We start from the raw sequence: 122,222 nt of genomic DNA on the forward strand, positions 1-122,222 counted from the left end.
CGCGGGAATGTAGGTTACGGGTAATTGGCCCCTCGAGGGGGCAGCGATCCCTTCGGAGCCCTTTGCCGCGATTCATTAACAAATTAAGTAGGAAAGAAGGCTCGCGGGCCTGTATCGCGTAAATATGTCAAGGATGCTCCGCGGTATCCGCCGATCTGGTTGCTAATTGATTTACCCCGAGGTAATTAGGCTCCATAATTAGGTGGGCTATAGAGCGAGGTGTAGGAACGACCAGTAGCAATTTGCTTTTCCGATAAGGGAGCGACGTGATTGGCATCGGCGCCTCTATTCCTGACCGTCAGGTAAATCAAGGCCGTCACGTAAATCCAGGGCTCTTTGTGAGCGGGAGAATCTCGACGGGCGAGACGTCGAGCTTTATATTATCGCAAACCACCCCCGCGCTCTCTCGCCCCGCCGCCACCCTCGCGGTCTCATTCTCTCTGTCTGAAATACAATATGTGCTACGGTGGTGCAGGGCTTGCTTGAATTAAACGCGCTTATCCCACGCACGAAGAAAAAGAGCTTATGAAAAAGGCTCGATTAGGGGAGCCACGTACATTCTTGCCGTGTAATATCGCGTCTTTGTAAAGGGATTTCGCCGGGAAGCTTCATTACCAACGCGAATCCTTTTCAGAATCACACCGACACCGCGTCCCCGCGATACCAACGACATATAGCAGCATTTAGAATTATTCGAACTACTCTGTGGAGTCTGTTTTGCACTGCGAATGGTTGGTTCTGTGTAGCAGGCAACGCTGCGTGAACGAAATGTCTCGAAGTGTCGCATCTGGCTTCGAAAATAACTCAACGAGCTGCGATTGTCCATCGAACACCAAAAGTTATTACCGTGGCTGCACCACGGGCGCGCGTCCACCATATGCGACGTCAATCTCGACCAGTTCCGCGGAAAATCAGCGAAACGACACTGTAATTCCCCGCCCCGGATGAAGAAAGACGGGGATGATAGAACTTTTCTCGGCACTGGCCTGCGGACCCGAATTTCGCCCACTAACAAATGCAGAAACGGGGGGAACTCAAAAATGCAGCGGACCGAGGGATAATCCAGCGAAAAGTTGGCCGGAGTTGTCGGTACCCTGGATCGAAAGTTTCACAATTGCCTCAACCGAGCGCTATTAGCATGTTAATTCGATTGGAATTCGGTTAACGCTCTCCTCCGCGGTCCGATACAGCTCGGAACAGTGCGTCACGGTGAAACGACAGTGTGGAGAACCAAAGAAGCCAGATTCTGCAGAGTATTTTCGATCCTTTTAGATCGCAGGGGGTTCGCTTTAATAACGAGTTTCATCGATCAGAACCGTCGACGGAAACATCACAATTCCGAGCAGGCACGCGGAATTACAAAGTAAAATTGAAAAATAAATTGAACCGCCCTTGTGTAATTCTAAATACTCGTTCGCTTCGATATGTAATTCCGTAAAACGCGGCCGTTAGTACCTCCTACCCCTCGGCCAGGGTGAAACTTCTACCAGGAAAGTTTCGTCGCGCTGGTCGAAATTAAATCCCGCAAGATTCGTTCTCCGCGAAAGAAATTCGCCACTAAGCGCCAAGTTATTCGAAGTATTATTCCTGTAACTGCGGTCCCGCTCGTTGTGTATGGTCCACATTCTGCATGGTGGATGATATTAAACCCTGCGCGGGTACAAGCTCGTAACACGTTTTCATGGAACTCTTCCCTCCAACAATTATTCGACACAAACAATTTCTTTTTTTTTCTACCGCGCGCTTGCGGATTTCACGCAGGAGAAAAGAGAAACAAAGAGGTTCCTTCTACCTCCAGTCACGCGATGGGAAGCTTAACAAGGATTTTCGTGTACGTTGAAATAGTATTTTACGCGCATCACCCTCGCGTGCCTTCGTGCCTGCTTGCCAAAGGAGCACGCCAGAGCGAATATATATTCGGCGATCAATTGGAACCATTTTCTGCTCCGATAGATGGACCATCGGATGGATGAATTTTTCCGAAAAATCTCCTGAATGCTGATCGATAAACGTAGACCGAAGTGTCCGACTACGGCAAGTGTTATCGTCTCGGCGCTTCTATCACCGATCGATACAGCCAACGGAAATTTCCAGTTTCACGATTGGCTATTCGACGCGCAAAGTTTCCCGGTAGCCATTGATGCACGTAGAACCAAACGATGCCCATGACGGCTAAATTGCCGTTGCTCGAATCGAGCGCGCCGCGGCGGTGAGCTCGGGCAGGACACGTCCGCCTGGCGGTCATTAGCGTGTTTCGATGCTGGGCCGCGAGCTCGCAATCAAATTATTCCGTGTGGACATGGCTCACACCCGCGAGCTCTCTGCGGGCGTTAAAAAGGACCGAGCGTTCCCTCGGAATTCTTGGAAATCTGCCCGCGACAGCCGCCTCGCCCCGCGAGTCGCAATTTACGGGAACGCCTCTTTCGAGCGTGGAATCGGTAAAGTTCCAGCCCCGGGAGCGGCGTTTAAGCTGGCGGCGTATGCGAGCAACGGTCGGCGAGCCCCTGTATCGACGTTACGAACGCGTGCACCCCGTTTGCCCACGTTCCAGCGGTCGATGAATCGTGACCGGATGGGGAAGGCTGTCGCGCGAATGATCGTTTCGCTCGTTTACAAGGAACTGCCACGCTTGCAACGTGACAGCGGAAATGCCGCAGATGCGCGGGGCAACGCGTGCCAGCGCGTGTACACAGGCGGGCGCGTGGACCTGCATACGCCAGCCAGCGTCGCGGTACATCCAGCCAGGCTGATGTATGCCGCGACACGCGTTTCAGATTTCAGGCCAATATAATCGTCGTCTTGTCGCGAGGATGAGTCGCCCGTGGTCCAAGCTGTTTCGAGGGTTCAGAGACGGCGCCGCGGGTGAGAGTGTAGCACACATGGAAGCCGGGGAGCTCGGAGAGGCAAGGCATCGATTCGACGGGGTAGGTATTCGTTTCAGGTTTTGGGCAGCGCGAACGGATTCGTTACCAAACGAACGGGTTTAACGAGCCCACACTTTTTTCCTCGGCCCCCGTTCGGGCGAGAGTAAATATTTGCCCGAGGCGTATCGCAAGCGAAAATCTGCTCGTTAAACTCGCGCAAAGCGGGCTGGCGAGACGTGCGAAGGGGAGGGCGAAAGGAGTTTAATTGTCCACGCGATGCGAACAGGGGGAGGATTTCCTTGGCCCTTTATGCATGTCCACTCCCGCGATTGCATCAACGTGGCTCTGCATCGCAACTGGATAACGGAGAAACGTCCTGTTTATGAAGCTTTGCAAAAAGTGACTCAAGAAATAGTCTCTTTTTGGTCCCACGATTTTGCAACTGAATTTTATGCGAAACGATACCTTATGATCAGACATCAATCACAACAAATTTTCAAATTCAGGTGATAATTAGTTTCCGAGGTATGGGAGGAGTGAAAATTCGTTAACGCGTCAGCCCATACGCTTCGATGTACGAACTTCTATGTCGGTCCGTTAACGAATTTTCACTGCTTTGACCTCCTATACCTCAGAAACTAATTATCACCTCGACTTGAAAATTTGTTGTGATCGATGTCTGATCATAAGGTATCGTTTCGCATAAAATTCAGCTCCAAAATCGTGAGACCAGAAGAGGCTGTAAAAGCCTAATTTTTGGGTCACTCCTTTTCTGCGCCATGAAGATTATTGAAAGATCCAGCACTATCGTCGCTAATTAGACCGATACTTGGACTGCTATTGAATGTTTGTAGTACTTTGCACATTACTGTTCTGCACAGAGCGTTACAGACCTAGGAACCCAGCTGCATTACACGTCCGTTGTTCCTCCCCCCAGCGTACTGTAATTCCGTCGAAATCGCGTCGCAGCAAAGGGCGACAGATGCGGACGAAAATAATTAAAAGTCACCGGCGTCGCGGGTTCGTCGAGTAAGGGGAGCGTTCACAAGGATCAGGCCAGCGAATTCTTCTCCCTTGTGGCGCGCTCGGAGGGTGACGGGCTCGACGTCTCGCGAGGGATGGTCTTTGGAACGAGCGGAAGTGGTGGGTGGGGGAGAAACGCTCGTAGGGCCGAATGGAGATTCGGCCCAGGCGAACCCTCTTTCGCGCTCGCTCGACGCCGAGTGTAATTTGTAGGGCCTGGCTCGTTCCTTTCCTATCTTTCATTTTTTGCCTCGCCTGCCGCGATCCCTAATCTCGACAGACGCCGTGTTCCTACGCCACCTTTGTTGTACACGGCGTAATTCGCCGTTTAGGGGCGAGGGTGCTAGCGAGGGAAACGGAACCGGCATCAAGAAACAATATCGCGGGAAGGGCGGCTACGGAAAGTGGGCAGAGGATGAGAATTCGAAGGGTTTGGGGAATTTCGTTGGAGTCAAGGGACGGCGAACGTTTCGGCAACTTCTGTCACCACCTCTCTGCGAGCTCTCCCAGCTAAATTCAATTTACGGAACGCAAGTAGTCTTGTCCGACTCGGAGAATGTTAGCCCTACAGAAGTGTACAGGGATTGCGGACCAAAGAGCGTGACTGCTGCGCACCTCTGGAAGGCTCTCGTCAAGGGGAGTCGAATGGCATTACTTTCACCCTGGGAATCAGGTGGGAATTTGATGGAGTCGAGTTGAAATTAACACAGCCCATTAACGAAGAACCCTTTTGTGCCGCAGACACGCAACTGCGAGCAATTGTACGTTACCCCGCGCCTCGGGAGGCGCCTTGATTCGCGATTCACAGCGTAGCACGTACGAGATAATGGCACGTAGCCAAAACAATCGCCGGCCGCTAAATTTCCAGTCAACAAACATTGGAGCCGCGCCAAACGCTATCCGGCCGCTTGCTCTTTAGTCCGAGAGACTTTTATCCTGGTACCCCGGCCATCAGCGTCGCCACCGACTTCTTCCTGCCGCGAGGAATGGCCTCCTCCTCGGTCTCGTGAATAAGCAATTCCGTTTTTCCGAAGGGAACGGCTCATCGTCGGCCGTCCTCCGTCCTCCCGCTGACAATGAGAATCTAATCGTTTTCTTGCCCCTTAATTCCGCTGAAGACGGGAAACGTGTCTGACTGTTTCCATGTCTTCCAATGAAAATAGTGAAAATCAAGCCTCGGATTAAAGTGAACTGCTAACCAAAGGGTTTTAATACCAGCGCCGAAATTCAGGCACTAGGAACGTTGGAGGCAAGGGCTCAGCCGCAACGAGTCGAGCTGAAAATTTAACGTAACGTATTTCGAGGTGGACGTTAATATATCGGTTTCATGGTATCGCATTACCTAAGTAGATAGAGAGCAGCGTATCGACCTGCTATTAAAGCCCATAAATCTCGAGAATTTACGGTGTCGCGGGGACGAAAGCCGCGACGCTGTCCAGCTTCTTACCGCTTCTTCCGCGAATTATAATCCGTGGAGGAGGAAATAGTGGCCGCTACCGTGGAGTCGCGGGAAAAACGATGGAAACGTGTACGCCCGGTGCATTATTCGAGAATTATGAGAACGACGGGGTCGGTTAAATCGACCTGATACAGTAGCAGTTCTGACTAATGTCTTTCTGAAGACACACGCTGAATTTGTCTTACACCGTAGCCCGAATTCGATTCAGCACGTTTGCAGTTTAATTCTCGCGACGATTCTTAGATTCAGATTTTCCCTACCAAAGTATATCAGCAAGCTTGCAACTCCTTGCGATTGGTCCAATAAAAATCTTGTCGAACGATTTTCTAGTTTACTACCTTTCAGCTATTTCTCTGTTCTACGGGCGTCTGGCAAAAGTGAATGACGCTGAAGAGATAAATAGACGAGCAAGTTACAGAGAAATGTTCCAAGTGGACTGCGGCGGACTGCAACTGGAAGTTAAATCGTGGGGCATCGTAAATTCCGTCTTTCTGAAGCCAAGGAATCGAAAACCGTTATACCACGCCCCATAGATTACATCGCGAAACTCAAAGCGGACCAGAGCCTCGAGATGGGACCGACCGAGTCGACAGTCGACCGAGGGAGCACGAACGTGCGCTAGAAATTATTGGCGTGTCCTCCAGGTAGCTTCATGCTCCGTCTGTGATCCAATTGGCAACAGTTTATTAAACTCGACGCCCGTAAGCTGGCTTAGTACGTCCCGGGGACTTGGACAGGTCGGCGCTACCAAGAAATGGGTGGCCATTTAATGTGTGCGAGTGTAGCTGGCAGGGTTGCTTCTTACGCGAGGGGATGTATCTTCTCCCAGCGATTGTTCGATTCCCTCTCAGCGAGGCGAGGCTGGAATTTTCGAGTATTCGGTGGAGGACGGCTGGCGGAACGATACCAGGAATCAATTTCCAATTGACTCGCGGCTGCCTCGGAACAGAGTTACGGAAACTTCCTGCTCGTTCCATGATTCGTCGACGGGGAGTATCGATGCTCGCCGCATCGGCGCATAAATCGTTAAACAGAAGCTGTGCGCGGAGCTGCGGTGCCACGGCTGATTAAAATTTCAGAAGGTGTCTTTGTACAGAGGAGCTGATCGGTTCCTCGAGAGGCTGGATAGACTCTGTCTATGTTGGTGTACGCGCGGATCGGATTTTCGTGCTGGCCTCGATCGGTCGTGGTTCATTCAAATTAGGCAGGCCATTAGGCTGTAAACAGCGTCGTTAAACATCGATTATCGGCGGCTGTTCCGAGCCCGATAACGCGGGAATAATGAAGCCTCGGTTAAGATTAACCGATTGTCTAGCCCCTGGAGGCCTGTTACACCGGGATCGGACGCTTCTTCTTTATCTCCCTAACCGTGTCCTCTCGTTCCCCTCGAAATCATTCGAGCACCGTTTCGCCCTAATAGTTCGCGAGCTGCGTATCCCGGTTGCCCCGGGTCCCGCGGGTCTCCTTTCCACGGAAATTTTGTGTCCAGCCACCTTTTTGCCCCTCTCCCATCGTTGCACCTTTTTTCCATCCATTCGAGACTCTGTATACCACCCAACTCGTGGACTCCACGCCAACTGTTGCTCTCGCTGTTTCGATTCCTTTGGCGCGCGCTGCTTTGACTCGTTCTCGACAGCTGTTATCGTTCCCCCGCCAAAGTAATATCGTTAAACGCTCCCCCGCTACTTTCTACGCCTGTATCGAACAATAGAAATGGAAATGATGTAATTCCACGTCCTTCCGACGAGCTTTTCTTTACAATCGACCATCTACCGTTACGTGGACCGCCACAGAAATCGTCGAGCACCGAGAAGTGCTCGTTCAAAAGAACAGAGGAAAGGTATATCTGTGCCCGCCGCACGATTAAGCACCACACGGCGAAAATATCGGGAAGAAATGAGCCAGACACATTTTAAATTCGCGTCAGACCCTCGGTAATGGGAGCAGGCTACGGGGAACTGGCGTCGAAGGGAGAACGCGATTAGGAGGCAGCTTTTTTAATACAACTCGAGAAGATTTATGGCGCACCGTATCAATCACCCCCGGGGCTAGAAGGAAGCGCGATTCACCTGGCGTCGTTTTCATTAAATTCTCCTCGGCGAACTTCTCCCGGTGCATTTCCACCGGATAATAACGACTCGGCGCGGACCCCTGGCCCCGAAGACATCGAAATAATTAGTTGCGTTTCTGCAACCGTGGAACTTTTCGCATTCCTCGCGGCAACCCGGCGAGTGGAACCGGAGGGCCGCGGCGAAGCGATACGGCCAAAGCAAGCCCTCGAGATGCTTCGCGTAAATTTCGCGAATGCAGCGCGGATTCGAGGACGGAGGAATTATTGTAACTGAAGCTAGCCTTTGTGAGTCAGGATTCCTATAAAATTCCAACCAGCAGGAACCAAAGGATCGCGATCCCAGCCGGAGGCAGATTTTATTCTGGGAAATGTCTCCGCGAAAGACATTCTTCGTCGCGGAATTCTCCCAATCGTTCTTCTTTCCATTCATTTATGCGCGTAAAACTGGAACGAATATTTCCCAGGGCCGATTGTGCCCGGGAGTCCTCGAAATCTTCATCTCCCCCCCCGCCAGCCGCGAATTGTTCCCTCCTAGGGTCGGAACTAAATTCGTTATCGGGTGCTCGATGACTCGGAAACTGGGCTAACCTTGTCCGCGCGTCATCGATGAAATCGACGAATTTACTCCGGCTAAGACTTTAATCGCTATCGACCACGCGGACGGGAATTCGCCCGCGAACTCCGGGTCTCCTTGGAGTTAACAGTGAAGTTCGAGGATTACGCGTTTCAAGAAGACACGCGCTCAGCAGTGTCCTCTCCTCGTCGGTTTTTACGAGCAAACGCCGCTCGATTAAAGTAAATCGTTCGACCCATTCGCGCCGCACACCGGAGCTCCCACATTGCTGATTTCCCATTTCCATTCATATATAATCGCTTGCTTTATAGACTTGTCAACTTGTCAACGGTTCGTCAGCGCCGGAACAATTATCACGTCGCGATAAGACTGGCCGCAACGCGAGACAAAAGGGGAAGACCGAGACCCGCCCCCAAATAACGAGCTTTTATTACCAAAGCGGACCGCGGTTAATTGGCAATCAAAAAATCTGGCCGAATTGAAGTGAAGTCCCCGACGGGGACGTCGCAATCAACCGTGAAACGCTTTAATTGACGGCCGATGAAAGGAGGGCCGTTCGAGGAGGCGGGTGATTGCGAGCGGAGCTTTCGCGGGCAAAAGAATTCGCGTACTTATTGTTCCTCGGATGGTCGTCGCCCGGAAATCTCGATCCCACCTCTTAATTCTTTAACGCGGAATATTTCTGCACTTAATTAGACGCGCGGAACCGCGCTGTCGGGGGGCCTCGAGTCGACCAAGTGCCGCTCGTTGGAAACTGTGCCTTTTATCTTCGTCCGGCCTTTCCACGCCATTCCCTCCAGCCTCCTCCCTCATCCACCTTTTCTCCCCGCTATCCCTCCACGATCTCGTTTTTAACCCGTCGAACTCGCCCTCGTTGTTCTCTCCCCTTTCTTTGACGGACTCCAGCCACGGGCTACGCGCGGAGCGCTAATGGAGAAACGTAATTTTCCCCTTAGCCGCGGTAAGGATATTCCGGAAGCACGAGACGCGATGAGCCTCTCGCACTTTGACTCCCGACGCTCGACCAGCGTAACTTTCAAAGTGAAAATTATCACGTCCGGCCTCCGCGTTGGCTGCTCTCGGTCGATTCGTCGGGGAAAGCTGGGCGGAGGGTGCTGATTCGAGAGAGGGGTGTTGAAATCTGATCTGCAGTCTAGTTGAACCTTGTTTTGAAGTCTAAGAAGGCACGGGAGCCTCAGAGAAAATTAGGTTAGAACATCTTGCCACGATTCGTGGCCCAGTTTCTTTCGCATCCAGACCACTTTTCTTTCTAACGAGCCCTTCGAACGACCCTGCGGAGTTCGTAATTGAATCACGTGACCCAATGGACGTTTTAATTATCAACTCTCCACCGACGCACGGGAATCGCACGTAATAACAGCGACGAGTGTGTACAGAGCACTGAAGTAGGAGGGTGACCTCGCCTGTTCAGCAGAAATGGAGGGATTCCAGTTAGAAAAACGGCAGCAGAAGAAGTCGAAAGGTACTGATGGTGAAGGTAAACATGCCACGGGGATTTCATTCTGTCTGGAATTAAGCTTGACACGGGATTGGAGAGCGATTATACGTAACGACGCTTTTCCATCCAGCGATGTTTATCAGACGTAACCGTGGATGAAGCGATACGGAGGACGACAGGAAATCGGAACAGCGGAGAGACGGTGGACAGAGATAGGATGAACAGGGAGAGGCTGTGCCGCCACCTTTCTCGGCAGCTTAAGCCGGCACGTAAAATTTGTTTATGCAAATTTTAATTGCGGCCCAAGGCGTAACTCCTAATTCCGCTGAAATTAATACAAATTGCGTTCTCCTGGCGACTACTCGCCTCCTTTCTTCGAGCGCCTCGCCTAACGTCGCCATCCCCTATCGCAGCGAGACTTTTATGAAGAGACTTTTCCCTCCTTCGAGCCGTTTATATTCCTCGTCCTCGCTCCCAGTCGTTGCCTCTCGCGGCAAACAAGCAGGAGGCTCGTTTTCTCCCGTTTATATGCGATAATCGGAAAACTTCCAAGGGAACCCGCCTGCTTCGGCTCGATTTGATCGGGGCAAACGGTTCGTTTCGCTGAGGGATAGGCTGTGCTGTTGTTTGCTTTCAAAATATGTCGAAACGCGAGGGTACTTCTCGCGTTATACTCCGTTATAGTCTAATTTGACTATACAGAGTCACCAAACGATGTTCATTCATACTTCTTTTTTTCTCTCCTTATTCTGCTTTTAGAGAACCACAGTGGCGCACTCAGGATTTAATGTTGGGGGAGCCGAGTTGAAGGGATAAAAATATTTTTAATGGAAACTCAATAAAATTCATTAGGTGATTATGAAAATTTATTTAAGGGGTCTCCCTACCTTGACGGATGAAAAATGATGCGAACTTCGAGAATTTTTTAAAGTTATAGATACAGTTTTTTTAATTAAATTTTTCTTTAAATGTTGCCTAAATATGTACAAATATAGGCACAGAGTTTTCAATTAATATAATTCGACAGTTTCTGTTTAAAAAAATCCCAAATATCGCAATCCTTTTCAGGCCGTCAAGGTAGGGACATCCCTTAAAGAATAGAAATGCAGTTTTCTTTTCTTCTTACAAAGCCCCTTCTTTCGGGGATTCAAGGGCCCCTTGCAAATGGGTGCGCCACTGGGGACCCAGACCCTTCATCCCATTTTTTCCCTCACACACATCGAGCGCATAAAGGCTAGAACATCGCGGAATATTATTAATTCGCGTCCATTTTGCCAGCATTTCCCGTGACAATAGAAGTCAGGCTGTGTAGCCCGTTGTGCTAGCCCGGTTCATTAATTTCATTTGTTTCACCGCCCTTTGTGTAACTCCTTCCACAATGGTTTCGCGTGGACACTTATGTAACAACAATTCCAGAAATAATTATGAAGAATGGCGATAAAATAGAGAAGGTGAAATAAAACCTGGCGGCATATAACTTGGGAGCGGTCAAACATATTGCGGTAACTTGAAGAATGTATGTATATTGTACAGTGGGGGTAGCCCGAGCTCGTCTTGGGTTCACTGTAGCAGAAGTGTCAGATGTTGTTGGGCTTTCGAACAAGGTTCATACTCTCTGTGTAGTTCACGGTATTAACTAAATAAACGTCTGTGTGCCAACTGTATAGTGCTACGAGTGTATTATTAATTACCCGTACATAAGTATAGCGCGTATCCTCGTTATTTTTAAAAGCCTAACACGGCCGCAGCTTTTTCTAGTCGCCGATATTCGGAAATTCGTGACAACGTCCGCTGCCGCCCGATGACGATTGAAACCTTTTCAACAAATAAATTCGCGGCACGACCGAGCCACTTTCAATATAAAAACCGAACGCGTTTCACCCAAAAAACTCTCGCCCATTCGGTTGTCGTCGAATCTACATACGCGTACGCGACGCAAATGCACGCGTGGCGATTGAAAACCGGTCGAGAAATCAGAATCCAGGTCAGTATCCATCTTTCGCCCGTGTTCGGTGTTTATCGAGGTCTTTTATACTCCACATCCCCCTATCAGATTCCTCCATCCTGAGTGATAAAGCGAACCGCCCGCCATGAGCCCAGATTCCGCCCCGAAGTGAATCATCATTAAAATTTTAATAAAAGCCGACGGCCAACAGCGGTAGCTGGCCTCGCAGTAAACACGCGTAAAGTGTGTATGACGTTTTGCATTACAATTGGGCCGATCGGAGGGCGCCGATCAGACGTAATTTACAATGACCCGTATTCGGGACAGGCCGGTCCGTTAAATTGCCTTCATTTCGCGGACAGGCTGTCGTGTTTATCGCGTCGATATTAGCACTCGACGAATAATGGCGAATATTCGTCGAGCGAATCAACGTTATCGTTTACCCGATTAAATTTCGCGTTCTCGTTACGAATTCCCCGCTCCCCGACTTTTCATTCCTGCTCGCTCTTTCCCTCTCTTTGTTCGTGGAAAAAGCGACACGGTAACGAGACTAATTCTTCCCATCCCAGCCTCGATCGGCTCCGCCCTTCGATCCAGCGAGGTCCTCGTTATCGACGCTATCCCAGGTTAATTTCAATTTATATTAATAATGCGCGCGATAACGCCAACCGCCCCCCGACCCCCAACCCTGAAAAGAGAACATCGTCATTTGCGTTTCAATTGACGGCATTGTTGATTCAGTTAGCCGCGTCGACGGTGAAACCGTGTCACCAGTCAACACTGGTCATCCACGGGGATTGGCGAATGGGAGCGATCTTCATTTTCGCCCGTGGCTCGCGGAAAAATTGCGCCCGATAAGTTTGGCCGATAGCAGTGAGCCTATTAAGCGGCGGCCTCCGAGCATTCGGCGCGTCTGACCAGTGCGGACATACTCTACTGCGCGCGGTGAAATCCATCAAGCGAAATGTTCGTCGCGGCCGGTTTAAATGATTCCTATTGGATCGGAGAGGAAATTATCCTGATGGATCCATTCGTATATCGCGCAGGCCGAGTTCTGCAGCTCCTTTCTAACAAATTACGCCACCATTCTTACCGTTCACCCTTTGAAACCCTCTTTCGACCGATCGCTGTCTATAACCACTTCTTTATCGACGCTGACTTTCGAATACGAAAATCTGTCAAGCGTCCCGAGTTATTTTGCAACGAGGTTCATTGACGGGCGGGGCATGATCGATGGGGGGTCGCCTGCACGTTCTTCGATAAACTTTCTACCGTTTGCCCTGGAAATTGTGACGGCGAATAAGGCGACAGCGCTGTGAATAAAAACAATTTGGATTTCCTCGTAGCGAACGAATGAAGGTTGTCGGCCGATATCGGGCGATCCATTCATCCCGGCGAAATATTCATTTTCAGCCGGCACGGATTGAAATTCCCTGGTTTTTCCCGCCCCTCCCCGGACCCGCCGTCGAACCAAGTTATTGCTTCTCGTTATTGCCTCGCGTGCGCGGTATCGTTCACCGTGATCGTACAAATTCATTCGAAAATGTAACATCTTGGCAGGGGCCGGGCCAGCGAAAAACACGAGCCGGGGGGGACGGTGCCCTGGTAATTTACAGCCCTGCCGGGGAATATCCCGTCCAGTCTGGTTTCGCGTGTTCATTAGGGGAGTCCTTGCGAATCGGGTCGTCGTTTCCGGTTACGATCGCGACGCGGGGGTTTTGCGAATCAGCCGTGGTAGACCGGGCTCCGAAGTGCGGTAATAAGAAATCGGCAAGATTAACTCGAGACGATGTCCCCGCAGTAAAGGCGCTCGGCGAACGTAACATGAAATTCAACGACCGTAAGAATGGACCGATGGAGTGTCTTCTTTTACCTCGGGACTAATACACGGCCACTCAAAAGTTTAGGTACACGGGTTACGGGCGAGGATATCGTTCAATATCGCACTCGGTGTGTATTATTAAGATCGCTGTCGCTCAGGAGTGATTCGAGCGCACGCAGATAGTATAAATTGCGCGAAGCTTGTTTAGAGGTTTAGACCAAGCGTCGTTCATTACGAACGAATATCCATCCAGCAGTTTGCGAATTAGCTGAACCACCCAGTACACTGAAACAGGGCCACCGCTCGCGATTCAAAGGAATCTTATCCAACGACAGGAGTCGGAAGCAGCCGCACACTATGATTCAATTATATTCCGCAGCAACGTCCCCTCATCGAAAGAAGCGCGAACTTAATGAGGACCGTGCCTCCCATGAAAAGACGCTGGTGGATTTAAAGGAACGACGACGGGGGATGGATAAGATCTCTTGCTCTCCCGGCGGATCTTCAGCCGTCTCTTGTGTCACATGGGCCGTAAAGGAAATTAGGATGACCTCCCGCCGCAGCGTAATAACGGTCGATAAAATAAAGATGAACAAACCGTGTCAAGCACCGTTGCGGGGCCGAGGATACGGATCGGTTGACGTTTGTTCTTTCGTAACGAGCTCCGGCAATTTCGGGGCTACGTATCGCTGCTTCTCGGAGACTTCCCGCGGACAATGGAACAGCGCCGCCTACATTATCGTTTCCTCGTATCCACCGATTCAATTGGTGTGCTCGGGGACATTGTTGTGCCTTCGATGTGAAATCCTCTCAAGGATCTGGATTTCTTCGCCCTGGCTCGCTGCCTATTTTCATCCGAATCTCCTCCGCGATCTTATATTTTCTACTAAAACCCTGTGGGACCACCGGCAGACCCATCTCTCTCCTCCTACCCGTTCCACCGCGGGCTGCTCCTTCTTCCCGATCCTGTTTCCTCTTGTCGCGACACGTAAGAGGTTTCAGCCCGGCGCAGCCGGGCTTTCGTTACTGCCAGCTTCGGTGTTCATTTCGCCGGATACTTTGACGAATGGCTACGGGGCCAGCGTGTCGCGGTAATAGTCTTCGCGCTACTGGGAATTGAGCTCGGGATCTCGTCGGCGAGACCCGTCGCTCCCCCATGCCCCCGGTGAAGTTAATCGCCTCGTAATGACGGATTATCAGGGGACACGGTGAAAACGAACGGCCGCCCGATCACCGATAACGGTCGTCGATGAAACCCCGAATTTATAATACTTCGCGCAGGCAATTGAACAATTAATGGCCGCGCACCGTCCGAACGCATAATCGCAGGATTCATACAGCGATTCGGGTGGAATTGTTATGCTCCTCGCCCGACGCATCCCCCGAATGTTCATTAACGTTAAATCAGATATATAGCAGCGGGTAATCGAAACCGTTGCGAAGGCATAATCGAGATATTCGCGCCGCCCGATATAAAATTCCGAATTCAACCCAGGTCGCCGGCTAATATCCTCGCAATCAGCGCTCGTTCCCGTAAAAATTATGGCGAACGTTCGTCGGCTGATCGATTAATTACCCTCGAAGGAACGACAATGCCCGAGAACGAGACGAAGAGCGAAAACCGTGCGCCTTGCATGAAATTGGGAGGAAAATACACCCTGTGAACGTTTTCAAGAATATTCGCCGACTAAAAAGTGTCTTGCAGCTCGTAAAACTCTAGATTCGGGTAATTAAAACAAGGGAGGAAGTTCTTTATACGTTTGCCAAGTGTTTCCCCGCCAATTTCGTGTCGCATTCAGCTCTGAAACGGGTCCGATTGCATTTTCCAAGCAGAAAGAAGTCCCTGGGCCTCAGAGTGTTTCTGCGCTTCAACTTTTACCTATCCACGGTTCCTCCAGTTTTATTTCCTCCATCCTTCGCGCCACGCAGCCTTCCAGCTCGCTGTTTTACCGCGTTTCTTCCTCGCGGTAGGTTGTCGCTTCGCCGGCGAAATGGACGGGAAAGTAACGTTGTTAAAATGGCACAGGTTCGCGGGAGAAGTACGAAAAACAAGGGGTCGGAGGAATCGGGGATCAACGGCGGAGCTACAAGAGCCTGCAATTGCCGCGGGGGTGGAGCTTGTGCGTCAGAAATCTCCCGCGTTCGTGATAAATCTCCCTTGTTTCGCCCGCTGTTTTGCCGCGAGCGAGGCGAGCAAAAAATACTGTCGAAGATTCTCCTGTTACGCGGAGATTTCAAGTAGAGCAGTCCTACGCGACGTCAGCCGCGCCGGTGTCTGACCGTATACCTTCCAGTACCACTTACTCGAGAGGTCTCTAGCATTCTCCGCATCGAGTTTTTCAAACAATCCAGCGGATACGGTGCTCCAGGCTTTCAATGAATATCCCCCGAGTCGCTTTTCACTGCACGACCTTCTTTTCTTCTCCGATGAGTGCTCGGCACAGGACGACGGGGTTCAATGATCGGGAGACAGGCGGACGTCGAATAGTAATTTTTTATCCGAAAGGACGGCGACGTCCCTCTAATTACTCGCAATTACGAGGCTCGTGGGGGACGCGTCTGTCGCGCCCATCGATTTCCTCGCCACGCGTTTGATCTCCGCTTGCTATCTGCCTCCTTTCTCTCGGCCGGCTTACATAATGAAAGCCGCGACGCAGTGACATCTGGGATTCGTCCACTCCGATCGATCGATCAGCTGAAAGGAACATCTTCTGGCTCGCTGGGCCGGAAATTGATCCACCCACGGACTCTTCTCTCGCACGTACACGCGTGCTCTTTCACCATCTCCGCGAGAGCATTGATAAGTACGCAGGGGGCGGAGCGTTCCTCGAGGATCGAGCACGACGCCGAGCCTAGCTCGTCGAGCCGTGACGACACCCTCTTTGTACGCTGAGAAAAGGATCCGCGGTGAAAGAGGATCCTTAACCGACGACTCGTGTCCACGTTCGGGCTCCTCATTCGCGTCACTCGTTCCGACAGGGACACTCCGAGCACATAACTGCGGACATGTTTACACGTGCCGCGACACGCGCCCTTCTATCTATCAGTGTCTTCCTGGAGAATCCCTTCTGGCTCGCTGAAACTCTCCGGCCAGAGATGCTGCATTGGATCCCAGGCTGCTACCCACGGAAACCCGTCGAATCGATGGCGACGTTAGCGTCACGGGGCCAGCAGCTCGTGTTACAGGGATACTCTTACATCTCTTCTGATAAATCTCGGCGCTTCTATTCTTTCTGTTTGCACGTGAGAGGGACGGGTCAACGATATCGTTCTCCATCGAACATAAAACAGACGATCTCGTTGGAAAGAAGTCGCGAGCTGCATGACGGAGCAACGATCACCAATATTTGTCTTCGCCCAGCGACGATTGCGCGTCCTCCTTTTATTCGATACTCCCTCGCTGTTTGCTCCATCGTCCCCGCTTCTGGCAAGGAGCACGGGCGGAGGCCCGGTGCTCCGGTCGCGTTATCATTTTCGAGGGCGTTCGTTCAAGCATCGTGCGTCTGGAATCTCGTCGTCGAGCATTGGATTCGAAGGAGGAACGAGTGAGGGATAGGGGGTAAGGAATTCTTGATTACGACACCGAGAAACGTGTTAGGATTCATTTCTCCTCCGATCGAGTGTCCTTTGAGTCGGGAGGTGGTAAGGAGCAGATGGCGGAGGACGGAGGAAAGGGGAAGCACGAAAGAAACGGCGACGGAACCACGCGCGGCTCGGCGATAAATTCCGCGGGGACGAAACGCTTCGGCGTAATTGGACGTAACTCGGCCGATTAAATTTTACGCCCGCAGCTGCGCCGCGTTATATACGGTCCCGTGGCTGTCGGTCTCCGATGCACCCGTCGATTCCATTTGCTCCGCGACACAACGCCGCAGTTTTACGTGCTCCCTCTGTACGGACGCTCCGTGGCCGCCCTCCCTCGCGCATTCCAGCGCGCTTGACGAACGAGGGAGTTCGTCAATCTGTCCTGCAAGAAGAGGGGTAGACTTCGCTTCGGTATTCTCCGTGGGACACCTCGATTTTTTAAGCAACCTACGCGCGTCACTGCACACCCTCGTGCAATCTCCTTCGCTGCACCGCGATTTCTCAGACTCTCACACTCTTACACCGCGGACAGTTCGCGTTCTACATTGAACCAGCGTTAGGCAAGAAAAAGGTAAGGGGATTCAATCGTTGCCCGTTAAAACAACGAACGAGCCAGAGCTACCTATTTCGTTTTTAGCCCCAGCTCCGTGGAATGTCTGCTTTATGATTCCGCGTCAGCTTGTAAAATATACAGGATGTTCCGTTTGTGAGGCAGTCGTTGGGCGCACGTGTCGCGTTGCAGATCAGAAGGAGCGTCGCGAAACCCTGTTTCAGGGGGAGCAAAATATTCGTGGGGAGCGGCGCAGGGCAACGACATCCCCGGCTAACAATACGAATGGAATCGCTCTAGCAGCCAGCAAGCCAGCGGGAATGCGGTTCTGTTCCCGCTCTCTTCTGTGCGCGAATGTTGATCTTGCACTTCGCCGTGCCGCTCGCGATACATTATTAATACCGCGGATATAAAGTGCGAGCAGAGGGAGTTATACCCCAGAGAAGGGCGGTAGGTTGTCGCTGGTCGAAAGCGGAGGTTGTCCGCCATAAGTATGCGCGCTAAACTCGCCCCTTTACGCAGCGACGGCTACACCTGAGCCCACGGAGCAGTGGATCGGCTATTATTCGCGGAGCTCCTTCTCCTGTTTGCTCTTCAACCGATCGGCCCTTTGAGCCTTCCATTTTCCGCGGCAGGGATTTCGAGAGGGTTGGAACGCGTTCATTAACGCGTTAAATCCGGGATTGGGATTTCCGTGGTAATAACGCGATTTTCAGGCGAAACATTAATGGTTCTTCAACCCTCGAACTTCAGATTTGTACAGACGAGCGAATACGTGTAGGGAGATTGCCAAGTTAGCTCCAGACTTTGTTGTTAGAAACCGGGCTGAATTAGGGGAATTGATGGAAATTGATAGCGTTTCGGGGTTCCTTTCAACGTCGCGGGAAGAAGGGACCGAATCGATCGTATTAAGATTCCTCCCCGGGCAATTTCGATAAGTGCGCCGGTTTTATTTCACCGAAGGCCAAGATTCGACGCCGCTGGAAATTTCGAGCGGGCGTTAGAGCCTTTCCTCGAGATTTACGCGACCGACGTCGCCGGGGAAAGGGGATAAATTTGAATTCACGGCCTCCTTTTCGCAAGAAATACCGTGGCCGAATTTACGCCCGGATAGAAGAAGGTTGTTACCGCGGAGGGAAACGAAACACGATATCGGGATAGGAGGGGCGGCGGCGGGGGGGGGGGAGGGGGTCGTCATTTCAGAAATTCAAAAGCAGAAGTCTCTGCCTCGCGGTATCTTCCCCGGCGATCTTGCATTCTATGCGTTCTGCGCGGCAGAAAAAAAGTTTCATTCATAGAAAATAAGGTTCTCGTCGCGTTTTTCCCTTCCAGCGGTATTTCTATTCCTATCCCCTGAAATAAAACGGTATCGTGGATTCAGAGACACGCAAACCCAGTCCCGGCAGATTCCAATCCGAAGCCGTGACGAACGTGAAACTACGGCTTTCTCCATTTCGTCGTGAAAAGTGTAATACGGCGCTATCGTGGCATGGCGATAATTAATGCAGCAAAAAATAATACAGATAAGAAACATGTGCGCCGGAACATGCGAAATAACTGATCTCCCCGAATCATTAGCCTATGCGTACGCCTGTTGCATTTTCGTGTCGTTCGGCAAAGGAAGATTAATCCCGCAGTCAGATTAAATCTATCTCGTAAATACGCCGGAAATAAATGTACCTGGCCTGCACCGGCACCTGCGCGCGGATAACACGTACAAATGAAATCAATCCCTGATTACGTATTATTAAACAATTTATCACTCGCATTCAATTACCGCTGGGACGTAATTTATAATATTACATGCTCGTCAGTCGGACGAACTCGGCACGCGTTAAATTGCCAATGGGAGACGCATCTCTTGTCATTAAAATCGTATTTCTATTAGCCGGCGAAAATATGAAATCGACTTCCATTACCAGACCTGTTTCAATATCATCGAATGATCAACTTTCAGGCATTTGTTTCGTGCATATCCTGTCGCTACTACGACGTTACTTTCACCCTGTCAACGCCTTGTTTAACGTTCCCCGATTCTCCAATATCAAAAGAAAGCTTCTGGAAAAAAAAACTCCCCTGCGCGGGTTTCGTCTTCTACTTTTTATAGATTTCGTTCTACCGAGGAGTTTCGAGATTGAGTATTCCAAGTTGAAGCTAAAGTGCAGCCGATACAAGAGTCACTGGAGGACCCAAGGAAAAGTGTTAGAAAATTGTCGAATATCCGAGGGAAAGGGCGAAGAAGACTGAGCACGGAGAAAAGAAAAGGCTGAAAACCACGCGAGTATCACACACACAAGGGAAGTGTTCCATCGAGCTGCCACGGCACGTTTGCGCGATATTTCCTCGAAAATTAAATTCATGCAAGCGAGCTGCAATCGCGTATTCATTGGGCGCATCGTGAACCGAGGACGTTTGTGTTTTTCCTGCCCTACCCCGCTCGGAACGAATCATCGCGCTACGCGCGAATTTTTCAGAGGAGGTTCCGGATGGTTGGAACTCTGAGTGCGCAAAGTATCTTCTAATGTTATCAGAACTCGATGCTACCAAATGGAGGCATTGATAAAGGTGCGACTTCTTCATTGGCGCTGGTGTCCCGAATATTTCAAAATCCAAATCATTTTAATCTGACGGGGTATTGTCCCAAGCCAACAAATCGACAAATCTGTCTATCATCCCAGCACTCGCTTCACAAATTCTTCCGTTCCGATCTACACGATCGGGCCCTCTCTATAGGCATAGAGGACGCACGTTAAGTGGCATCGATTATTCCGTTCGCGAGATATGCAAATTTCCTCCGTTCCCCGCGCCCTCTTTCTTCCTCCTCCGCTTACACACTTGACACATACTTCCACCGCCTTATCTATCTCCCGATTTTCTCGCTTGCTGTTTCCTCTCCCCTCGTATCTGTCGGGTGATTTACGTGCGGAGAAATAAAAGATCGTCGCCCAGGAACGTCGCGTCGCCTCGCGCGGCCAAAAGAAGATAGAATTAACGAGCCAAAGAGGAAGGGGAAGCAGACGTCGTGGAAGGGTAGCCACCCTAAATCTCTCCAGGCTCGCGGCCTCGACCACTTATCACGCGGAAACGATCCTCTTTCGCGCTGCCTTCCGGTTACCCACTGTTCTCTGTCTCTTCCTCCCTCGACTCTCGGTTCCTCCTTTTTTTTTTCTCCAACCGACAGGAGCAAGAGCGTGGCAGGCAGGCCTTCGATTCTATCGCTCTCACTTATTTTAACATTTCTTGATTGAAAAACTGCACTGACTGTCGGCGAGCGTTCGCCATACGGATGGAGGAAGCGGTATGCAAATTTGGCGCAGAAAAATTCTCGTTAAACTCGGCCGGATGTAAATGGGGAAGGAAGCTGGGGGAATTATCGAATTTATCGACGACCGGCGCCGATTGGACTCATTTCCTTGATAGATGACGAAAGAGTGCTGGTGGATATTTATTCGCGATGAAATATTCAAGGAGAGTTGCTATTTGTAATCGAAGTTGCCCAGCAAACAGCGAGTAAGAAACTTTCGCCCATCGATCGATCTGCTCGTGGGATTCCTCCTTTTTTTTCGTAGTCACGGAATTTCGGAAAAAGAATTATCCGCGGGGCCAGGCGAAGGCGATTATTAAATGCACGCTGACAAAATGGTTGTTCGGAGCGATGACAAAGGGCTGATACAATTTCAAAGGTTATTACTAGGCGCTGTGGCTGCGGCTGCGGGCAAATTCGATTTGACGTGGCTTTAACGGGCCACGCGGCGATACCTCGCGCGTCGCCACTACGTGACGCGCGTTGCAATTAATAAATTAATAACCGACCGTTGCGCAGCGGTGTAAGAGTCGTCGTAACGCCGGAATGCGGCGAACCGTATGAAACGCCGACCAGATACACGTACCGTGTACGCCTGCAACTGTATTATTGACGAAATAATACCTCCGTTATCGCGGCGGTATCGCGAATTATTAATTCGCGCTCAAGGGAATTCGCTGACCGATAAAAATTCACACAGCTCCCGCGAAACCTCCTGCCGCCACGTCCGCCGATGACACACCTTTGGCAAAACTCGTTGATTTCGACAAACAATGGAAACCACCACGGCTTTCTAATTAGAAACCAATCTTTTATTTTAAGGGGACAGTCCACTGTGACGGTTTGAAAAGCTAAGCTATTTTTAAAGATTTTTTTTCTTCGTAGATAAAACGTATAACGCAATAAATCCTTTTGATATTTATTAAGCTACTCTCTATTTTTCACGACTTCACAGTGGATGTACCCCTTAAATAACTGTGGCTCACGATTTCAGAAGTTACTTTAGAATACTTCGCGACTTTACAGTAAAATCATTCGAGCTTTGGTACTTTGTAGACGAGACGCGAGTGAGAAACGACCGATCGTGGTCGATTGTTCTCGAAGCAGCTCGCGCCTGGTTACCAGCTGCATCATAATGTTATTCGACGAAGGATTACGATATCATGCGACGCTACAAGTGCCCGAATTCCCGACCAGCAAAGCTCGCGATAGTCTGTAATCGGAACACGGGTGGATCCGCGGCCCTCCGAAACGAGGCGGCCCGATTATCCGGAATAATTGCAGCGTATTACGGGATAATACGCACGCGCCCGTGTATACGGACACGTTTAATCTTCTTGATATTTGATGCGCTGAATATTCATACTTATACGGGCGAGGGTGGAAGCTGAACCGCAGAGTAATTCTTGTGGTTCTTCTATTTGCCGTCAGAGGCGAACAGAGGAGATCGATTTTGTTGTGAAATTTTAGTAAAAACCTTTTTACTTCGTAAACGAAGCCTCGAAATTTTTAATTTATATATTTATTATACTATAATTCCAAATTAAATTGCATAAAGATTTTAAGCAATAGAATGTAGAGATATCTTCATAAACCAAATGTCAAGTAATTAAGAAGGATTAGAGGGTATTAGATTTCTAGACAGTTGAGTGTTTCATGGATCACGAGCTTCTCTCGAATTTCCTTAATGCCTTATCAGTTCTTTCCCGCGTCGCGCATTTGTATGGGAATGATGCCGCTGAAAATCGGAACGGTAAAGTTCTCTTAGCGACACGATCCCCAAGGGGACCACCGAATCGACCGTAGATCGTAGGAATCGCAGCTCGCGATCTAACAGTAATTCACGGAAAGACATTGAACATGATCGGGCAGAGGTCCATGTTCCGCCATAAGAATCGCCGTAAGCTGCAAGGCGGCACGATAAAGGGCTCGTAAAAGCGTACGTGGACCGAAAGTGCGGCTATCGACGCGGATTTTATCGCGTCACCCTCAAGATTTTCGAGGGGAACGAGATTTGACTCGCGGCCACGAGAATACCGAGCATTTTTAAACCGCCACGGAGGAATCGTCGAAAGCGTCACTGATACAGACAAACGTTACTCTATCTGAAGAGTCAGAGCCCCAGTTTCGTATAATTAATTCTACAAGTAAAATTACGACGAGGGAACACCGTAGGTTCCTTCTGAATAAGACATATTGTGCCTAAAAGAAACATTGGAAAGCAAATTACACGGCAACGTGACCTCCTGTAAAATAATAAAGAGTGCCTCTCACGTTGCAGATTTTGCGACCCGATGAACATCGTGGCGACGTCCCTGGCCGACGTCTCAATGTTTATTGTAGGATATTGGCCGCATCGAGCAGCGATCACTGACCGTGGAACGGCCCCGAGTCTCGTCTCGAGCCTCGTCTCGAGGATCGAGAGACCGCAGGGATCGCAAATACGATATCTCAAAAGCAATTCGTGGCGTGTCTCTATTAAACGAGGAAACGCTCTACTCTGTAGTCAGGGAAACGAGACTTAGAGAACGTAAGAGGGAAGGGGGATAAAAAGAACAGCGAGTTAGAGTTTTAATAAAGCGATACGGACAATATTGATCGACTCGGAGAAGAAAGGAGGGTTCATAGACTGGTATTGCACAAAAGATCCCAGCGAATGTAGATTCGCGAAGGAAACGAAACAGTGATCGTAAAGCACGGTTAACTTAAACCGACAGAGCTTGGTTTTCCACAAAAGGAGTTTCAGACTTCATCTGGAAGATATGTCTCGATGGAAACGTGATGTTAGGAAGGCTGATAGCACACTGTTGTTTAATGGAAAAAAAATCCAATTCGTCAAGCTCACCTTTGCGGCTTTCGATTCGAACGGATCTTGACGCGTCGCTCTTGCGCTGCAGCCAGGCTACGCGCGCCCCGAAATTCGTACAATTAAAGCGGCAGCTGATTCGCAGCTCGCGTTCGTTTTAACCACGATATTCAGCGAATGAAAATGTCGATCATTAAGAGTCAGTCGTGCCTACAATGGGATCCAGCCGACAAGCAGATGAAATGCCTTTATTAAATACCGGGAACCATTAAGTGTGCGACAATGGGACGAAAATTACTATATGAATTAATTACCTCGCGGAATATGGCGGCAGACAGGGACTAAAATGATGCCTGCCCCGACTGGTCGAGCCACGTAGATGTTAATACGCCAGTGGCGCCAGGGAGGAGGGCCTAAAAATGCTATTATTTAAATATTCACGACACACAAACCGGCCACAGATTTATCACCTCTACCTGCACTGTCCATCTTCTTCCTAATTTTAATAAAAACTTACAAATTAATTCCTATTCAAGGGACTAGGCATTTTATTCTTAAAGGGTGGTACTTTCGAAAAATGCAACAAAAAAATCGAGTTTCTGCCTGCCCATTGCCCTTAACCGACTAGGTATCAGGAGACAGCGTCAACTTCAGGCTAGCCGAGTGAACTCACAAAGAGATACATTCGTAACGATGCCAGTTAGCAGCCGAAAACAAGGTGAAAGTGGGTCAGGTTAGACACTCGGCGAGGCCACGCGAGTTTCTTCCAAACGCTACGTCAGGACTTGCTAAAGCACCGCGCACCCTTCGTGATTTATGGTCAGCGCGTTTACGTCTTCCTTAATTAATCTCTCTTCGCTCGCGAGAAGATCGATGAGAGCCAGAGGGAAGACGTCAGACGCGAATCCATAAGACGGACGCGTATTTATCAGTTAATAGGGATCCGCGTTCGTTTTCAACTCTAACCTTCTCGAACCGCCCCTCGTAATATCCCCTCGGTCGATTAAACGGCTTTCGTCGAACTCGTCGGGGACGCTGACAACCCCCGTCGCCGCTGAATAGCGCGTAACCGCCGCTGGAAAGCGGTTAATTCCCAGCAAGGCAGCCTGTAAAACGCGCCCGCTGTATAATAGTCGGCGAGCCCAGGGAAACACGCTCGCAATCTGTTACGCAATCGCGCGGGTTACATTCGCCCGTTTCATCGAGCGCTCCCCCGCGTATTTCGTTAATATATTAAATCTTCGATGGCTTGGCTTGCCGATCGAGAAGCTCAACGAGGTGTTTCGCGTCGGCGGTTGGATCGAAACAGTCGTCACAGCTCCGCGCATTCATTATCGACTGGCCCCCATCATTTCGGCTCTAATTAGCGTCGATGCTCTCGTACAGTCGCTCACGGGACACGAGCGTCGCACCGTTACGAAGCCTCCATGGCTCCCATTATTATATGGTTGCGGAAATATCGGTGGAGCGGGGCGCGCTCGGCCGTTTATTGAAACGCCGAAAACAGTTTCGCGTCGTTGGCAAATTGACGAGATAATTGCGGCGCCGCGTTCTGGAACTTTTACTGTCGAAATTTTAACCATAACCGCGCGATGGAGCCCCCGTGGGTGCTGGCCATTTTAATTTTAATTAACGCAATTACCGGACGTACTGGCCTGGACACGAATGAAACGCGACGCAACAACATCGTCCGCGCGGTCTAGCCGAGTCCGCTAACAGCATCAGAGCCAGGCAACCACCTTTCAACCCCTTTCGTGCCATTTGCCTGTCATTTGGGACACGTTGCGCGTCTCTTTTAAGTTCGATCGAAGGGAATGATATTCACGCCGCACCACGATACACCAAGGTAACGATAACACGGACACAAGGGCGCGAAGGTCATTGCTAAGGGACAAAGACCTTCCCTCCGCGGTCGATGGGGCCAGCAGCGGGACAAAAGGACGGTAGCCACGCGTGCTCCGTGATTTACGATCCATTGGTGGGAAATAAATGCTTCGCGACACAATATTCCATCGACCAGAGGGCCCGTGGCCGTTCTACCTGTACGTCACGCGAAAGAAACGATAAGCGCTGCCGTAATTTTTCTCAGCCGTTTCTCTCGGTCGCTGTCAAGTCTACGCCGGCTTCGTTGTTTCCCACTGTTTTGCTGTCAGAGAACGCGCTGTTGCTGCTTCGTCGATCGGTTGTGCTTTCCCAAATGGGGAAAAGTGGTAGAAATTTATGTCCAGACGTGGATGGAAAGCTGCGCCTCCTTTCCTCGAGGCGTCCTCGACGTTATACGTTAAGAATTTCCATAAACGCCCCGGAAAGAGCGGGGTAGTTCCTCGCGAGAAGGATCGCCGGATCGGTTCCGTGAGATGGACGAGCGAAAACGATCGAGGGGCCGTTCTAACTTTACAGGAAGCGACGATAGGATAAACTCTTAAGGGATCAAGGGATAAGAACAATTTCCTGAGGGGTTTCACGGGACGGAAGCGACGCCCGTTCCCTTGATCCTCGCTCCTCGCGAGGAGACTATCGAAAACCAACTACTACTCCTCCCTGACTTTCCCCTCGCTCTTCTGTTCGCCTTCCAGAGAAATATAATAAATTGTTTACGAGGGTCTCGATTGCCGGGCCGTTCTAAGAGCTACAGGATTTTTTCAGGAAAAGGAGAGGGTGAACGTGGCTACGTGGATGGCCACGTGCTGGGAAAGAAATTGAGGGGCGCAGCTGCAAGCGGCTACCCGACTGACCACGTGATTAGATACAATTTCAAGAACAAACGAGAAATCAACGCTCCGAGTTGTTCGACGCTGTCTGAATCCCACTCCCGAGGGTCCCTGCGATTATCAGCGAACGAGGAAAAATGGGAAGCCAAAGCCTGTAGCTCGTCTCAATTAATCAGCCAAATTATTGTATGCGCATCGATAATGATACTCGCATTCGCGTGGGTGCATTGTAATGGAATTCTAAATGAAACCCACGCGGAGTTATTCTCATTGCAATATCCAGCAGAGAAACCGCGGTGAATATTTCACGAAATTGCCGATGATTAGCGTCGCAGGTAATTTACATCCGCGATGTGTATCTGTTGGCTATCCTAGTCGAGGCTTATGCATTTTAATCGTTGATAAATGAAACCATTTCGCCCTCCCGCGAAGGAACTATCGGGGGAAGCAACGAAGGGCTGCGTGTTTAATTCCAGAAAGCGACTAATTTCAGGGGATAAGGTTTCCTTCGAATATCCAAGTACGTTTAACCGTTTGACCCGAGCGAAATACTTTGTGAAAGGTCTCTGGACTGTCTAAGTGGAATACGGATCAACGACTGCCCGTCGACTCGGGGTTGACGTTACGTGTACGCTGGTGGAGATTGTTTCCCCGGTTTGATCACGGTGCTTCCTCGAATCGCGATGTCGAGGGCGGAAGGAGGGCCTGGAAGGGCGCGAGAAACCGAGACGGTGAATCAATTAATCGGCGAGCCGCAAGAACGACGCGACGGCTGGGGAGAGAGAGAGAGAGAGAGGCGGAGGACAAAGGGGGCGGGCCAGGCGACGCAAGGGAAACCCCTAAGATCCCGAGTTAGCAGGAAAGTGTTCCAGGGGACTGCAAACTGTCGGAAGACCGCAACACGATCCTCGGGATCTAAGCAAACGCGTCACATTCGATGCATATGCATCGGCCACTTTCGGCTGACCTGGCTGCATAAATTCTAATTGGATCCGGCTCCGATGTACGGAAACGGCTTGTAAACCGTCCGAGGTAACCCGGGACCCTTTCCTCTGGACTAAATCACGGAAACCCCCGACCCCCCGCGGCCTTCCTTAACGTCGCGGGGCTCTCGTGTCTTCCGAATGTTCCTTCCTGCAGCCAGCTGTCTGCCCTTCCATTTGCTCGTTCCACTGCGTTTGGCTTGTTAGCGCGACTCGGCGAATTTACAGCGGAGGTTAATTCAATTTCGCTTATGACGCTCATTGATGATTCCTCCCCGGTGGATCGAAGCTACGGCCTCGCCTAAACGCGAGGCAGGATCACGCAGAAGCTTCTAGACGCAGGGGAAGAGCGCGAAATTTCGCCGACGAAACTTTCCCCGAGGCGTCGCAGCCGGAATCGGTGTGAATTGATTAACTTCTCTTGGTCTATTCTTGTTAGAGAACAGTATTTATAATACCTCGCTGTTTAAGTATTTACAACGAATCGGGAAGATTGAAAAATTTTCACGTCTATCTGCATCATTTATTCCGATTAAAGTGTAGCAGACGGAGGTGTGTTCCATCGAACATTCACGAGCAGCTCGACGAAATCAGGCACCGCGAGGGGAAGAAGAAAGGGGCGAGTCTCTACTGATCACAATGGAGCATCGTCGAGCTTTAATTAGCCGAGAAAACGCGAGCCTCTTTTTTCCCTCGGCGGGCTTGCGCATCCCTTTCCCCTTTTTTTTCTGGCACTCCCTCCCGCGGGACTGGTTCATTTGCATCGCGGTCGCTGTTTTGCGCGGCGAGATTTATGATATCGACGTTCTCAGTTAGTATTAATCGAAACACAGCGGACCTTTGTTGCGATACGTGCATGCGCCCTTACGCCACGACCTTCTCGATGTTCGCCCGCGATTTAGGGTCAGGCGCACTGCCGCCTGCTAGCCCTACGCGACAATAAAACTAATATTCAGAGAGGAAGAGAACAAAATCTGGGTCCACGATGCAGAAATCGCGTTCCGCCAGCTCTAGCGGTTACAAAGGGTCGCGCAACCGCGGCAGGTGCTTTCGGAAGAAAGTAGAAACTCTCGGTTGACATTGCGCTCAACGTTTTTAACAGGGTATTTGGTCTTTTAATGAAAACCGGAGGAGAGTTTTTATGTCGGCGAGCCACATTCGAGAGCGTGGGATTATTGGGGGAATATTCCTTGAATGGGTACTGCGAGCTCTGTTGGAACTCTGCTTATATAGAAATCGTCGAAATACTCTTAAATTATTGCGCTGCTATATCATTCGTTTATGCAGGGAAAGATATTCCATTTCGGAACGGAGGCGCAGTAAAGTTTAGCCAGACGATAATAACGGACTGATTGAATTCCCCACTTCGCGGGGGCGAAAATATCGCGGCGACGCTTCCCTGCGATTCCCACCTAATCGAGAACACTCGTGGAACTACTTTTCGCGCTGAGATGGGAGGATTCCAGCATCCTGTCGCGGACCAGCTTCGGGAACCGGGAGCAACTTCGCTGACCCACCGTGTAACCGGAAAATTTCAATTCCATTTGTAGAAGTTCGCGGGCTGCGCTCGAGAGTCCTCCTATCTGTGCAGATGCTGGCATAGGTAACGAGAGACGGACTTTCTCTCTCTCTCGTCTTAAACATCGAGCCTCGTTCAACGCCGAAACGTGGATTTCAATTTCGAAGCATTCTAGTTTCCATTTCATTTTGAACACCCACACGACGATCCAGCTCGAACAAAGCGATCTCGTTGTCTCAGAATAAGAATTACACAGGATAATAAGAATTAAAGCTCGATAGAGATTATATTTTAAAGGAATTTACAGGACTCGAATGATTAAGTACTCACGAAGCAGTGACATTCCACAGACTTAGATTCGTTCGATGACTGCCACTCGTCGAGCCGCTGGAACGTCACAGGACGTTGATCTCGGCCGTAATACCAGTCTCCCGTATCCGAAGAAGGAAGCTCGTCCTGACACAGCAAAATCGTCGATCGTGACCAATGCCAGCCAGCGACCCGACAGATTTTACGAGCAGGTTTTGGACACTGCCACCTACCCGCAAGCTCGTTGGATTTTATGAAATCGACGACTGTGACGATCTACCTAAGGCTGTAGTTCCCCGTCGGAAGCAGCCTCTTCGATGGGGAATCTCGGCTCGAAGGGAAGTGGAGGAAGTAGGTAATACCAAATGAAAATGAAGTCGAAGCAAGGAACCACCTTGAGGAAACGGGAAAATTGGAAAAAGTAGCTCTTTCACAAAAGGGAAAAATGAGCGGGTAGAAGAGTTGGTTCTTTCTGAAGGTATCTAACCGAAGAGAAAAAAATACAGAATACAAAATTTACGAAGTTGTAGATGAAAGAGTTCGAAAAGGGGGAACCGAAAAAAAGTACCGGAGATCGATGAAGATTCCAACGCTGTATCGAACTTTTCCTCGAGACGGGGTTGAAATAAACTGGGGAAGGATTAACGATGAAGGCGTGGATCCGTTCAAAACGCGGCCAGACCACGAGAGAACCGAGGACGGAGGTCAGACAAAGAAATAGCATATCGCTCGAAGATGATCGCGCACGGAAGGGAAGGGAAGAATCATCGATGCTGTAGGTAGAGTAAGCCGCTACGTGAACCGAATAAAAGTCGATGTCGAAAATATGCTTGGCCCCCAAACACAGCCCTGCCATCGTTGAACCGTACCAGCCTGATGTGGGATCTTTATTTCATGTTTTTATGGCTGCTCCCCGATCCACCCGCGTCCTGGCTTCAATATCGATAGGTACGCCAGTGTCTATCCACATGGTCATCGGACACAAGGGAAAGATCGATGGGCGCGCAGACTAACGCCGATGCAGCCACGTACACGGTCTGCAGTTTACGAGAAATTTACATGATACGCCAGTTTCGCCCGGGGAAAGAAAATTTTCTTCTCGACGAATTCCTAGCGTCGTGGAAAAACGCGGCTCGCGGGGAGTTATGGATTACGCGACACACCGCAGAATATCGTCGAATGGAATATAGGAATGACGACTGAATTTTCGTTTAGTACAAAGAATAATTCTGCGATATTAGATCGTACTATTATTCCTTGTGCCTTTCAAATGAATTAACATTCTGTTAATGAAACTGTCCATTTCCCCCTGCGTTCATTATATAAATAAGAAATGCCTACCCTAAATATGCGGTTGCAAAAGTATCTGAGTGATCTTGGAGTTGTAAGATCGCAAAGTCGTGACTCTAATCCAGAGATAAATTTTTACCTCCACCCGAGTCGCGGTAGATTCCAAAGACAAACGTTTTAAGACAAAGCCCCGCTAGTGTCCACAAGTCAAAGGGCGAAGAGCAAACCGAAGGCTCGAAGGCAGAGCGGAAGAAAATCCGATGCGAGAGACGGAGGATCGGAACGGAGTTTCCTTCGCTTTGAGACAACCGTCGAGCCGAGTTCAGTGGATACACCGTTGATGTCGGATCTGTCCGGTAGGATCTGTGTCAACGTTATCAGATATATTGTTCGGCACAAAAGAGTCGGCCGGGAGGGTGCAATACACAGCAGCGTTTACGATACCGAAGTCACCTGGGGGCACTGCAACAGAATGGAACAAAGCCTCGGGGCTTCCTCGCACGTGCTTCGCGTTCTTTCGCGCGCGTGAGTGCAGCTCTCCCGCTGCATCCCCCGGCGGCACGGCGCGATAAACAACAACAGCAACGGGAGTGGCAATCGAACTTGCTCGTGATGAAATTTTAGAGACACCAGCACAGTACCTAATGCCCTTAATCCACCAGCGTGCGCAAACGACCACGGACGCGCCTGAATGCATCAGGCTCTGAAAAATGTTGGCCACGCGCGACGGCAGCGAATAATTCCTTTCGACGCTGCGAGAAATCCGCCAGGCATTAACGATGCATAAAGCGCGAACATTTCCGCGCCGATCGAAGTGGCGCAGCGCCGAGTAAGCTGGAAAGCTTTGTAGAAGGCTGCGGGCTGAATTCACGGGGCGTTGCGTCGATGCGAAGCACGTGCCACGGCCGAAGGGATCGCGAGCAGCGGCGGGGAATCTGTTTCGCGGGACGCCGAAAGGGGGTGGGAACGCTGCTGCGAGGCGCGTGATCCCGAAACCGCGTCTCCAGGAATCTGCTAAAGAACGACCCTGACAGGGATTCATAGGTGGAAGGAAACGGAAGAAGCCGCACACGAACGGCATTTGTAACGGAGAAGAAGCGTATAACCGGATGACTCGCGTCGCCGACTTCCACCACTGTCTTGGCAACCAGCTCCCCGTTTCAAGATCCCGGCGAGCGCGACGCGTTCCCGTCGTCGTGTCCCCGCTCTCGTTAGAGGGAGTCGCGCTTTGGGAAAATTCATCCCGTCGATCTCGTCGGCATCAATTTTTCGCGTTGAATGCCTTTCGACGTTTACTGGAAAGCAGGTTCTCCGTGTGAATGCGGGGCAGCCTTGCAAGGAGCGGAGTATAGAAACCGCAGGAATATGTGTCTTACTTCGGTGCACTTGTTAATTGGTGTGCAGCGCATAGAAAAGCGCGGGAAACAGGGCGCGGCGAACAAGAAGCGAGTAAGTAAGTCATTAAGACATGGAACGTTCGAATGGGTGGAGAACGAAGTGGAAAAAAAAGCCTCGGGATTAATGAATTATTCATTTTCAGAACGAGTTCTTTGGAATTCAACGATGGGATTTATGCTACGCAGAAGTTTTCCGTTCGCGCGATTCGCGGCACACTTTCCCGTGCAGATATTGTTACGATTTATTTCGCCAATGAAGCTACTGTTCTCTTGTTCCTTTATACTCGGCTCTACGCTCACCCGATGTTAATTATTTAATATTCCATTGCAATCGTAACCGAGCACTTAAAAATCTGAAGCTACGTGAAAAATGATTATAAACGAAACATCCCTCGATCTTTCCTTTGAAACGTGGAGGGCCATCTCCGCGAAGCTTCCACCAGCATCTTCCTGCATAAGAATCGTCGCATTCTGCCGTCTGACCCGCTCCGAGCATCGACCCGGAACACCGCGAACGAATTAAAAATACCTCGCAACAGTACTCACTGGCGAAAGATCATTATTCATAGCGCGCCGTTCCCTATCCCGTCACGTCGTTTTTCCACCGACTCCCACCCACTTTCAACGTTCATCAGCCACGCTCGTTTGTCCCCCTCGTAAAAAGTATCATTAACACGAACGCCACATTTTTTATCCGTCCCTTCCACTTTTCTCCACTTAGCGTCCTCCAGGTACGCGCGATCCCTCCATTGTCCCGTGTTTTTCGTCGAGATTCTCCAGCCAGCCCTGTCCGTTTCGCTGTATAAAGCGCGCGCGGAACCCGCGGGGATAAATTTCGCGGGCGAAAAACGTCGGGGCGCCGGAGAAATATTGGGAGGCGACTGCATTTTGTTGCGGCCGCGATAGAAACCGTTGTTTTGCGCTATCTAGAAGCGGATATGCAGTCACCGCGCCATTGGACAGCTCGTAATTCCGCGATACACTTATTCCGCGGCGTTCGCCGTTCCGATTATCGCTCCAGATTTATCGTTCCGCTGCCGCTTTAAGCTTCCAGCGAGAAATACTCGCCAGCGAATCCCCCCAGCTTCTCTGTGACCCGGCAAGTCCGATTTCTCCCGCCGGATTGCTCGCCTCGCCTGTCCCTCAAATGCAAGGCAACCAGCAACGAGTAGAAAATCGAAACTGTAGCTTCCTCTGTGTTATAACAGCCGAAATTAAAAACGCCCTTTTCATTTTTTCCCGAAAGAAATGTGTGCATGGTTAATGAAGCAGTTTTTGCAATGTTTCGGACGTTTAATATTTCAGCCATGCTAGCAGGTAAACACGGCGCGTTCTATGACGTTAAAAAGCAGATTTTCTTGTGTAATTCCAGGGAAAAGAACTCCGCAATAACTGGCTTTATACGATTACAAACGGATCAAACAGAAAAGCTTTTGGCCAGGGATCAACGGATAAACAAAGTCCCTATAAAATATTATTTTAGCTTGGAAAACAGAGGCCTCGGTACGATACCAGTGCAGTCAGGAACAGCATATAACAAAGCAAGTGCTTAAATTATCGCGGAAAATATGAGTAAAATATGGGAGAGAAGAGAGTTCGAATAAACTCCAGGTTTCGAATTTCGTCTATCCTCCGCTCGGTCGCGAAACTTTTTCAAATATTCCGGCTACTATCACGCGCATTTCGACTGACAAGTGACTACGGAGTTTACGAAACACGTATTCGCCTGTCTTTTTTTTTATTTATTCGTGTGGTCCTGCTTCAGCAGAAACGTGAATACCTACAGTAGCATCGGAAAGTAAGTTGATACTCTTTAAAATCGCATAAATTTTTTCAAATTGGTCCAAACAAAAGCTAGCAGAATTAGTTTTCTAGGTGACGTGTTTCGTCGTTTTGAAAACAAATTGCAACTGGTCGGAATAACAAAGAAAATAGTGAAGTTCGATTTTTTTTCAATTTTTTTCTGAGCCTGTAATAAAAATTCTAAAAACTCGTTTGTAGTTTGAAGTAAGTTATATACATGCTGAAAATTTCAGCTAAATCAGTTAACGTTGCTCTGAGCTACACGCGTTTAAAAACCGCAGAATAAGGTCGAAAATCGCTGATTTCCGGAATTTCGCGATTTTCGACCTTATTCTGCGATCTATAAACGTGTGTAGCTCAGAGCAACGTTAACCGATTTAGATGAAATTTTCAGCATGTATATAACTTACTTCAAACTCTAAACGAGTTTTTAGAATTTTCATTACAGGCTCAGAAAAAAAAATTGAAAAACACGACCATCACTATTTTCATTGCTATTCCGACCAGTTGCATTTTTTTTTCAAAACGACGAAACATGTCACTCAGAAAACTAATTCCGCTAACTTCTAAAAAAAAACACACAAGTCGTTTGGACCAATTTTAAAATATTTATGCGATTTTAAAGAGTTCCATCCTACTTTCCGATGCGACTGTATCTATAAATCGTTGGAGGACCATCAAACGGGCGAAAAAAAGCGGAGGAATTAAAAACTGCCGGCTTTTCGAAGAAACGATTGGCGTGCACGCTTAGAGCATCGGTGACATCGATCGTTCACGATTCAACATCACGGGAGCATCGGTTTTCGCGTAAAACTGTTTTCCAGATTTACATAGCGGAAAACGGCGGGCGTCGACGAGCAAATGGCAAACTTAACGAGATCTTGTGTTCCATATTTTCCGTACAAAAAAATCGAAGGGTTTTCTACTGACGCGAGAGAGCCGACAGTGAAATCTTATGCGCAACGGTATCACATCTGCTAACGCGCCCAATAGCTCGTCGAACGACAATGAAAATTCAAGCGGTGGAACTTGGGCGAAGGGTAACTCCTAATTTGGCTGGCAAAATTTCGAGCGCGCCACGCTCCAGGGGTAGAAATTTCCCTAAATTATCGCTGGTGGCTGTCGCATCGATAACTCCATTTCCACGACTTTCCCAAACGGTTTCCAGGACGTTCGCGCGACGTTCTTCGGGCTACACGTGTAGACTCGAGTTTCCGTCGACTTAGCGCGGCCGTTTAAAGTTCGGGATAAGTCACTTGCCAAAGAAACTTGCGGGAAATACGCGAAGAACGCTTCACGCGCTCTGACGAAACTCGGTTACGTTCTCTGGACGCTAGAAAAATGTTTGAGCTTGCTTGCACGCCGCGCGGAGTAAAAGTGAAATTACTGGAATGCGAGAAGAATGCTTCGGAAGAAGTTAAAAAAAAAAAAAAAATGGTAACACAGTGATTTACGTAAGTGTTCGCGAATTGTTTTTATTCGCATGGGAGAGGATACGCACAATTAACTACTATTACAGCGCGTGAACAGTTTTCGAAGATTTATTTTCAGAGAATTGTTTTATCAATTATCCCACCGGTGGCAACACAATAAATGTGGAACTGCAGGGGATATTGGCTTTTACAAATGTACATACAATTTTAAGCAGGCAACAAGTGTGAGTTACTAAAAGAATATTAAAGCTGATGCGTTATGTGAAAATTTGTGGAATGCGATTTCCTGCATGGAAAAGTGTTTGGAAATGCTGATTTCCTTCATCGAAGAATAATGAATACGGGAGAAATTATGCTCTTCCTAAAATTCAGCTGGATAAACCTTTAAATGTGACAAATTGCGAGATACGTTCGAAAGTTACTAGCTACGAACGCAGAATCAGCTAAGATCGAGCGTGCGAAGAAGCATTGCTGAAATTGCACCGAAGGTATTCGCTGCGAGGGGCCCGGAAAAGCGGTTTTCCGCTCCGTATAAATCGCGAAGAAATTCCAGGGTGAAAACATCGTGGGGGAAATCTCGAGGAACGAGAAGAATTAGCGAACAAAGCGGGTCTCGAAGACGAGAACAATGGAGCTGGGGAGGCCGCAAGGTTGTCGGAAATTCGAAGTCGCTGAGGATTAACAAGAAGATTAAAAACTGTATATGGCAACGAAGATGAATAGAAGAAATCGAAGGCTCCCGCAAAGTTGAGGGATTAAAATCGTCGGCAGTGGAGGCACGCCCGGCAAATTTGTATTACGGAGACGTGGCGAGCAAAAAGCAGCCGATAAAGAGAGCAAAACTGACTGGGAGGAAACGAACAGGAAGGAAGGCGTTCTTCAGGCTGGTTTCCGTCGGGAGAAACAAAATTGCGACTGTTTGTCTAAGCCAACCGACAGAAATTCCATCTTATCCCACGGCGTGCAGCGACAGCATGGTTTTCCATCCAGCTACCGCGGCCGCACGGGCGACTATTATTTATTTCATCCGCGAGATTCTCGCCGAGACTTCTCCACTCGTTGCATTTGCTCGGGCCGGGCGAATTGCAGCGCGCATTCGAAGCGTGCAGCCATTTCCGTCGCTAAACGTGCCCGCCGCGAGCTATTCGTCGTATTTCCGGTTCCCGACGCCATCGGTCCACGTCCCTTCACGTACGGTTTAATCTTCGAATTGTATCGAATCTCCCGGGGCTGCGCGATGCCGCGAAGATGCATCGCCCTCCGCGCGAGACAAATTTTTTCACGCCGAAAGTGAGACAACGTTCTTTGTCGTTTCAACGTTCTCGAAGAGTAATTCGGTGGGAAATACGGCCGAGGGTCTTGCGATTGTGCTGCTGTACTCGTAGATTAATACTTTGGAACCTTGGACACGAGCTATTCAAAGGTGCGCAGGCCTGGGGTCGCAAATCGCTTTATAATGCAGTCCTCCCTTCTGCCTATGGTTGCTGTGAAAAATTGCATTCTGCACGAGCGATCTGCATTACACACGAATCTCGGAAGAATCTGTTACACGTCCTACCTCGACGCGTTATATGCTCCTTCCTCTGGAGGAAAGGAGGAAATAGTAACTTCAGATTTCCATTTCAAACCGTCCTCCCCATCGCTCGTCGCGATCAGTATTCTCGAATTCTATGCGATGTATCCTGACATGCGTTTCGCGGGGATACGTTTCATCCCCCCCGTCCGCGAGGGGAGCATCCTATCGGGTAACGTATCCTGCGCGATCTTGACGCAAACAACGCGCGCCGTACCAGGGATTATGGCGCCGTTTACGTTTCTACAAAGCGTGCAGCGATGTTCCCCTCCGCGGGTTCAGCTGCTTCGTAACTCACCTGCTCGGAGAACGAGCAGAACGGGAAGAAAAGAAAATTCGTGGATCGGTAGGGCAGCGAAGTAACCATTCCTCGGGATAGAGTGTTTCCTCTGGGTTCGTGTTTAGGGAGCCCGATTCGAAGGGTTGTTCGTCTTCTTTCTCGTCGAGTTCGTTCGCGCAACCCTTCTAGCAAAAAAGAGGCTCCCAGTCTCTTCATCACTGTCCGCATAGTTCCGACGCGGGAGCCTCGATAGTTTGCGATGCGTGCGGCTCCCGGGAACTTTCGCAGAGCGAGGGAAAGCGAGAGGGAGAGAGGGAGAGAACACACAAGCCCGCAGGAATTTCACATCCTAGAAAGCCGCAGCAAGTTTCGCGGTCGGTCCGCGTATCCTTGAATCGCTCCATTCGTTGGCCCACTTCGCCCTTTCTCGCTGGATCCACGCCGCCCCTGTTTCGTTGCAAAAATTCCCCGCTCCTCCGAGGTTAATTTTCTCGCTGTTAAAGGAACGAAAGCAATAATGCCGATGGTTCTCTATAATCGCGGAGCTACGCAATTTCCTGCACAATTCGCCTCGGGGGAAACTATTCAGTTAGCAAAGATGATTGCGTCACAGTGGCGGGCGATGAGGGAATCGAAGGATTCGCAATTTTCCAGGCGCCGCGGAATACTTGTCGAATATTTCCGCCGCCCGGCCGAACTGTTGCAATTACGTGGGACGAAGGGCGAAAGAAGGTTCGCTCGTCTGTGACTTAAATTTCCTTTGCCGTCGCTGAAATTCTTATAGATCCTTTCTTTATCGAGGTTTCCAATACGGGACTGTTCTGGATGCCTCATCCATGGAACGACTTCATTATTCACCCGCATTCTTCACCGGAGGGACTATCCACAGAGACCCGGCGAGAGAAGGACGACCATCCGGGTCGTGGGGCGTGCATTAAATGAATCGTTTAGACCATTGTTCCTCCTTCGTCCACATTTCTTCCGCGCAGGTCGCGTTGGGTTAAAAAATGCGTCTCTTTGAATAATTTGCTGCTCGTCTTGTCTTCGCAGATAGCTTTGTTATTAGCACAAAGGACAGTTCCTTATACTGACTTCAATTTCCCCCTAAATATGCGCGATAAATGAATATGATGTCGTCACTGAAAGCTAAGCAGTCGCATTTTTCAGCATCCTTCGAAACAGTAATAAATAAGGAAGAAACGAATGGGATGGTCATTAACTTCGACAAGAGCAGAGCTGGAATTCAATGAAGTTCATGAATTCCTGGAATTTGTATCGCGAGCCACGACACTCAAAAGAGTCCCCATATTAGACAGTTGAATCGCGAGTAACAGCGGAAAGGAGGTAACCGTGCAAATTGATCTGTTTACGCGGGAAATGCGGAGATAACGAAGACCACGCTACAGGCGGGACTCTGTAAACTCAGAAGGGACGAATTACCCCGAGCCAGTGATTAGAGAAACGCGATTTTCCATGGCGACGTCCGGCCTTCCCTGTTAAACGGTCCCAAGGAGATTTAATCGAATTACAAGGAATACTCGTCGCTGTAAACTAAGGCTGGCGATCCTCCGGCGTCGATCAATGGCGATTACCCTTCCTCCGCCTGTGCGACCGGAAGGAAGACACCCGTGGCTTCGATTAGAGCGGCGTAAGCTCGATCGACAGAATAGGCTTCGTCGGGATGCGATGATTTATAAATGACGGGAGAACTGCCGGCTGGCACGATTGTTACTTTATAATTGGCCGGTGAAAGGAATCACGTAGACTGGTAAGCCATGGGAATTCGATGGTTACAGCTGTAAGGGATGAGTCTAGAGCATGAAACTCGGCTTGGACTCGTTTACTGTCTGCAATCACGAAGGATATCGGGGCATCGAGGGACCCCGATACACGGCGCGTTCCGTCTGAATCTTTCGGGTTCGACCTTCTAGAAATTCGTGTCGCGGAGTTATTAATTTCGAGGCACTTGAGATCGTGGAGAAGAAATCTTGCCGCTGGTGAAATATTGCACGTAGTATTCGCTTGACAATCACGGAGACCCTTCGGCTCCAAGTGTATTCCAGTCAGGGGCAATATCAGCGCGGGTACAGGGAAAAGAAAGGGACGAACGACTGCGCACAGATGTCCGAGATTCTTGGGAAGGCACTAAAACGAGGAATGGTTTCTCAGAACGATGCAACCTACTCGTAGCCGACTCGCAGAGAGGAGTTTCGAAATCATCGAGAAGCGCGCGATATTCCTTCAAGTCCTCAGCTGTTCCTGGATCGAAGGGGCGCGCTCGGAAAAAAGCTGCGAGTTACATTCACGGGGACGATCAACGAAATGCACTTCCGATAATGCGCGCGCTTGCTGCAAATGTATGCGACGAGTTCCGAAAGTTTCGCCCGCCGGGCGCGTTCGCCGGAAAGTTGAGACTGTCTCTTTGAAGAGATTTCAAATTTTCAGTTCTTCCGCTGCTCGGGAGCAACGGGCGAAGCAGCGGCGGCGAATTGAAAAAAGATTCCCTTTCAGAGAAACACGAGGGCGACTTGGGCAAGTAGCTCTCGAAGCGTTCTCTTCCCGTAGGAAAGAATTGAAAGCTTCGCAGCCTGAACGATTCGCTTTTTCACGCCGTCCAAAGTTTCGCAAGTTTATTTGCAACGATCAAAGGTGGCTGTTTTACCAAAGGACCGTCGTTTCGATGAAATTTAATTGTAAGAAAGAAAAAATTCTGCCACCAGGATTGAAGGGACTCTGGTGTGTTCGTGATGGAAGGAGACGTAAGAAGAAGGCGTAGAATTTTGCGAGCGATTCGCCGGCGCGTTGAGAACGTTATACGGGGGGAACGAGGAGAATAATAAACGAGGCAGAAAACGGGGTCGCGACCGAGCCACGAGACGTTCGGGAAGGGAAAAAAAGCGAAGGGTCGGCGCGCTCTCGATAAACCGCGTTCCACCGAAAATTTTCGAATCTTAATTGCGGGGAAATGGTGTGTAATGACGTGAAATATTGCCCAGAAAAAGATGCTGACTCTTATTACGGTAGACCGAGGAGGGAGCCTTTTAATCCGTCGACTTCTTTCTCCTCCCACGCCTCCACACCTGCCAGGAAAACGCTGACCCGCCATTTCCACTGCCAATCTGTTACAGACGCGCCGATCCCAAGAAAGGAAACACCGACGGGGCGAGGGGCGAGTATTTTCGCGCCCTTTCTCCATCTCCTTCCCCGTTTTACCCCCGAAATCTCGGCGAGCTCCAGGCCGTTTCCCACACGAGTCGCACCCCTCGCCCTCTTCGATTCTGACTCTCAGATTTTATCTACCGGTTTTCGTTTACTTCCGCCGCGTTCGTCTGTCTCTGACGAAAATTTACGCGACACAGGTGGTCCGTTGAGAGTCGAAATACAGTGGAACTTTTGTTATTCGAACTATAAAGGAAGATATGCTTGTTGGGACGCGGAAGCATCGTCTGCGACGTTTAGAACAGCTAAATTTGTATCAATCAGTGACGACTCATTGTCGATCGCGCAAAGATTGGATGAACTCCACCAATCCGCCGCGCGGTTTAAGAAAAAAACAGAAGAAGGACCAAGGGGGTGAAGCAACATGGCCGGAGCAATCTCTTCGGCCTCGAGTGTCTTCGCGACATTCGCGTCTCCCTGCAGGCGAATCCTTGTGCACCGATGTGCTCGGACAGTAATCCAAACGCATCGTCGAGGCGCGTTGCGCGCGGCAGGGCCGTAACGCGTCGACATGGCCTCGAATGGGCGCAGGCGTCGAGCCCAGGAAGTTTCGCCAGTCGTCGGCCGAGCTTGAAGCGCGCGGCTTCGCGTCCCCTTCGACACGCGCCGCGATCCTCTCCGCCTACGCGCCAAAACGCCAACACACCTGTGTGTCGCGGGTGGAAGAACGCATAGTGAGGCCGTGGAAGTAATAAAAAGTGAAAACAATAGCGCGACAGAGTGCTCGGACGATTGCTCTCGATCACCGGCGCGCTAAGAGCTTTGGCTCGTCAGGACGAACTTTTTGGCTTTGAACGACAACGTAACGAGTGACGGAAGTAACATTTGGCGGTTCGTACCGCCACGCATCTGGTGCGACAAGAGATCCCCTTGAGGATTACTAGTCGACTTGCGTGCTCCTCGAGCAACTCACTATACTTCTTCCACTCGACGTACCTGGACCAACTCGCGTGATTCCCGAATTCAGTCGACACACTGATTCTTTCGAGGCGTGTGTTAATTTGTTAGGAGTAACATGTTCCTGCTGTAGAATGGAGGCAGTTACAGTTGGTGAGCTACGTGAGTGTACGTTGAATGTTAAATGAACAAAGTAAGGGATGAAAATCTTTCCCAAGTTGTCGAAATGAGGATCCAAGAGTTTGAGAGATTGAAACGTAGCAGCGCGTTAGCAGCTTTCGTTCGTTCATATCGTCCGTGATTGTAGCGACTGGAAGGCACAAGTAGTAACTTACGCGCGAGTAGAAATATCGAGCAATAGTCAGACACATTAGCTAAAGCGCGCTATTGAGCTTCGGGACGCGATCAATTTTCCTTCTTTTTCAAGAAACATACTCCTTCCTTGCTTCTATTCAGATCTATGAATCATTCTCCAAAGCGACAGAAATATCATCTTCTTCCATATATTTTTTCCGAGAATTGTGTATAGGACGTAGCTATTCGTGCCATCGGAACGTTTCCTCGTTCATGCATGCCATTTCATGCACACACGCACACATTCGAACATAGATTTTTATGCCCATTCCCAAGTCGACTGGGAACAGTGCCCGTAGTAAGGAGGAATTTCATTTCCAATGCAATTTTATTGCTTTCACGATCCATTTGCCCCTTCCGATCCATCGACCAGTCATCGCGTTAGAGAATGTATGCGTCCAAGTGCACAGCGAAATGATAACATTCACCGTGCTCACTTCTCCCCCGTTTCACCTCGCGATTTTCATTCCCCTCGCTAGGAAACAATAATACTCAAAGAAATCTCAATTTGCAACCTGCATGTGTCGCCCGCTTTCGTTGCTGGCACTTTCAAGTACCGTCTCCAGAAACACGCGTCCCACCAGCGTTGCGTTGGACAAGTTTATCCTCGTAATTACGCACTAATTGCCTCAGCTCCGGAGCGGCGCACGGCCGAGCCCGCACAGCAGCTCAAGAGAAATTCATCTGACCGTAATTATCTCGGAATTGTCGTGCAACTTACGAATATGTTTCCACGCGAAGTTTGCAACGAGCGCCGCGCGGCGAAATATCCTCGTCCGTCTTCTTCGCGTACCTGAAACCCCGCCGAGCAATTTTCAATCGAGCCAAGCGAACATCCAGCGAGCCCCGCAATTCCCCGCCTCGCTTCTAGATGCTTTTAATTAATACGTTCGATATTATAGCAACACTGGCTCAACGTTAAAACTCGATTTCTCAATCGTTATTGGAGCTCGACAGGAAGCTCGCGTTTCAGGGAGTAAATAAGACAGTGGACGAGTAGCGTTTCTAAGGTGGGACAAGCTGTGACACGTGAAAAGACGCGCAGAATGGAATGACGCGAGGAGCAATGTCCGCACGAAGCACGAGTCACGATTTCGTCGAGCGATAAAGGGTAAGAGATTCCGCTATGGTCGGGGCAAAATCAAGTAGCCGCTGATGGGACACCTCCATTACTCCTTCTTACTGTAACTCAGACTCCATCCCCCAAGCAGACTTGTAAACTAAGACACTCCGAACATAAAAGCTGTATTTAATGTGATCCAAAGTTGGAGAAGTAGTCTTAATGGTTCACTTGATTTTCCACCGACTTATCGTTAGTCATAGACCAGAATTCATTTGCTTCCTCCACCTCGACGTCGCGCTAACTCGGTGTCATAACTCCTAAACTAGTACGTGCTATAATAAATCCTACGTTCTCCTGTTCGAACGAAGATCGCGCGTTTACTAGAGCTGAAAAATCGAGTGTCCAATGAGCTGCCTATTAATTAGCTTTGAAGCGGCCTTTCCCAGGCATTCTAGCTACCCAATCGCCTGCGATTAGACCGGCATTCGCCTCGTTCAGGCGTTACGAGGCTGCAATTACACGGGGAGCAAAGTTTGCGCCACAAATTACAACGGCGCGGAGACACACGAGACAACTCTGATACTATAACCGCGTTCTAGGCATAATAAATGAATGCGCCTGTTCCGGCTGCGCTGCAAAGACTATCCAAATACCTAATAGACCGAAGTTGCCGGGTTAATTATTTCCAATCTACCGCGTTAAATAAGCAGCCGCGCTCCAGGGAGAGTGAATTAGAACGTTTGTACACGGCATCCGCAAACTGCACCAAACACCGTAATGGTAGGCCAATTATTTCTAGCATGCCGCGCTGAGAGCGAACGATCCCGCTTGCTTTGCAACTGGCAACTGCCGATTTGGCTGGCGCAAACTCCGGTAACTCAAACGTTAAGACGAACCGCTCAGTATCCCGCCGAACGATTTTTCGCAACCAGAGTCAAGTTTAACACGAAGAAGTTGCCGGAGTTTGCCGTAGCTCGCGTCCCATTCGGCTCGAGCTTGCACAGGGACCGCGAAATGCATTATATCCAGACGCGGGAGCGTGGCACAATTTAATAATGTTGGCCGGATGTCCCCTACGTGACCGGATTTCTATTCCATAAGTTTCGTCCGAGGGGGTAGCAAACTTTCATCGTGCGAGCCCCGCGACCAGCCGCCACGACTCGCCGTTTCATTAATCTAAGGGTAGCCGGAAGTAATACCGAACTGCGGCGAGTCCCGAGGACGCGTTCAAGATTTCACGGGACGGCAACTTCTTAACGGAACCTTTGTATTGGGACAACGCGAAAAATCGCGCCACCCCTTAACCCTCTCGCTGCAATTTGTCTTTGAGATTCTGCTTAGTACACTCGACACGCGACAACTGAGAATTTCAGCGAGGCACGAGGTACTTTTCGCGCACGACTGTCCAAGAATCCGAAATTTCATTTAACGCTTGGAAATCTTAAACCTTGGGAAAGTTTTACCGCGCAACGGACGATCCTCGCGACTCGACGCCGTGCTTTTCCAGCAGACGAGAAGAATTCGAGAACAACGGCGGCAGCGTGAATTTTCGGTTATTTACCGCCCGACAGAGTTATTCTCTCGTGGAATCGAGCGTCTTGGAGGCAGCAACGCAAGCAAGCAGCGGTCTCGAAGTCCGCGTTCAGCCGCGGGGCTTTGTTTGCTCCCGGTCGGAAAAAGAGGGCGATCCTCCTCTAATCGCTCGACGCGAAACGTTCGCTGGCTTCATCCCGGCGCTGGATCGCGGCGGAAAAACAGGGGCTCTAGCCAGGCACGGAAAACAAAACCCAGCTGCAATCCACGAGGTCCGGAGGATCTTTGTCAACGTTGCTTTTTATCGGAGACGGTTAGTTACGGGTATCGTTCGAATCACGAGCAAGATTCCGATAGGATCGGCCAGTCGATGGTAACGGCGGTGTTAACGATCCACTGGCGAAAATGTCATCGAGATTTTCAATACCGCGTGCTCACTTTCATTCTGCTGGGAATTACTCAAATGGAATTCGTTGCGGGAATGTTTCAATGGGGTGAAATAATTTAGATTTCCATCGTTACTCTATTTCAAGCCCTTTGTGCAACGATTCGATTAGGTGGAAGCTCTATTATTCCAACAAATGGAGAGGTAGAATTGCTGGGACGCGAGCATCCTTGGATAATAGAATGCTCACTTTTCTTTGACATTAATCACCGTGCGGCATCGATTACGCTCGAATAGGTTGCTACTGGCGCGATGCATCGCGAGATAAATGGTTCTCCATTAAGCGAAGGGGAATCGCGAATACGGCGCGGCTAACAACACATGATCGATCTTCGAAGAATGGGATATCGGTCCAGATAGCAGCCATCCGAAATAGGTACGCTCCGCGCGATTATTTTATCGCGTAATCCGTCGATTTCCTCGACGGGTTGGATTCCTTTTAATCATCCCCCTCGTCCGCCGCCACCGTTCGCGATCGATAGGCGGAATAAGTCAGTGACTGGGATTCAAAGAGGCACCGAGTGCCTGAGAGGAACGGAATTCACTCGAGCCGTAGTCGACGGCGGTATTCTCTTCAATTTAAGTATATTGAAAACCAGAAATACGGGACAGAGCGATGGCGTACAAAAACTAGCGAGAACTTTATTAAGCATCTCCGTACTACGAGGTTCGCTCGCAATTTAATAAACAGCCCGAGGCGCCTACCACCACGGCTTAATTAATAATCCGTGAAACCCCAAGCAACACGACGCTCGTCGAGGGTTGGTTAACGAATGTCGTGCATTTTCCATCCACCAAGGGGCCAGCTCATGGTTGTTCACAAAGGGGACGAGAGCGGTCTAAAACTCGTGAACATAAGAGTAGGATCCTCCGCCACGAAAGGACGAAAATAAGGCGCGACGGTTTTCCTCTACCTCGACGACGTTGCGCTTTCCCCCCCTGGATCGGCCAGCGAGGACGCGAAAGAACGAAGAAAGAGCGTCCAGGAACAGCCACGAAGGAAGTGGATATTTCGACCGTGGAAAATTTGAATAAAAACCAGCGAGGGGTGCAGGGTGTAGCTTCCTCTTTCTATTTCGCGCCAACCAGCCCCGCCCGCCTCCGTCTTCCTGTCGTCCTTCCAACCCTTCGCGCTCGAGAAGTAATGCAAGTTCCGCGCTGGAAACTCGTAAAAAGCGGTGGCCAGCTCGAGAGCCACCCTCGCCCCCCTGCGCCACCCTCGACATCCCAACATCTGCGGTCCAAATGGCCGGTCCCACTTCTCACCCTCCCGGCTTGGAATTCAACTATTCAGCCAGCCAGACTTCCGCCTTTCCCTTGTCCATTCCGCGTCACGAGCACGACAGTGTTTTGCCAGTTCCGACAGACATCCTCCGTGGATCGAGTCCGATTCCTCCGATGGATTATCACGAAAAACTGATGGAACGTTCGCCGTTTCGCGTGGAGCAACGTATCCAGGCACCTCTGCCCCAGCTGCGTCTGTACTCGTTCGTTAACTTGCTCGATTGGAACACCTCGAATACCTCTGTGTCTCTGTCGCAGCCTCGACAAATATAAAGTAATTTCGAGGATGTTCGGCAGTGTCGTTACCGTCGATTTAACGCTCCGTTTCTCGGGTCAAGCACGCGATAACGAGCTTCCCGATCGCAGCGCAGTGCATTCGTGAGCTGGGAAATAGGATTGCAGCCATTACGTTCGTAAGATTCCACGGCAGGTGCGAGAGGAGGAAAGAATTTCCCCTGTATTTTCCATTTGCGCGGGAAAGCCGTGCGTAGCAAACATTCTCGTCGACTTTGCCTGCGGTACAGCCCTCCTCGGCGTTCTCGGTTATCGTTTCCGCGGAATACCCTTTATCCGATGTCCGCACTAATGGAATACTCCGTTTCCTTTCGATACCGTTCATGACCTCCTCTGTCCATTCCCAGCAGAGATCCCCTGGAACATCTCTCCAGGAAGGAATAATCGTTTCCACCTCGGAATCGCGGAACGACGAAGCGAGCAACCAGTAAAAGAGACATTAGCTCCCCCTGAACACCGAGAAGAAACGCCTAAATTGCTGGAAATCGCCCACGGAATGAAACATTGAATACCACTGACGGTGCGCAGGTAAGAAAAGCCTGGACGTTTCTTATTTGCGGGGAGCTGACGCAACTGCGGGACTGCGGAAGGACTTTACGCGGAGTCACAGCTTCTAACAGGCGTGCTACCATCATTTTCTCCCGGGGATTCCTTGTCCGTCCAATATCCAGCGGAATATTCCATTTCCTTGGGTTTTGCACTTCCGCCCCTCGATTCAACCCGACCGTCGTTTAAGTCACCCTCTCGATGGCCACGTATACGGGATCGTATCCTGCACGCGGTCCGAATCATCCCCGAAGCTGTCCGCTGCAGTCGCCATTCGGAACAAGAGACCGGCGAAAGAATCGCAGCGTTCCACACCGATCTCGAGATTTGGGTAAATGGGGCCACGGTGCGGAACGACCCTTCGAACGTAATAGAAAACCGGGTTTATCGAGACGCTCGGTCTTTCCTCGTTTCGCGCAAGCGGAAGGATCCAGACAGCTTTCGCTACTGATCGAGATATTCGCGGCCGTGGGTACGAACGCAATGATGGCGGCCGATCGATTAATTACCACCGAAATGGGATTGGAATGATGTTGCGACGAAACGAAGGAACGATCATCGTGTTCCCATTTAACAATTTCCCCTTTATTGGCGCGCTCAAAGCAGCCGATTAAATCGAATGGGCCAGGAGATTCTAGGGACAGGGGATGGTAACGTATTCGACGAGCGTCCAATACTCGTTAACGCATTTCCTGCGTATGAGTGGCGGGCGAAAATTGAAATTTCGGATCCGATCGAGATTCGCCGCGACCGTGTAGAATAATCCACTCATTTTCGCGCGGTATCAAGAGCCGCGGTGATACAGTCCGTGTACCGGCGACAGCTGCGAGAAAGAAGACACCGTTTTATCCGCAGGTCGCAGCGCGAGCCACCTCCATCTTCGTTTGGACTCGTTGATCCCAGTTACAAGGTTCCTTCTCCTTATCGCGGCGGAGCTCATTAATAACACTGGATCCGTACAAGCGACGTTAAGCCGAAGGATCTGGAGCTAGACGCGTATCAAGCCCTGCGATCTTCCTGCGCCGCACGACTCGCGGGGATTTCCTGTGTGAGAGGTCACGTGGCGTGCGTACGGAAAGTCGAGGGCCTCGCGCGTGAAGCCCCGCCGCGAGATCCGCAATCGGAGGCCCCCCCGATTATCATAAATGGCATCCGAGCAGCGGGAATCGGTGTTTCAATGGGCAGCCAGGTTGTAGGTCGAGCGTGATAACGGAACGAAGCATCGATAACGGGTACATCGGTCTTACGGCGAGAGATTTCATTTGCAGATAACGGCCGCTGTAAGCCAGTAACTCGGGACAGCCAGCGCGTTTCGGAGTTGCCGAAGATTTTCACGGTGTCGTTGCCGTAACAGGAAATTCCCATCGGGGCGGGACGCTCGCGGAACTCCGTAGTCTTCCGAGTCGGTCGACTCGACTCCATCGAGATATCGTCGCGTCCCTTCGTATCGATCCGGATCCACGAAGGCTGAGACGCTGCACAAAGCCGACCGTTACATAAAGCCGAAAGGGAGTCGACTGTAACGGCTAAATGGGTCACGGGCCACTTGCCCATTGGGATTTCAATGACGACAGGCAAGTGGAAAAGTCGAGCTTTCCTTTTAGAGAAAACGTGTTGCGCGGCTCGGGGGGGTTGAGGGGGTGGGTTGGCAGAGGGCCGGCGAAGCGGTGTGCGCCGCGTGCCCCGCGATAATGCAAGAATGTTTTAATAGTTTAGCGCGCACGAGAATAACGATTATCCGCGGTTTGAGACTCGTGTTATGGTAATAGAAGGGAGATCGTGCTTGTAGAATGTGCAGTTCGAGATAACTGAGGGCTAGTTGAACCGTTCTGTCCACTGGCTCGAGGAATTAGTCGTCGATAAATGGAGCGGGCCCGGAGACACACGAACCCGCCCCGTTCGAGTCCAATAAACCAGAAACACGACGAAAAAGTAGTCGCGTGCAAACGCGCAATTAAGAGCGGGGAAACAATGGACGGATGGAACGTTTAATAAACCGTGTGAAACCTCGATCAACGATTTCGTCTGTCGCGACCCCGAAATGGAGCAATCTCTGTATCGGTATCGACAAGGATTCCACCGCAGAAAAAAAAAAACACGGCGAAACGGTTCGACCGAGAACCTTATCCGATTAATGGAGAACGTCGAATAAAAATCACAGCTTCGATTGAAGCTCGCTGGGGAGGGTGACAACTTCATCCACCGGGGAGTTTCAATTAATTTAGAGACTCCTGACCAGCTGGCAGGTAATTTATTCTTCGTGTAGTTTTATCGCAACGCAATCTTACTACAGAATTCTTGAAGCTATACGGCTCCTGTGAAACGCCTGCCTGTAATCTCGACGTATCATCATTGCGAACGTGGTCTCTCTCTTTAATTTTTGCGCGATTTCCAGCGACCCTGCACCCGACACGATTAACTCCTAAATACAGCGACAGGATACCCCAGAGTCCTCTCTTTTCTCGTATCTGGGCCAGAACGTTCAGTCGTGTGACAGTTGCGAGGCTGTAGCACCGCGTTACTAGCTTGCAGGCCGTTGTTATTCGAAGTTATCAGAAACTCCGCGCTTATCGTCATACACTGTTAGCCGCGCAGGGGTGGGTAGATCTAGCTGGTCGCAAAGGGTGGCGGAGCTTAAATAAAACGGCTCGATGGAGTGTACACCGACGATGGTACACGCTGCGCCCGAATATATCGCGTCGTTACTTTCCTTCGAGGCTTTTTCCCGACCATTTTTCCGTTGTCACGATTAACGCCGGCTTTATACGCTTTTATTTATACCGCGACGCTGTATCGCCACCCCACTTTAATTATCGTAAAATAAGATCTCTCGTTTCACAGTTGCTAACGATTCCTATGACTGTGGAGCGAACTTTCTTTTTTTTCTTTTTTATTCAGCGAGCGAGCCATTCGCCGCCGAGCACACACATGCCGCGTCGGAACTTAGAGTTATTTTCAATGCATTGCTCGTTCGCGGCCGGTCAATTCAATATCTCACGCGACAAATTCATTGCGAGAATGCATTTATTAATATCGCGTTCCGCGTATCGAGAACGCGGACACTCGCGGCAGAATTTCCGTTATTTTATTTCAGCCGGCGACCGCCGACGACATAAATTTCGAACGGCCGCGCCGGTGACAGCCTCTTCCACCTCGTAATATAAAACTTCGTTACTGCGGACCGAAATGGCGGGGGGGGCGGGGGCACTATTTTCATTTGTTGCTGGCGTTGCGTAATGTCCTCGCTCGTACGTTTGTAAAAATACAAGTTGACGAGAGAACGCGGTGCTCCGTAATAGAGTCGACGCGTTCTTCGTTGCGTTAATGATTTTAACAGCGATTCCATCTGGAGTATCGTGTCGTTGGATTTCCGGCGACAAGTATCGTCCGAGGTCCTGTTTCTCTAGCGGAAGTATAACGACGGGTATCAAGAGTGTAGGTGCGAGGTTACTTGAGATTTTATCATTCGGACAGACAACCAAGGTTTATAGATTGATAGAACACTTTACACGTCAATTGTAGCACAGGTAGTTCGTCAGCTACCATTTGTAAATGTGATCTCTTTTGTATCGAATCTGCTTATCTACTAACCGTTTCCACGTCGTGGAGGTGCATATTCCGGGACCTATTTAAATAACAGGACCGACTCCAAACACCTGCACTACGACTTGGCCAATGGCTCGATCATCGTATAATAACCGACCACGTTAGGACAAATATGCGGTGAGTAAATTTTGACGGGGTACTGCGCCCATATTTGCGCTCGATTTTACCTTCCGGCGTAACCGCGATTAGTGACCGTGGATCTCCGCCATTCACGTCGCATTCCAAACGTTATTGCGATATTACGGAAGGTGCATTCACCCTGATCACTCGCCCCCTCTATTTCTACCCCTCTGGCAACTCAATCGAAAACCGGCCTTTAGATATCAATTCCTCGTCGACACGAATTGCGCTTGGTTTACACGGCTGACGAACACCATTAATTCTACTGGTCATTGAGGAATTACATGGCGAAACCTGTTTGTTCTCTAAGAAGGGTAGTATAGTAAATTGTTCAATCGCAAATACTTTCACAATGGGCAAGAAAACTGAATAAAGAACAGTGGTCCATCAATTTCAATGTACAGAAACGCTCCTGGCTGAGAAATGAACGAGCTTACTACTTGTAGCCTGTCTGTTGCGATATTATGCTCCTTAAGGGGAGAGGCCTACCTATAACGGTCAAAACAACATGCTTCTTCGGGAATTTTTTCTAGAAAAACCGATAAACTTTTATTATTAAACATTAGTCTATTGGAAGGATACGTCTTACGGATATTTCAGTATTTTTTGTGGTAAAAAGTATTGAAAGGTTTGTGAGTTATAAGCGATGCCCGAGACGAACAGGATCGTCCAAAATTGAAAATTCGAATTTTTTTAAATAGTATATGAAATTATCTAGGCGCTATCAGGCCTGATTTTGGAAGCATTATTTTGAGACAAAATGGCGACTGTGCAAAGTTGAAGCATCGATATTTGGTAAAAAATCGCTCGTGTTTCGCGTGTAAAAAAAATCTAGGCAAAAGAAGGAAAAGCTCCCGATAGTGCTTAGATTTTCAACTCTAAAATAAGCCCGCAAAGCAGCGAGTTAATCGGTTCGTTAATTTTTTAGTTATGTGTGTCACCGACTTTGAAAACATGAATTGAGGAAAACGCGTTTAAAGTTTTGGGTCTGAGCGCTACACCGAGGAACATATACCTACTTACACGCGTATAACTTTGTCAACTGTGGTCGAATTAACTTAACACTTTCAGGGAATATATTCACGATATTCTACTTCGAGAAACTATAAAAATCGAAAAATCACCCTTAAACAATAATTAAGCTGTCGAAAAGTGATTCACCGGTCTCCAAAGGCATACAAGCTCACTTTTTGTCCGGCCTGGATCTTCCACCGCCTTTGATTACGGTAGAGCTACTAAATCACAAGTTCGCGAGTTTCATATCGCGACAGACGTGGAGCTACTGCGTCCATTTAGTGTAAAATGAAGGAATTCATTACTCTGCAACTTTCGTGCACGGCATATCTCGCGATGTTCTTAAATCGTGCTTACCGAGTCCTGCATAAGTATTTTCATGCGACAGTATCGCGGCTGTAATTGATATCGTGGGAAGCGTTTAACGCTCTTTATTTTCTCACACAGTGTATCCCAGGGATTTATGGAATTTCATTGCAGAACTCGGATTAGATAGACGCGTACCCGTGTGCAGATAATACATTCGGAATAGGGGCTTCTGTGTTTACGTGCTCAAGCACTCTGCGCACGTGGGGTGGTTATCTAAACAGTTATTTCGAGTTGTCACGTGGATCTTGTTAAGAATATACCTACCGCATCCAAGAGGTAGAATAACCACGGGAGCGCTTAAATTGACGCCGCTGTCGATAAAATCCTGTAAAAGCACCCGACCGCGACGTCCGCGAGCTAGCGAACCTAACTTATCCCTCGAAAAACAATTTCGAAGCGATAAATAGCAGACGCGAGGGTATATACATACGTGTCCCCTTAAATCGGCTGGATCGCCTATCCCTTGGCAGGAGGTCGGCGGCGATGTAAAGTTTTCACTGGGCAAAGACAAACAGGCGAGGCCGATCGTAAGTCCAGCGGGACTTAACACTTGCCCCTACCCTTCCGGCCCAGGGGCGACAAATTATCGCCCTCCGTTAGCAGAACGATTTAATACTCGATTTAGGGAAGGGCCGTTACTTGGGCGCAACCCGCCATTAGTCCGACCGACCGTGGCCGAACTTTATGGTACTAACGACGATGAATAATGGCGCTGCAGAAAATCGTTAGCTTGCCATTAACGGACGAGCCGGCGGGGAATCTTGCCAGGTAAACACTCGTGAACCGGGCATCCCGGGATCTTGATAATGGATATCAAATCGCGGGCGAGCCCGAATATCCGTGGGAGCCCCTCGAAAAAGGAAAAAAGCCGATCGTTCGAGCCGGGGCCACTTAATCTCCCCGTCGATCTCCGCCGTCGACCGTTGCTCGAATCAATCGGACGATATTATAACCAGATGCTGATGAATCGCCTTAATGGATCGGACGTTTGACCTCGCGTATGGAGCTTTGCTGGATTCAGAGGCAAAGTCTGTCGCAGATATAACGCAGTCAGGTCCGCGTTAACGGGGGCACTAATCGAGCCGTGTTGACAAACTTTCGTCGATTATTTGCGGATAAAGAGCCCTGGGAGGGACAGAGGGGGAGAAGGAAGTGAAAGATTCATCGTAAAGGGGAGATTTCAGTAGGAAAAAAAAACGGTCACGTACCGCGTGCTGGAATTATCGGCGTCGAGGGCGGAAAGTTTCGCGTCGGGGACAAACCGCAACAGGAGGGGACACAAAGTGAACGGTAAAAAAGAGGAAAGGAATGAAAAAACGGCGGCAAGGGAAGCAATCGTTCCGCGAATCAGTACGGGACGATGGAACCGAACGCCGGAAGGGGCAGGTCGCTCGTTTCCGGCACGTGCGACCGAGAAAGATTTCGAGGCGAGCGTCCGCCTTCCAGCGATCCGGCGTGAAAGTTCAATCAAGAAGATTGCAGCGAATCCAATTTGGTGACTCGGACCATTTTTATTGTACTCGTTTGCCTATACCATTGACTTTCGTGCGGCAACCAAACTTCTCCGGCTAATCTTCCGCCCCTAAGTTAGTTTAAAGATGGCACAGTTACTCGACTGCAAGGAACGGAAGGAAACTCAGAGGTCAAGCTAATGCAAGTGTAAAGGAAAGGCTCGTGGGAGATCGTTGTCGGAGAACACCTAAAACGATGAAAGGAGATAAAGTTTAATCTAAATATCTGGAACAACAGGTTACCATCGATGTACCTACGATATTCCCCACCGACTGAAACAATGTAGGAAACGGAATAAAACATTTTTTTTTGGAAAATATTTTTTGAATCGTAAAAACGTAAAAATTCCTGCAGCGAGCCAGTAGAAAAAGCACAACTTATTTAGGTCTCGTTCCTGCGATAAAAGGACAATTGCCCCGTGATTTCAGCGAGATTTTTTTCGTTGCCGGCGTATTCCAATTCTACAATTTTTCCCCGTACGTTAAAATTCGCCACGCTGCAATAATTTTGCAGCGCAATTTTACTTAATCATAGTAAGCGCGACACGATGCGCCGGAGGTCTGCCAGCGGCAGAATTCCTGGACCAATTTACGGCATGCTTCTGCCGAGTAATCGGTATTTGTTTCACCTCCGTCGTCTGCCTTCCCTCCCCTTTCCCGATTTCACGGCATTTCTGTTGCCTTTTCCACTCCTTCGCACAGATCGTACCTTACGACCGACCATTCCCGCGTATCGTCGTCTCCTAACATTGATCGCAAATGAAATGAATTCCCTTTCGGTCTCGCCCCTCGCCGACCTTCGGTATTAATTACGAACTATGCAGCCCCTCTCGTGTCTCTTTTCTTTTCTATCTCGGATAGACGGAAACTTTCCGCGACCTATTTCACCGCTTAAGTTGTCGACACTTAGCCTCCCCTCCAACCGAGACTCAAAAGTAATCCCCGGGAAACAAGATAAATAATTAAACATCCAATTAAACTGGATTCAATTATTTTTACGAGTTTAAGTGTTTTAACCGTAACGAGTTGATGTAATCAGGGATGGAAGAGTTAAGGGGCTGGAACGTTCACAATTATCCCGAGGAATGAATTGTAAATTAGATAAGGTATATATATATTGTTCCCTTTTAATCGCGACGCAGAATCTAAATTTACAGAGACACCGATTTCGTTTGAAGAAGCGTTAGATGATCTGCATCTAATTGTAAATCTCTCAGGCCTAGTTCGAAATGGAAACCATCGTGGCGCGTTTATACGAGAACCTGGCGACGGAGTGTTCGGAAATTAGTCATCTGAACGACTTTCTTTCCCAGGCGCGAACGTAAATTCAATATCGCTAGGTAATTTTCCGCTCGAGGTGGCGGCACAGCGAAACCGAAAAAGTCGTCGCTCCTTTTCGCGATTTCACGGGCCACGTGGCCGTAAAGTACAATAAACGGCAGTCTTGAAATTCCTTTTCCTCCCTCGGCCCTTGATTTCCATGCCTTTGCCCCCGCGGTCCACCCCCGACAGAACGATTAAAACTTTTTCCTCTCGCCGAGCCGCGCGCGACGCTGCAATAACGATTACTTATGTTCTCTTCCGGATATTGCGTTTGTCCAACGACGAGAACGAGGGGTCTCCGATTGTCGTTCTTTATCGTCGCGGCTGGGTGAAGAAGTTTTCGGTCCACCGCCGTCGTAACTCGCTGCGATAGTGGTCCGACGCTAGGCGCAGCCACGCCGAACATTTCTTCGACTCAACAGTCTCAGGCGTAATTGGCTACGATCAGCACGACCATCCCGCCTCGTTTCCACGTTCCAGAAGTCCTCCAGCAAAACTTTTTCGAACTCCGGTTGCCATGGAATTTTTTAATGTCGCGAAAGTTATCGCGCAAGGAGTGTCTCTGAGGATGTCCAGCCGTGTGTTAGTCCTGTGTGTAAAACTCTGCAGGCAAGTGTGTGCGTAACATCTTCATTGACGAGTAAAATGAGCACGCGTAATGGAAGGAACAAAGGCCAAGAACAGATAAGAGATTTCCCTTTGAAATCCGACGAGCAAGTAGAGGCGCCCAGTATATGGTCAGACCCGCACCAGCAATTCACACTGCGAGCACGCCCGACGTTTCCCTTCAAATTAGACTAGAAATACGGAACCAGTACCTGTTACAGACCATTGTAGCATCAAGCAAAACATTGAGAAAAAAAAGCATTTACAACCCCCTGTTGAACAACAAGGAAGTAGAATCGCCCGGTGAAAAACGGTGCTCGAGGTGTTTACACAAGCGTTATCTGTATAGAGATTTATCGTTCGATACACTGTAGTCCGGCGATCCATCGGATTCACGTGGGATTTCAGCGACAGTTCACTCCCTCTCTCTTCTCCTCAGCTCTTCTATCCTACTCCACGATCCCCCTCTTTCCCTCGCGCACCTCTGTTCCTCTCGCGAGCCGGGCATTAGATTGGGGTCAGACACTTGGATTTCACACGATCTATAATGCAGCCCTTTCGAACGGGATAGAATACGAGAGTGCCTGAAATGAGCACGAGCCCAAGAAATGGCAATCGAGTATGCGGCGTTGGACTGCAATCCGAAGTGTGCGGGCGCGCCAGCGCGGACGACGTCGGCTGGACCGGCCCGGCTTTTCGAAATCGCTTTGATATACAAATGCGCGCTTCGTCGTATAACAAGGCCGCGGGTCGTCCAGAGTTTCGAGCGTTTCGGTCAGTGTCGGTTAAACGCCCGGAAAGTGATGCTTTTTCACGCGCAACCGACCACTATGCGATCGCGACGCGAGTCCAGGTCACCGGTTGACAATTTTTTTTTCTTTTTTAACGATTCCCCAGAAAAATATGTTAAACTCGTGGCACGCGATGCTCGCGACACCGCCTGGAAAATGTTCCAATTCGATCCCGAGCATTTTCACTTCTCGAAACGTGCGCTGGCCAGCGCACGCGAAACAACGACCAGTGGAGCGTTTGAAAGTATTTACCACTTTATACCACGGCAACCGCCGATAACGGGCACTCTGCGAAACTTTCACCGCTGCTCCCTGTGTGCCTACATAGTTTTGGATCGGTTTCAAAGCTTCGATAATAAGCGCACCGGCGCGTAACATTCCAGGGCTAGACAGATCTATGAATTTCCACTCCGTGTCAATTGAACGGTCGTTCTCGTTTTATTCCTTTTATTATTCCCGGATTGACGGCACTTTATCCGCTCTATTCAAATTCAATTTGAAGTTGAACGTTCGTGCAGGTTTTTAATCGTTGTATCCAGCACCTCCAGCAACACATCCTGATTCGCTTTTCGCTTACGAGCGTCGCAGTTAATCCTCGTTCTCCTCGGCGACACTGCAAACGCTTCCTCTGAACTACATACACGTATAAGAGGTTTTAATGCGTTTAGCGGGGGTTGCATCGTGCGACGTAACTTTCAAAATGTCGCGCAGTTTAGAACGGGGACGTGTTTACCCCACCTCTATAATCCCAACGACCCTTCTCTAATACATCGGCTAAAGTCGACCGCAACACCAGCCGTCGAGTTTGCCATTACAAGCACTAAATCCCGTCAAGCCTATCAGGCTTTGCTTCCCCGTTATCCTGCTCCCCTTGGCCCTTCATCCTGCTCTCAGAAACTTTTTCCAGAAGCTAATGCTCGTGCGCTGTCGGGAACACCTTCCACTTTAACATGCTACGCGGCGATTGACGGTGAGGCATTATTCCCATCGAGCTACCGTGCCACAAAATACAAACTTCGCAGGGGTGACGTGTACCCGCGAACATGCGAAGACAGTGGAAGGTTCAAGGAAATAGTCAGGTCTAAGCGCCAAAGAACTCTCCCTTAACAGATAACACCGTGCTGCGAATTTGAAAGAACGTGGATCGACGTAGTAGGCAAAGTTTAACGACAACTCCCAGGGTCTCGTGGAGTCTCTTAAACGCGAGATTCGAGTTGAGGTAACAAAAGACCGGGAGAAACGTAGCTAACGTGTCTACCAGAAGGGCCACGAGTGTTTTATTAGCCAGCTGATAACGAGCGAGAAGTTTTACGTCGAACTCAGCGCCATGATTCATGAGCCTTTCAGGAATGATGAAGAGAGGTACGTTTTATTTCCCACCCGCCCCCCGCCGGTTCCTCGGCCTTTCCTTCCCGTCGAGAGGAGAATCGAGGAAAACATGCGACGCTTGACTCCCGTGGAACGACGCCGGGGCGACCTCGAGGATCCGTCTCTTCTTTGCGCGTCTTTCGTGCGCCCTCGTCGATTCGACGAGCCGCAATCTCGAGAATTCTCCTCGCCACGTTTGACACTGATAGGGTTCTCGCATCCCTTCGAGCCCCAGACCCGAGGAATTTAAGAAACGAGAGAGTCGAGCCGGGCGAAGGAGCAGACAAGGAAGGTGCAGGCGGGAGAGCGCAGTATCCTTAACGGGACGTCGCTTGTCAAATAAAATGCCGGCTTCCAGAGCGCACCGGGGGCTCACGGGTCCTGACGAGACTGCTGCAATACCCGCGGCAGCGGGCGCGTTTGTCGGTAAACCGAGGTATGAAAATAAACGAATCGCCGGCAACGGTGGAAAAACTATTGAAAGGTAGCCACGGTGCGATCCACCAGCGCCGCCGCGACGCTCGTTTCCGTCGCCGGGGCGCACGTGAACGGTTTGTAATTGCACGGCGACGTGCCTCCACCCCGGCACCGTTCGTCTCGATTACGATTGCAAGCGGGGGACGCGAGAGGCGGCTGGATAATCAAATTCCACGGTTTCGCGATCACTTGGAAAATTCATGAGCGACCGCGAGTTTAACGACCGGACGTGACGGCGACGAATCGAACGCGGGAGCAGCCAGCAGGATTCTTGCCTCCGCTTCGTCGCAGCGTGGCATTCGGTTGCTTCTAGCCGTGATTAGGGGCGAGAATGCAGTCGATACGTGGCAACGATGATCGCTTAATATACATGGAAGCTTGGCGACGTCCAGCAGTAGCGGTGGTAATAGCTCGATTGCAGCGACCGAGCTGGGGGATCGATAAAGTACTTACGTATCAATTGTACAATTTCAGTGAAATTGCTACTTGAAAGCTTTGATTTCTGCCGGTCGGCGGTATATTGCGACGCATTGTCCGCGGCGCGGCTTTATTCCATAAAGCTAATATTTGGGTCAAGGATCGAAGGAAATGCTCGATCACGACGAAGGGGGACGGCGCCGGGGAAAAAGAAATACGTGGAAACTAACGCGGAGTCGCGTGGAGGGAGCCAGCTCGGAGCGGCAAGATGAATGGAAATGAAGATCATCCCGCCGGCATCGAGAGCAAATTGTTAGCGGGGATTATCGACTACGGAATAAATAATGAGCAAATAATTATCCGCGGAGCATAAAGCGGTTCATTAACATGAAAATATCGCTGGCCGATGCCTGCGCCGCTTTTCAAATTAAAACATCTCTCTGTCACCTGCGCGTTCTAATTACTCATTATTTGTAAACCCGATTTTCCACTAACGATCCCCGCGGACCGTGTGTTTGCGCGACGAAATCGCGATGCAGCCGCCGGCGACAGACGGGAATTTTGTAGAAATCAAGGGAACGCGGAACGGACACGTAAACCAGACTCCTAGATCACCCAGTAACTCTTCCCCTAATCCGATTTATCTGTTATAAATATACTACGCGATAAATTAAAAGATAACAGTGTAACTCCCAGGCGACTCCGTCGTCTCTATCGTAGGGAAGTAGGGACTCCATCGTAGGGAAGTAGAACCACCCTGTTCTATCCCATCCATTCCACGTCTCCTTCGAAAGCACGCTACGTTAGTCCCCCCCGTGACTCTCAAGACACCGTAACGTTGACGTAAATCAAGGTGATAAATTCATTTACCTCCACCTGGCCATATCCCACTGGGCCTCATCAGCCTTCGGATCCCGTAATCGTAAACGTTATCCGTACAGCTGTCCACCGTGTCAGGCACAGTGTCCGACGCGTGGTTGCGGCTTGTCAGCCGACCAGCCGGATAATCGATTCGTATTAATACAGATCGTCCGAGCAGGGGACCAGGGTGGGCTATTGGTACGTTTCCCCTTTGATTCGCGAAGCTGTACAAGCGTCGCGTGTTTCAATGCGTCGCGGCGTCACCGAGTCGTGCAACACGCAGGCCACGACCCTCCGTAATAACTCGCTGACATAAGAAGGGGTTCGTTCCGACGGCCAGCTAAATGAAGAGATCCGAATGGCGGGATCGGGGCCGGTGGCGAGGGACGCGAACAAGCATCCTCTTTCGCTATGACGATGCCAATAAATCCTCCGTGGCAAGGGTTGCCGCGCTCGTCGCCTTGACATCGACAGCTCGTTACGCCGTCAAGACGGGGCCGGCTGACGGCGTTGTATACATTATTCAAGTATCCCCATGTGCGGCTTCTCCGCGCCGCGCCGCGCACAGACGTTTCCAGGCGGAAGGGCTTCTCCCCTTGCAGCTGCCATCCGAGAGGAAACTTAATTTTCGCCCTGGCATAACCGGTCGCGTTGCGCGTTAACACCTCGCGCCCAAACCCCGTTTCATTACCCCAGGAATGCATAATTGTTTGGCTGGTTAACGGCGAGCGTTCCGACGATCGACTTGCGCGCCGATATTTTATTCATTCTCCGAGGATTATAAGGGTGTGCGAAGACGACTGTTGGGTTTCAGGGTGTAGATACGGTTGTAGGTGGGAAGACCGTAAGATTCTAATTAGGATTTGAACGTCATTCGTGTTCTTCCAATCCTTCGTCTACCGACAACTCTCCGAGGACAGAGATGTTCACATTTTCGTACAGCAATGAACTATAGTATGAAGATATAATACGAGCACTATGGGCAGGGGTGAGGAGCGGCAAATTTTGGGGAGCAAAAAATTTTGAGCGAAAAAAAAATTGGAAAAAGTTTAACCACTGTAATGGTCTGAAAAGTAAAGGAGTCTTCGGGATTTTTTTCTAACCAAACAACGAAAGTAAATCAATGTATTGCTTAATATAGTTAATATGTACATATTAAAGGGTAAAAGAAATTTTTTTCAATCAAATTCATAAATCGGTTTCCGGTATACTCTTCGTCAAAAAGTGCGCTGCGGCAAAAATCGTTCCTGTGGCGTTGACAGTGCCTGAGGCATCTGGTTAATTCGAATTCAAAAAGACAAAAATATTTAGAAACTAGAAACCTACGTCTATTACGTGACGACGAAAAAAAATTTCTGAGGTGTTGATAAAGAAGATTTTGGTAAAAATAGAAGGAGGCCGTTAATTAAAAAAGACTGATCGTCACGTAATAGAGACGGGTTTATCGAACAACGGCTTTGCTCATGTCAATTGGACGTACAGTTTTCTCTGTTTACTGTCAACGTGGTTGAAAAATATCATTCTGAGAAAAACGCGTTCAAATTTCCGCTCCGCTGAGTCGCGCGCTCGACACCGCTTCACGGAAAATACTATATCTCCGTCAATTTTACGAATTTCTTCATAAAATTTGGAGAAATCATTCTTGAAACGTCTGTCTTTCAGAAAATGAGAAAAGGAAAAATCGATTTGGGGGAGGAGACTTAAAAAAGAATTCACCTTTCTTTCATCTAGTAAATTAGCAATAACTCAAATGTGAGTTTTTATATTGAATTAATTTTGCAACCGTCTCGACTCTTTTAAATTAAAATTTTTTATGATATTTCGCGAAAGGGTGGCAGACATTTAGCCTAGGGGCGCTAAATCTCCAGATCCGGCACTGGCTATGGACTTGAGTTGCGTTACACGTCGGATAGCAAGTCCAGCATGCCTCAAAGTCTCCACCGTTTCCGCTCGGTTATTTAAAATTAAACGACAGCTGGATACACGAAGGCCATTCATTACCCCCGACCAGTCTCCATCCGTGGCGCACTTCGCGAACGAAACTTAGAAGAAGAAAAATTCCCCCATACGTTACCGCGTGGCAAGGAAACGAAACGATACCAAGCGCATGTAGGATATTACAGGACCCCCCGCTCGTAACAATGGTATCGGCCACGCTGCGAGAACGTATCGCCGTTAATATATCGGCGGGAGGCGCAATCGATAATTCGACCCGGTCAACGGTAAATCACGATCCCGCGTAAGGCAGCTCTTTCCGCGAGAAAAACTGCGAAAGGGGTTAAATATTACATAGACGATGCACCGCGTGCAACGTACCGGGGCGCGCGTTATGTCTACGGCAGTTTGCGCAAAGCCAGGCCACTGCAACTGCAAATCTTCGTCAGGGTGACATTTTTTTTTTGCACTTGCTCTCCTTTGGGCTCGACTAGGAAACGAATTTTCGAAAGGAAGCTTGAAGAAGATTGAAGATTGTGGGAGAGCGCACGGGGTGATTTTAGCGACGCATAAATCAAGGTGGATTGAATCGAAACATTTTTGTTTCCTTCGGCTGAACGAGAACGAACGGTGCACGCCGGCGCAAAGTGTTACATACAACTGGTCTAGATGTGCCGCTAAAGCGCATTATAAATCTCCCTATGTTAATGCGGGGCCGATATTACGAAATATATCACCGATAATATACGGTTAATTCGATCGGGCGCGTTACGCTCGCGTAAATCGCGGGAACATATTTCCCAGACTGGCGTAAATTCGTGCTTACAGTTTCTGCGCGTCGGATTCGTAAAATACGGGCGACCAAGGATGAGTAATCCTCTCGAAGTCGTCAACTTAGCGTACAACGAGGAATGGTGATCATCGTTATCAATGTATTAATAATACCCGCGATCTCCTCCACTTATTTTCGCCGCCGTTTCGTCCTTCGTCGAAGAGCAGCTCTTCTTCAGCACTCGGTGGCACGTTCCACCGAAAAGCTCACGTACCTCTCCGAGTCCGTTTCTTTTTTTCTGCCTTTTTCCTTTGGTCCCCGGCAGCGACGAAAAGCGCGACAAATGCAAGAAAGATAAGTACGTGACCCGCGAAGGGAGCATCCGCATTTATATTTCCTCCTCTCGAGGTTTTCGGGGGCTTTTGCTTTCTGCGCTGACACTAATTTGCCCTTTCCTCGAGTCTCTTGGACCCTCCCCAGCTCGTCGTAAAACTCTCCCTGCGCGGCTCTCGTGTTCAAAGGAGCTACGTGTCTTACATCCTGGAACGCAGCGGAGGACAAGCGTCTGATGAAGTTCAAATATTTGGCAAGGGAAAGTAGCCCGCGAGGAGCTCGTCTTTTGGAACGGAGCGCATCCTTTGTGGTATTGCTCCTGGAAATCGCGGCTGTTCGAGTAGCAAGCTTCTATGTGCTGCGAATTAGTGACAAGCTGGAGTAATGACGCAACTATTGGTGGACAAGCTTTGGAAAAATCGCAGGGAAGCTACTTCCCTTTGAAGCGTTTTAACGTTTCACGTGTACGGGCGTAATAGAAGCATTAGGAAATGCGTTGCATCATGCACGGGCGAAAAAAAAAACGAGCCCTACAACGCGAGCCCATTAAACGACAGAAATACGGTTGAAAAATTCGATATCCGTGAAACCAAAGCGACACGCATGGAAAATAAATTCCCGCGGATAGCGCGTATAACGATGGCCGTAAGTCACTATGCGCTATCGGCGTGGATAAAACGTTAAACGAAAATTAAATTACTCCCCCGAATCGAACGATATTTACCTGGTCCGCCGTCGATCTTCCCCGCGCTGCGATAAATATTCATAATTGATCGGGGGATAAAAAAGTGAGAGAATCCTTCGAGCAAAAAGATCGCGTATAATGTGCGTTCCGGCGACGATGCACTTTGCAAATTGAAACGAATAACGCGGATAACGTGTCTCTTTCTACAGATTTCGTCAAAGCACGAGTTAAATCCATCATTGAAGGATAATACGTTTCATTTCGCGGATTATCTCCATGCAGGGTAGCTTATTTTGCGGGAAATTATAGGAATATCGCGCAACAGTAAACGGATTTTCGAATCGGTGAGCTATAGCAGTTCCGAGAATCTGATAACAATTCGACGGAGTGTGGTTGAGCATCTTATTCGACTATTCTTGTACGATTCGTCGCCGTCTGTCGCTTTGTAATAACAGAGAAAGTAATTTTAAACAGCATTAACCATCGGAATTTATGCAGGGGACCACTATTTACCTCTCGAAGGATGGTCGAGATCGCTGGAGCACGCAGCTTCGGGGAAAAGTTACCGAAAACTCTCGGGAAAGTGCACGGTAACTAATGTTAACCCGATTACACCGATACGAGGCGGTGAACCGGCTCGAAAAGCAACAACACCGAGCAACTTACACTATTTTATCGCGCCGCGAAAGTAGTACGGCGAAAATGATAGCGCGAGGTCTGCATAAATTATGCAGAGGGGGGGAAGGGGAGGAAAAGTTGTGGTTCACTGACGATAAAATCGCCCTGGAAGATAAATCCAATTAATTGTATTCCCTATAGGAGCTTTCCACGCTAGCGAGGCAGCCAAAGCCACCCCTATTTCACACGGAGGCACGGATGACACACAATTCCGTTGAATAATTAAGCACAGAAATCAGTGGCGTCCTATTCACGAGCTCCTGTTTAACAACTGCTCTTAAGAGAAGCAGTTGCGAGCTCGATATTTGCAGCGACCAGGATCACAGTGGCTCTATAGCAGCGTCGTTCTGCCTATGATCTTGCGGACAAGGGCACTCGCCACTGCCCAGGGCTAACGGGCAGTGTCGTCAGATATCGTTACAGCGGAGCAGGGAGGAACGGTTGTGCAGGCTCGTAGATGCGTAGGCAGGCATGTGTAAGTAGGTTCGTTCTAATACTGTTGAGTCGACGCGACGGTCCTTGTTCATCCTGGCGTCTGTACGCCGACTCGTGTCTGCCCCGGGCAGCCTGATCTGTTGCCCGCACGGGCAACTCCTGAACGGCGCTGCTCTATAGCCCTGCGAGCGTATAGAAACGCGTCGCTCGAGGAGACACACCCCCGATGTAGGCGAGCCCGTCCTCGAAACTTATTTCCAACTTGGCGGGAGTTTATTTAAATGAATAGGTGAACATCGCCGCGAGACAGCGGGGCGTGTAGATAAGGCAAAGTCGGCGGTCCCTTCTTCCCCCGCTCGCCTCTATTTACACCGGCAACCGCATACCAGTTGCTTCCATCGCGGCCGTGCAGCCCCCCCGACATAGTTGCAAGTTAAAGCGCCGTCTAATTAAGTGGCGAATTTACGAGTTCGCTGTGGAACTCGCGGAATGAGCCGACGGACACGCGGTCGCTTCGTGTCCGAGTTGCGAGCGCGTGAAACTGGAAGCGAGCAACGGCCGACGGGCCCGTGCCCGATCGACTCCGGACAATCCGAGACGATTCATCTCCTCGGCGTGAATAATTCAGGCGGGCACGGTAATCAACTCTTGATCGACGAAAAAATTCGTAATACCGACGCGTCATTCGCGCGCGTTTTACTCGCCCGGCAGCGCCATAAAACATTTTAATTGCGCCGATCGTTCGCGGGGGACATGCGAAAGCAGCCCGCGTTAATGCATATCCGTCGGAAATAAATATTCATAGGCGGGCAGGTTTACACGGATTAATCGGATAGCCGTGCGACGCGATCCGCGGTTTTATTTCGCGTCTGTTATCAATTCGCGCCGGGCATGATTATGAATTTAATTGACAATTATCCGTACACGACGATTATTACAAAATGTAAATTGCAATTTAAATATAGGATTGGGACGGTAATTCCGCGGCGCGAAGATTTCACGGGGAGGCGACCTTACGGTCTCGCGTGGGCAACGAATCGTGGATAATGAAGGGGACTCTGGGTTCTATGAAGCGTAATATGACGAGAAGGCTACGGGAATAAATTTAATTATCAAGTTTACAATTAGCCCCGTGGATGGGCTAAGTTTAAAAGTAGAGGCAATTCGAGCTACCCGACACTGCAAAGGGGCCAAAAACTGCGAGAGTGTCGCGGACCAGAAGCTGAAGAAATTCTAATTTCTCGGTCCCAACACGTACCAGGAGAGTTGTGGGTGGAGGCAGAACGTAAGAACGCCAACGAGGACCTTTCGGGCGGTTTCCTCAATTTTGCATACGCCCCGAGCGAACCTACTGCATGGCGCGTGCAGATATGCAAAGCGGGGACGTTGCACGCGTTCTTAATTCGAGGAAATTTTCTCGCGACGGTCCGAGCCCTTCTTAAAATCTGGCAGTCCTTGCGAGTTTACAACGTGTCAATTGCCATCGGGGAGGGGGTAACAGAGAATCCCAAGCTCCCCTGTGGCCTAATTAGAATTCCCTCGTGTTTCCCTGGCTGCGAACTAGTAACTTAAGACTTTAACCGACGATAGCTTTCGAATTTCCAACTGTGAGCCCGCGAATGAGAGGAAAGGATGGATCGATAAAGTGCTGCAAACGTTAGAAAACAATTTGCATGGCTGTTTCTGGTTCACGGGGTGAAATTGGTTCGTGGTTGGAGCCAGAGCTGCTCAGCAGTGGCTCGACAAAGGAAATAGAAATCTGAACGACAAAGGGGGAAGACTTGTTCGGGTGTTGCGATTAATAGCGTGGCCAAGAGGGTTGGGAAGAGGAGGATGATCGGTCGAGTAGTTTCGCAACATGGTTTACCCGTGGAACCGATACACGAAGAGGAGTAGCCGATACACTCGGCCGTCTAGCCGGATTATTCGAGGCACTCGATACATCGTCGCGAAATCCCGGACACATTTTCCAAACCAGCGAGCTCTCGCCCCCCTATAGGCTTCAACGGATGGATGCTTGCACGGTGGATCTACGCGAATCGTAGTCATCGATCGGCATTAACAATGTACCAGCCGGCTCTTGTCCGCGATAAGGCCTTGCTACCAGGTGTACGCATATTGCGGATTAATTAGAAATTCCAGTGAAAGAGATCCGCGTCACGCGAGACGACCGCTTGCCGCTGTACACTCTTCTGGATAGCAGGACAATCTGCTTAATCGATTAACCGTCATTGTTACTTAATAATTCGGGGTTGAGTGAGAGTAGAAGTGGAAGCATCAGGATACATATGAATGCATCAGTTTTAAACGTTGTTAGTCCTCTCTAATTGCATCCAATATGTGAATCGGTGCTCTATGGTGATCGAGGAAGGCTAGAGATTCAATGTCCACTGGGGATATCTGTTTTAAACGGTAATTACGGGGTACAATTGAATGTAACGAGGAGCAACGAACGATTACGAGTTACTCGAGCATCTCATAGCGCGATCACGATATCGACGAGAATTCCAATACACTATCCCAGCTCGAATAGCCAATAGATTTCACTGATAGACGTAACGTTCCCATAGCTACAGGTCTTTTTTTCTATTGTAGGCCAGCTCATGGATGAACGCACGATGGATACATGAATCGAAGCCATCATGAGCGTGCTCCACTTGATCCTCCTGCTGCTGGCATCATCCCGCTACCTCGTACATCCGATCGGTGAGTGAAGCCTTTATTTAACAATCGCGCGCACCTGAGGAACGCTCGCCGACCCGTCCAACTGTGTTGGGAATTGCGTTGTAGGAGAACAATTCGCGAGCACGTTGATGATATTTTACACTGAACCAGCCACGCGCGGCTATCCCCGTCGTACGCAAATGCACGCTCCGTTGTTATTCGAGGGTAGGAGAGATCGGTCTACTTGCCTGACCACGTTAAATATCGCAAGAAACGAGCGCGGAGTCGGCGAGGAAGGAGAAGACACGGGAACTCTCCAATTTGCATGGTGAATTATTAACCTAATCACGTCGGAAGCACGTTTCGATTGACTACTACCGAGACTTTGCCCGGTATCAGACCGAGCTGGAAACTCTCGACGCGAGGGAGAACCTGCGTTGTTCGAGAACTACGATTTATAGTCGTCCTCTGGCGACGAGGCTGCCTCTCCTCCTCCCACGCGATAAGGATTATCTCGATAACGGTTAATGCCGTGAATTCAGCGGGGGCAACGGCAGGGAAGGGCGGAGGGGAAGACGCGATCGGTAATCGATGGAAAAGTAATCTGCGAAGTTTTCAGGTCGGCGTACGAAAGTATGTTTGTGTAATCGTGATCGCGCGACACGTAGTTCGACCAGGCATTGAAACAATTTCGATCCTCTTAGATCGTGCTGAGAGAAGATAAGTCGGTCACGTTGTCCCGTCCTTAGACGGTCCAGATCTCCGATAAGCGCGAGGAAACCAATTTTCTCGGGAACAAAGCCCCCGAATGAAAAACTGTATTCCGCCCCTTTATCCGAGGACTCCTAGTGCGCAGTCTTCCTGCAAACTTCGCCCTATCCTGCGATGATTAGTCGTAAGGGCGCAAGTTACGCGTAAAAGTTGATCTCGCGATGTAGATACGATTTCTGCCGTTTCATCGGCGCTGTAGGGGTTATCGATCGAACGCCTACCCAGGAACACCACCCGGAAAGTCCTGACTCGGTGAAACACAGCCGAATCTCGCTTTCACGCGAGCCACACGCAAGCATCGCGCCGAAACATCCCTCCAGCCGATCCCGAGATACGAGTCGGTTGGAAGCAGCCCTTCCACTCTGACTGGTTCGCCAACGATGGGAACCCGCCTAAAGGAACAGGCCTTAATCACGAAGAAGAGGAATGGACGGGCAGACTTACCCCTGTAGAGGTGGCGGGCTATCTTCATGCAGAGGAAACACCAGCGATGGTACCAGGCGAACTTTCTCAATTAGTGCTCCAGCCCGATCGACCAGCAGCTCATTCGTATTCACGATGAACCCGAACCGGCAGATAAAGCAGAACGATAGCTCGACTCTCTTCGACTCCGTCCCCATTCTCCTGCTGCTCTCTCGACACTTTCTCCTCGATCTCTAGAACTGCCCCTTTCGTTTCTTTTCTTCTCTCCCCGCTGCAAACTCACTCGTTGTCCCCACGTTCGTGTCGACATCTGGAAGCAAGGGAAAGGCGGGTCGGAGGGACGATTAGAATCGGGGGCATTTAATTACTGTCCTCCGTTTAAGCCGCGGTCGGAGACGACATCCCCTGTCGTCAAGGTTCAGTGAATAGATAGGTGCTGCCTGTGTCTGCTTGAAATTATGTTCGTCCCGATTTTATTTGGATAACGAGTGACAAGTAAGAACGAAGAGTAACTCTTCTTATTTGGTCGCGATGAAGATGAGTGATTTGGGATATTAGCATATAATTAAGATTGCGCGTAACACGCATTGAAACATTTACCTAGGAAAATGTTCGGATACCATTATCGCGAAGCAAAGTTCGTTAGGTAGTACAAAGTATCAATCCCGATGCCCGTCTTGCTACTTTATTTCTCGACCTCCCTCTAAGCACACTTTAAATTAGAGACGTCTCCAGCTTCCCCTTTGTCTCGCGGTGCTTCTGGTTCCTCAGAAAAGGAAGCCGTCAGTTCCCGAGGAACAAAAAGCCGACAACTGTACCAATTTAGAAAGTAAGGATATTCACTGCTCGGTTCCCACCGCCGTCAGCGCATTCCTTTCCTCGCAAGAAAATTTCCCTTTAATGGAAACGACCGAGCGCTTCGAGCGTCCGCTTTGTTGCATCGTCCACGGGAAGGGAGCACGGCGAAGATGATGCAGGAGTAATGGTCGGGGATCGCAGCCAGGAGAATATACATATATTTAGCAGTCCCCCAGTACACTGGCAAACTCAGTTTGCTCATCATTACCGCACTGGCTGAATTTTCGTTAAGCAAGTCTAGTAGCGCCAGTAGACTTCCCTTGCCCGAGCCTTGGCTCTTTCCTGCTGCACCATCTTGGCTAATTTCGCGTCGATGTTAGGGCGAAGGATAGAGCGCAAAAATTCCCTCCTATTTTCGGCACTGCAAAGACCCGAAACGAGAGTAAAACTAGTGCATATTAAGAGGAGAACGAATAACTCGATAGAGGGGGAAATGAAAAAGGTGTAGACCAGAGGATACGGTGGAAAAATGAAACGGGAAGTGGCGGCAAAAAAGTGGAAGACGTTTAACAATTTTCACCTCACACACGCGCGCACAATAGAGAGAAAAATTATAAAGCTACTAGGAAAATGAGGGAAAGTGATGCACAGCAGCTGAGTGTATAGATAATGATCCCGACACCTCCTCGTGCCTTGCTCTAGCCTTTTATTTTCTTTTTAAACAAAAACCACTCTTCCATGTTAACGTCCTTTCCGCCAGATTATTCCCCGAGATTTATCTACCATCGTTACAGCGAACGAACAACCTCCTCCGGTTCTTAGCCAGGGAGCAACTTGTCTCGAGGTAAGCGATGCCTTTATCTTCGTTAAACGTATTCCGCGCCGTTTCGAGCCCCTGGCAAGAACATATTTTACCGCTTGCATATCTGCTTGCTCTCCGCGACCGTCAGCTCACTCTGCCCGCTGGTACATCAAGAATCTGTTGCAACAGGCTTCGCAAAATATTTGTAAGCATTAACGGTGACAGTTACGGCGCAATAAAAGTCGGGCGCGAACCAATTCTCAAGAAGCTTTCACAGTTCGCGTTTCGTATTGTGGCTTTCATCTGTCCCTGATCAGTGAAAATAAAGCATGTCCACACTGATTAGAAACGTATTTTACTTGGATACAATGAAGTTCACGAAGGCAAGGGTGGTAAATGGCTATCACTGTGTCTTTTCTGCCCTTGAAACGATGATACAAGCAAGTAGTAGAACTTGATTATAGTCAGACATGTCATCGTAATGCGCAGTACCGTTCTTCAGACTTCACAACGAAACGCAGCGCTTGTAGATAGAAACATTCTACGTCAAAGGAAAATTTATACAATCCCCTAACATCGGGCTTCCTCTGGAAGAAACTTATTTTAGTAGAATGAACGTTAACATCAGCCAAAATCGGCAGGCATAGATCGTTGAAAGGAGTCCGGTATTGGAAGAAATTTCTTAGATAAGTCGACACTGCGCGCCACTCTTATCTTCTATCGAAAAGAAATAGTTTCTTATTTCCTGCTCCGAGGTCCAAGCAAACTTGTTTGCATCGTTATTGGCTACTTTCGAGCACCGTGGGCGGATTTCCTCCCCCGCAGGCGTAAGGATGACTCGATTTCCCTTGTTTCCCTAAGACTCGCGCCTTAAGTAGCCGAGGAAAAGCTGCACGAGCATCCTCGACCGGCTCTCGAAACTTCCAGCCTTTCGTCACCTCAAAAAGTCATCATTGCAAATTGTCCAATTACGGCGAACGTCTTCCGTTCCCCTTTCAGCAACTTCTTGTTCGAAGATAGTCGAACTGCATCCGCTGATAAGTCACGGAAGAACTGGGATCCCCGAGGAAACGATGCCTTCCGTTCATCGAGCGTTCATCCGACTTCTCGCTATTATAACTTCCCCTCTCGTTTATGCAAACCGGTAACATATCCCGTTATCTGATAATAATCAGAAGCGGCATGAATTACTTCAACGCCGACACGATTATTCCAGCGGTCTTCAATTATACAGCACGCGTTATATTAAGAACGCCGATCGATTGTAGTCAAACTTATTCCTGCCGTTCGAGTAATACACCCTCCATCCTTCGTCGCGTTTTCCCCCTCGAGCCGGGGCATATAATTTCTGAATCATAATCTGCCAATTGAAAAGCAATAATCCTTCACCAGCTACGTTGCCAGAGCAGATCGCAGCCAACACAGTTTAATGGCTGCTAAAGCAGTGATTATACTACTTAAACTGGCATCAGCCTGGGAGTAGAATTTCAACAATTCTACGGGCCGACATCGGAACCAATTTCGTTTGGCTGTTACATATCGTTAGGGGAGCGAAATGAAACGCGAGGCCGCATTACGGGTTACCGGCAACGAGTCAAAGGGGTTGGCTAACAAACTTTGATACTGCGATCCAGCGGCGAGACAGCGTCATTTGCAGCAAAGGATATTTCGCTAACAGCTCCACATCCGAGTACCGTTGATGCTTACCGATTACTCATCTCCGTCCCTTTTCACCTAGTCCCTCTGCTTTTTTTTTTTTACAGCAAACGATCACAGATATTCTTGCTTACCGCTGTACATCGCCGATATTTGCTCGTTAAAATCAGAAGCAGCCGGTGTATTTGATTAGCAGCTTAATGCATCGCAACTGGTTTTGCACGCGAAGCTTATAAAGTCCATCCAGAGCTTGTTTATCCAGCGATGCTGGTCAAAGGCCTTTGACTATCGATCATACTCGCTCTATCGTGAATGGTTGAAACTTCCGCCGATGAAGTTAACCACCGCGTATCGGTGGCCACGACACCCATACAATACTACGTCCAGATGCCATATGCACGTGCACAGGGCAGCCTTATTGATACACCATTGAAGATATTTGCGTCGCGCGTCTATGCCCATGCCTTTGTCACTCGCGCGCGATTCTCGTTTAGCTGGCAAGGCTGTACGCCAAAGTGTGTCCGTTCCAACCCCGTTGAATGACGTTCTACCATGTTTCAGTTGCACAGAGATCTGTGACGCGCGAATCGATCCGTGCGGCTCGGTTTCACTGGACAAAATTACATGTCTTTAGCTGCCGTATCAGTGTCTGTAATGCAACGCGTGCTATCACACAAAGTGCTGGAATTTCTCAACCAGCCATGCTTCGGATAAATGAATTTTACGGGGGAAGGAATTTTTAAGGGTGGCCCCATTCGAACCTGCCTGCCCACCCATCAACCCTCCACCATCCAGCTAAATAAAAACCGCGTACGTCCAAAAGCGGGCGCTTCGAGGGAGCGTATTCTTAGCATGTCGCGGAAATAACTCTGCTCGCGTGGGTAGGATATAGAGGCAATAAGAAGAGCACGTTGCTCATACGTGCCTTCGTTCCTTCGGGGTAGCTATCTCTCTATATGATGCTGATGTCATCAGAGGCCACGTTAGCCCGTTGGCAAGCTTTGCCAGGAACGTCAACGGTGACGTCGACGAAACGTATTGCACCTGCAGCTTCTTGATCCGCAAAGTAAACCCGCCCCAAAGTCAACCGAGAGAGCCACGTAGCGCCAGCGTGACAAGAAGAATCGTGCATTTACAGACATAACACTTGTCCGCATCATCCTAAACCACTCTGTCTTCCGCGCTGGTACGCGTAACGCACTGCGGTAATACTCTAATGCTCGTAAACGCAAGTTACGCGGGCACGTCTGCCTTTGAAACGTCACGGTGCCGGAAGCTGGTTATTTGCCAGCGGAAACACCTAGCGCCGCCAGGAATACCAGAACATCAGCGCGATATCGATCCAATTACTGGCTAAACAGCGAACGACACAGCCTCCTCTCGTATTTTCAATCTTTTTAACGAGTGCCACTCACCCGGCCGTGCAGCGAGCGAGAAGCACGACTGTCAGTGCAAAACGACGACTCCTCGATGATCAGCGCCTGCTCAGATCTCTGTTAAAGCCGGGCCGAAAGTTTCGGTTCAACAGACTCATTTCGATTCGGTTGAATTCTTGAGAATGACGCGACGAATTAACGGTGGAGTGCGTTATATTGATATAAAGAATCCATTAACCGGGTCTGCGCGAGAGAAGCAACGATGTAGATCTTCGCGGGAGGAACTATTAACGGGATTATTGCGATCGTACTTCCCACGGAGATTCAATTTGGCTAGAAGCGTGCAGTTGCACAGCGACCTCCGTGAAATGCATCTTGTTTATCTGCCCCGTTTATCTACTCACAAAGGCCATAAAACGGGACCGTATTATACACAGACGGCGGCGCAAAGAAATTGCATACCCCCTACGAATGACCATGCTGCGCAGTGCGGAATATCCGAAACGCTGAAGGCTAGCGATGGCAGCTACCTCGGAGACGAACGCAATTCTAATATCACTGCGATTCTACTGCTTTTCACTCGTCGCGCGGGAGATTTTACAACCCCCGGAGAAGAGACCTGGCGCGTCCTCCGCCAGATTGCTTCTCCGAGCAGTACCTCATAATTCCACCTCTTTGGAGTCAAAAAATCATTGCTTTAATCAAGGGGGCATGGAAGAAGGCGAGGGGCTCTCCCTTTGCGGATATGGTAGCCGAGCAGATAAGCCGAGCTAACCCCGAATTACCATCCCCTGTCTTTGCCAGTGTAAATTAACAGGCACGGCTGGAGAGCCGTACAATTTTAAGGCACTCGCTCTAATAGGTAATGCAATTTAAGAAGCTCGTCAACCAGGATGGCAGCAGGACCCTGGTAGACGGATGGCGGCTAGTGGAAGCGGGCGGCAGCCGAGGGGAAAGACAGAGGGCCCGCCCCTTTGAGCGGTGCACGTAGAGTGAATCTTAAATTCTGCGGCCGCCTCGCTTCCGTCTGCATAGCTAAGTGAATAACTTCAGTAATTACCGGCGACCCAGTTGCGACTGTCGCCGGAGGTAACGTTTCGAATCTGACCACGGGAGCCGGAACGATAACTTTTGATATCGGTGCCACAGGATTTGACAAGCCCGCCAACTTTTCGAGAGTGAAGTTCGCGAATATATCCGCGAACGGGCGACTCCGTTTGCTCTGGCTCCGAACGCATTCAAAGACCATAGGGTAAAGTAGCCGAATACGACGACCTCTCCTAATACGAGACCTCAGCTTATCTCCGCTACAGAACTCTTGAATGTCCAAGCGATGCTATTTCTTTACTAACTAATCAATGTTTTTAAAAAATGGGTCTCATATTCGGCTACTTCACCCTAATCCTACTTCATGCTTCTATTAATTGGGAACTAAAAGGTATCAAACACCGCACGCGACTTGTACAAATTCGACTCCGACGATGCTCCTGCTTGCTGGGGGGTCGCAACCCTAAAAGCCGAACTTGGCGCAAGTCATCTCTGGCTTAAGTAGCAAGGTAATAAGAGAACGATACGAATTTCATGATATAATAATGCGTCGCAGAGAAGGGTAGAAGGGCGACGCCGACTGCTATTACCTTGGCACGGCTTTTTGGCGCGTCCAATCAACATCGAGCGCAAGCACTCCTGCGGATCCCCGCGATCGTCGTAGGGTATTCTCGAGTAATGCAATTCCTTAAGTTTTCGGCTTGGCTCCAAGTCGTTACACATACGTTACTCGATAGAAGGGACTTTCTCGGTCCACGGGGCTCGCCTGACCAATGAAACTCGTTGTGTTACACGGTGGAACGGCATCGTTGTTCTTAAACAGAGGCGGACGAATATCGCCAGTGTAAATCGAGACGCGGCTGGGAGTGTGACCTACAAAAACCTGGAAAAACCGGTGGAAGGTAAAAGTGTAACGACCAGCAGCCTCGCGCAGACGGACCAGACGCATACATATGTATATACCCGCGGTGGAAAGTTTCCGTCCATCTACGCCCAACTTTCCCAATACACTGCTCGCGGAAAGCTATCGTTCCTTTGGAATTCATTCCGCTAAGAAGCTTCGTTGACTGTCAGCGATCGAGAGGCTTAAACAGGCGTAAACGAAAAGCAACTTCTGTGCTTGGGAGAATAGAAGCTTGCGAGCGAAAAGTTGCTTGCCTCCAAGGGTTCCTTTCGCGATTTTGAGCAATTGAGTTCCGTGAATCTGCGCGCGGTAAGAGTCTCCCGGGACACACACAGTGTTGCACCGAAGAATAATAAAGCATCCACTATTAAATCTTTCTATTGGTAAATATACTTTGGTAGCATCTTTGAAGCATTCTTTTGAGAGTGACTCCAGTAAAATTAGCTTAAAGCATCGAGAAAGCACAATAGCTCTTCCTGCAATGCTCTATATTCGACAACTCTGTCTCTGACCATTCTCACACGAAGTATCGTTACACGTAACATCGCGTTACGCTCCTCGACCCATTTCCCGCGACACCCAGATTCGTCGAAGCATCCAAGAGACACGAGTATACACGGACACTTTTCAACATTTCCAGATGGTGCTGTTCGCGGCGAGCGGCTGGCCAGCGAGGAGTCTCGGAGTCAGAGTAACGACATTGCTTCGGTGGCCACATCTGTCAAGGATGTCCTGGCGCAGACTGGTGGTAACGCTATGCTGCCCTGCAGATTCACTGGCCCCGGAATAGTGAGTACACACGCGCGCACCGTCCAAGCTCAAAGCGCCCCGAGATATCTCGGACCGAGGTTGAAAGTTCAGAAAGTCTAGAGCATTCTGTGCACCGTGAATGTCCCGAAAGTCTTGGGATTCTTAAGGATCTTAATGTATAACAACAAGCAGCGTCGCTCTAAGCTTTTCCAAAGTTTCAATCCCTTCGAGACAGCCAGGACTTGCAACGGCTCCCAAGCCTATTTGGGCCCCGAGGTGTGCTCCGAGTCGCTCAAAATTCCTTACTCTAGAGCGGTTTGGAGATTTTCCAGCGAAGTGTATCGAGTATTACCGCCTATTCGTGAACGCGGGCAAATATATGCGCTCCAGACGATGTATGCAAAGCAGAGACAGCTCGTGTACAAGTGGACCTCGATACACGGGCAAGGCTGCAGGGTCTCTGCACGCGCGCGTATTGTACACGGGCCAATGCCCGCCAAGGAAATATGCACACTGTACACAAGTTTACGTAGCATTGTGCAAAGCGAGAGCATCGATAAACACTAGCGTTGCAGATTGCACGTGTACAACCGTGGCGGCGGCATTGCGCGTTTCAAAACCGCCCGCACGGGCATTCCTCATCACCGCCGGGCTTTCGGTTCAACGAAAAGTAGCGGTCCTTAATCTCCGACGAGTTTAACTCCGCCAGAGACTTTGTCGATGCATCAAAACTGTTTCGCCTACAGTCTGCTTCCGCGCGAAAGTTGAATACGCTCCGAAATCCTGTTCAGTTTATTCACCTTACACCGTACTATTCCTTCGCCCCTTCCTCGCCATTCTATTTCACTGGCAAGAGGTCGAAATATGAAACTGCTTTCACCTGCATCCTCAGCTACCCCGAAACCGCGTGGCTCCCCACCCCGGTGTTCAATTATTCACCAAAGCGCAAGCTTACTTTCAAATCCAACTTATTGAACAGGCCGCGCGGCCGGCGCGGCGTGCTGCGCTTGAGCGAGGGCAAACTCGACGCACGCGTTCCCTCCGCGTTCCTACGGCTTTCTTGCACGGTGTGCTCGTTAATAAATGATCGGAGACGCGCGTTGGCGCATGCAAGCCTCGGGGCCGAGCTCGCCGCGGCGAAAAGCGGAAATCGGTGAAACGTGGCCGTAGAAAATGCCAGGGTGGTTTTCCGCGGCGCGAATCGCCGCGGCCGGCGACGTCTAGGGAGCCCGGGAAATAAGCGGATGAAAGGGAGAAGGTCCGAGGGGATGTGGACCCTTCCCTCTCCGGCTGCAACGTAATTTCTAGGTATTAATGTTGCAAGCGTCAACCGGCTGCGGGGAGCGGCGGTTTCCTACAGCCTCCTGCGGAGAAACTGCCGGAGAAAATTTGTATTTCCCTTGAGTATGTGCAGCGAGAGCGTGATTAAGATTCATGCTACATTATTCACGACATAGGTGTGCGGAATCGCTCCTCTATGACGCAATTTTGTCCTCCGCTCTAGTAAGCGGGGCGAGCTTCGTACTTTAAGGAACAGCATTAACATCCTCGCGGTAACTCCAGAATAATTGTTCGCCGTCTCTGCAAGCAAGTGCTTGAACGAGGGTACAGATGCCGAGAACCTACTTCCGTGCCTCCTTCTCGCGCAATCATATTTGTTTGTAAGCGATACGCGGGATCGTGTTTTCATACGAACACGAAGGATAAAGGGCAGTGTGTGTTTTGTTGAAGGAGGTGCTCGATGCCATCGCGCGATAAAGAGATCGTCGTTACGAATACTGATTCTGAATAGTCCGGGGCGCAAGGTACTCCGTCCGTTTTGTATGAAAAACAGCTCTTTCTAATTGACTCTTGTTCGTCGATGGATTGAATAGAAACCACGCGCAATTACGCGAAATTGTGCAGGACAATAAGGGCTCGCGGCAATCAAGCATTCGCGGGATGCGATTAATCCGTTCGATGAATTTTACATTCACTTGTAGTCTGTCACCGTTATGAAAGCTCGACGAACGGCGAGGGACAAGGGAAAAACGGGATTAAAATTGCTCGCGACGAGTCGCGATTGAATGGAGTCGGTAACGTGGAATTAACGAAAGGATAATTACAACGGTGATTCTCTTTGTCCCCATGATACTTGAGATACTTTTGCGCCCCGTGGACCAAGGAAGATTACAAGGGAGAATTGCGCCGCGCTGTCGCCGTATAAAGGAAAGTAACGTAAGTTCATTAAAGTGGCGAGGGCGATTACGTTGGCAAAAAACAGAAATGAGATTTCTGCGTGGTTGGGTTCGCGGGATGTGTACTTGTGCAGCATGAAGCAGTGGAAGACGAAATGAAACGACAGATTTATAATAGCGATAGTGGTGTAAAGTGGTGTAAACCTGGAGCAGATGCTAATCAAATTATAAATGAAAGTATTTCGCTAGCAAGATAGCAGAAATGATGCGTCTAACGCTGTTCCACGTTTAATGAAGTCTCCTGTGACGAATATTTTAATAAAGGCATTTGATAAATGCATTTAAGGGAATCCCATTCTTTGGGCTAAAAACATAACAAAATTTGGGATTTTATTTTTAAGAAACCAGCGATTGGATTCACCTGAAATTTGGACCACGTTCCGATGCATCTTTGAAGAAGCTCCAGGTTTTTTTTTATTAATTTTTAACCATAAATATAGTAGTTATGCATGATCGACCATCACGCCGCACAAAATTCGTCGTCCGGTGGTGTGCATGATATTTATCTACCAGGTAATCTGAAACAGAAAAATGAAACGGCGTTTTATTTTATACATATGTAGCTTGAAATTGATGAACCAGCAAAAAACAAAAAAAAAATTTTGAGCAGTGTGGAGAGTTTTCAATTTGAAGGGTCTGAACCTTTAATTTTTGCTATCCAATTTTGCGCGAATTTTCTTACGTAACAAAAGAAGTACAGAACTTAGCCATATTCTGGTTCATCAAATTCAAGCTACATAATAATATGTACAAAGTAAAACGCTGTTTCATTGTTCTGTTTCAGATTACCTGGAAGGTAAATGTCACGTATACCAGCGGACGACGAGCTTTGCGCGGCGTGACGCATAACTCCTATATTTATTATTAAAAATAAATAATAAAAAAACTGCAACTTCTTCAATAACGCATAAAAACATGATCGAAATTTCAGATGAATCGAAATGCTAGGTACTTAAAAAAAAAATCTTAAATTTCGCCATGTTTTTAGCCCATAAAATAGTGTTCCCCCTTAAGTAATCATTTGTACATATCACCTAGAGAATTGAGAAACGAGCTGTTGTTCGACGTTTCAGCAGGGATAATGAGAGAATAAATCGGGGAAAATCTGCGGCGACGATGGGAATACGGTTCTTCATTTGCAAGAGAAATTACGCGAGAGAATCGTATTTCCGTGTCCTTTAAGCTCAGGAACGCCACGGCTAAGCTTTGACTCTGTCCTGGACCATTACCCCGCAGGAAGGACACGCAGGATTGATTTTCGGCTCGACTAGCCACAGCAGAGGTGCGTGTACTTAGGAACGACAAATTGCCCCGCATGGTTCCAGGAACGTTTCAACGAGGCATGACACCTCGGGACATGTGGGAAGTGTTCCCTAATTAAGAGAAAAATTTATTCAGACTTACAACACCATCGTGCATTGCGAGCTGCAAATTCTAACCCTCCCACAACTTAACTGCGTTCTTCTTGATCACTTACAATGACCAGTGGAAGACCTAGACATTAACTTAAGATGCTCGCAGACTACAATGTTTTATCGCCAATTGTCTATACAAGTACCCGAACAGGGACATAATACTCCACCTTTCCGTGAATTCTGCTAGCACCCACAACGAGTCCCTCGTTAGACAAGCCCCAATGAACGCGGGAACAAAGAACGCGAGATCAATTTCGCGCCCAAGGTACGAAAACGGGATAAGTAGGGAGATAAGAGGGAGAGTTAGACAGAGTCCTGACAGGGTAGCTGTCTGATCGCGACAGGGTGAGAAATCCATGCTCCAGGACAATGGCGTGAGGAACGCCTCTCCCTCACACTCTCTCTCTTGCTTACCCGTTCTTTCCCTGCCCTCTCGTTTACTCTCTCCTTCCCTTCGGCCCGCTCAAAGCGCATGTGCCGCTGACAGCAGTTAATTACACCAGCGGCAAATCAAAGCGAGGCGAGAAGCCGGAAAGAAAGGAATGAAAGAGCGGAAATATCGCGGGCGCTATTAAACAGCGCTTTCGGAAGCCCGAGTGACCGGGGGGAGGACTTCGAGGACTCAAACCGGGCCCTCCGTTGCATCTTAAATGTCCACAAACGAAAACTTAATCATCATCTAGAGAAATGAAAAGCACAAAGTTCCATTTACCATGAATAATTACAGTAGAGCAGTAAGACAGTGTCGTTTGTCCACAGGGGGAATAAATGGCGTTCTAGGGATAAGAGGTGTCGTTCGAGTCTGGGCATTGTGTCAAGCAATATCGTGACGCTTCCAAGCAACGATTCACGCGGGTGTCTGGTTTGCAGGCGAGGTGCAAGCTCCCAAGCCAATGCGACTGGGAATGCAGGGCGCGAGTCCGCCTACAAAAGGACGCCTAGCCTCGGCCAAAGATCGATTCGCACCCGTGTAGAATTTCAATTGGAACCGCGAAGGCGGACTGCTCCGATTGCAACTGCTGATACGACAGAGAAACCGAAAAAATTCCATTGGACGTGGCCGTGTCGCGCGACGTTCGATGACTGCAATCCGAAGATTGTACACCGTCGAGGATCGCGACGATGAAGTAATACGAAATTTCATCAGGGGAACTGGGTTGTAAAACAAACTTCCCTCTATCTTGTCCCTTTTTTTTTACGACACAAGGAAACTGGAGTGTACTTGTCGGAATAGAAGTTCGGTAATTGCGAGTCTTCTCGCCGTATCGCTCGTTGTCACCGTGGAACGAAGAGGAACGTGTTGCCCGGCTCGCAAACGCGAGGGCCACGACTCCAGGTAGCAATTTTTTAGCACGCTGACGCGGCAGCGAACCACATCAAGGTAACCATGAATTTTCTATTTGCGTACACGGCGGAGCGTCGCCTATAAAGTGTATTTTCCTGCTGAACTCCTTTCACGACCCTACGCAGCTTTGCGCCAGGGTGTGAGCTTTTCGATGAATCTTTCAGGAGGTAATTAATATTGCACCCGAGCTCTTAAACTGGATTCATATGCGGAGTTTTCGCAGTTCACAACTAGATAACAGACGCTTGTTTCGTCTCTACCGGTTCCGGAGCTTTCCTAGCATCCCCCGCTGCTTAACGCAGCCACGAGGCAGTAAAAGACCCCCTTAAAACAGAGGGTGCAGCAGAGAAAATTCGACCCAACCGATGGCTCGTATACTTTTTACACGACCCGGTCCGTAAAAAATTGCTTAATATAGAACAACCGTATCGTAAAATCTGCAGGATATAGATTCCGCATCATGAGAATGTATGTACGTTTATCCGAGCGCGTCGTGCCATCCCCAGAAACTTTTGCGATATCTCACGGCCCCGAAAACGTAATAATATTCGAAATCCTGTAATTATGGAGTGTGCGCGTCGATTAATCGCTCGATTCTGGTCGGCTAATAAAACTCGCGGGGGCGGAAGTAACGAGGCTGCGGGGGGCGGTTGGCGTCGACCAAGAATTATTTTATCCTGCTTGCCTGGCCCAGGGCAGGTGTAAAATATTTTTATCGCCGGCTACGATTGTTCGAGTATCGAGGTGAACGGGCAACGAGCGTGTGTGTTGATGCACGCGTACACGGAGGGCCGAGCCGAAAGCATTCCCTGTGTTATATTCGACCGCTGTTCCGGGGATAAATTTCACGGTGGTCGGGAGCAATATGAATATTTCGGAAATCGGTACACGTGCGTTCGAGATCCTCGAGGAAATCCCCAAGGGGGCCCGGGCAACTTCTCCAATTTTCTCGCGCGGCTGGAGAATTGTCTCTGGAGCTGCGCGGAAAGTTCGGCTCGCAAGAGTTTCCGCGCGATTGCGGGATATGGTCGCGTGATAGGCTAGTTTTTGTACAGACACAGACTCGATCAATGACGTGTTGGTACTCTATAGACGCGCAATTAAGTTGGACGCATCCTGCCGCCACAGAATACAGTGTGCAGGGGAGACCAGGGCTGGTTGTCTCAAGGGGTTGATTAATTGTTAATAACTTTGCAACGACATATGTTCTACTGCGGAATGATTTACTGTAGAAAGAAGTCACTTCCACTATGCCATGCAGCTATGTCCGACCCGCGATCACACGTTTCTCAACACTTATCAACGTTTTAAACATTATAATTTATGTTTAAGATGAAAAAATGTTCAGTTTATTATTAAAATATGAAAGAAAGAAATTACTATTTTATAGTGAAACAACTCTTGTGACATTTTGTTATTTTATTACCACTGAGATAAGTTGCTAATAACATTTTCTTAACTGATTGTCCTATAGTCAACCTACCCCCTACTGTAAGTCAACCACCCTGGTTATGGGGCTAGTTGACTAGCATGAAAGATATTAGAAAAATATTAAAATACCTGAATTGTTGCCACATTGAGTGAACTTTAATAATTTAATCAGCTAGCTAAATGCCCTACCAAATATACTAACCGGTCGAATGATCTTTCGTCCACATAATTTATTAAAAGTCAAAAACTGAAAAACTGGCCTACCAACCCCGGTCTCCTCTACTGCTGAAGCCCTCCGCGACTTTTCCGCCCTGGGACGATGATCGATCCGAGGGATCCGCGAATGCCCACCGGTGAAAGAGGAACGAAAGATCGCTGGGACGCGGTATAATTTTCAATCAACCCAGCAGCGATCGACGATCGGTATAGGGAGAACATTAGCGCGGCGGGGGATTTGAATAATTATCGGGGAGCTTGCGAATTTCACTCGGCTTCCCGGCGAACGATCGTCCAACGTGCTTCGTAATTATCTTTAATGGCCGATAATTTTCCGTCGACGTCGCTGGCGTGGCATTTTCAAGCTTCCGTGCGCGCACCGTGGCAGGAAGCTTTCGTTGAATCGCGACATTCATCCACTGCGATGAACTTCCTTCGAATTAAACACGTCCGCGCGCCGGCGAAGCGCGGATTTCCATCTTCTTTCGCGCGAAAGAATCGGGGAGGGATTGGATGATTAAGGTGATCGCTTGATCCAGCCGAAGCGTCGACAGTAAGAGGCAAACGAACCGGAAACTAGATCGGCCTATTTTCCGTTCAACGGAACCCAGTCCCTCACGATTGCCCCCGCGGAAATGACGTTGCCTCGTTGATGGAAAGCGGCCGTACGGGGAATATATACTCTGTTTGTCTCATTATCCCGGCGTGTTCGACGCCTATGTACGGGGTTTGATACGCGCATTAACGGATGATTCGAATATCGGTCTAATATGCATAATTATTTCCTGAGCAACAGCTCGTTATCCGTGTTTCCAATTCCGACAGATCAGGCTTCGTACGCGCTCTGTGCGTCCAATCGACAACGCGACGGGGAAATCGAGCATTCTAAACAATGGAAAACTCGCGTGTTTTGCTTGGGAACGTTGCGGAATTTTCGAAGAAAACAAACGTCCATGATTCAACGAAAATATAAATGTATCTCCTTTTTTTCCGCGTGAAAGAAATCGATGCAGAAGCTTGCACTGTTCGACGAGTTCTATCTTCTCAAGGCCACATCCCTTTCAGAAGATGCACCGATGCAGTTGCAGGAGGCTTTCTACTCCTCAGAACTGCCGCTGATAAGTTTACGACGCCGCGACATCGTCGTCAATAGGAAAGGATATCGCCTTCAATGGAAAATGATATCGTCGTCATCCTCCGATAAGTTTGCGCGGATTGTGCAAGGTGCTCGAGCTTAATACCAGTATCGTGTGTCGCGGCAATCCGAATTCGTGTATCCTCTGGCTTTCCTCTGGCCCAATTCGAGAGCGTGCCATATGGCGGCAATATGGCCGCACGGGGGTGGACGGGAACGGCACCGATTTTCTCGTAAACTGGTGAACTTTCTGTACGAGTTCCCGAGGAGAAAACAGATGCCGCCCCGTAAAAACCACGCCGTTGGGAAGGAACTTCGGGGAACAGGTTAAGAACCCATTAAAAACGCAACCGTAAGGCGCCGGAAAGAAAAATGGCCAGGACGTCCCCGAGATTGAGAGGCGGCAAGGGGTGTATTTAACGAACGGCGGTAAATGAAACGACGCCGCGCTTCCCGGCGACTTCGAATAGCTACGACTTCGTTTACGAAGGCTCTTGTTTTGATAGGCCATCGGCGGGAAGGAGAACGAGCCTGCCGCTCTCCGCGACTCGTTACCCGAAAATATATTCTACTCGCGGCGATATTGAATTTACCGGTTATTACTATCCCATCCTCGTTACGCCGGGAACTCGTCGCCACTGAATCCGCTTAACTTCCTCGGGAATTTCGAGCGCGCGCGCGCCCCCCGCGCGGAGCCGGGATGATCATTAAAACGCGATTCAAAGAGAAAGATGGATTATTCTCGCGACGAATTAAATAATGGGAACCAGCAAATAAACGCATGATTAATTCGCCCCGTGTTTACTCTGGATTCGACGGACTGCGCGGGTTTGCACGGGATACGACGAGCGTTCAGAAGAACCGAGGACAAATGTTTACGGGGACGGTAAACGCGATGGGAATTATGGATGGACAAAGTCTCGGCCTTTGGAACGGTGAAGCGCGTGGGGGGCAGGAGTAAAATAACAAGGCGACAGCCATCTGTAACTCGTGAAAATTAACATCGACGTGTTAGGGTTGAATAGTATGTGGCTAATATCGCCTACTGATAGATCGATTGTTTGCTGACTGGCGGGACTATTTGATTTATCAGCCGCGCGGATTGAATAGATAAACTGCGATGCAATCCTGTTTCACGCAATCGTACATGGCGATTCGTGACTACTGCCGTAGCTTAGCTGATTACTACCCTAGGTAGGAAGAAACGGCAGTGTCTCGGTAGACACAGCAACGTGAACTACTCCACGGCTAACAGACGGCCACTGGATGGACTTTTTATTACAGATCGGAAAGCTTTCCGATATCGATATCCCCGGCGCTCCAACTTGCTGGCTTTAAAACTTGCGCCCCCTATATTAACCATCGCACGATCGTAAGCGAGTCGTAAATCTGGGTGGGCCACGATAGAGCAAGGGACTCGGAACTGTCGAAAAAACCCCTCCCATAAAGTAACTCCACGAGCCGAAGATAAACCCCCCCCGCCCCGCTGCTTCCAGTTTCGGTTCGTACATCGCGGCAGATCGAGAAGAGTCAAGGAGGCAATCGATAAGGCAGCAGACAGGGGAACTCGCGCCGATCTTTTATTCATGACGTATTGCCGCCACCCGCTTTCCCTCTTGACACCCTTTCTCCCGGGCTCGCGAGTACACGCGTAGCGGGATGGATCCACCAGCCAACTCGCGATCTCTCCTTCAACGCATAGCTTCCCTTGTCTACGAAAGACCGCGTGAATCGTATCAAGCTTGCACGTACGCGACGCGAATGCCTTATTTTTTACCCCCCCATAAACAGGGAGGGTCCTCGTAAATCCAGTTAATACGAGGCGGGGAAGGGATGAATGGGAAATCAGGTAAGAGATCGCCGTGGCACTTCTGAGGCCACGTGTTTGAAGGTGGAATAGGTGAAGAGTGTATCTGAGATATGTAATCCCCTCTACCACCAATGGAAAGAAAGTTTCAATCGCGTGGTAGAATCGTGAACGAAAGCTGAGAGGATTTTGGAGCTTGACTTGCTCCCCTCGTAAAGATCTGGGGTGTTCAATCGCCGCACTGGAAGACGCCCTTGATTCGTGACGTATCACTGTTTGCGTTTCAAAGCGCTCATTTATGGGGCCTTTAGCGGCCCTTAGGTAACCATTCGCGCCCACAGTAGTCGTTTAGATTTACGGCACTTGTTGAGTTTTACGGGCCGCACGCTGCCACGTGTATGCTCTCCTTACAGGATAGCCCGCATTGGTTGGTTACCGAGTATCGAGTGTGGTGGTTAATAATATTAATGGGAAACTGCAGGGTGGCCAGTTTATGCTCGATGCATGGACACGTCCCGGAGTCGCGACTGCGCAATTAAAGACAACCTCATTACCACGGCAACCCTTTGCGAACGGACGTTCGTTTTAATGGTAATGAATGTTCTGGACAGTCGCGAGCTGGTGTACGTGTGTCGTGGAAGGAGAACGGTGTCATTTGGTAATGGACAATTACTTGCTTTCAGAACTAAAATATGTATCCGGCGTGGTTTCCTCCTTCAGATGACAGTAAGGTTTTTGAAAAAATCGATTTTCGAATTCCACTATTCCCAAGAAACCGGTTGAATCGGTTTTCGAATTTTCACAAAAAATATTTAATTAAAATAATACTTAAATACTTGTAGCCATTTGAAAAATGATCAGTTTCCTTAAGATTTATGGAATTATAAAAATGTATGAAAATTAAATATACTGTATCTAAACAAACCCAAATAAATAAAAAAATTAAATTAACTAAAATTCGTACAAATCCGTACAACTTTTGAGTTCATTTAATATTTATGGATCTATAAATATGTAACACAATCAAATAGACTGCATACAAAATCAAATGAAAAAAACAACTACAATAACTAAAATCCGCACAAAATATAAATCTTTTACAGTTGTACCAAATTATAAATCTTTGTTCTATTTAGTACTTTTCTTCAGAAAATATGAAGTTACCTACTACAAAATATGTTCGTGTCCGAGGCGATTTCAAGTCAAAATGTTAACGTTTTTAATTAAATAATTAATTCATTTCTGCATATTAAATCTAGTACATACAACCTTTTTTTTTAATTTAAAACCCGGTTTTCGAATTTTACATATTTATAAATAAAAGTCGGTTTTTAAACCCGGTCAATCCCTAGAAGACGCAGAACCTCTGATACTTGTAGTTTCATAAAAATTCGACATCCATTCTCTTCAATTTTCTGGAGTACTATCAATATTCTCGGTATATTTACGATTATATTAAAAGATGTACATAAGAAAGTATGTAATAACGACGAGATATTCCTCATCGATCGAACCTCTCGGCTAGCTAATAAAATACTACTAAAACCTGTATTACTTTGGAAGCAGATCGCTGATTTATTCAATTAATCCGTCAAAGAGCCACGTATTAATCTGGCTTCCATTAAGAAAATTGCTAGACGAAGAATCTTACGTAGCCGTGTAAAACGGAACACATCCGAACGTACCAAGACATCGATCTTCCCGGCGACGGACGCATAATCCATCATTCCCGACATTATAGGGTCGTAATTGAAATTTAATCTGTCCCCGTCGCGATATTGTCTCAATAATCCGCCGTGTGTCCGCGGCGAGCCCAAATTCGCGCAATGCGTCTTGGCGAACCGCACGGCGAAACGGCCCAAGCTTCGACGTTTCATTTTCACGCAACAACAGACAGCGCGAATCAATACTACGAAATCCCCGGCTGTAGATATTCGTTAACGCGGCGAATTAATAATTTCCGCGCCTGTTACTTTTCAATTAGCGAGCATGCACCGTGGGCGATAATTAAAAGTGATATTTACATGCGTTCGAAACGCGTGCATAGTAAAGCGATACAGGCTACGTTTCTCCGCAATCTATCCGTCGATACATTTCCCTTCCGGTTTAAATAAATTCCTTTTGGAAGCTCAACAAACACGCGGGAAATTTTCGAGGGCTGGTCGAATCGACGATCCCCGAGGGAGAAAATCGACGGTCAAACGAATTTATCTCGATCGCCTGGTATTCTTTCGCGGAGGGTGACATTAATTAAATGGCGCGGCGATGTTATCACGCCGCAGAGTTCACGCTCGCAAAGAAACGCCTGATTAATGGAACTCGGCGAACGGGAGGGAAGATTACTTTCGTTTCTTTCCCTATCATCGCTAAACGAAGGCTCCATAAACGAAGAAGCAACCTGTTCTGCCCAGCCTATCCATTTCTAACGGAGGAACTGGCAGGCAATCCTCACGTGTGTATCTCCGAGTTGCTTCTTCAGATCTTCAGAATCCAACTGAATAGAATCGCATGACAGCTCGTCCCACGAAGACTTGTTGCAGGGACCTGTCGACGTCCGACGAAAAGGTGGCCCGATTGCGTTCGTTCCGCGAAGCCAAGTAGCGCGACGATTGCGTTAATGGCTGGGGGAGAGAATATAGACGCTGACTAGCACTAGCTAATGCATAATGCGTAATATGCGACGGTGGTTCATTGTTCGGCTCGTTTATGCTCAAGTGCACTCGTTGGGGCCGGTGCTCGTCGATCTTCAGGCCCGCATCAGAAAATCGCGAAACCCTGCTGCTTGCCGCGAACGCCGAGTGCACTCGACAAAGACAATTAAGGCACGCGAGTGGCTCGCCAGGTCTCTCCTTTTCGCAGCGTCATCGTCAGGAGTATACACACACGCGCGCGCGCGCCCTGCCAAATACGTCCCCGATCTTTACCCCCTTGGCTGCGCTGCCAATGACAATTTCAACTGCTCCCGCGAACCGGAAGGACGGCAATTATGGTAATCCCGGGGGGGATTTTCATCGAGTTATCGCGTACCCGTCACAATGTACCATTTAGTTCCCAAGCTTCGCTTTGTTCCCTGAATACAACCGACTTTATCGCTCGCCCGCGATCGGAGCTCGACTGTTGTATCGAGAAGTTGCTTGCGCCTCGAGAGGGATGTGTTCAGTTTCCAATTCCTCGACGGCCCCGCTATCCGCGGCTGAATACTAGAGGAGATTCGCCCACGTAAGGGGATGAGACGTTAATCTATCTATTTATGGGCCAAGAAAGAACGGGGGACTCGCGCATTTTCGTGGAAATCGCCTTTGCCACGGGAGCGTAAGAACAGCGACGGGCCGAGAGATGAAAACAGTATTACCGTGCGGCTAAGCCGGATGACGATGTTTCGTACTTACGGAAGGGGAAAGGATTTATTATCGGGGCCGGCTTCCTTCCGTTTGGATGGGCCATAAATAATGCAGAAGGAGCAATCTTTCGAGACGAGTATAATATTTATTGTCCGGAGGATACGGGGGCAGGTACAGAGGCCGAGGGCGTTATCAAAAATGCAAAACTTCTCGAAGATGGGGATCGTAAAAAATGCAGCGCGACGCGTTGGGAGATTAACTTCTCGCTTAATGCACGGATACGGGTCTCTTCGTGCAGAGTGTAGAAATAGTTCTTGCCTCGGAAGATATCCAACCGTGCCAGAAATTTCTGTTAAGGAATTAATGTTGATGGATAGCACACCATAAAATGGACGTGATTCGTAAATTATGTATCGACGAAATACACTGGCCCTCGAAGGACGATACCTTTGCATGTCCGTTTAGCTTTCATGGTGTTGGGAATTCAAGAGGATGCCCACTTCTCGTGTTTCCCTGCGGTTTTGAAAAACGCACGGTTCAAGCTGAAATTCAGCGAACGCAATGTCTGACGTACTCCACGTGGAAAGTACCGGGCCGGCTGTGTGCCGTCCTCGAGCAGATAATGCCGCGCGTGTGCAGCAACTTTTTCCCCCGGCGAGTGTCAGCAGTGAATTAAATAGGGCGACGGCGAAAAACGCTAAAAACGAGAGACGCTCGAAGCGCAAACGTCCCGGAATCTCGGAGTACACTCCCAGCGATCCATTTGTCTATATAACCTCGTCAAATTGCGCTTCCGCCCTCCCAGACCCTTCGCGCTTTAAACTCGCCCAATCCGCGCCACCGTCTACCCGCGAGCAACGCTCTGCAATATTTATGTGGCTCGTGGAGCCTCGAGAATGAACTGCAACAATTTCCTCGACACGTTACCGTCGCACGAGAAAACAATAACACCAGAGGTAAAGTCTCCTGGAATAATCAGTTCGCGGATTTATTTTTGAGCGCTGCTGCTCCTGCGAAACCTACATGCGCCAATTCCCATGTTTCAGGTCACTTGGATCAGAAGAAAAGACAGACAACTGTTGACGGTGGGCAGGAGCACTCATTCCATCGATACACGGTTCATGGTAGTGTCGAATAGTCCCGATTGGACACTGCTGATAAAGAACGTGAAGCACGACGATGCTGGACTCTACGAGTGTCAGGTAACACGTAAAAATGGTGTTTCATGATGGTCATCATGTTCATAGCCAGCATTCCCTCACCATTTGTAGTAGGTGTACTGTTATATTTCTTACTTAGACAGAGTCCCCTTCAGACAGACTTAATAGATCTATCTCCCTTAGATAGACTCCCCTCTGACAACGAGAAAGACTTGTTTCCTTGGAAGAACCAGTGGCAAGTAGTATTAGACCGTAATTGGTCAGACACGTGTCTTTCTGGTACAAGGAAAGTCTCCCAGGTGTCCACCTCCGATTTCTTTGAATTTTGGATATGTTTTAGAGGACCGAAAAATAAGGTACACGTATTTCTTCATAGCGACCCGTTTTCATATTTAGGGGGTGAAACCACCCGTCAAAGTTATAAGATTTTCAGGTGTTCCTCTCTGATTACTTTGGTTTTTGAATATGTTTTAGAGGACCGAAAAATAAGAAACAGGTATCTTTTCATTTCGATCCGTTTGCATGTTTAGGGAGTGAAACCACCCCTCAAAGTTCATAGTTACAAAATTGTGTTGAGTAAAACTTCATATAAATTTCATTTGCGTCATAATTATCTAGAAACCAAAGCAATCGGAGGCAGACACCTGTGAGACTCTCCTTGTTAGTACGACTGATACTGACGCTTGAAAATAAGAATCTATCATTTTCCCTGTTCCACGTGGCATTAATTATCCTCCAATTACCCAGTGCACAACAGCGAAATTCATTTCTTAAGTACACAGAACGACCAACATGAAAACAACCACTTTCAAGAGCGCAAGCATGGAGTAACAACGATATGAAACTAAATTATGAGTTTCACTGCAAACCTAGGTCAAACCCGCGTCATTGTTGTTCAGTATAAAAGTCGCGAGCAACAGCACAGAATAATGCTACCATTCTGCTATCATTGTTTCTACCCCGTGGCACAATGGTTCGCGAACTGATGAAAGCGAAATATCGGGTTGAAAAGGAAACATTAGAATTTTTTAATCAATCGATGAATTGTTCGTGACGGGTCGTGGGTTAATGTTAGCAGAATGCAGCTATGCGCGATACTTTGAAAAAAGGAGATCCTCTGTTTGGAGCAGATTCAAACGGAACCGGTCCAGCAACGATTCGTCCGCCTGAACATCACCGAGGCGTATTCGACTATTCCCGGTGGACCTGACCTTCACGTCAAGCAGGGATCCAGTCTACGGCTGGAATGCAAACTAATGGCCTCCGCGGAAGCGCCAAGTTTCATTTTTTGGTACCGCGAGGGTAGGATGATTAATTACGATGACGAGCCGGGGGTTAGGGTCGAGGCGACGAAGAACGGTTCCATTCTGGTGGTTGACAAAGTGAAACCCTCCCACGGTGCCAATTACACTTGCTCGCCGAGCAACGCCAAGCCAGCCTACATCATAATACAGGTGATCGAAGGTTAGTAATCTCCCTTGAACCAAGCATAATTGCCGCGCCATCGCCTGTAACGATCTTCCGCCCCGATTTTCGAATTTCCAACCTGCCTGTACAGCGCGACAAAGAATATCAACCACGGATTTCGAACTCCAGATGGGGTGTCCACCCAAACGCGCAGATTCATTAGGGGGACGCTTGACCCATCGATTTATCCACACCCCGTAGTTCCGAACCGCGGGAACGATTTATAACTTGATGCTTGATTCTACGCGAACAATAGCCATTTGTTGTTGCTGTTTCTCTTTGTAGAGGAGGAAAAGCCAGCGGCCATGCACGGGGGCGATCGCCAAAACGCGACGCGCGGAGCGTCCGTCAACGTCACGTTGATTTTCCTCGCTTTCCTCGGTATACAGAGCTCGAATCGGCTCTATCTGCAGCATTCCCACGTTACGTGACCAGCCCACCAACCCGTCAACTTTGTCACCGAATTAATATCCGCGGGAACTTGAACAATCCTGACATCCTTCTCATCTGTCTGGCAGCCACTCGTCCCCGCCGGTGTTCAGCTCTCTGAACAGCATGGTAAAACCAACGGTGCATCGATCAACAGCGAAATTGTCACGCTGCGGCCTCGATCACGGCAAACCACCAACGCTTTCAGCATACACCGAAGAAGGTACTTTCCTTGGGCGTCGACACCGTTTCCCTTCCGTCGTTCTAGGCCATTTAAGCGTCTGTTTTCCTTCGCACCGTGCCAGTAGATTGATTTGGTGATTCGTCGTGCGCACGCGCGAGAGAGAACTCGCTAGTTAGCCGTCTGGTGCGCGGTGGTGAAATCCCCTTCGAGGCGACAATAACGAGGGAACCGTATCCGGTTTCGAACGCAGGCAGATCTGGCTTCCGCTATACGGGCGAATTCGTTGCGAAGTTTCGAAACAGCTTCGAGCAACGTCGCTGTATTTTGGGGGGACTTGCAATTTGTAGGATGCATCGCTCGGTACCCTTATTGAGGGAGGCTGATTTTCGAATGGGGGCTTTGCACGGCGAGCTTCACTCTCGCGCGTGGCGCGAAAGTGTTATATTTATTAGCAGTCAGCAGGAATATAGACTTTCGTTCTTCGAGCTTCTAGGAAACGTGGAATTCGCGATGTTGTACGTAAGATGGCATTAAATTTAACGAGCAGCATCCTTTGGTATTAAATTGGGAGTTACATTCCTAGCGATCTACGTAGCGAGTGCTGTGAGTGAAACTTTTTCTCAGTTTCCTTTAAATTGAAGGGAGAAATTAATTTCTGTAAGCTGCGAGACGCCCAAGAATTCCTTCCCTTCGATTCAAGTTAGCGGCGCGCAGTTCGCGAGGCGTGCGCTGAAAATGGGGTACGTCGTTAAGGCTGGCTCCTTCTACTTCTTTCTTGTCGACGGTGACTTTCTTTCGGTAGCTATTCGAGCGTGGAACGTGTTTAAGTAATTGCACCGCCGTCTAACAATGACTACGACGCGCCGTGAGTTTCCCTCGGTAATTAAGAGAAACACGCGAGACATTTTATCGATGTGAATTCACGTAGGACGAGCGCGGCATTCAACGGTCGTATTCATTGCATTCGCGAGTCGCGTGGAAGCCTGAAAGCCCTGTCGCGGAACGTCACCGAGAGAGGTCTACTGTGTTCACACAGAAACCAAACGCGTCAATGGAGAATTGAAAAGGCCGACATTCTGAAATCCGGGTAAATTTAATCGGTTAAAAGGGTGACGGCACGTCGTTCCGCGCTCTTTGCCGTTTAACCGAGCGCAAAACGAACTTCATAACTGGAAAGCGTGCGGAGCGAGGCGTCGTTCCACAGGAGGCCTTGCGAATCGATCGGGCCTCCAATAAACGAAGAATCATCCACGTCTAAGAATGTCTTTCGCGTGATTTATTGTATTAACATCGACTACTGTTGTCTCTTTGTTTAAACCCGCCGATTTCCCAATCGCCACGAGTTTACCGTTCATCGGGAGAACGATTGTACTACGGCCACGCGAAAAAATACTTCGGTTAACGTCTCCACCTCTGTGGAACGTCGAGATTAGGAAATCGCTGGAGGGACATCTCGTCTCGTCTAAAACAATTACCTAAGAAGTACAATCGTTGCTCGCTGTGTATACTGGCAAAGACGAAGTTTCTCTACTTAAGAAGCGTTTTATCCACTGCGAAGCAACGTTCGCTGTTTCCAGGTAATACTAAAATGCTCACTCGATGTATTAATGTGATCAGTGTATATACGTGTATGTTAACTATAAGCTCGTTGCGTCTCGAATTGAACGCGCGTATGGATAAAGGTTACTTTCGCTAGATACGATTAACCTTGCCGTATCTTTTTACCTACGTGATATTGCACACTTTAAGGGATAAGGGATCGATCGGCAGTTTACTAAGGTATCTCGCGAGTCTATCATTAAACACTTGCGAATCGATGTGCTCACTATCTATAGCGTTAGCTTAGAATCCGGCTAGCCGCGTCCTAGCCCTCGGAATTCCGTTGATTGACGTTCGTAGGTGAAGTTCATTTAACGTAGACGTAACGGACTATTTTCAACGATCGATACTCAACGTTTCTTTCCGTCTACATTCGACGAGCCTGTAAATTGTAAGAGTACGCTCGGCAACTACAGTTGACGGGCCATGTTCTCATCCTGGCGATGCCGCGACGTGCAAAATAAATGGAACCTTTTGAATTTGTCGAACGAAGGATTACTTCACCAAGCGAGACACGCGAGTTCTTCTTCGGGGGAGGTAAGTTGAATCATAAATCGGCGATTCCAGCGTCTCCAAGTTTAACGATTAAATGGAAGGAGCGTGCTCGACGTGGCTCCACTACGGAGGCAAGATTTCTCCTATCACTGTGATTCTAGCCGGAGGAATTTCACCCTCGACCGGTGGAATGTAATAACCCCTGGCTGCCCCCAGGGTACCGTACACCCGAGATGTATCTTCCGCCCGGAACACACTTAATCGCGTATCACGAAGTAACTCCTCGCGGGATGTTTAACGTAGAGAATTATGGTCAATGAAAATCTTATCAAAATTGAAGCTTCGATAGAAACTCGTGACCGAAGGAATCTTGGCCCGTTGCTTCCAATTACCTACCCGATCGTCGTTCGCGATTACACCAGCTTCCTCCCCATTGCTACCTCCGATCCAGTTCACCAATTATTTGCAGACATGACCCAACACTTGCAATTAGAAATAATAAGATGCGACGGAAAATTTAAGCCAAACCCCTTGTTAGGAGACACGTATGCACAAGCCCGAAGCATTCACCGCGTCCTACAAGGATCCACCTCAAAGGATCACACACCCTCCTTTCCCCAAGAAGATCGGTCAACATCTCCCAGCCTCGAGTCCTCGAGAAACGTATACAAGCTGCAGATCCATTAGTGTCTTTCCCAGGAACAGGATTATCCGTTTAAATCCAGCCGCGTGTCCTCGGCGCTCGCCAATCGGCGAATTTTGCGCGAAGGAGAGCGGCGTAATGCAGTTACGAGCCATTAGTCTGAGCAAATACGCGGGCCGCGTCACGTTCGATCGCGCCTGCCAAATCGATTCGAAACCTTGGCGGAAAGGCCGACAATAAGCCGAGCTTACTCCCGATGATTAATCAAAACATGGCCGGATAGCGCATAATATCCAGTGTCTGGTAAATAGTGGGTCGAGGGCGGATGCGCCCTTCCGGATTGTAATGCGGACGAATTGCGGCGGCTGGGTAGCGAATGGATACGCAGGAAATCGAAGCCGCCCGCGACGGTCCCATTTTCGCCGACCATCCCCATCTGTCTCCTCCTTTCTAAACATCGTTCCGAGTAATGAGTGCGCGCCGAGCAGACGTCGCGTGGAAAGAAGAGCGTCGAGCCGAATACCGTGACCCAGATATCGTCGCGGATCCGAAGGAACAAGAAACATCGAACCGCGACCGTTGAAACATTCTCCCGAGCCCTCGTGCTTCCCGCGCACTTTCCCTACTCCCGTAGATACGTCGAGCCCCCCGATTTATAGTGCCGCCGCGCGACGAGTGATTACGGATTACGTTGACGGAAAGCAGCGATAAATAAAGGGAAGACGAAGGGGGCTGTCGAACGCAGCGATTCCCAGAGGCACGCAGTTACGACGAGGGAAAGAGAATGATGTATCACGCGTATTTATTATTGCGTATCATTGCAGAGATTTCGCGAGGCCGATGTATCGGGAGCAGACGGAGCAGTCCTCGAATTAAAGCTCCACGGCAAACCCGTTGCCTTCTCCCGCTCGCGGATCAGCTTAACGATACAAATTGTCGCGCAATTTGCGCGAGCTGGTCGAAACGAATTGACACCCTCCCTTTAGGAATAAATTACTAAGCGACCTGAATTCTCTCGCGTGGAATCTTCTTACGGGGCGCGCACTGTTCGAACCATTTACCCTAACTAGTCTTTGCACGAGAGCCCCCAAGACGTAGCCTTCTTTGTTATTCAGTCTACGTCGGGTCGCCTCTTCGTGCAACGCGACTATCCTCTTAACTAGATTAATGACGCCAATTAGCGTGGCACAGACTCGCGGAAATGAGTGTACGCCGAACGAACTTCTCGTTACCGTTCGGTAATTTGCTATTACGGTAGAAAAGGTAGCGGAGTGGAGAGGCACTTTTACGATGAGCCACTGTCTGCGAATCGGTAACCTTCAATCGTTATTTCTAATTAATCCGGCCCCAGCTGTAATACTTTAAAGGGCTGTGATGCTTCCTTTTTCGTTGCGGCGGGCTCGAACGACGGAGGGGGCCATTTAATTAGTACCGCTCGATACTGGCTTCGTTAAGGAATACATTGCTATTTTGACTTGCGCCGGAGTATCGGCTATAAAGCGGCGATAGGATGCTAGGGGCACGGTAAACAGTTTGTTTCGCAAAAAGGAAAGAGACTCCTCGGGTCGCAGTTTTTCATAGCCCCGCGCTTTGATTCACCTCGAGAAAAAGGAGGAGCGAGTCGATGAAGAACGGCGGAAGGAAAAACGAAGTCGACGATGCTCCGCGACTAGATACACGCTCAAATGAGCCGGAGAGTTCTACCAGACTTTCGGCTTCGGTGTGCTCTACCCTATGTTCGACGTGGCGCCGTGGCTTCGCCTGCAACGCTGGTTACGCGAAATCAACGTAAATTTTCAAGTACCTATGTTGGTAAAATGCACTGCCTAACGTAGACAACAGAGAAACCAAAGAACGATTTTTTTGTCTAAGGAGAGTGAGTCTAGAAAAATTGTTGGTAATATCTTATTACATTTTGCTGCGCGATATTTCGCTCCACCTCTAATTTTCGTCGGGGAAAATGTAGAAAAAATGGCAGCGGGCGAGAATTTTTATTCCGCTTGAAAAGAACAGGCCACGACTGACAACGGGTCTGTTCTACGTTTTATGGCTGGAGCCGTGGAAATGCAAGAAAGGGAGCCACGTCACTGGAAATGTTTCTACCCATGGAAAATCCTGAAAGCGTTAAGTAAATGGGTCAGTCCTTCTCTTCATTGTCAGATACGGGAAGCTCCTCCAATGGATTTTTCCTATTCGCGAGAGATTTGCTTTTCCATTTTCCGCAGATAAGAGAAATCACTGTTTAAGCAAGACGCAGAGAGCAGGGGAGGGGGTGCGTTTTCTTATTTTGCTCGTCTGCTCCAGCTTCTGATAGTTCCCCGCAAAATGCCATATCCGAGGGAGTGGAATTTAATATTTCGACTGTTTGAGGCTAGGATGGATTGAAAATTAAAGGGAGCGGGCGAGAAATCGTGGAATTTTTACGAAGTTAAGCTAATGGCCCGACCATTTATCTGCCTTTAAAGTCAGCCTGTAATTCCGGCGGAATAAAGGATTTCGGTGCTCTGTAATTCTCTCCCTTTAACTAGAGGGGCTTGAATTTCACGCGCGTTTACCGCGCTCGGTAAGTAAATATTAATAAAACGGGATAAATTCCCCGTTTGCCTGTGTATAAAAAGTAGAGTGAACGTTGTCCACGGGACGGGGAAGTTTTTGCGCGGGGCGGAACAAATTGGAACAAAGAGGAGACAACCGTATCGACTAATGAACTGGACTGTATATTTCGCGGGGACAAAACCATGACACCCTTTCAACCGGCAGCACGCTCGATTCCACGAAGACGTATCACGAGGAGTCGCATTCACGGCTATATTAAACGTGGTTATCTCTACCAGCAGTTTTAATTGAAACAACCGCATAAATATAGCACAGCGAAATGACACGGGCGACTTAATTGAAAACTGGCAAACTAACCAGCGCCACCGACACCGGCGAAGAGGCTACGTGTGGCCTTCGAGCTCCGTGCAGTCACGGTTGGACAGTATTTGCGCGAATTCTTGCTGAATTAAGCATCGGAGATTTATTCAACACAGATTTATACGAATAAATCTGGATTCGTCGTGTAAGTGCAGATCCTTGAGTTTCGTCTTATATATTTCGTTCGTTATGCAGAATGAACTTTGTTGTACTCTATCGCGACCGTACTTATAGTGGAAACTGGACTGAACAGGGTCGTAAAACAACCTGTCGCCGACCCATTTAATCCACTTCTGCCTCTAACAGTCTAATGCATCCATTGTCTCGCATCGTGCACGAAAATCACGGCGAATTATGCTTCCGCGAATAAAACAGGAATGCATGTATCGTTCTCGTAAATGGAAGGCTGCACCTATTCCCCGTTACTGCTTTATAATCCACCCTACTATCCCTACTAATATATAAAAGCGAAACGATGTCAGTTTGTTCTTCTTTCACGCCTAAACAGCTGGGCAGATTTCAATGAAATTTTAAATATACACTACGCACCTCCCAGTTTAGATTATAGGCTCTAATAAGCGTTGAATATAGTACTGAGCTTTATAATATTCATAGAGGAATATGAATTTTACTGGATGCGGAGAAGCAGGGGAAACATCATAAATAATTCCCCGGTGAAATCGGGTAACGGATCGGCTAGTTTGTTACAAATGGCACCGATCGGTAACACGATCGAAAGTAAGTATCAGACGGATAGGAAGAGGGAGACGGGAGGCTGTAGGGGGATGGAGGGTGGGTGGAGGTTTCGCGATGGAGTGCACGTGAAAAAAAAAAGAGGTACGAGGTCGCACGAAAACAGAGCGAAGCGAAATGCAACCCTCCACGTTAATATAAAACCAATAATCAACCGAGCGCGGAACAATTGGCTCTGAGGGTGTACTCGTTCGGCTGGTACGATTACGGGAGGAGGCGGGGGGTGAAAAGAGACGAAGGGAAATCGAAGCGATGACAGAGAAAAGCTGACAACCGACAGACGGACTACGGTTCGTCTTCGACCGAATTGGAATCCATTTCACTGATTGCTGGAATAAAATTCTACGAGCAAAATATCTCGCCCCTTTGTTCCCTCTCTAATTTCCCTGTGAGACGACGCCGAGGGAAAGTGGAGAGGCACCGGCGTGGATAAATCAGAAAGAGCTCTTTCGCAACTTTTCAACTCCTCGTTGAGTCAACTATATTGCTTCTCTTCAGAGATATATTAAGCACTCTTCTGAAGGTCTAACAGTAAGGCTCCTCGAGGTGTGAGCCTCGGATCTTCACGAAATTCGACAGACATCCATAAAACAGTGCGATAGGATTCTCTTGACAAATTGCACGCGACTAAAATGTGGAATACGGCTGGCCAGTGGGCCACCTGGCGAAAATTCTCGCCCTGCTAGAGGGGTTCACAAGCTTCCTGCTGAGATATTCGAGAGTGATCTCCTCTGTGGACTCTCTGTCGTTTCGACCGCGTCGACCTTCTCCGTTCTATTGTCCCCGTGAACGAGCATCGGGCAAAGTAGTTTATTTCCTGAGAGTTAGCCAGACGTGAACGTTTTCACGCTAAAAGCTCGGCCAGGAAGCCTCTATTGTACCCGCGCACGACTCGACGCGCGTATGGGCGCACAGGCGCGAGCCGACGCATCAGTCTGCCGAATTTCATAAAGGCAATTATAAGTTCGAATGAGAGTTGCTATTTATCTCGCAGAGTTGCACGGTTTATTTGCCACGGCTAACGATACATGCAATCGAAAAACTAGACAATTGCTTCAACTTCACCTAGGCAGTTACGTTCGGCTAGCCGAAACTGTTTTTACGAATAACGAGAGCAAAGCTGCGCCGGTGCTGCTGGACAATTATTTCTCGTTATTAATGCAGTTTCGCTCGTCGGGGACGAATAAAGCGTTAATTAAAACACGAAATAAGCGAGTGGAAAAAAAATGAAATTTATTTGTCGCTCGTCAGCGGCGGACGAGTCAAAAGGAAAGAATGAAATTGCTCTTTGTCGAGTGCACGCCACTTGGGCGGACATTCTGCAGCGGGGAGCAGTGAAAAGGGACCCCGAGCAGTGAATTTTCAACAATGGAATGCGACACTTCGGTAATATCCACTTTTGGGGGGGGATTTTGGCACCCCTCTCGAGTGCCTGTGTTCGAACAGCAGGTTTGAAGAACGCCCGTTCGCATGCGCGGTAAAAAGCAGTCGTTTACAATGCTGTTCTTTGAATAACGAGAAGATGAGTCGGTGAATACAGTGTACACGGTAAAACGAAATGTGGACGGTAGCGTGCAAACTATTTTCCCCGCGAACGATAGCAATCGGCAGATCGTAACTCAAAAGTTACCAGTCCACCGGAAACAACCGTTTTCCACGCGGCGGAAATATTGTACAATCGCGACTGCATCGGTGGGTCGTTCGAAAACTCGAATAAAAGTAAATATCGTCGAACGGCACCGCTAATGCAACCAATGAGTGGCAAACAACGAACGCTCTCGCCACAACGCATTCGACCAATCGATAGTCACTCAAAAAATCCGACCATTTCGAAAGCCCATTAAAATTTCATCAATCTCATTGGAAAGTTTTTAACCGCCGGATATAGGTGGAACAAAATAAAGTGGGCACTACAATTATTCTATATAAATAAAATAAAAAGTCCTGACTGACTAATCAACGCCCAGCTTAAACAGTTTAACCCAGGACCGTGAAATTTGGAAAGTACATTGTTCTTGTGACGTAGGCACCCACTAAGAAAGGATTTTGGGAAATTCCATCTCCAAGGGGGTGCAAAGGTGTAAAATATATTTTCTCGGACTCCCTAATATCTCTTAGGCCTGATTAGATATCAATTTGGTTCTTACTCACAAAGATTACCCACATAAACGCCCAAAAACCAATTTCAGGATTTTTCCCTAACCAACTCCTAAGGGAGTGAAAAGGAGTGAAATGTATTTTCACGGATTGCTCAAAATATCTTAGGCCCGATTAGATATCAACTTGGATTTTACTTCGAAAGGTTACCCACATAAATGCGTAAAAACCAATTTCAGGATTTTTCCCTAACCAACTTGTAAGGGAATGAAAAAGGGTGAAATGTATTTTCACGGATTGCTCAAAATATCTTAGGCCCGATTAGATATCAACTTGGATTTTACTTCGAAAGGTTACTCACATAAATGCGTAAAAACCAATTTCAGGATTTTTCCCTAACCAACTTCTAAGGGAGTGAAAAAGGGTGAAATGTATTTTCACGGATTGCTCAAAATATCTTAGGCCCGATTAGATATCAACTTGGATTTTACTTCGAAAGGTTACCCACATAAATGCGTAAAAACCAATTTCAGGATTTTGCCCTAACCAACTCCTAAGGGAGTGAAAAGTAGTGAAATGTATTTTCATGGATTGCTCAAAATATCTTAGGCCCGATTAGATATCAACTTGGATTTTACATCGAAAGGTTACCCACATAAATGCGTAAAAACCAATTTCAGGATTTTTCCCTAACCAACTCCTAAGGGGGTGGTGAAAATGGGTGAAATGTGTTTTCACGGAGTCCTTGATATCTCTTAAGCCCGAAGTGAAGCTCGGGGGTATATTGTTAGTCATTTATAAAATGTCGTATATACCTACCTAAGTCTAAAAAATAAATAGCCTATCAAAAGGCTGTCTGGGAGCAGTCAAAAAATGTATTTATGTTCGGAAAACCTCGAGGTAGGTAGAGTCACAGCAAACGAATTGGAGAGCGGGTTTGGGCAACACCAGCATCGAGTAAACACACAGAACAGGAGATGTACCGTTACGTGCGCATTGGCACTTCTTCGAGTCTGGTTCGGTTTCGGATGAATATCGGTTTCCAATGTGGGACGTGTCCGCGGGCACTAATCCCAACTGTCCTCGACAGTCACTTACGAGACTGAAAATCCCGTCGCGGTGCGTTTGCTCCATTGAACGCAGGGTTAAAGCCGCGTGCCTGCGTGTCCAACACGCGGCGCAGAGCACTGTCGACTTGCTTAAGAGCAGTTACTTTTCAAACGTGTCAACTGACCGAAAAAGCGTCTTAACCGTGCTCTACAGCGAGTACTTTGCGCGTGGACACCCGGCTTAATGCATGGCGATGTTGCGATACCGCTCGGCTACCACCGCCGCCACCGCAAATCCGCACGACCCGTATAATCCTGCGGAATCGACCGATACGGTCTCACTACTGTGTAAACCACCGATTGGATTCTGGATTATCATCGTTTCGCAATATCCATCCTCCGCGTCTTTCGCTGTAACGTCTTTTCGCCGAGCTGTCCTCAATTGCTCTCGAGCCCTTTCGCGCCGATCGATCGAGGACGTCTGCAAGTCTCGTCGCGGGAGAGACGATATGATATCGCGGCGTACGCGCGAAGCGCCCGGCGCATTAACAGTAGGACGAAACGAACCCCCGCAGCGATCCAACGACAATCACGGGTAGGTATTATGATTTCCGGCGCCTTCTGCATTTTCATGGATTCGGCGAATTGTAGATTTTAATTAGCCAACGTAAACAGGCGGGCCGCGACGGCCGCGGCGTGTGTCAACGCTAAAATTGCCGCTAATGACGTAAAATATTCTAATATGATTAGCGGATGTGCGCGGAACGTACGCCACCAATCAGTGGGCGTAGTCAAATGCAGATTTCATTCCGCGGCGGTTTAATCAGCCGCCACTTGTGCGCGTTGTTTGTTCTTCGGGCTTCTTGTCGTAAAATTTACCTCCGGCCGCCGCATTCCGCGGAGTTTTACGCCGTTAATAACGCAAATATTGGCGCGCGTTCGAGCGATCCGCCCGGGCGTTCGTTTTATTCCCGCTAGCAGAAGGATATCGCGCCGGGTATCCATAATTCATCCAGCTCGATCATTCCCGCCGAGGACTGAAGCCGCGACCTATCGATTCCACCGCGGCGAAGTCGAAATATCCCGTCCCTGCCCGCTGACTTTCTGCTCGGATCCTTTTTGGATAGCAACGCGAGGACAGTTGATGGAAACGTTTATCACGAGGCGAGATAACAGGAAAGTTGCTGCAGCGGCAAGCTTCACGTGCTTAACCCAGGTTAATTAAGCGCACTTTCAACCCCTCCCCCCCCCCTCCATCTACCAGTAATGTGGTTTTACCGGGGACACGTGAACAAGATGGATTAATTCTTCTACGTGGCCGGGTAGACCCGAGCCACTATGTTAATATCGCAGCAACAAAGACTGCGAAGACCACAAAGGGTTCAATTTTCGAGAGAGATGAAAATGCAAATGGAAATTTTCTCCTTTGAAAGCAGTTCGATTACATCTAAAGCCGAAACTTCCCCCCCTTTCTATTCCACTGTCCCACTTTCAATGTTATACTTGTGAATGGAATTCTTAAATTAATTACGAATGACTACGGCGGAATCTTGTGCACTTTCAACTTAGGTGATTTATGTAGATTTTAACTAGGAACGGGTCCGTTGGATGCCATAGGATAGTTTGCTCCGTTCTTCTCTTGACACAACCGTGTACGGAATGAAAGGGGTTTTTACCGACGGGACGGGTGGAAAGATAAACTTGGCAAAAATTTCCGAAAGTTGGGACGTGTGTCGAATCAATTCACGGTTCCCGAGGTGCAGTCTGACATGAAGTACCGCAGGGATGAGACGCAGGATGAAGGGGATGAAGGGGATGAAGTGGATAAGGGAAGAGACTGGAACGCGAAGGAGTGACGCACGGTGTGCCATCAAGTTGGAAGCAAGATATGTTAAACGCCAACTTTTAGTTGTATGTATTGTACATCCTCCACATCCACAGATGCTCGATGAATAATGCCGGCTAGAAGGGGAGAGACCAACCCTACGAGCAGGCCATTTGCGTAAAAACGGGCAGTTTCGAGATTAAGGCGCGCCAGTATAATTTCAGCCGCGGTTTTCGACCACATTTTGTGCTAAATCCCAATTGAAAGCTGGGAAAGACATAAGGAGCGACAGAAAATTCTTTGCCAGTCAGCCTGGAGCAGTTATTAACGCGAATATATCCAGCAGCTTTCATAACATTTTACTTGAAACTTATCGTTGAATGTGGCTCGGCTTTTAAAGGCATTTTCTGGCTTGAAAAAGCGGTTACCTTAATTATCAAGAAAATCCACTAACAAGGGGGAAAGGAGTTCGCTGGAAAAATGTTTCCTTTGACAAATTAGAGAAAGTATTTTCTCGGGAAGATTAAAAACGTACAAAAAGCGACGTCCTTTCACCGGAAGGACCGTGTATTTTCAGAACAATAAGAAACTTACTCTTTATTCGAAGTTTCGGTGAACCTCCGAGAACTACTTGGCTAATTACTTCTGAGGCTTGTAGTTTATTTAGAGTTCGTTTCAGTGATTGTTCCGGATACATACAATGGTTGGGAGTAAAAAGCTTGCGGCCACGGTAGATTTCCGACGAGAATGTCCCTTAGAAATGTAAGTAATCTTCTTCCAGTCCTTTAATAGAAAAAAAATTTTCCTTGTTATCCACTTTCCACGAAACTCATTAATATTTTCAATTTTAAATATTTAAAACTCATGCACAGATCCAGCATGAAATACATTGTTTTCGCTTAGAATTAGTAATTGAATTTCATGCATTAGATTCGGTACAGTGTTAATTTGAAATGAAATAGATATTTTCCAACGATTTTTGCACAATCCTTATCGTTCGTTGATTATAACGAACCTCGCATTACGGACAATCGTTATAGTGCCCAGCAGCACAGACGAGGTATAGCATAGACACAAACCAGGTATAGGATAGACTTATCACCGCAGCAGTCTTTGTCGATCGTAGATTACACAGTACCCTGCATTATCGACAGTTGGTAATATAAAGCAACCGAACTGAATGGAAACTCTTCGTACACAGCCGTTCCCTACAGATAGCATGTACGTCGAGAAGCGCAGCGTCTAGGAATTTCTGGTTTTTACTGTATGCCTGCCGTTTCGGTTGTGCCCGTTAAGCCTGGAATTCGTTGCACACCCTGGGCCCTTTCGAAAACGTTCCAACTCGCGTGTCCGACTCATCGTTAAATAACACAGAGGCTGAAACGTTATCTAACATTTCGCAATTGCATCCAAGATAATGCTGTTAGAGCGCGCACGACAAATGCGTTCTTTTTATGTAGTTGCGTAAAACCGAAGGACGGCGTATATCTAAAAATAGTCGATCGCGAACCGCTATCTCGTATTTCTCTCGACCAGGCCTGACTGAATCAGAGCCAGTCTTCGGTTTCCCTTTTCCTCGCCGTCGCGTCGATCGGCCACGAAAAATGCAAAGGAAAGACGAAACTCGCACCTATATTACGTTTCTGCAGTTTTTCATTCAAGGTCGCCGTTGACCCATCACAAATTCTGCCCGTGCTTCGATACCTTTTCGAACCAGGGAAGTCCTGCATACCTGGCAGTGGTTCTCAGCGATTGCCGATGCCAATAAATCAATACGTGGACGATATTAAGGCGCATTATTACGCACACCACGTGTCCAAGCTGTGCAAGCATGGATCATCGCGGAACAATTCCCCGCTATGCAAATGCCGAGCAACTTTACACGGTAACTCTACGTTTGCCTAAAAAGAACTGGTGCTGACAAATCGGGTTACTAGGCGCCATTTGAATAATAGTCGCGATACATTAACTTTCAACTTTACTAGATTACAGAATTAGGTGCATTGCCATCGGCGAGCGAAATTGTTGTAAATTACTTATTTAAACCATTTGAACGCCGACTCCTACGCGTCCCTGAATTTAGTTGAAAACGGAGGCTCGACTGGTCATAGCTGAACGTGGCCATTGATTTCTTTTTTCGAGGATAGCGTATCGAATTGCTGTCTAACAGAAAGATATGTAAAAGCAGCTACGGCTTGAAAGACGGTCTTTAGATTGGACGGGAGACTTTAGGGCTCGGTTACATGCACGCCAGACACAGCCGCGACCAGAAAGTGTATGTAGTAGTCACCAAGAGTCTTGGGGTAGGGCAGTGGAAATTTCCACTGTGCCCGCTGAGACGGTCAATACTCTCTCCGTGCCATAACGTGTGCCACGCGAGGACCACCCGGATTACAGGCGGATTCAACTAAACGGGACGAAAAACCCTGCCTGCGCGCGTCTCGGTACCTTCGCGGTGTCCAGGGTGCATCGGATGTACGAAAGGTTACAGGGATGTCAAAACCATTCGACATACCCCTGTTTACGTAATTATACGTGCGGCACAGCTGTAGTTAAGACAGAGGTTGGAAATACAGTGATCCCCGCGCGTGAACACGCCTGTTCCAACTCGAGAACGACCACTGAAAATGGGATTGCCCCTAGATCCTACCGAAATATATTGATTGCGCTAGGTTGCGTATAATGAACCTGGAATGCGTCTACCCGGGACATGAAAATGCAATTTGCGACACGAATTTAGATAAATAAATCAAATATGCTTGATCAAGCATTTGATTGGTCGACGGGAGACTGTAGTTTGTTACGTGGACTTGATTTTAGAGCAATTCTAGGAAGACTCAGCACTGTGGGCAAACGTTTAGAGGATTAAACTCCAACGGATGAGTTTTACAGGCTGAAAATACTAAATGGAAACTGAATTTTAAAGTTCGATCCCCTAGAAGAACACAGGGGAATATTTTAGGGGTATTTTGTCCGAGCATCGGCTCTATCGCACCCTATACCAAACTGCCATTACTTTGCATCGTCAATAGAGAACTCTGGCTGTATAGGAATATCGAATCGATAGCAGCACCATCTCGACGAGACCTCTCGAATCGGAGCCAGACCGAGATCGGTAAATTTGACGAGTCATCGGTGGGTTTTTCGCCAACATGCTGTTCGATAATTACGTTGTTGAACATGACCGACCTAAGCGCTACTTTTTGACTCGCAGCGTTATCCTATCGGGGCGTGATTTTTGGCAGCTGATACAAGAAACCGTCCATCGATGTGCCAAACACTCTCTTTATCGTCTTCTTCCAAATAAACGCCGACATTTCAGTTGAAAATAACGCGGCGTCTACCTTAATACGCGGTTCAAAGCTCAGTGCCTGTGCCTAGTCGCATTTGGAAAGTGTGGCCCACATGATCCCCCCCCCCCCACTTTGAAAAACGCTTATATACAAATCTCCAGTAACATGGGTATTCTTGCGTAAATTACGATGGCACATTAACAATCGCCAACGATCGCGATACGAGGCAAAACTGCACGCGGAAAGATTACTGAATGGAAAGTGCCACGTTGTTAATTGCGGCATAAAGGTCATGGGTTAACAAACGGCCAGGCAGGCGCCAGCTACTGTCGATCTAGTAATCAGCGTAATCACTCATCGTACATATGTATGCGGGGACAAATACGGGCTTAAACAAGTAGCAGATATTCAGATCAATCAACCGAACGTAAAGGAGGGACAACTGGGTCCTGTTACTGCTAAGTTCCTTCAAGGTATCCCAGAAGCCAGGGCGAACTTACGAGGCAATCTGTAACGCAAAACGGAACAAACATGGCGAACAGCTGGCTGATAACGTCGACTCAGGATTTGAACGGCCGTTTGTCGTTACGAATCGTCGAGTAGTTCGATTATGACGAGCGAGGCGGGTTCTACTCGCGTGAAGTGACCTGTAGACGTTAGGATTTCTCTTTTTCTACCAGGCACACCGTTCTACGTGCAAACGTAGAGGTATACCAACGGTAAAGAAACGGCAGCTAGCCAACAGTCACGTGACACAATTTGAGTGCAACGAGAATCTTTAAATAACTGTCTGCGCGCGAATGTTCGCTTCTTCCAGTCTGTCTCCGCGTCCCTGTGGAATGCGACGAGGAGGATACCATCCTTTCTACTGTTGCTGAGCACGCTCGGATGCGGCAACCGATATTTCATACCACCAACACACTACGCCGTAGTGATTACCCGCGCCCGACTAATATTTTCCTACCTCCGCGGATACTTCGGTCCAATAACAATGCTCGGTGCACTAAATCCGTGGACGGCACGCGATACGCGGCCCTTCGGTGGTCTAAAATTATGTAAACGAAGGCGAACCTTGCTCGACTCGCTAGGCTCGATTCTTACATGTATGGAAGTATCGCGAATATTTTTAGCGGAACATTACGTTACAAAGAGTTTCGAACGAGAAATGGCGATGGATTTAGACCTGCGTTAAGGCATACTGATTGCCTTGCCTAAAATTGGTAAAAGTGTAACGCTCCTGTGAAGATGGGCCTGAAATATCTTTAAAATTCATTTAGATCTCTTGAAAACATTAGGTCTCATAGAATACACATTCTTTAAAATGCAGAAATGCCTCCTGCGTCTATTACTGTCTAATTATTTAAATTATGGACGTTCTCTATTCTACGAAAAAGACCGTGACCATTCACAACTGCTGCATTGTGTAAAGCGAATAATTACGCGAAAATACGTAAACGCTTCCTGAGATGCAAGTAAGTTACGCCATTGTATTCGCACACATTCGTCGGATACCGATACGTGCTTGTTCGTACAATTTGCGGGATATGAATACGCGCACATTTAGACGTTCCGCTTATCGATATTTCCGCGTAAAGACAAGCGATACAAGCAATCGGTTATAATCGACCGACATCGCCTGTGGGTCGTAGCATAAGTTAAGAAGAATCGTCACTCTTTGCAAATTCAAGTGGCGCAGAATAGCGAGCTATTTTTAAAATACCCGACACACTTATTTTTGTTACATCCTACCGCGCAAAATATTCGATTACGTTCCGCTTATTTATTTACATATTGACTGATGAACAAGTGTTGTAATATATACGATATTACGACAGCCTATGCTGTAATGTACCGATATCGAACGAAGCAAATAAAGTAAATGCAATTTCCGCGATTCCAGTGTATCGATTCGATAAAACAAATCAAGGTTCAATGAAATCATTTTCCCAAGTGGGATGTTTTCATTGTAGAATTATTTTCTGTAAAACGAATTGAATAAAATATTTATAGCGTAATTTTTTCGCGAAAAAAAATCCTATTGTTAACAGCAGACATGTAAGAAAATACAATATTAAACATGTAAACGCTGTAAACGCATAAGAATAATGAAAAAATGCTCATATGGTAAATAGGGCAGCGCCTGTGGTCAACGACTACGGTCACCAGAGAGTGTGGTTGAGAATCTACAACCAACTACGGAGCACCGAGACTGTGGTTGAGAATCTACGGTCAACGAGTACGGTCCGCGATTTTGCAATCTATTCCATACATTTTTGGACACTGTGGGTGCAATGTGAAATGATGCGCTATAATCGTTTAACAATAACAACACATACATATTCAACAAACAACAAGCAGAAAGTAAACTGTTTACAAAGCTGTTCGAAGCGTCAATGGAGCGCGAAGTGTTCGGTACAAAGTCCCGAGACCTTCTGCCCTCTTCGTAGGCGTTTAACAAACGCCCGACGATTAAGGGACAGGGAAAACAAATTTCCCACGCGTTCCAAGTATTCGCAAGAGGACACGCTGTCCTTAGCCTTTTACCGGAGGCTCTGGCAACCGTCACCTTTGTTGCCCTAACCTCCAAGCTCGACCGCCCGCAGTAGGCACTCGAGCAATTGACCGTTTTTGGCCTACGAGGTAAATAAAACTTCCTCCAGGACTACAGTCCAATACAAAATTTAATAACTTATTTAATAACTTATTTTAAAAGTATTACTTTTGTTAAACAGTAGAAAACCTACACGAAGGTATGGCAAGATGCAGATCAGATAAAATAAAAGATAATTAATGCTGGAATCTGCTCGCCAAAACTGTCCCAGGTCCCCGTTACCCATTGCTTCTCCAAGCTCTATTAATTCGCTGATTATGGTTAATCGTGGTAAGTTCTACGCTACACTTTATGCGTTTCGGAATCTATGTCACTCGCCCTACGCGTTGTGATACCCGGATACTCGCGACACCGTTTATTTCACCCAATTTTTGTATTAAAACACGCGGTACGTTCACGTGCAAGAGCAGACGCTTGCCAATCCAGCCCGAGAGAACTCGAGTGCGCCAGCTGCGTGAGTTGCGCGCGCATGTGGGTTCCTTTCCAGCGCCAGCCAGCGACTTTTATCGCTTGAGCGATACCCGACTCGGTTGGTAACCGACGGGTACTTTAAACTCGAAGAGCTCGAAATCATCCACAGATGTCATCAAGCTAATTGCTCTTCCAAAATGACAATAACATCTGCGAGTATCCATTGCGTTCACAAACTTCCGATTTATTTGATTCTTTCACTTTTGCAAGCATACTTGTGGAGCTGAAGAGCTAGAGCGTAAAATCTTTCGCGACTTTTTTATAGAAAAAAAAAAATAAGATATTTGCGCGTAATAGCGAGTGAAAGAGTAGGTAATAGAAAGATCGAAATTCGATAAAGTTAAAGGAACGCGGCAAAGGTATTATGTATATAGGGACCGTGTCAACACGGTCGACCGATGGTGATAGACAGAGGGCGAATCGTTCGCTGAGTTGTTTTGGAAACTCAGTGTTCAGAGGCTTTCGAGAGACTTGGGGCGAGCTAGATGTCGTGAAGCTATGCTTTTATAGCCATAAGCCAGTCCCCTGTAATACCTCCAAGGCACTCGAGACGGTTTGTTTTGGAGCGCGGAAGGTTGTGGTTAGCAATATCGTAGAGGACGTGGATTTAATGTATCCCGGTGTCGATAACTGTGCAAATAAATTTCGCAATTACTTTTCTTCGAATCCCATGGAGTTCGTAATTAACAAAGCTTGTAAATGAGTTAACTGATTGTTTAACCTACGATCCTGGCAGCTGGTCTAACAAATTAGTTTTATTAATATTGCCAAGCAAATATGACTTTTAATTACGAGAGTAAGGCTCTTGATAGGTGATTAGAGGTATCCTCGATGGAACCTGATAATTAATAGATAACGAGCCTGTAAATTCACAGCCGCAGTAATTATTCAGATGGTTCTAATAATAAACGTCATGGTGGAATGGAATAAAACTGAACGTGCGCAGCGAACGTTTCACTCGCTCATACGCCGTGCATTCTGTACCTAATACAGTATTTCGCTGGGAAAAGAATGCTGCCACTTCTTTGTGACGTTATTTTAACACCGAGACAATGATGTCGAATATTAAATGAGGAAACACTGATCTTTACCTATTCGATTATAAGCGCCCCAGTTTTCAATCATCGACAGACTATTATCTTTGCCCAAGCCGTGCCCACGAAGTAAGAATAATGAAGGAAAGTCTCCCCGAGTCTAGGAGCAGCAAACAAAGGGTCATCGAGTAATTACTTAGGGTATTGGCAACAAAGGAGCAAGGAAAGGTATTAGCAAAGGGACACCGGATCTAAGGGATGTTTACTGGCTGGTGGTGCGGAGTCAATATTGAAACAGCGTCGTATTATCTTTACTTTGGGGGATCTAATCAAACGTATCGTTTAGTTCTAAAATAAAGGGTATTCGTTGCACGCAATTCTAGATACATCTTCGTAAAATGGGTTGATGGCAGGTCACGGGCGCCAGGATGTCGCGACGACGTTCCTGCTACTGCGTCGTTCCTGTCCATCCAACTCTTTGACCAAGATCGATAGCAGGGGTAAAATAATTATCGTTCGCGGACGTACGCTGCCTTCTATTTACTTAACCTTCACCAGGTACATCCTCCGCCAACAATTCTATGACACACTCAAATCAATCCCCCCGTGATTGTCCCCCCAATGGTCACCCCATTGTTTAAAATCGACACCGGAATAAATCCTGCGAACCCTTCCGCTCGTCCCCGTTAATTCCGTCGCAAGTTTCAAAGAAGATCCGCAATGCCTGCAATCACATTCACCGTTGGAAAGTTTTAATTCCCTTGTTACGTTTCTCCGCTTGAGTTGGACCCCCAGCGAGCTCTCAGTCGCACTTCCCCCCCAAAGAAACCTTAGGATAATGACTGGATGCATTCAATCTGCTTAACGCCTAAATCCTGCCCCTCTTATTTCGAACTTACTCCAGCTCTTGCCGCTGGGATCCTTCAATTAGCGTGCAAACATCGAAACTTCAAGGTAGATGGGTGCGTTTAGCATACTCATTAACGATTCGCGAGATATTCAGGTCCGCGGGCTGTCTCAAGTGCGATTCCTCTCGATCGAATTAAATTCGAGCGTGGAACGATATTTCGGTGTACAGGCTTCTGCGTTTGGAGAAATATTGACGCCGCCGAGTTTGCGACGGCCTGTACTTCCTCTGTATGGTGGCTGATGGCTAAAATAGTGGAGGTACACGCATGACGCGTTTGACGCGGTGCGTAAGATTCGGGGAAGGGGTCGATCAAGGGGATGTATAGGAAACGAGTGGAGATTTCCGTTTTACTGGTCCGTTATTGTCTTAAATGGCAATTAGATTTAGCTGAAAAGAAGGCCACGGCGCAGTAGGCCAACGTGGTATTGATTTCGGTCGGCGGGGGCTCTCTGCATCCGCGCTTTCAGTGTCATTTGAGTACGACGTAGATACGGTAGAAAGGAGCTCGGTGGGGAGGCCAGGCCGCTCTCATTCAGTAAAACTGCGTTCTGCACAGTCGAATGGAAAATAATGTACCAACCGCAACGACCGTCGAAGAAAATCCATTTTCCCCTCGGCGTTTTTATTTGCAACGCCACGGATCTCCTATTGCGTTCAACGGCGGCACTGCGCCACATGCAAAACTCGCGCGGAAAATCGGAGCTAAAGCCACCAAGGAGTAAGGTCGAGGCTGATAAAAATTCAAAGGCCAGCGCTGACGTTTTCGCGCCGACAGTCGGACGGTGTCGGGTACGGAATCCTAGCAGAGGCAACGCGTGTAATCGGTAGTTAAACAGATGGATAATGATAAAACCGCCGCGGGATGAAGAGACGGAATTAAGAGCACCGGGGATAAGTCAAATATTTGCCTGAAGCGCGGATTGCGATCTCCTCTTACTGCGAACTCGGTATTTACGTCCGCGGGAAATTATAATCTACCTGGAAGTGGGCCGCATCGACGAGGCGCTGCGTTGTAGAATATTCTTCGAAACGCGAGGCGAATCTTCGCCAGCCCGCATAATTCGCGATCGCAACGAAACCTCCCCCGCCGTCCGTTATCCACCGCGCCAGATTTGCCGATCCACCCCCTCAGCCCGAGTGACAAGTGACCTCTCGATCGAAGATTAGCTGGGTCGATCCGGCCGGTGGGTGGCAGTTCTCCCCGAATTATCTAAGGAATCGGCGCGAACCGCGGCGCTTCCTGATGGGCAGATTCATAACGAAACCGGTTCCATCTGCTGCGAGCAAAACGCCGGCTCGTGCTGCGATCGCGGGACTTTTAAAACGGCCGCATAACTGGCCGGTAACCGGTCGATGGCAAAACCTTACACCGGCATCTGTACAGGGGGCAGAAAACCGACGCAACGGAGAGACTGGTTTCCCTTGAAAAAGCGAATCGGCCGCGGCAGACGGCGGCGGAAGAACTTCCCAGCCAGATGATATCGTCCTTGCTGAGAATCCAAGATCTCGTACCAAGGTCGAGCCGACCTCGTGGCGATTATGTTGCTGGCCGTCGCTTCGTTGAACCGCGTGATCCGATTATCGGCCCACCGGGATTTCCCGCGATCACGATCAAAAGCGCGACACTCGGCCGATTCTCCGCGGCGCTAAAAGTCTGATTCACCGACTAATGCCTCTCCGTACGTTCCAAATACCGTGCCCCGAAACTAGTCATGGAAAGTTTCCACGGAGAAGCAGCTGGTGGAGCAACGGGAGCGCTGTATGCGTAACATCCATTCGCGTGCCATTTTTGCAGCAGACCTCGGACCTTGATCTTCTCGAAGATAATACATGCTTCTTCAGCCCAGTTTGTCCACGCTCTCTGATAAACCTTTGTCCACGAAGCGAGTGGACGAGATTGTCCCTGGTTTAGAGCCGACTTCTCCAGGGAAAACACAGTACAACGGCTCTATCACTGAAAAGATAGGGAAAGCCAACTAAGTGCAATTTAACATATATTAAAAATTAAGTACCTATAATTTGTTTAAGTACGAGCGCTCGTTAGGGGCTGATACCTAGTATATATTGTTATGAAACGAGGTGCCAATTCGGCTGTGTTTATACCTAGTAAGCATTTATAAAAAAAAACTGTTATGTATTCTTTATGGCAAAATAAACAATTTCAAAAAAAAAAGTGGACGAGATTGATGCAAAGGGGCAAGATAATTCGCTAGCCATCGCACACGTACATGCACGCGGATATTTGGCAATAAGCTCGGCTCCTGTCAACTATTTATTGCCGCCGATCAGTGCCAGACAATCCACGATCGACAGTCGTGCTAATCTTCAGGGACCAATTCGCGCGCGATCTCGCGGCGCGCGTGATGCGCAAGTGCGACGAAGGAACCTGTCGTTGCGATATCGCTCTTCGATATCGATTTGCATTCGTAGCCTGTCGATGCAGCTACTATCTGGCCGCTTCGCAATAATTTTCGGCAGACTGCCTCGGACAATACCTATCGCATTTCGCTGGAGAAAGTCTCGCGTGCAAGGTTCCGTCCGAACGTCCATCGGGCGTGTTTCTAATCGAATGAACGTCGCAGAGATCTGCCTCCGTCTATCGGCCGATTGAGACGTCGAAATTATTCGCTTTACACGATTAGCAGCGCGAATCAATTACGAGGATATTAGCAACAATTCAGACCGACGTTGGCGTTCGGTTGTATCGCGTGCGCGCCAATCGAGGTGTCAGATGCCAACTTCTCGCGTACGCGCGAGTCCAATTGGGGAACGCGATGCGAAGACGAGACAGAATTGTCTCGCCAACTGCGCACGTCTCGATCATTACGAGCCGCGCAAGTGCGTGAAAGGGTGAGTTAATGGCTCAATAAAGGGTAACTTAATGGCTCATCGAACGGCAGCATTCGTATTTCGACTTATACAGAGTGTCCCAAAAGGGCTGGTCGAAACACACCAGAGTGCATCTCGACACCCTTTATTTTCGAATTACCAGTAAATAAAAGCTTCACCGCCAACGAGGCTCGTACCCCACGCGTCTCCTGCTATTTCTTTTAAACGCGCGTCCCGAGTCGTTCAAGCGGCTGCAGATGCGTATGTAGCTCTACGGACTCACTACTCAACGCGCGTAGCACACCTGGCTGCATGGGGATTTTCCATTGATGTACCCCCGTCTCGCTCGTATCTGGTGCACGCATGCGCACCGTCGCAGGCTGTGCTGATTATTACATCCAAGTTTAATACCCGCGTTACTCGAGAATGCGCGAATCCGAGGAACCGAGTCCCCAAAGCCGGAATATCTAGAGCGATCGGGAACAGAGATAGTCTAAATTTAGTCACGTGTACGAGGAACGCGAATACCTTTCTCAATCATCTTTATTAACACCCCCTGCGTACTGGCCGCGCCTATTACGACGAATCACGCAATTAGGATGGGTTGTATCTTCCGCTGGGTGAAGAATGGTTGATGTAGCGTGGCGTTGAATGGAACAGGGTGTATCATTCATGCTCGCGAAGAAAGTGTACATCATAAGGAGGCAGACGTAGGTGTACTGTTTAACTATTTCGAGGTCCCGATTGACTCAGCCTGCGCACATACACCGCTGAAGTTAGATTGGGATAGGTCAGCGCGAATCGACACGCAAACTATGTATGCGACACAGGGATGTTAGGCGTACAGCTGTTCAAGTAGGCAACGCACGTCGATAGTACGAGCCGACACCGTCTAATAAATAATCTAATGTCAGCAAATACGTAAGGGAAAGGTGGGATAGTTGATCACAGGTTTGCTTTTTTTTATTAAAATAATAATGATGGTATACTTTGTTTGTATTTAATTATTTAAGCTGTGGTCCTTAGAGTATTCTTAATACACTTGTACGAATTTGAGAGTTGAAAACTAATTTCAATGACTGAATTTGAATATTTTCTAGCAGTGACGGTATGCACAAGTATCCCCCACTAAAGGGGAGACTTGGTCAGAAGGTTAGGGAGACTTGATCAGTGAACTTTAAGAGTAAATAACATATTAACTTTCTAAAAAATATTTATTACCTTAGTCAATAACACGAAATAAAGGGAAGATCATAAAAAGGAAGTAAGCTGTAACTAAATTGAAAGAATTGATATGAAACTACGTAAATGCATTCTATGATGAAGAAAAGATTTTCCTTCTCACTTTCTTTGCCGTGTTTTTCTGTTTCATCAGCCGATCCATGGTTCTTTTTGGGGTATTTTCACCTGTTCAGGTATCCCACCTCGCGCACTGATCAAGTATCCCTCAATGCGCTCGATTTGAAAGGGATGAAAAATTAAACTTACCGTAAATATTTAGATCAATCAATAAACAGCATTAATAGACCAGAAATCGCGGTTTCTACTTTGTACATTCCAAATCGTCGAAAATGCAACATTCGCGCGAAAAGAAGAAAGAACAAGATGACCGAAATATTTACTTTTTGCCTGCAAATAAAAACCGAAGCTTCTAACCACATTATTCTATGCTCCCGAAAGAAAACTGCAACGTGAAGTGTTACAATAATGTATATTAATTAAAAAAACAAATATGACCATGATCCCCGCTGATCAACTAACCCACCTCTCCCCTCCGTGCATACACGCCATAGAATGAGCTCTTCGTGCCGCGAACTCTACTCTATTTCTACCTCATAACACTTTGCAATCAAAATGAAAGACACAGTCATCCAGCATAGCGGGCGTGCACACTGTTCGCTGTAATTCGTGACATTCATCCCGGGATCAATTTGACCCTGTAACTTAATCGCGACGCGTTCAGAGTACACCCCCGTCGATGCAGACAGCCGGTTACTCCGCACGGAGTTACGCCAACTATGGTCGTACTCCGGCCGTCGACAAATCATCGACTGTATTTCAGGGCAAAGTGGACGGAACGCTGCTCTCTCGAGGACCGCTAAGAATACGCGAATGCCGCGTGAAGTGAAACTCAATGTACCCCGGGCTGCGTGTCCACGTTCCGATTCAGGACGGAAACGGTGGTGAACGGGCGCGTGGTTTACGACGGAAATACCGATCGAAGATCTCCGAGCGCGTCTATTCTGAACGCGAGCCGTCCTTGTGCGCGATCGCTGCGGCCACGTAAAACGTTACTGTTGCGATCCGGTCCCCTGTTGTTACCCTAGGCCGGGCTGCCTGTGAACTGTAGCCGATTTGGCAGCGGTCGTGACGGCGTGCATTCGATAAACGTACTACGTAGGTGTCGAGACGGCGCGTCAGGACGCCGTAGGCGCCGGCTCGATGCGACCGGCCTGCGTCGCTGCTCGGACGCTGAAAATAACAATGTAGAACCCGCCGACTTATAAGTGCAGGACACCCGTTCACGTTCTTCACGCGTGACATCGCGAAACGCCTTGCTCTTGGGCGATTATCCAATAAATCCTCGACACCACGGGGACGTGGCTCTGCTCGCCGGTTAAAACCCTGTTTCGGACTTGCGTCGGTGGATCCACCACCTGACAATTCGTGGAAACCCGTGTCATCTTTTTCGAATCTCCGCGCTGGCTCTTAACGCGCGCCAAGCGGCGCGTTTACTCGGGTCCTACTTGACAGAGCTGTCTAGCCGTCCAACAGTGATAATTTATGTAGGTATCTAAGATCTGTCTACGTTATCGCTGCAGGGTCTAAGCTACTGACGAATTCTTACCTCTCTTGCTACGCGATCAATTTACCGTGCTTATCGGATAAGACGGCAATTCGAGGATCCACGATTTTTCTTCTCGGGAATGGTCCGAAGAATTCTAAGATTTGCTCTTGGATGGATCGGAGGGAAGGAAACGTGACGTCTTTCGTTGTGTAACGAGAAGAACGCTTACGTTTCAGCTTGACGGACAATCAAATGATTTTAGCGCAACAGTAAGGTGTTTATTGAATTGCAAATGGTAAGAGAGCCTAAACACAAGCCTGAGCAATCAATCTCCTCAGTCGCCGTGGCTCTGTTCTATGTTGTTACGCGCCTTTGGATCCTCCAATTACGATCAATGGGTCAATCGATCGATTGGCGTGCAATTTGAATGGATCGAGGTGAAAATAGAAGCAGCTGGAACGCGTAAACGAACTTCCCCGCGGGCTGGTGATGTTCGACAGCTCCTTACCGAACGCGACACTCGCGAGTTCCTTCGCGATGACTAATTACGAAGATCACGAGCGAGACGAACGTTACGTGGCACGAGAGCACGGAAATAGCACGCTTATTACGCGCACAGATGGAATTTTATAGAAACCAATCCGTCTTAGCAAATTAGGCGCCAGTAGCATCTCGTCGATACGTCGATAAACATGTTATTGCGAGTTGCAAATTTTCTCACGGACGCGTCCGAGCAACTGTCGTTGTATTATCGTTCATTGACGATACGCCAATAGGCGCTCGTTATTATTAACAACCGTGCAGATACGGGCATAAATGCGACACGTCTGTTCGCAGCCGGCGAGTTTCCTCGTCGCAATAAATAGCGAAGAGGCGACGCGATAAAGTCCCCCGATAACCCATGGGGCCATTCGTGCACACGTGTAAATCACATCGGCGTTATTACGAATTATAATGGCCCGGATAGTCGCCGGCGCGAGGACGCATCGAAGGAAACTCTGGCGACCACCGAATCTCCGCCGCGGCGCGAGCAGTGGAAAATTCTCGGCGGATTTTTCATCCGCCCCCTTTGTCCCGTTCTCCCTGGACACGGCGGAAATAATTTCCCCCCGTGCTCTACACGTTTCTGCTTTATTGCGTCTCGTAAACCGCGCCGCGCAAAACTAACGCGAACGGGGGAAACGATTGCAACGATCGCCACCAGCTTTTGCGTAACCCGATCGTCGTTGCTTATGGTCGGACAGTACCGTCTGTGGAATTGCATTTCTACATGGCCGTGGAAAAAGTTCCCTCGCGTTTACCTTCGACCGTTTCGATCTCTGTCCGTCGAACTCTCGCGGAGCCTGCGGTAGAGAGAGGACTTCCTTCTAACCGCAGAAACGGTACACCATAAATGAGAAATGGCCTTGCAATGCCGCTGATTAATGCGACTTTCCGAAACGGACCTGAGGCGATACAACGCGATTATCCAGTGTGATCGTGCGATTAGTCACGGACCGTTCCTCGATCGATCGAGCGCAGTGATTTCATGCGGTTCAATCGATCGCGAGTGCGCAAAGTCGTGGAAGGCTTCGGGTAATCAGTTTTCTGAACGTTATCTTCGGATCTCGCTCTCGCTCATTGATTCTTTCAGAATGCACGCGTGCCTATCGCATTCGACGTTTCAAGAACGCCGCGAGATCCGTGAAAATCCATGTTCCAGGAAAAGCGCAAGCTTGCCGGCACTCGTCAGCTTCTAATACCCTCGAATCGCCGAGACAGCCGCGGACACGCGAATGCAAGAATACCGCATTCTCCGAAGACATGCCTTTTGCAAGTCAAACAGCAAACGACTGACAAGAGTTCAGGACGTCGATGGACAATAGCATCGACTTACATTTTTCGCAATTTCCTTGTTATTCGATCTCCTTTGTTGCGCGCCAGAATAAAATACGAACGACCGTTTAGACGTTTCTTTTCTCGCGCTTCAGAAAGAAATGGAGATGCAAGTAACTCTTTTCAGGTAAGTTGCGCGTAGCTCGGCGTGACTTATGAACGCGGCGTTTTTTTTCTCAACAAAAGATCAGATGGAAACGTGCCGCTCTAGCTTTAAATAAAATCGTGCTAAAAAAGAAGCTGGTCGACATCTTCACGAATATCCCTTGATATAATTTCCGAGCATACGCGATCTCGCGAGTCGTCCCGCGTGTAAACAGTAGTTATCTCATACCTTGCGTGTTGCATCTTAATCGAGGATCCGCGAAGGGAGCAGTTACGTTCCAAGAATAATTCGCGGCGCGGTAGAAATAGTACCGTCGTACAAATGTATTGATCGCAGGCCCTATTCTGCACCAGCCAGAAAGTCCATCGACCTGAATTCTTTTCCGGACCGAGTGCTACCTGTACTCCAGTTTTCACTCTTCGATCCGACGCGTCCCTCGACTCGGCCCGTCCCCGAACCATTTCTGGCACCGATTCGCACGATTCCCCTTCTCCCCGTACACCTGCATTTCCGTTCAGCACTTACCTGTACGTCGCGTTTGCTTCGCCCGCTCCGTTTCATTTCCCTGCGAGATCCAAACTACCCGCGGGACCACCTGGCGTAGGTGGAGCGTGCCTGCGAGCCTGAAATGCGCGGCGTTCAAAGCGAAGTCGCTCGTATGCAAAGCGGCACGGTTTGAACTACCGTTGAATCCGGCTGGATCACACGGCGAGCGTTCGATCGTAATTACAGCGGCGGATATCGCGGGCCAACGTGTTTCCCCGGCCAAGGACAGGGTGCTCAGCATCTGAAGGCCGACCCTGTCCATTCTAAAGCGCGGCCGTACGCTAAGGTCGCGCGAAATCGCTGGCAGGACCGCAGGAACGCGTAGAACGGACCAAGGAAGGACGGGGACGAGAGCAGAGGAAGGGAACCGCGAAGAGCGCAATGGAACGTAGCTGAGGATAAGCAGCCTGCGAAACGGGAGCCGATGCAGGCCAGATGCGAGGCTACCAGCTGAATGAGCCCACACGTTTCGAAGCGAGACACGATAAGGCCTGTCGTGGGTGCTGTTCCGCGACTCTCTTCGACTTCCTGATGGTTAACTGACTTCCTGCCGTCGAGAGCCGCCGACTGCTTTCGTGGGAGGCGCCGATTAATTGCGGCTCGCCGAACGCTGCAAATAATCCGGCGAGGAGGATGTCCGAAGAGGGTCAGATCGGGATTGATAGGAGAATTATTTTCGTCCACGATCGTATCGACGCGGTTATCGCATCGGGGACCTAGGCTGCGTGATAAACGCTGTTTATATGTAGATCAATCGGAATGATCGGGGCATCTCGCAGCCGGTCGTATTTATAACACGTTGAATAACGCGCTCGGCCCGCTCGCGTCCAGCATTTTTTCCCGATGCAATTTTCCCGCTAATAAGCGAGCCAGCGACACATCATCGTCCGCGGCGAACTCCGCGCGCGGTGGAAATTTCCATTCGCGAAAAGCATTGGCGTAGCCGACCGCGAATTCCTCGCCTCCACATCCTCCGCTCGCTTTCGCGGGTCCCTCCTGCCCCCGGCCGCGTCTGAAAATAGCGGGTTCCTTTATTTAACAGTTTTGCAGCGCAGAAATTGGTCTTGGATGTCGCGGCCGATCGGGTCCAAAAGGCGTCCCCGATCCAGCCGTTCCCTCCGTCACACATTCCGCTAAAGCGCTGGCAATGACAGTAGCTATTTCTTTCGCCGCTAATCGGCTCACCTCGAACAGAAAAAGCCTCGCACCGATAATGCCGGCTACGCATAAACACGCTCGGTGCTCGTAATCGCCAATACGCTCAGCGATTCCCTCGCGAGGGGTGACAATCGAAACCAGGCAGCGATAAATTATGACACTCTTTCCCCGTCTATCTGTTTCCCCTGCCAACATCCAGCGCGTAATGCGACGGGCGCATTTTATTCATTGAGATACGAGAGGTTCCACCGAGGAATCTCTCGAGCAATGGTAAACACGAGTACGGGTTACAGCGGATTATGCACCTTCAGATTTCGATTGCGTAACCACGGATGAGGGGTTATCTTGCGTCGAAAAGTCTGGTAATGAAGCGTAATTGGGGCTCCGCGTTTTCGGTCGGACGGAAATCCTCGAAGTGGGCTCGCACAGTGGCAGGGATCGACGCTTAAGTAGGCTTATTCGCTTCAGTTTTTACATATTTCATCATTCAGTGATTACTAGCTGAAGAGCAGCCGAAAAATGACAAATCAACATGTTCTAAATAATTTATTAATAAGCCCCGATCCATATAAATATATGGAAATCAACATCAAGAGTCAAATGGTTAAAAAGAGCGACGACAAAAAAAAATTATTGTAGTTATTATAGAATAGGTTACCTGTAATCTTAGATTGTAATCAATAAATGACGAAATGTGTAAAGAATGAAACGAATGCCTACTTAAGTGTGGATCTGTCCCACTGTGCGTCGTTGGCCCTCAGTGACGTCACATCAGTGATTACAACTGGCTGCGATGACGTTAACGAAATGCCACGTGTACGGGCGATTATACACTCTCCCGTGTTTAATTTTTCCTTCGAAACGTATTGCGCGAGGAACAAAGATTAAGTACAGTGACTCGATGATGGTTCTGGAAAGTTCGCTGCTCAGGTGGCCGTGTCATAGGGGCGCGTCGTTGCATACTGGATATCCGTCGCAGCATACGCGATACCGCATACTCTGATCGATAATTTCCATTAGCTTTTACCCACCTGGGTTGGGAATTATTCCAAACATTCTGCGATATCTTAAATTTTACCTGCCAGAGCGCTTACGAGAGAAGATCCCGAATTGGAAAATTAAAAAAAAATCTGAAACATTGGGAATATGTAGGGGATTTTCTCCCGATTACAACGCAATTTTTGTTTGCTGCCAAAATTCACTAGAAGAGGGTGAAATTAACCACTGAAAATTCGGCTATTTTCCAATTTTGTGCTATAACTCGCGAACTGTAAGAGATAGAAAAAAGTTTCAGGACAAAAGTTACTTCTTTTAATTAGATCTATCATATGGTAAAAAAATATTTTATAGTTCACGAGTTGTAACGCAAAATCGAAAAATAACCGGATTTTCAAGGGTCTATTACACCCCTTTAGAGTGAATTTGAGCGGCAAACAAAAATTGCGTTGTAATCAGGAGGAAATTCTCTACATGTTCAGACAGTTTCAGAATTTTTTGAATTTCCAGGTTCGCGATGTTTCCTTGTTAGGTAAAGACCTGTTTATAACATCCTCGCACTTTGTTGCATAAATTGAACGTCTCTGATGGAACTTGCATCGATGCAAATAGGATGCGTTAAAGTGCGGATGTCTGTAATTATTCTTATGATTCATTTAGACGGTTTTTAATATCGTAAGCCTATTATTTATTACTGTGTTAATTACTTCTTTGTACTCCTTGGTCTTCCCCTTTTCTACCTTCTGGTGTCTCACTTTTCTAACGTGGCTTGCATTGCAGAGCACTAAATTTGCATGTCAAATAGGAACAAAGTAAAGATAGAGAGATAACCGCTCGTGCAATGCTCGCAAATATAAACACGGCGTTGCTCGCAGCCGGGAGAAATATTAATGAACTTATGCCCACATCACGTGGCTGTGCTTGTATGGATTTTTTTATAGATAACGGCAAAGGTGGTTGCATCGTAGCCTGGTTTAACGAACTCACACGGCGCTCTGTTACTTTTCCCGTTGTCGAGGCGAATATCGATGCGTCCACCGACTTTACCGGAGCTTGCCAAAGTTTCGCCGATTTCCTTGCCGAGTGATCGTTGCATTATCGAGCCGTGATTTCTTTGTAATCCCGATAGGAACCGATAGTGGTATCGACAAATCACCTTTGAGGAATGCTCCGC

The 122,222-nt window shown here is 48.6% G+C and overlaps 1 protein-coding gene across 2 annotated transcripts; it reads left to right on the forward strand.

The window, feature by feature from the left end:
* The first annotated feature begins 40,549 nt into the window (after positions 1-40,549).
* LOC143376315 (limbic system-associated membrane protein) lies at positions 40,550-93,132 on the forward strand. Of its 2 annotated transcripts, none has more exons than XR_013087069.1 (7): positions 40,550-42,341; positions 66,292-66,402; positions 74,778-74,926; positions 88,861-89,016; positions 90,105-90,438; positions 90,727-91,610; positions 91,654-93,132. XR_013087069.1 is itself a non-coding variant. In XM_076826480.1 (7 exons), the coding sequence occupies exons 3-7, from the start codon at positions 66,339-66,341 to the stop codon at positions 90,870-90,872; spliced, it is 849 nt and encodes a 282-aa protein (XP_076682595.1). In that variant the 5' UTR covers positions 40,550-41,044; positions 42,133-42,341; positions 66,292-66,338; the 3' UTR covers positions 90,873-93,132. The 2 variants fall into 2 exon arrangements, 1 of the variants encoding a protein (XP_076682595.1); XM_076826480.1 differs by having other exon boundaries at positions 40,550-41,044; positions 42,133-42,341; positions 90,727-93,132.
* Positions 93,133-122,222: the final 29,090 nt, after the last annotated feature.

This window comes from Andrena cerasifolii, chromosome 14, assembly GCF_050908995.1.
Source record: "Andrena cerasifolii isolate SP2316 chromosome 14, iyAndCera1_principal, whole genome shotgun sequence".
In the NCBI taxonomy this organism is placed as follows: Eukaryota; Metazoa; Arthropoda; class Insecta; order Hymenoptera; family Andrenidae; genus Andrena; species Andrena cerasifolii.

Bases quoted from the DNA above. Each gene is read 5' to 3' on its own strand.
- LOC143376315 (XM_076826480.1), top strand. From the start codon at position 66,339: ATGAGCGTGCTCCACTTGATCCTCCTGCTGCTGGCATCATCCCGCTAC. The intron at 66,403-74,777 runs GTGAGTGAAGCC...CAACATTTCCAG, and splicing joins CTACCTCGTACATCCGATCG to ATGGTGCTGTTCGCGGCGAG. The intron at 90,439-90,726 runs GTTAGTAATCTC...TTCTCTTTGTAG, and splicing joins CATAATACAGGTGATCGAAG to AGGAGGAAAAGCCAGCGGCC.